We start from the raw sequence: 144,179 nt of genomic DNA on the forward strand, positions 1-144,179 counted from the left end.
TTGGGTGCACCCATTTTCATGAAGTTTTAAAATTTTAAAAGCAATTTATAATGAGTTTCTGATTTTCCGTTTTTGAGTTGTGGGACTTTATTTATACAAAAAGTAATCAAGGGAACCAAGGTTATAGCGGTAATCAAAAGAATGTAATCCAGGGACAAAGACCAGACATGGAAAACAGACATACACAACAAAGAACAAAAAGTCACTAAAATTATACATACAAAGTAACAAAAGCAAATGAGCAACTCGGACTCCACTAAAAACTGGGAGCATGGACCAGGTGCATCGGTAGGGTAAGCGTCCTCTATTTTTCTAGAAACACCCGCCGAGTTGCTCATAAAAATCAAGTCCGGGGTAGACAAACGAGGGAAGGAAAACTATGACTCGTTGAATAAATCAGTTTTCATGGTGCTGATGGATACATCATAACGATCCACGAGTTCATGATAACGACCATAAAACCTCTGTAATGATGACTTCAATCTTGTAGCAACATACCCCTGTTCCAGAAGCCTATTTGTTAGAGTTCCAGCGCGATACAAAAAGTCTGCGTAGTTTCGGCAAGCTCTTGCATAACGTATGAGTTGTGATATACAAAGTCATACAACAAGGGGGGATCCTTAAATTGCATAAAAAAATATAAATAAAACACTCCATATATATATATATATATATATATATATATATATATAAGTATAACCAAATCTTAACTACACCCCAACTCTAGAATCGATATGAGATTGCAAATTTGGTCGCTCCCTCAGCGGGATTCGAACCTCTTCTCTTCTCTGACATCTATGGCAATACCGCCTGCACTAAATCCAACTCTCTAGACCACTCGGCCAACTTGGCTATATAAATTATAGCTTTCGTTTACCGAGTGGTACTTCCTCGTGAGTAAATCTAAAGCGCGAATATTAGCACATAATGTAACTGAACAGGACAAACTCTGATGGTATCGAGTAAGACAATAGAGGATCTGTAACAGTATACAAATACAGCCCCACCAAGTATATAATACATATAAGAAGTCTAATGGGGTGAGGCAACTCTACCATCTTACTTGCTAGTACATTACTATGTATATACATAGTATGCACGGCGAGGATCAACATAGTATGTTAATATAAGGATGCATACATATATATAATCAAATCTAAATTACACCCCAACTCTAGAATCGATGCGAGGTTGCAAATTTGCAAATTTGGTCGCTCCCTCAGCGGGATTCGAACCCCTATATATAATGTCAAATATTTGATCCCCATCAATCGAGTTTCGTGTCCATATTTGTCCATCTACGGTCATATCTAGCTGCACCACGCTAATTTTTTTGTATATATATTTTCTTTCCCAACCACTAAGTCAGCGTTTATGTTGGACTCTCCACAAAAATGAACTATAAGATTAACGCCAGTAAAAACGGTGAAAAATGCATTTGGCTAAAAATCAAAGGCCAATTTATTGTCTCATCAAGTGCGATCATTATGTACCAACTGTAATTAACCGGGGAAATGCTGATAGAAACAAAACAAAGTACTTTACAAAAACTTATGTGTAAACATGTACTTAATGGTTATATATGGATATTCCAGTGTCCATGATTTATTATATGTGTTACACAGATACGACGAATAATGCTGTCAGATAATTATGTGTCAGAAAAAAGATAAAAATGAGAGCAAATATTTACAAGTCGTAGTTACTGCTTACAGCAAGGAATAGGGTGTAAGTAATGACTGTTACAAACACTAACCCATTATCGTTTACGTAAAGACTTTCTTGTAACGATTTTTTTTCAGAAAAGAAATAAACGTTTATACATTTGCAATTTTATTAGCATAATTACAGAAAATCAGATAGTAGTTAAGTAGCATAGCTATTTTCACACATTCATAGTTGAAGTAATTTGAAGTGCACAAAGTGACGTAATCACTAGATTTTTTTTACATCTTATCAACAAAATTTCAAGTGATTCCTCTTAAGTAGACTCGTTCATCTGCCTAAACACCACGCGAACAAATGAGATATAATTAAGATACACATCGTATATCGCTTTTTGATAAAAACATCAATTGGCTACGTATCGAGCTCTGAACTATAAATGATTGAAAATTAATCAAGATCGTCCCGGAATCTTACATTATGAACAGTTCGATTTGAAAAAAAGAAAATAATATCAGACTTCTGTTTTGTATCGTTGATTCAAGCAGATTTTACGAGACACTAGTTTTCTTATACCGAACCATTTCTACAAAATTTAATAAATTAGGAAAATATTTATGTTTTAATAAATTAGGAAAATATTTATGTTTTTTAAGTTTTGTTTTGTATTGTTGTGTTTTTTATTTTTTTATTTTAAATTTGCCTTTTTTTTTTTTTTTTTTTTTTTTTTTTTTTTGTTTTCTGATATCATTTTACAAACGTTTATAATTATATTATCACGTTTATATACGAGTGTAACAAACGTTTTCTCACCAGGTTAACGATACATAAAGTTAGAATGATTTATTTGACTGTGTTTTCACGACGACCTAATCAAAATACATGAAATCATGAAAACCGGAAGTAACGCTTAATTATCAGATATGAAAATGCTTCGTCATTGGTTCTCAATCTAAGAGTTTTTGAACATTAAAAATGCATACACGTGCCCGACAAAAATAATACATTTCCGAAGATAGCTTGTATATGTAATGCAGAGTGGTCAACTGATCTGTGTATGGGTGCAGTAATCGTGTTTAGAAAGTAAGGAGACTTCTCGTTTTCTGTCAGCTTTTCATTTTTGTTAGCATACACCCCCGTTGTGTATACACAACTACTATTCAAACTACGTTAGGACTTGAACAGCAGGGTACAACTAAAATAAAAACACTCTTCGTATTTTTTTTTTTTGACGCTGGTTCATATTAATAAACAAGCCCGGTAGACTTAATAATGACCAAGAGATAGTTTGGATGGCTTCTTTTATCTCTACAGTATTCGTTGATCTGTGACACCTGAGTCGACACAGGTGTATGGCTTCGATAATAATTAAAATAGTGTTAAATTTATTTTGTCTTACGGATTTTGAAATGCAACAATTTACGTGGAGAATTTAACACAATACAAAGTATATCGTAGGTGACCCTAGGCGAGTTTAAGGATGCTTTTCTGGTGTAGATAATATTTGTTTAGGTCAGTTAAAATATTTTATTTTAACAAAAAAGATTTACAACACGAGGAAACTTCAGCACGAAACCCTTATGGGTTATGAAATAAAATTATTAAAAAAAACAATAATAAATAAACAGGCTTGTATTATCAACTGTACTGGCATGGACTTTATATAACACTCCCTGGTACTGGTACACTTGTCAGGAATAACGTTCCGTAATCTTAGAATATTGTATGAATTTAATTTATTTAATGTAAAATGTTCAATCTTACATGACAGATCATAATGAAATATTTCTATATAATCTTCGAACAGAAGTAGTGTTGTCTGACAGTCTGGTCTTTACATATGTAATAGTTTGATATTTTGGACATTGTTCACCATTTCCTTCTCGCAGAATCGAAGGGGTTTAAATTGATTGATAAATTAAACTGTACGTATATATTCGCTAGCCAACCAAAAATATGTTCACTCTTAGTTGTAGAAATTATGCAACAAATGCGGAAGCCCCACGCATTTCAAACACCCGATCTATGAATTGAGAACCAATGAAGTTCCACAGTCAATTGACCACATGGCTAATTTAAATTCGTATGACTTCGTCGTGTCATAATCGACTTTGAATCAATTTACCTTCAATTAAACGACGCAAGTGACTACGAGGGGCGTTTTGATTATATATTTATATAGAAAGAGTCGTCACATCCTAGGACGTTTGTACAACATTGATTTGTTCTGACATGCATCATTAAGTTGATCCTCTGTCCTACATAATAACACCTAGATGAGCTGTCCCGTACTACAAAACATCATGTACGAAGTTACAGCCCTAGGTTAATCCTACGAGGAGGAATGACCCGGCCAGCAAAAGCTATATTTTTATATAGCCTAACTGGCCGAGTGGTCGAGGGCGCTGGAGTTTGTGCAGGCGGTGTTGCCATAGATGTCACAGCTGTACGAGTTCGAGTCCCGCGGAGAGACGTTATATATATATATATATAAGGTGTAATAAATAAAATAAATCACAATTTTAAAAAAATGTGTCACGCTTCCTTCAACATCTTAGATAAACTACCAAAACGATAATGTGGTAGGTCTGTGTTTAAATCTGATATGTTGTTAAAGTGAATCTTGTCAATAATTTTTACATCTGACTGATACAAATATTGAATATCAAATCATATTTGGCCTGTAGTTATTGAGGCTTGCAAAAAGTTGATTGATATAGAAGTAACTAAAGGCTAATGGCATTCGACATTAATAAGACCTGATAGGAGCCATTATAACATTGCTTGACAGACGCTTCCAATATGCTTATAAATTAATACAGAATTGTCTTACTGGTAATTGCTAGTACTAAAGCCATTCGTCAGTAGTATATTTTAGTAGAATTTATATGAACGTAGACAGCCTGCCTAAAGTATATCATACAGATCTACAAAAATGTAGCATATAAATATATACAACTTACTTCCTGTACTACCATACACCGTGCCCTAGATTAATCACACGAGGAGGAGTGACCCGGCCAACGAAAGCTATATTTTTTTATATAGCCTAGCTTGCCGAATGGTCTAGGGCGCTGGACTTTGTGCAGGCGGCGTTGCTATAGATGTCACAGCGGTACGAGTTAGAGTCCCGCGGAGAGAACGACCAAAAATTTGCTTCACAAATTTGACAGTTCTGACATCGTTGGGAATTTTTCAGATCCTTATATATATATATACGTATAGGTCATGAAAGTGTTTTTGTCTTTTTTCAAATTTTAGGTTAAATATAATCTACTTAAATTTAAAAGTGGCCATTGTTGTCTCTTTCTTTTGTTGATATTTCAAAACATTCTATTCTAAGCTTTTTTGATTGTTTGCTTGTTTGTTTGTTGTATGTTACTTCTTTTTCAGTCGGTCGTTTTAAATTGGAGTAGACAAAATAACAAAGTAAATACTTCTTATCAAATGCAAAAAAAAGTCGTCAATACCCTTTCGTGTCAATTTCAATCTGATGACTTATTAGAAATGTGTGTGTGTGTGTGTGTGTGTGTGTGTGTGTGCCTTTTAGTCTTGTCGCCTGGTTTCCTACACTGCTTGAAGCGGTGACTACATAAAAGGCTAAGGCAGAAACATAATTTATCATATAACTATAAACGCATGAATGTAACATAGGCAACATAGGCCTTTAAAAATACATGATACAACAGCAAAATCTTCTGGTACTGGGAAATTGGTCACTGTCGATAAGTTAACGTGTGCTTCGTCTTTGTGTATATTGGTTTGTTCAGCAGTTAGATTTATGGCTCAAATAAGCAAACAAATTGTAGTGCAATCATGGTTTTATATTACGTTTTTGAGAGATATTAACACATAAATTCAAAATGATTGATCGTTGTGCTTCTTCATTTTCTAAAACAAATATTATTCTGGACACGAAATGAATTAAAGTGCGTTGGCTAATGGAAACTAAAAGAAATAAATCCCTCATGGAAAGACATATCTTGACCATTTTACTATCTGTATATAATATTATTCAATTCATTTGGATATATCTGATGTATATATCACTGAAAAATAATTATTTGAATCATGCACACTATTAATGATACTAAATCGATTCTTCTTGTAATCACACTGTATTGTTCAGAAGCAACTTAGACCACTTGTCCTAAACAATTAAAGTATTGGTATAACATTTCAACAGGAGAATCACATTTCTGTCGAGGCAAGTTTTCATATGATGTAGTGTACTCTTAAAGCTGAATTTCTCGATACACTTTGCAACTTTTATGTAGTTGACAATTATAGTCATACATATATATCAAATTAATTCGATGGAGCATTGTAGCCAATTGAGTCGTCACATTCTGAGACGTTTGTATAATATTGATTTGTTGTGACATACATCCTTAATTTGATCCTCTATCCTACATAATAACACCTAGATGAACTGTCCCGTACTACCATATATTGTGTACTAAGTTAAAGCCCTAGATTAACCAAGGAGGAAAAACCCGGCCAGCGAAAGCTATATTTTATAGCCTAGCTGGCCCAGTGGTCTAGGGCGCTGGACTTTGTGCAGGTGGTGTTGACATAAAAGTGTCCGCCTTTTTTTTCAAAAGGGGCTCATTTGCTTAAGATGATACTCCATAGGAAGTTATAACTACTCTTCGAAAGATGCAAAACTCAGGAAAAAAAATTCCAGTTGCCGCCATTTATTTTCAGCACGGAAAGTACCCAGTTTTTACAATGGAAATTTTGAACTCATATATCTCGAAAACTGCAGATCAGAATTCAAAAAACTTGATATAGATATTCAGCTCAATTTTCAAACGAATTTCCGAGAGAAAAAAATCGCGCGGATCGTTACTTCTGTGGCTTTGGCTTCAGTCGTGTAGCAACATATTCTTGTTTCAGTAGCCTAATTGTAAGAAGTCTTGCGCGATACAAAAGTCTACGTTGTTACGGCAAGCTCTGACAGAACGTATGAGTTATGATATAAAAACTCCATACGCTGGTGATGAAGGGATGTTGCCACAGATGAAAGGAAAGTTAACAATTTTGAATGAAAAGTCATTACGTTTGTCGTAAAGTTTGGTCAATAGTTATCCTTTTTCATCAATCTCTAAGTGAAGTATGCTTTATCTCAAGTTCTTTGGGGTATATGCGATGTATCAAAAAAAATCCGCGAAACTAGGATTGCTTAAGTTTTGTTATAGAATCAATGATGTGTTTTTAACTGAGTATAAAATTCGATATTGAAGTTCTTTACGCCACCGCGGTAAAAATTCAAAGTTGTCCAATTTTGATGAATATTGATATCTAGATTATCGTTTGTCTACCCCGAACTTTTTATGAGCAACTCGGCGGGTGTTTCTAGAAAAGCAGAGGACACCTACCCTACCGGTGCATCTGGTCCATGCTCCCAGTTTTTAGTGGAGTCCGAGTTGCTCATTTACTTTTGTTACTTTTAGTCCTCTGCCTAATAACTTTACCTTAGCCTATAAACAGATAAAACCTGCCTTTAAATGATTTAGTTCTCTGCCTAATATCTAGACCTTAGCCTATACACAGAAAAAACCTCCCTTTAAATGATTTAGACCTCTGCCTAATAACCAGACCTTAGCCTTTAAATGATTTAGACCTCTGCCTAATAACTACGCCTTAGCCTATACACAGATCAAACCTCCCTTTAAATGATTTAGACCTCTGCCTAATAACTAGACCTTAGCCTATACACAGATAAAACCTCCCTTTAAATGATTTAGACCTCTGCCTAATAACTAGACCTTAGCCTATACATAGATAAAACCTCCCTTTAAATGATTTAATTCTCTGCCTAATATCTAGACCTTAGCTTATACACAGAAAAAACCTCCCTTTAAATGATTTAGACCTCTGTTAAATAACTAGATCTTAGCCTATACACAGAAAAAACCTCCCTTTAAATGATTTAGTCCTCTGCCTAATAACTAGACCTTAGCCTATACATAGATAAAACCTGCCTTTAAATGATTTAGTCCTCTGCCTAATAACTAGACCTTAGCCTATACACAGATAAAACCTCCCTTTAAATGATTTAGACCTCTGCCTAATAACTAAACCTTAGCCTATACACAGAAAAAAAAACTCACTTTAAATGATTTAGTCCTCTGCCTAATAACTAGACCTTAGCATATACACAGATAAAACCTCCCTTTAAATGATTTGGTCCTCTGCCTAATAACTAGACCTTAGCCTATACACAGATAAAACCTCCCTTTAAATGATTTAGACCTCTGTTAAATAATTAGACCTTAGCCTATACACGGATAAAGCCTCCCTTTAAATGATTTAGACCTCTGCCTAATAACTACAACTTAGCTTTTAAATGATTTAGACCTCTGCCTAATAACTAGACCTTAGCCTATACATAGATAAAACCTCCCTTTAAATGATTTAGACCTCTGCTTAATAACTAGACCTTAGCCTATACACAGATAAAACCTCCCTTTAAATGATTTAGACCTCTGTTAAAGAACTAGAACTTAGCCTATACACAGATAAAACCTCCCTTTAAATGATTTAGTCCTCTGCCTAATAACTAGACCTTAGCATACACACAGATAAAACCTCCCTTTAAATGATTTAGACCGTTCTTTTATTTGATTCATTAAGAGATACAATTCAATCGTTGCGAGCATGCGCAGTAATTTTTTGTTTTATTTTATTTTATTGTTTTTTGTGCGATACAAAATATTTATATTTAATGGAAATAAAGAGAGGTGCATTTATTTAGACAGCGTTGCAATTATTTGAAGGGAGTAATTATTTGAGTTCCTGAAGATTTGGCGTTACCTTTAAAAATTGATACTTAATGTAAAAAGTGATGGTTTTGACTTTATAATTGTAAACGTTCCCAGTTCTTAGGGTTAATATAACAACAATTCCAGTCTATGTGATTGTTATTTCACAGTTGATCTGTTACTGTGTAAGTAATTTGTACATTGACGTTCTTACTGGAGCCATGAAACTGTCAAATATTCGTTACTACAAACTAATCATTGTTCATTATCTACACTGGTATAATTAGATGTTTTCCAAGTCACTAACTTGAATGAGTATTTGATACACTTATTAGTGAAATATAAAGCAAAATATTCTTGTCAAGTATTTTATCAGCCCACATGTTTAAACGCATAGAAATGCAATATATTTAAATCAATATTCAAAACCTTATATTAATCAAGTTTTTTTATCATAAAATCGTGTCCATGAATATGTTTGTCAAGAACTTTTATAATAATTATCTCCTTCGAAAAAAAATATCAAGCCCAGTGGGAATTGTAAAGTCTAATTGTTTTATTACGTTGAACAAAAGTTATTGGAAACTTGACACTCACTCTCCTTTGTGATTGCGACTTGAAACTATTACTGATAAAAATACAATAGCACGGAATGGAAGATAAAATTCTAAATGGGTTTTCACATTAACATGGAATATCCATAAAGAAGTATAGGAATCGTTTACAACATAACCTAGGGACAGATCATTGGTAAAAGATTTCTTTGTTGTTTAATCGGCATTACTTATATGTAAGACATTTGAGCGTGTAAATCCGGTATACAAAATCAAATGACCGTACAGCATTTTATTGTTATTAAACGGAAATAAATGACTTATAATGCTGTATTTAATATTTAACGTATAGTCAATTATCTATTTTAATCGTCGGCATGTTGTCAGGTTGAAACATTATAAAATGCTGCAGGCTTTTTATATTTTCCACATATATAAGGAACAATATAGCTTGAAACTAAATCAAGAGTTTAGGGTGAATGAAAAAAACCTACTTTAGGGGGCTAAAAATAAGTCTCGCAGAACCCTGACTACTATGGCAATCAATTCCTCTAATCATCAAGTTAAAAAATGTTTACGGTTTAGGGGTGTTGATTATGATTGTTTTAACCACTTTGGTATCATTCAAACAGACATTCATTATTTGTGGCTGAAGTTGTCGAAAACTGGGTAGCAAAATAATTGTTCATGATCCATAGCATACTCCGCTCACGTCCAAACTGCTATACTTGACATCATTTTTTGATCTGTTCATGATATTTTTACTGTGCTATACTGGTAATTTTGTATGTTCGAAACTAGTTTTCAGTAACTGCGGCCATTTCTTAAGTGAATATTTCTTTCTGGCTGTATATGTTTGTGTAGATGTAATTCGTGGAGGAAATTAATGCATTATTGAGTGAATTTTATTGTTTGTTTGTTTGTTGTTTCAATCATTTTTAATGGTTATCAGGCCTCTTAAAACTAGTTAAAACCAATGACAGATTCCAAGCGCTCGTCCGAAATTAGACGTTGATCATTAATCTGTCTTTGTGTCGTTCTCGTTCTATTCTTTTTCAGTTTGATTACTAGGAATTGTCATCTATCTACTTCGATAGAATTTGTGTTGTTTCGCTTAATATTTGAAGAATGTTTATAAAGGATTTTAATGACAGATTCTATGCGCCTGTCCGAAGTCAGATGTTGATCATTACTCTGTCTTTGCGCCATTCTAATACTTTTTAATTTGATTATTAAGAATTGTCATCGATCAGTTTCGGCGGAATTTATATCCTTGCTGTCGAAGCCTTTCAGAGCTTGCTTAAAGGTGTACTTACACTTCTAATCCTTTTGATGACCTCTGAAGGTATTTAATGGTATGGATGCATTTATTACATTCTGACTATTTCAAAATAATCAAACCATGTTCCATCACTTTTAATGATATATTTTACTAAAACGCTGACGAACCATACAGTACTCTATCAAAATGAGGTATTAAAATTGCAAAACATGCAACATTCTTATAGCCGACTCTTACAAACAAAACCTTCCATACAAGAAGTCACGATGACTTAAGTTGCAAATCAACAAACTTAATATATGGATAAGAAAGCAACTTATGCGGTCTAAGATATGTCGGTGAAACACAAGAACGATTAAACAAAAGAATGTGCGGTTATCGTTCGGGAATAAATACCACCAAATTCCCTACAGTTTATCAACATTTTAGTCTACAAGATCATTCAATCATCTCTATGAAAGGTCGTATTTTAGAAAAAAAAATACCATTCTACGAACAATCCCGTTCTTAGTAAAAACTATCGTTGGGAAAGATAGGAGTAGTGGATACGCAGACTAGGTACTGCAATACCTTATGGATTGCATGACATCAAAAGTATAGGAAACCTTTCAACCCAATATAACAATAGCATAAATGCGATGAATTTATTTGACAAAACTCCAAGACGGGAAAGGAGTCATGGCCATTGCCCCAATACGTCACCTAAGTTACATGATGTCTCATTAGATCGTCTCCTTCCTTTCATACAAAAATCACTTGGACATCATCACGTTAGAACCAAACTCTATTCTATACCTCTCACTCTACTACACTCCCTTTACAAAACAACTACTACCGTTTGTCAACAAAGGCATAGATGCAATTAATTTAGCTAACATCGTCCATCACAAAAACGTTACCAACAAAATTCCCCCATATTTCAAAGACAAATCCATACCAATTATTTCATATTCCTATACTTCACCCACTGCATCCAAAATTTTCAATTATAAAAGGCTATTGCAGAACCTCGAGATTGAGAACTTCAAGGCTAAACCACCTGACTATTCTTGTAAAAACTCTCCATTTAAATATGGTCCTTCCGGTCACGTCGTTACGGGAGATTTGTTCATCATCGAAAACGAATCTCAGCGTAATACTCTTTCTAAAGGTCCCAAGTACCATGAACCGCGCTCCATAAATTGGAATTATAACTTTCTTATGGATGCCGTGGAGGACTACGCAAGAAAATGGATAAAACGAGAACAAGAAGACATTGATTCTCGGTCAGAGTGGTTAAAGCCCGTGAGGTTTTTAATTTTGAAACGAATGAAAGTTTTAAAAAGGTCAATAAGTGCCAATGCTACATCAGTTTTCAAGGGCCCTGGTGTAGCAAAAACAATGTCTACTTTACATGACAAATATGTTGTCGTACCAGCAGACAAAGCCCAAAACAACACATTTTTGTCTGCAAAACGTTTTACATCCAATGTTTATTATCAGAGGTTGACGTAGAAAATAATAGCAGTGATAAGACCTATACTGCTACCTCACTCCCCAAAGAAGAAATTGTGGAAAACCATAAATCTGTGCTATCCTCTTTTGGTCTCTCTACCAGGGACGATGATTGTGATTTACTGTCTATGTTCTGGATTCCTAAACTCCACAAGAATCCATACAAACAACGTTACATAGCTGGAAATGCAAAATGTACCACCAATCCTCTTTCTAAACTTTTGACTTCTATACTCACAGCTATCAAAGATACTTTGCAGTCCTACCACAACACTTGTTACTCCCGTAGTGGTATTAATTCAATGTAGATTCTTAAAAATTCGAAAGATCTTTTGGAGACAATCAGTTCAAGACTTTTATCAGAATATAATAGCATTAAAACCTATGATTTTCAAACACTGTATACTTCAACAAACGGTCGGCATTCCAATGGAAACTAATTGTGCTCCTCTACTTGCTGACCTATTCCTTCACTCTTATGAGGCTGACTTCATTGCTGATCTGAACCGAATGAAAGATTATCATTTAGGTAGATCCTTTAATCTCAGTTTCCGCTATATAGATGATGTATTATCTTTAAACAATCCCAATTTTTGGGATTTGATACATTGCATCTTGAGAACTTGAGATAAAGGATACTACAGACACTGTGAAGTCAGCCACACATCTTGACCTACACTCAGAAATCGATGGTAAAGGAAAACTATTGACCAAACTTTACGACAAACGAGATGACTTTTCATTGAAAATTGTTAACTTTCCTTTCATCTGTGGCAACATCCCTTCAGCACCTGTGTATGGAGTGTTCATATCACAATTCATAAGTTATGCCAGAGCTTGCCGAAACTACGCAGACGTTTTGTATCGCGCTAGAATTTTAACAAATAAGCTTCTGTAACAGGGTTATGTTGCTACAAGATTGAAGTCATCACTACTAAAGTTTTATGGCCGTCAACATGAACTCGCGGGTCGTTACGGTGTATCCATCTGCGCCATGAAAACTGATTTGTTCAACGTGTCATAGTCTTCCTTTCATCTTTCGTCTACCCCGAACCTGACTTTGTATGAGCAACTCGGCGGCCGTTTCCAGAAAAGCAGAGGACGCTTATCTTTCCAGTGCACTTGGTCTATGATCCCAGTTTTTAGTGGAGTCCGGATTGCTCATTTTCTTTTGTTACCTTGTATGTATGATTTTAGTTACTCTATGCTCTTTGTTGTTTATGTCTGTTTTCCATGTTTGGTCTTTGTCCCTAGATTACATTCTTTTGATTACCGCTATAACCTTGGTTCCCTTGATTACTCTTGCATTAAACCATATCCGTTCTTCTCCGAATATGACAGAGATAAAAGTCAGATGGGTTACATGTAACAACTTTTAACTGCGACTAATTAAATGCCTTACAGGATACATATCGTACTCATGGAGTATTTATTAACTATGCTTACTTATACAATTAAGCGAAGTTAATCAAAAAGAGATACATTTTGTATTTATTATAAGCAAAATGTTATATTCCGAATTTGTGAAACTGTCTGTCAGTGTTTTGTGGGTTGTCACATATGTAGTACCTTATGCTAGCAATCATATTGTATATAGTCTAGGTTTTTTCATCTACAGTCTTACCGTTAATAAAATGTCTGATGTTGACTTTGAATATCATATGCTTTACTAAACACAAGAAACCCATTAATTTAAAAGCAGAAATCAATACAAAGCAATATAAGCTGTCTTTTCAAGTATGCAAAATCACAGAAAACCCGTTCGGGGATGTCATTTCATGTCACTGCACATGCCATTCACTATCAGAGAAAATTTATTAGCATTTAAAGACGTAAACAATTTAAGACTTCCATTCATTGATACGTCTATCTGTCCTGTTTGACATAAAGAGGATACAGTCTCTTTTATTCTCCTCGATTTAATTGGAAATACATATTTTAAAGTAATCATGCATATCTATCGGGAGTTATCGTAATAACAAGCATACATTTGTTCTATTAGCCGTCATTTTCTTACAACACATCTTTAGACAGCTACTGATTAAATAATAATGGCACCTAATTATATGTTTAGATTTTTTGTATAATTTTCGTTTAAACAGTAATATGTATTAATTCTATTATTTTATTTTTTATTATTTTTGTTTGTTTGATTGATTATTTATATTTTGTCTTGTATTATTTATTTATTTATTTATTTACTTAATTCCATTTTTAATTGTCGTTGCTGACAGCATTTTGTTTGTTTTATTTGTTCATATAAAAGACCACCAAACTTGAATAAATGTGTATGTATTTACTGTAGCAATAATATTATTGAAGATGAGAAACACATGAATGAAATTTTTACTCAGATTTACGAGAAGATTTATTAACAAATGCCTGTGCTGTTTAATAAGGTCTTTTACCTTTCAGATATCGATAAAAAACTTGAATGTTTAATGTCAAACGTAGAAATGGTTCCAATTTTAGCCAGCTGTGTACACAAAATGTTTTATATACGAAAACATGCATTCATTTAGTATAATGATTTAAGCGTTATAATACATATTTTTTATCTCGCTTTCAGTGATTTGTTTTATTCGTAGTGTCTCAAAGCCGTCATCGGCTGGCATCTTTAACTATAACAATGTTATTTTATTGATGTGTAATATTTAATATAAACGATGATGACTGAATCATTAATACTCCAGGGTTTTTGACATGGAAAAATATGTCAATTAAGCGATTTTTTCGGGAGAGGTGGGGTAGGGGTACGTTTTTTTTTCATTTTACCACAAAATCCGAGGTGTTACAGCAAATTTCCTGGTACCATTGTAAAGCTGAGACACCGGGCTACATGATGATACATACATATGTCAGTTTACTTCGTTCTGTAGAAAGAAGAAGAAGTTCGTAGAATAAAAAAATAATTTTTGCCTCAACGAGGTATAAAAAGTAGCCAAAAAATACAAAAATGCTTCAGTTTATTTTTTGGCGACAAAAGGTATAAGGGTACATGAAAATCATATTTTAGTTGATGAGTGGGGGAGTGCACGAGGGGTTATCTCAGCCCACGTACTACTCTATTTGTTGTTGTTGTTGTTGTTTTTTTGTTTTTTTTTATTCGTACAAAGGAACAAAGGCCTGCCCCCCCCCCCTAAAAAAAAATAGCAAAACATGGGTTGTCAGGGGTAGATTTAGGCGATATTAGGTCGGAACTTTAATTTCTCGCTAATTTTATCACAAACAATATCTACATTGCACCCACTCTAGAAGAATATTTCAAAAATTTAACTTCAAAAATGTTTTGCCCTCGCTCCACTTGGCGAAATTGTAACTGTGCCCCCCCCCCCCAATCTAAAATCCTGGATCCGCCCCTGCTTCTGACAGTAAATGTTATACTAATTTATGCAATAACATTTGTCCTTCTGACAGTGGATGATGCACTACATTTGTTTTTTTTTTCTTTGTCCTCGTTTAAGTTTTTTTATTATACAAATAAATATATAAATGTAAGAATAAAACTATGTTGTGCATGCAATAGATATTACAGTTTGTTGAGTTCTAACGTCTTATACAATGTACTTTTTCCATGTAAAGAGTTAATGTGCGTTTGTCAAAATACCACGGACAAGCATCTTGCAATACCATTTATCTTTTGCTTGTTTTCTTCAAAAGAATAGGTAAAGGGTAATTGGTAAATTGAGAAGAAGTATAATGTAGGAAGTATCGTATACTTGTTATAATCCAGGAAAAGAACATATTATACAACTTACAATAAAACTAGTGATATCGTGTGCATCCGTTTGGAACAGAATTACTTACTCTAATAACAAATGAGTACATCAATGTAACTATACTTCGAACATGTTACTTCAAATCAAATTTCTATCATTTCACAAATTCTATCTGAGTTTCCAAAATTTTACCAAACCACGGGATCACAAAACATTCAAATTCACCCTCATTGATTCTTATAATTGTAAAATGAGTGCACGTAATCTTTCATGATCATCTATGGCCCTAGACAATGTAGATGCTTCCAATATGGTTTCGATTCAGATTTTGTATCTATGGACTTGCTCCTAGACACCACCATTCCGTTCTTATCAATAAACTGCCTCTTGGTAACACTAACGTTGATATACGACTGTTTTAACACGCTATCATACATTTTGTTCCTAATTACGCATTGCAATATTTCTTATATTTTGTGTTTATATTCATTTGAACATTCTTTGCTTCAAAGCATCTATCTGTTATACTTTCAAAGGAATCATGTAACCTCCCACTTAAGTACAAGAGATGAATCTCTTTTGACTACTTCTTGTCTTTGATGTTATCAAATTAGTGTGTAGTACTTCAGAATCGAATTGTAAGAATGTTATTAACCAGCTTTGCATAAGACTAAAGTGTGCTAATAAACAGCAATCCACGGATAAAAACAGAATATCAAGCATATCGGACAAAGTGGTAGTCTAACAATGCGGAGTAATATCCATTCATTCATTGATACGTTAATAATTCATTTAAACTCAAAGGATTATTTTAAATGGATATTCATTTTAACACCCCTCTCCCGAAAATAGGTTACTTTAGGCAGTAGTGTAAACAAAGGTGATCCTTGGAGAAGACAACACTTGATGGGAGAGCAGTCCCAGCTTCTTCCAAGACACTAGTCTTCTTTTCGTAGAAGGTCGAGTTTGGTGAAAAGAACAACATCAATTGATTGATTGATTAATTGGTTTATTAATTGTCTTTCAGTGTAAGTTTTTGTAAGAAACGGGCAAAATTGAAAAAAAAATCAGAAACCTGCATGTCAAAACCCCACTGATAAATGACAATATAATTTCACTCAAGGATGATTTCTGTATTTGAAAAGACAATTATTTGATCTCTGTTCTGCATCACTGGATTTCCTCTGAAAATTAAAAATATTTAATAGAATGTTACAAAAATGAGGTTATTGATATTTCAATGACATTATAATTTACCAAAATGATATCGAAAATCTTGCCTTTTTTCCTTGATTCTGCATGGTACAAATAGTCAAATTAAACTTACAAAATTGTGAATTTGCCTGACTTACGGAGACTGATATTTAATTCAACTAATAATATATAGAACGTACCATAGATTAATGCAGTCTACTTTAAGTTAACTTATACTTGTAGTTTGGTAAAGTATTTAAAAACCATGTACGTGTAAGTAGTCGCCAAATTTATTTTTTATTTTTGTTTGAAGGTAGAAATAGAGTAGGTCAACAACTGCATAGATATAAAGAGCTAGATTATCTACAAAATTTGCTTTATTTCGATTGGTACACTGGTTATCTTTGTTGCAAATGAACCGAGATGGCTAAAAGAAGTTGTTTTGATATTTTGGTCTTGTCCAAGGTTAACCTTACAAGTCCAGATTCAATTAAACAAGAGAAGTATCAGTTTAGTTAAGGGGATTCTTCGAAGTCTCAGACTGACACAGTCCCGATTTGCAAGACAAGCTTGGGCTGTGGAACATCAGACCGTGCTCCATATCAAAAACACGGGATTTCGTTTGAAAGTAGAAATTCTGTAAATTCAAAGAAAACAGTTATTTGTTGTTGCATGTACAACTGGCAACACTATTGACACGTTTCTCACTCTATTTAAAATTTGTACACTGCTTAGTTTTCAATATTTTGAACTTCATGAATTTCATAGTTCTAAATCTCAATGTTTTGTTATTTTTGTTTTTAATTTCCAATCTGAAAACACCAATTACTGCAGAAAAACAAGTACATAATATTGTGTATAGTATAAATATTCATTACATATAACTTATGGAGTAAAGCAAGGAATTTTACTCCCGAACCGCGCACCAAAATTGGTGCGGAAAATTCCCTATTTTATATAGGACAAGCTCTGACGTCCCACAGCCCCAGCTGGCCTGGCAAATCAGCCGTTGGACGTCAGAGCAATCTCAGACTATGACTGACATACTATTTTCGACCAGAGTCTTTTATTTTTGAATGTAGGTTTTCAAGTTGTATGTTAGAGATGTTTCAGTATAGTCGCCATTCAGTATTTCACCAGTCACTCTGTTTGTTACAGGTTCGCTGAGGAGGAAGGACAGCTATGTCAATAATGACGAGGGACTATACATTATAAATTATAAAATACTGCAGCCCTTGTAAGTTACGAATTATTTAATTTGTATCTTCTAGAAATGATTGTAAAAGTGCACTAACGTGTATTTCACGGAAAATATACCACAAACCTTTAAATATCTAGAGACGAAATATCATTCTAAAAACTGTCTGAGGAATAATATCCGAAAAGTCACCACCTTTAAATCATGGACAACGTATCCAATCTTTGCATTGGCCAGAGAGTTAAGTATCCTCTCATATATTGTATGGAGTCAAAATATCATAATTCATAGACATTTGGTTTATCGACCGGTATAACCGATTAAATTACCGAGTCAAATAATGTTATATGTTTAAAGAGTAATCAAGGGAACCAAGGTTATAGCGGTAATCAAAAGAATGTAATCCAGGGACAAAGACCAGACATGGAAAACAGACATACACTACAAAGAACATAAAGTAACTAAAATCATACACACAAAGTAACAAAAGCAAATGAGCAACTCGGACTCCACTAAAAAGTGGGAGCATGGACCAGGTGCACCGGTAGGGTAAGCGTCCTCTGCTTTTCTAGAAACACCCGCCGAGTTGCTCATAAAAAGTCAAGTCCGGGGTAGACAAACAAAGAAAGGAAAACTATAACCCGTTGAATAAATCAGTTTTCATGGTGCTGATGGATACACCATAACGATCCTCGAGTTCATGATGACGACCATAAAACTTCTGTAGTGATGACTTCAATCTTGTAGCAACATAACCCTGTTACAGAATCCTATTTGTTAGAGTTCCAGCGCGATACAAAAAGTCTGCGTAGTTTCGGCAAGCTCTGGCATAACGTATGAGTTGTGATATGAACACTCCATACGCAGGAGCCGAAGGGATGTTGCCACAGATGAAAGGAAAGTTGACAATTCTGAATGAAAAGTCATCACGTTTGTCGTAAAGTTTGGTCAATAGTTTTCCTTTACCATTGATTTATAAGTGTAGGTCAAGATATGAGGCTGACTTCACAGTGTCTGTAGTATCCTTTATCTCAAGGCCTTTTGGGTAGATGCGATGCATCAAATCCCCGAAATTAGGTTTGTTTAAAGATAATACGTCATCTATATAGCGGAAACTGAGATTGAAGGATCCAGCCAAACGATACTCTTTCTTTCTGATCAGATCAGCTATAAAGTCTGCCTCATAAGAGTGAAGGAACAGGTCAGCAAGTAAAGGAGCACAATTTGTTCCCATTGGAATGCCGACCGTTTGTTGAAAAACACGAATAACCGTTTAAATAGGTGAACAAGGTATGGATATTGTTTCATCTTTTTAGACGAGCAGGTGGCAACATCCCAAAAGGAATGATTGCAACACCCGTATATGAATACTAAAGGGCTTAAATTTTTTAGAAATCAGTTGAGTATATTCCCAGCAAAAGAAAGATGTCTGAGACAAGAAAACTGTGATTAAATATACGCAGTATAGTCTAGCATGTTTTCCACCATTCGAGTATTAAGACCACAAGCGTACCGTCGAGGTGGAAGAGCTGGATCTTACGAGCATCTAGAACTTATGCGGATTTTTGCGGACAAATTCTGCAAATTAAATCATATCTTTTGAAATTTTTGGACAGTTCACAGATGTCAAAACCAAACTGCAAATGCATGACCAGAAAACAGAAACAATCTTCATATGTACTGTACACACACAAAGTAGATAACAGCAATAACTCCACCTTTAATAAGATCTGGATTTTGTGCTCCTTATAAAGAGGGTTCCTTTAATTTCCTTTTCTATGAAACTTCCTAAAGCTTATCTTTCTCAACAAGGACACCTTCGATAATACGGCATTAGAATCAGAGCTATATTCGATCTAGCCAGCATAAAAACGTACATAAAGTGGGTTTATTTGTCTAAAGCAGTATCCTGTTCCTTTATTACTGCAAATATTTTAGCATACTAACTTAATAATGTCGTATATTTTATTGCAAAGTTGACTTAATCTGGACAACAAAAAAGTTTTATGAGTTGTTATGATACAACTTGTCAAAAATGCGTCGAAAAATGCTTACAAAACTTTCATTAATTTCAAACAAAATTGTGAGCTTTTCATGTAGTTTTCCGATCTAGACAAGTGAGCCACATGATTCAATATCGTCACCTTGATACACAAGGCTTTTATTTGGTTAGAAAACCAATTTGTTTTAGAAGCAATGTGGCCAAATTTCACGCAAAGTAAAATGTAATGTAATTTAGGTGTTGCAGAATTTACATATTTTGGCTCAATCTAGCACCGTTGGCATAGATTATCATATGAGTATCTATTTATTTATTTAATAATCATAAGGCCACAGTTTTTTTTTTAATTTGTTGGTTTACGGACCCGCTGACCCGATTTTTTTCAGCTAGGAGAAAAAAAACATAAAATTGGAATTTCAGTTTTCCAATTATTATTTTTACTGCCACTGACTACAAAACATGGCAAGTGCTAAATTGTTACATCTACGTTTTTTAATTTGTTGGTTTCCGGATCCGCTGACCCGATTTTTCCAGCTAGGAAAAAAAAATAAAATTGGAATTTCAGTCTTCCAATTATTATTTTTACTGTCACCGACTACAAAAATGGCAAGTGCTAAATTGTTACATCTACTTTTTAAAATAAAGTCATGGCAACGCTAGTTTTGTTCATTCAACAACTTGACAAAGTAAAGTTAGTGTGAAGAGAAGATGGAATTTCACCACTTCAATAAAATCGTGTTATAGGGTTTTGTAGTTTGGGAAAAAAGTTAACACTGGCTAGAGATGATAAAATCAAAACACCTTAATTGAAAAGAATGTAAACAGTTCCTCTAAATGATTTAAGAGTTTAAAATCCTCGTTGGTTTGTTTTTATTCTCAACAGGAAGTAGATAAATACAGGGGAGATTATTAGCGGGAAAATCTAAGCTATGATGTTTTGTGTAGAAATATGCAAGCGAGCTTATAAAATAATTGAGAAAATTCAGCTACAACATATGTTGTTGACTTCTTTTTTTTTCTGAAGACCATTTCACCCTCCATTATTACTGAAATTTTAGAAACCAATTTTTAAATCTCAGGTTAATTTTAAAGGCAAATCATAGTGAAAAAAGTTTCCTGTCCTCTAATTATTGACAAATTACCAGTTTTTAATGTATTTTTTAGATTTAAAAACCATAATTCAATATATTTTTTTCTAATTTTGTTTAAAAAGGTTATGTAGTCTCAAATGTAATTGTTAAATGAAAAAATGAAGACGTATGTAAAAAAATGACTTTTTTTCTTTTTCATGAAATCCGTCTGTATACTCAATTTGCTGTTCCTGAATTCTTCCAGTACTTCGTAGGTTTTTTTCATATTGACTTTTCACTACGCCCTTAATTTTGTTACACAACTTGTTTACACATGAACAATGCTCAATGATAAACAGTACATGTTTTGACCAACCCTGTTTTAAAACTCGAAATTTCCACGGATTTTAAATAATTTTTTAGTAACTTTTTACCACCTTAAAATTTAACTATTAACTATGTCATACTGAGAGGAAGGCTACATATATACAAAAAAATAGAGGCAATTAACTTTATTTAAGTATTGCACATTGAATTTATTGGACATTTAAAAATTGGAATGAGAATTTTTGTTTATAAATGATGTGAATGTATATACAGTAAATTATAATCCCACTTCTAAACTATGTCCGGTAAGATTTTTTGTTTAAAACAAATTAAGGCGTTAGATGAGCAAATGATATCCTGGTGCCCCTTTTTTGTATAAATTTCATGATTGGCCCCAGTTTAATCAAGTTTTGGATCCTCCCTCTGTATCACAATGCTTTTCTTTGAACTCATATTCCACGACAAAAAGAAAGGCGTTGTCTTAGCTATTCATTTTGTAAAAATTTGGATGCAAGCGACTATATAGGTGCATGAAACGCTGAAATGGTCCAAAACTACAGGCTGATTAGTAAATATTTATCGCAATCGATTTTTGGTCGTCATCATGAACTCGTGTGATCAATGCCTCGGTTGCATTTAAACTGCAGGGGGGATTATCATGAACAAAAAAATGTCCATTATCAGAATTTGAGGATGGGCAGTGTCTTTCATGGGACTCTCTCATTTGAAATTGCTTAACAAGTGGGAGTATACCTAGCTCAACAACAAGTGCCGCGTCATGAAAATTGATTTGTTCAACGTGTCGTAGTTTTCCTTTCCTCTTTCGTCTACCCCGGACTTGACTTTTATTAGCAACTCGGTGGGTTTTGATTGCCTTAGTTCCCATGATTACTCTTTTAATAGTGTAGTATAGTCCATTCAGAAAATATTTGCATTACAGCCATTACAACTATTATCGTGATGCCGTTTTAATAATGAAAATGAATAGTTTCGCTGAGCGCAGCATGCTAAGACCGCATTGGACAAACCCTTAACAATTGGGGCTAGTGTGGACACAATTTTAATGGGGGGGGGGATAAACCAAGCCCTTTGTTGCCATTTCTTAAACACCCAATTCTGAACTGCAGTCAGAACTTTTTTGGTTGACGACACATTGACACAATATAAGTACAAATTTACTTTTAACTGATTTCTGACAATATGCACATCCCAAAATGGTAACTTAACACCCATTAAGTTTTATAACAATCCTGAAAGTCGTTGAGGATGAGTTGCAAACAACACATGAGACCAAGTTTTGCTGAAAATACCAAAGTTAAAACATCCCTCACTTCTACAATTTTTGCCCAAATATAAATTACTGATATCATATGGTAATCAAACACTCAATTAAGTAACAATCCTGTAAGTCAATGAGAAAGAGTTGTGGACAACTCATGAGATCTAGTTCAGCTGAAAAACACCTAAGTTCAGCAGCCGTCATTTCTACAATTTTTGTCAATTCAAGTTTGCACAACTCCATGTGGTTATTTTACATCCCACAAAGTTTCATCGCATTGCTGCAAGCTGTTGAGTAAATAGTTCAGATAGACAGACAGAGTGAAACCTATATACAAGTACCCCTCCAAAATTCATATTATAAAAATTCAAATTAAATGTTTATAAAATTTTCCTTAATATCTGATCTCAAGACAAACATTCTACTAAAATATACATTTAAACTATAATCACAGAGATTTGTCTTACTTGTCCCACATGGTCACAGCTATTCAATATTCAATAGTGACTGTGTGACATATTTATAAAACAGACAAAGAAGTGTTATGTAGCATTGTTAATGCAACTGCATTATGACTAAATATGATTGATCTAGCACAAGTGGTATATTAAACTGGCCTAATCAGAATCTAATTTTGACACTAACACATGAAAAGCAACACCTGTCTTCCTTTTCGTGATTTTTGTCCCTTATGATACAAAAACCATTTCAGTGTTTTTTTCATTTATTATATGATGTGCTGACAGATAGACAGACAGTATACCACAACAAATCTGTCAAAAGACTGCCATATAAATCAGTTATACTGAGTTCTCCTCTGGTTCTTTTTTAACATTAACAACTTGTCTCTCTTCAACATTGTCCCATATGCTATGCATACTTTCTTTGATCAGATCATCAATGTTGTCAGGAAGTACTATTTTTGGTCCATTATTTTTTTCTATACTCCTACTCCTATTTCTATGCCTATCCCGATATCGATCCCTTCTCCTCTCTCTGCTATGATCTTTTATTCTACCTTGACTGCGGTCTCGCGACCTGTCTTTACTGTGATCACATGACCTATCTCTACTGTGATTCCTCCTTCTTTCTCTACTTCGCTCCCTTTTTCTCTCTCCACTTCTACCAGACCTCCTATAACCCCTCCTGTCTTTATCCCTGCTGATAGAGTCATGCCTATCATCTTTATATCTATTCCTGTCTTTGACTCTGGAACTTTTATCTGTTTCATAGTCTCTTCTAGAGTATCTGTAATACTTATCAGAGTCTTCCTGCCAATTTTCATCAAAATCAACACTACCATGTTTGTTTTTCATTGTAATTGGTTTTCTAAATGGCCTGTCTCTTCCACCAAACCTTAACTGACCAGATTCTTTCTTTCCACCAAGTCCACCTCCCAACCGCCTCGGTATCCAACCTTTAAGTGTTCTTTCACATTCAAAGTCAACTAAAACTTCTTGTCCATCAATTTCAAGTTTATGACATTTCTGACTGACAAACTCTGCAACTGACAACTCTGCATACTCTAGAAATGCATAACATTTAGAAAATCCAGTAACAATATCACGAACTAATCTCAGTTTTTTAATTTCCCCATATCTTGAAAAGCGTTTTTCTATAGCATGTTCATCAGTTTTTGAGTTCAGACGTGCAATAAAAAGTGTCTTCTTTGGATCACCAACAACCTTTCTGTTAGGTCGATATTTAGCCTCCATGGCTCGGACAACACCATGATCATGTGGTTCTGTATCTGTAGCATCAATACTGCCTGCCTTCAGCGGATCATATGAGTCCAAAAAAACTGGGTGCCAGTTAGTCAAAGCCATGATACATTCTTATATAGCTGGGATTCAAAATATATATTTCTTTAAAGCTAAAATAAGAAAAAAAAAGATAACTATAAAAATGTATTACTAAACATTGAAGGAATATATTCATGTGTCAAAAAAAGCAGAGTAATAAGACAATTTATATTCAGAATGAGCTACATAAGTTTGTCTCTGAATTATCCATGAATTCCAAGTATTTCCCACAATTTTAATGAAAGGATGAAGATTTTGACTGATAAGTGTGTTAAATAGAACATGCTTAACACATTAAATGCTTCTTGACATATTTTGCAAAACTAAATTTCTTTATAGCAAATATATTACAAAACATAGCCAAAATCTTCATTCGGTTTTAAGACTAGTACTTAATTGTCTTTGCAGGATTGATAGAATATTATTTAGCTGAATAAGTTCCGAAGTCATATTTACTGATTTTGAAAAAAGATATTAAGTAGCTGTCTTTGTAAGAATCATACAAACTCTGAAAAATGTGATACTTATTTTCATTTTTGAAATTAAGTTATTTTGTGGGTCGATATTATGAAATGTGTTTTTATTCATTCCAATCTGTCTGCTCTTAGGACATAATCAACGTTGAAAATCCAATAGATTCTATTGGATATGGGCATCATTTACAGAGTTATCTCCCTTAATTTTGAACTCTACAGTGCATTCCATAAAAATTTTATCTTCTAAGAACACAGGTCATATGAGATACTGAATGTTAAACTCTGTTTACTATGGCAATTCAAACAAAATATCAAAAAATAACAAGAGGCTCCAGGAGCCTGAATCGCCCCCCTTGTTTAATTTTGTCTTTTAATGGTAATAAATTTAACAAATAAGTTAACTAACAATTTTGACTCAAGAAGACTTTCACAGGACCATTTCAGCAATTGAAAGAATTTGGCTAAACCAAACAGTTTTGGAGATATAATGAGCAAAAAGCTACTGTCTGACCCCTATGTTCTATTTTTAGTAACAGCAGTCATGTTTTTCGACGGATCAAAAATCTAAACATAAATTTTGTGCAAGATACCCCAAGGAATATTCAAACCAAGTTTGTTTCTAATTGGACAAGTATTGTCAGAGGAGAAGATTTTTAAAAGAAATAACATTAAAAATAGCAAAAAAAAACATTGAAAATGGGCAATAACTCCAACATGGTTCAACAGATTAAAATGGAAATTGGACCACAGATAGATCTCATGATGCTGAACACTTTTATCCCTGTCAAAATTTGGCTGAACCTAAAGGTTTTGGAGATATATGCGAAAAAACTATTGTCTGATCCCTATGTTCTATTTTTAGTAACAGCAGCCATTTTTTTCAAGGGATCAAAAATCTAAATATACATATAGTGCAAGATATCCTAAGAATCATTCATACCAAATTAGGTTCCAATTGGTCAAGTAGTGTCAGAGGAGAAGATTTTTGAAAGAAATAACATTAAAAATAGCAAAAAAACATTGAAAATGGGCAATAACTCCAACATGGCTTAACAGATTATAATGAAAATTTACCAACAGATAAATCTCATCATGCTAAACACTTTTGCACCATTAGAATTAGGCTAAACCTCATGGTTTTGAAGATATATGGGAAAAACTTCTGTCTGACTCCCCATGTTCTACTTTTAGTAACGGCAGCCATGTTTTTCTTAAAAATCTAAACACAACTTTTGTGCAAGATGCCCTAAGAAACATCTGTGCAAAATTTCAGATAATTCCAATCAGTATTTTCAGAGGAGAAGATTTTTGAAAAACTGTTCACGGACGACAACAGACTCCAAGTGATGGCAATAGCTCACATGGCCTTAGGCCAGGTGAGCTAAAAAATATGTAGGCTTTTTACCCACGAATCACGTTTTGCATGATTCTTAGCTGGAGTGCTACTTAATTGATATACATGTAAAAGAAATTATGTATTGTCTATATTATGTGAATTGTTCAGAAACAGTAGGGAAGTTCCTGACATAAACCAGTGACATGAGGTATTTTGACCCTGAAGAATCAATCAAAGTGCTTTTAGCATTGGAGGTTTTTGATTCTAATGAAAATTAGAGCATGAATGAACTTTGAAAGATTACATATATATTCTTTATTGGCACAAACACAATTACAATAATTGGCAAAGGCCCATATAATTGATATATAAAAGTGTAACATATATAGTAGCGGTATACATGTAAATAGAATATTAATCAAATGTTATGAGGAGATATATTTGTTATGAAATAATTTTTTTTCTGATAGAAAAAATAATATCTAAAAAATTAGTGATAATCTTTAGTATAGTATACGAATCACTGAATATACATTGTTTCAGTGTGTAGTAATTAATTGAACCAATATATTTTTTGAGGATATTTGATAATTTGGACATAAATTGACTTCTAACTTTGGAGTATTTTTCACATTTTAGCAAAAAATGTAATTCATCTTCAACCTCCCCAGAGTTGCAAACTTTACATAATCTCTTGTTTGCAAGAATTGATAGGTGACGGCCTTTTTCTATTTCCAAATTATGGCTACTGATTCTAATATTGCATAGAGAGGATCTTTCTGATCTTTTTTGTAAAATATCAACAAAGCTTGCTCGTTTGTATCCAATGTGTATATTTCAATAAAATGTTAGTTTATTTGAATTTTGGATTTGGGAATGTTGCTCTTGCATAAATTGATCAGTTATTCGTTGTTTTATATTTGATAAAATAGGTTTAAAGCTACATTTTTGATAGATTATGTGTGAAAAACCAAGTTTATTGATAATAGAATACATTCTCTTTGTCCAAGTGTTATTGTTTTCTGTAGCTTGAAATATTTTGAAAGCCAAAGTGTTTTCTGAGGAAAGAAGATGATTTAAAAAATTGAACACAGGAAAACATAATTTTTGAGTGAAGTGGGAGTCGTCCAAGTTCAGAACGACATGCAGCATTTGTAGCTTTGCAATGTACACCAAGAATTTCCTTGATGAATTTTAAATGAAATTTTTCTACAACTGAGTTATTAAAAGTACATGTATCAATATCTATACCCCAGACTTCACTACAGTACAAAAGAATATGATGAAAAATAAAACTGTAAACATACATTTGAGCTTCCCATATTTTTAAAACTGTTTTTTTCCCAATATGTAGAAACTGAATGTTAATCTTCACTATGGTACAGTTTCTGAAGTATAAACTGCAATCAATAGTTAAACAGTATCCAACTTAATTTTTTGTACTATTGCACCTTTCCCCAAATTTTTAAACCTGTCCAAAAGTTGATTTGAATTAACTTTCATTAAGTATTATTACTGCAATAATCCTACACTGTTATCATATTCAAAGAAAACCAATTTCAGCTTAAATAAATAATTTTCTTGATAAACATCAGATTTTCCAAAACTAGACACTTTTTATCAATTTAAATTATCCCATCATTTTACTAAGTTAAAATCAATCCTCTTCACATACTGTTTATTATTAAAAAAATATTAATTATAAGATGAAGATTTTGATAAATGAGTGTGTTAAATGGAACACATTTAAATTACTTTGCACATCACTGCAAGAAATTTTAAAATTCCCTAAATGCAATTTAATTACTAAAAATCTTTCAAGGCCAAAAAAAGGGAGTCCCTAAAATCTTCAGTTGATCTTAATTTTATTTTGCGGAAATAACAGAATATTACTAAGCTGAACAATTAACCAAAACATACATGTATTTAATAGTTATAAAAGAGATATTGAATGATATGAAAGGAATTACATTTGAATGATACATTTTGTATTTTCGTGTAAAGTTCAGAAATACATGTAGTAGGGAAGTTCCAGACATGAACCAGTGACATAAAGTATTTTAATCATGAAGGATAGAAAACACAAAAATAATTTTTATATTTTCATAAGCCTATATGCAAGTCCTTTTGGGAGTCAGCACTGCAGATTTTTTCCCCCAGCACTGAATTCTAAATGGGATTAGGTCAGCCTCCTTTTTTTCTAGATTTAACACCTTCTTATAAACCATTTTCATATTTCTGACTGACTTTGTTATTTTTTATTTTTGAGCAAAGGGAAGTAACCTCCCAACCCGACAGACTGGTTAACTGTCCAATTTGACCAATGGACAGCTGCTGACTTCAAATAAAATAATAGATTTATTGGGGTATTAGTACTTGGTTACTTCTGAACAATTAATTTCAAACCATTAACATGCAACTACTTACTGAAGTGTAAATAGCTAAGAAAAATGTTTACTGTTCTCCCTTTCCCAACTGAGACTGCAAACAAGATTGTCGGGTTGGTGGGTTACATGTATGTCCCTTTGATAAACTTCTAGCAAAGGACGCTTACCCTATCGCTGCACCTGGTCCATGCTCCCAGTTTTTAGTGGAGTCCGAGTTGCTCATTTACTTTTGTTACTTAGTATGTATGATTTTAGTTACTTTATGTTCTTTGTTGTGTGTGTGTTTTCCATGTCTGGTCTTTGTCCCTGGATTACATTCTTTTGATTACCACTATAACCTTGGTTCCCTTGATTACTCTTTCTAAAATGGCTTGCATACTGTAAGTTTTATATGAAAAATGACTATTGCTCATAAAATGTCATCTGGTGAAGATGGTTGAGGCTTAGAAAAACTTTGTCAGGGTATTGGTAAACAACAAAACTTTCATAATCCTAATCTCTTTTGGGATTCCACACTGGAGATATTTTTTGTGGTGGTAAAAAATAAATATCCAGCACTGAATACCAGAAGGGATAATCATAATCCTTGTGCAGATGAACAGATGAAAATACACCATATTAATCCATTTATATTTCAAATTACATCTGATTTATGCTAAAAAGAGCTCAGAGTAAACTAATGGCACAATTCTGTTTTATCATTGACAGTTACTATTTAAAAATATTTTTGTCCCCAGAATATGGAAACTTAAGTTTTTTTTGGGTAAATCCCTCCCTCATCCCCTCCTTCACGTAAGAGGTCGAAAAAGATAGCATCAAGTCAGAAAGTAGCTCGACAGACAACCTCTAGCAATGCTAGAGTACGCCCCCACCCCTCTTTTCCAGAGATCTGTCAATCATCCAATGTGACAGGGCTTTACTATCGCCATAAGAAATCGAAATGGTCGCTACCTTATAGTCAAACATGATGATCCATTGTGAACTTGTTATGTTTGACAACATGAATACCTGTAACAATGTACATGTGTACTTTTGAAATGAAAAATAGTAAATGTTTACACAGGGGATATCATAGGGAAAAGGAAGAAAACAGAGAAATATGCCGCAAGAAAATGGCGATTATTTCCTCTCGGAAAAGCTTTGGTTTCTTTAAAAATGCCCGATAAATATATAAAGTAACGCTGTGTTCACGCTAACGAGATGTTCATTTTATTGGCTGTAAACTTAGCCGAAACATAACGAATATTGTAATTAGCCACGTGCATAACAGCTTAGTTTTGTTTTGTACATATATGCAGGGGGTAATTTTTTCTGTAAGTGGAAAAGGGGGGGGGGTTCATTTTTTTTTATAACTTCAAAGAGGGGGGGGGGGCACTTTTTTGCACATGGATTTCAAGGGGGATCCAAATTTTTAGTTAAGCAGAGCATTATACCAGTCAAATTAAAACATATATTTTACCACCATTAAACATTTTATTTTATTGTCACATTCATGATCACTGGTAAAATCAAGTTCACACATCAACATAACCACCAGGACATAAAACATTTACAGTTATTAAATCAAATTGGTCCGACTTATCTGCTGACGATTCAATTTCCTTACCAATATCTTGAATCTCAAGAGCTGTGTCTGATTCTGCTTGATTTTGATCAGACTTTCCAAAGTATCAAGTTTTGGAATTGAAGACTTGAATTTTTTATTGTAAGAATTCTTTAACATCTCAACTGCTTTTGCTTCAAAGAGTAATCAAGGGAACTATGGTTATCAGGCGCGTAGCTGAGGCCAAATTGAAATATAGGCAAAATTACGGCAGGGGGGCGCGCTTAAGGCCCCCAGCAGGTCCAGGGGGAAGCCCCCCCCCCAAAGCTCCGCGGAGATAGCGTTTTAGAGCATCATTTATGCCTCTCCTGGTTGTATTTTAAAAAAATGGCAAAATTAAGTGCAGGCAAAAGCTTTTTTGCCTAACGGCAGCTACGCGCCTGGTTATAACGGTAATAAGAAGAATGTTATCCAGGGACAAAGACCAGACATGGAAAACAGACGTACAAAGAACATTAAATTTTGTTAAAATCAAACATACAAATTAAAAAAAGCATATGAGCAACTATGACTCCACTAAAAACTTGGAGCATGGACCAGGTGCGCCAGTAGGGTAAGCGTCCTCAGTTTTCTAGAAACACCCGCCGAGTTGCTCACAAAAAATCAAGTCCGGGAAAGAGGAAAGGAAAACTATGACACGTTGAACAAATCAGTTTTCATGGCGCAGATGGATTCACCGTAGCGATCTACGATTTCATGATGATGACGATAACATAAAACTTCTATGGGGATGACTTCAATCTTGTAGCAATACAACCCTGTTCCAGAAGTTTATTTGTTAGAATTCTAGCGCGATAAAAAAAACTCTGCGTAGTTTCGGCAAGCTCTGGCATAATGTAGGAGTTGTTATATGAAAACTCCATATGCATGTTTAAAAGAGGGGTTATCACATTTTTAAAAAAAATGTTTTTAAGGGGGATAAGAAAATATCATGGGGGGGTCAAGAAAATTTTATATGATTTCAAAATGACCAGTCCCCCCTCCCAGGTAAATAATGATAAATTTCTATATCCATTTGAATTGTAAGGGGGAAATAGGGGGCTATATAGTAAAATTTTGTGTCCTGGATCTTTTTATGTAATATTCAAACCAGTACCTTCTTTTTTCGCCTATTGCATCTTTGTATTTATATAAAATCATACATCATTGTCCTGCCTTTCTATTTCAAATGTGATCCTAGCCCCGACCCCCACTCATAAAAATCAATATGGTTACTCGGAGGCATATTCAGGTGGGGAAGTGGCGGGCGTGCGCCCCCTAAAATTTGCAAAGCATGTGTTGTCAGGGGTAGATTTAGGCGGTTTTAAGTTGAAACTTTAAATTTCTCCCTAATTTTACCACAAAAGATATCTACATTGCACCCACTCTATAATATTTCAAAAATTTAACCTCAAAATTTGTATCACCTCGCTCCGCTCGGCAGAATTTTTAGTGTGCGCCCCTATCTAAAATCCTGGATCCGTCCCTGTTACTCCTACAACGTAAGAGGTTGGAATTCCGTTCCTCTATACTCCAGGATGGCACCAAGTCAGAAAATAACTTGCCAGACAACCTCTAGCATTGCTGGAGTACAACATTGTTTTGCTACATAAGCGTTGTATTGCTTTTTTATATATATATATTTCTTTATTGCTTTTATGGAGAATATTAAAATAGTTTCAAAACAGGCAACTTGTTACATGCTAAACGGTTAAAGCAAAATATGATGAAAGCTATTTACAGGTTAGTGAACAGGGACGGCTCCAGACACTTTGAAAAGGAGCGGTGCAAGCCAATGTGATGGTGATGCTAAGACATTATTTACCATGTTTTGTCGATTTTACACATGAAAATGACGAATTTTCTGGTAAAAAGGAGAGGTGCCAACCCCCTCTGATCAATGAACAGGTATTACCAGCACAGTTGACTGATAAGTATCATTCGATAAGATGTCCTATTAAACAGGTGCATCATGAGCTTATGGTACGATTATCCTCACCTCAACATCTCTCTTAACTTGTGAACAAAAAAAATTGCAATTTACCAGTCTTGTAGAGTTTATACAAGGAAACCATGAATTCAGATCAATTCAATGTAAATTATAGGTACAAGTACATGGCATGATTATGATTAGCTCAAAATTCAACAATAAATCCTTCTCTTTCAACATTTTAAATGTCTGTGAATGTTTATATTTTATTCTATTTACCCATAGAACTTGTTTTTTTTCATTGATTGGTTGTTTTTTCAATGCATATTGCAATTATTTCTTGCATTTGAGGACAAGAATGTTTTACTGTATGAAATGATCCTCATTTATACTACTCTACTACTATGACATTTTGTGGCGGTTTCATAATGCTACCTCACAGAATCAACAGTTGCTTAGCCAAATAGTTGTTACAAAAAATTACTTGTTTGAGAAGCAGTGAAAGATTTAGCACTCACTAGTCATAAGTAGAAAACTTAAATACATGTACCATTTATGTTTGTCAAAAAACCAAGCAAGTAACGATTAAGCTTCTACAAGTGAAATCATCACATGGTTATCAATAATGGGCAAACCACATACCATAAATCAATCTATAAAAAGGCCCAAAAACAAATAAAGTAAAACTATTTTCAAAAGACCACAATCAACCTAATCTACAGAAAACAATGAAGTAATTTTTTAAGTCAGTTGATAGAATGACAGCTTGCAGTGCAAGGAATTCTAGGTTATATTCCTGGATGGTACTGTCAAGAAGTATACATGACTGTTATTGTATACATGTATGAAAGTAACTTTTACTTTTGAAGCATTTAAACCTTGTACATTTGCATAAGAAATATGATTTTGAAAATATTTATTTACAAACTTCAGCTTCACATTAGCTTTCATTACAGTGCAAGCAGAGATTTGAACAGCATTGAAGATCATCTAAATTCTACATGTATGAATTCTTTTCAGTCATATATATGCCATGACCTGGAAGTATAAAAATTAATAACAAATATACATAATACTCATATTCAAAGTTATTGTGATTCATGATTCCTGTATTGAAGTAGACCTCTATTTAAGTAAACCCTATATTATATGGCTCATTGGATGTTTTTTTTCTTCAAACAAAACATCCCATTATGTTAAAATATTATGCCTCGTTACAACCTTCATTTAAGCCTCATGGGAACTGTAGTGCTACATTTTAAGCAATAAACACATATGGGATCTATCTACATTACACATGTAGAAATAATACAAATACATTTCTAAAACAAATTGACTAATGAGGGTTTATAGTGAACAATCAAGACTTTGAAAAGGGGGGGGGGTCCAAGCTATTAATTTCCTCATTTTTGCAAAAATTTTCCACATTACGTCCCACATTTCCCAACAAAAGAGGTGGTTCCTACCTTTGGAACACCCCTAAATCAATATTAATTTTTTTTTCAAAGAAAAAAAAAACAAGACATAAAAAATTGTATACAGAACCTCAAATACCTACACAATCTATTATCATACTTCATTTGAACAGAGCTTCCTGTTATGTATGACTTGTCTGTTAACTTGTATCATTGGTAGGTGAACATGATGGCTGCATCCAAAATTTCTGGAAAATATCAAAACATATTTCCTTTTAATATGGAAAGAGATACTGAAAATTAACATGGATAGACTTTTATCATACTGTTATGACTATGGTATAATTGTACATGTTCATGACAACATACTGTGCAGAAGAAATCTGATGACTGACAAAACTAGTTCCTTATCCTTAGTTACAGATATACAATGTAAGTCAACAGCTTATATTTATGGATCTATTAAAAAAAAGTAAAAAATATATGGCACGATAAACTTTTTAAAAATTGAAAATTGTGTCTTATATAAGGTCATACAAATATATATGTAAATGTTTAGATTAATTTCCAAACATATAATTCATGTAGTTTACCTCAAGTTATGTATGAAATGTTCTCATATGATTTACATGTACAATACCATGGAACATTATTGTTTTTGATTGCTCTTGGTCAACTATTCTGCAATACTTGTTTCATTGGAGTTTCCTTGACCTTGCACATGAATTTATTTTTGTTCTCAAAAATGAAATATGGGGTACTGTATACACAAATAACAGATTCTTGTAAGGTTTTGTTTGTGTTACCCTATAATCAAGTAACTGTACAACTCCTCATGTTCAACAAGTTTGTATCATAGACTGATTCATTTAAATGAAAATCAACAGTCATTGACTCAACAACAACTCTTCATGTCTTAATAAAAATGTTTGTATGTACTGACTACTGTGGAACATGTATACAGTACACGTATAAGGCTTGAGAAAGTTTTTTTGCACCATATCGCCTGTATGAACTGCACTCATTTACTTAGACTACAGCACATGAATTAGACAAATTATAATTAACAAATACATGGTATATGAAAAACACTTAAGTTATTTATCATAATTCTTCATTATTGTAACTGTGTTCGAGCTAAATAAAATATTTGTATTTTCATCATGGCGGCACTGTAAACAACAATGAATGCATGTCATTAATGTTCGTTTGTTTTGACAATCCAAATGTTGACTTTAAAAATATAAAAACAAAAAATTATCGCCAAAAATTGTAATAAAAATATATTGTAACGCTTAAAATGATAAAAAAATCAAATATAACAAATTACTAGCGACAAATATGCCGAATTTCATAAGCAAGCTGCTGGTAAAAACACACAATGGAGAAAACTTTAATTTGTTTTGTGTTTTTTGTAGAAGGTTTGGAATTATCTCAAACTACGGTTTTCAGGTTCATTTGTATTCACCTGAATGTGTCACTTACTTACTTACCCCCCCCCCCCTTTTTTTCCCCAAATGTGACAGCATGGTTTTTCACAAAATACCGTCCGGAAGTCTGATTTTAGTTCAAAAGTCATGTATAGGTTTGAGAATCCCGAACTCCTGTTTTCATGGGCTTGTTTACACCAGTCTGCCGGAAAACAGGTTGACGCAAGGTTCATCTCGACCCACGAGCAAATCGGTACAAGACGACTTGGTCGGTCGTCGAGACAACTCGGACCATCAAAACAGGTAGCACGGTTCAAGTCGGCATACCGTATATACAGATTAAAAAATATAAACATGGGCTCTTTTGAGCTCTTAAATCGACTGAAATTAAATAAGATGTAACAGATTATATGTACAAGAAAAGCACATCATGCACTTAAAGCTGCATATATAAACACTTAAAAACATAGGTGGCATGATAATTTCAACACAAAAAATACTAAAAATAAATTAATAAATAACATGTATGCTGTTTGCTTATTTCAATATCAATATTTCAATATTTTTATTTGTTCTAACACATTTACACTAAAAGGTTATAACACAAATAATAGAAACAAAGTATGTAATTTCTGACAACAACAACAAAGAAAAAAGAAAGATATAAAGTTTGATTACCGTAGGAACTTGCGGGTGGTGACTCAATTGTGCCAAAAAAGCGTAGTAAGAATATGCAAGAGGTGACAAAATAAAGTGCAAATAGACATCATAGAAAGAGTACTGGTTGAAAATAATTATAGTATAATTTGGGGTTTAATATTAATTATGTTGAAAACCGAGTGTCTTAACATCTCATTATCTCAACAATTTAAAGTAAGTGGTCTTGACATTTACTGATATATTCAATGAAAGCCTTGAGGACTATTATTGAGCTGCTATTCAAAACAAATTGTATTTTGCTTTCAGTTAATGAGTTAACGTTTTCAATATTACTTTTAAGCTTAGTAATTAGTTCTTTTCTACATGAATTGTAGGCTGGGGAAGGAATAAAGAAGTGCAATTCATCTTCTATTTGCCCTGTGGTACATTTTGTGCAAATTCTGTTATTTTGAGGGATATTTTTATAGCGACCTTTCTCTATTGCTAAAAAGTGGGCACTTATTCTATATTTACAAATTGTTGACCTATCAGATTTGTATCTATAGACATCAACATAGGAAGATCTTTGGTTTTGTCTATAGATAGTTTTATAGAAAGATAATTTATTGCTTTCGCCTATACTACTATTTTGGTTTTGTAAGGTTTGATCATGGAGTCTTTGTTTGATATTAGGTAAGACTTTGCTATTCTTATCAATTAGGTAGCTAAATTGTTGTTATCCATTTATTTGAATCCGGGATATTTGTTTATATTTTGTTTACCAATGTATTCGCTGAATTGGAGATATGTTCCCAAAATTTTATTGTTAGTATTTTTACTTTCTCTTGTAAAGGGTGTCTTCTAAGCTCAGTTAAGCATGCAATATTTGTTGCTTTACTATGTATTCCTAAAATTTCTTTAATACATTTGATATGTAAGTGTTCAAATGGGTCAGTATCATTAAGATTGTAATATGCACCCCACACTTCACATCCATATAATGTAATTGGACTTACAAGGGAGTCAAATAGTTTTTCCAAGACAACTAGCATTGTTAAGTCTCATGGTTTTCTTAATTTTGAACCAGGCTTTGCGGCCCTTTTCCATTGATAGTTTTGTGGACACATTTATACTACAGTTGTATTTAAAAGGTTTTCCAAGATAGCAGTATGTTTTTACAGTTTCAATATAGGTATTATTGAGTTTAAAACTGTTTAAATGTGTTTTCCCATTTGAATTGAAGACTTTCGTTCGTTCACATCGTTTACATCTAGTTTCCATGATGAACAACATTTTCCTAATACGTCTAGAGACTTTTGTAGACCACTTTCGGTGTTGGACAGTAAAAAAATATCGTCTGCATACAAAAGAGAATTAATTGTAAGATCACCCAGTACAACTGGATCAGTTAGAGATTCATTTAGATTTGTAACAAGATTATTGATGTATAGATTAAAAAGGCCTAAGAACATCCCCTTGTTTTACTCCACATCTTGATACAAATGTTCTAACTAAGCCTTGTGTGAGCTTGATTCTGCAACTAGGGTCTCTTTACATTAAGTATAATATATCAAAAATTTGGGTAGGGAGTTTATTTTTACAAAGTTAAATAAACCTTCTCGCCATACTCTGTCGAAAGCCTTTCTTAGATCTATAAATGCTGCAAAAACTTTCTTTTTCTTTGTTTTATATGCATCGACTATTGCCTTGATTGTAAAGATGTGGTCAGTAGTTCTGCACTTTTCTTTAAATCCAATTTGATTTTCGCAAATGGGATTATTACTATTTATGAATTTCATGATTCTAGTTAATATAATTTTATTCAAAAGTTTTCCTAGGTTGGAAGTTAAGGAGATTCCTGTGTAGTTTGATGGATTGATTTCATCTCCTTTTTTTGTGTATCAAAGAAATGTAGCTTTCGTTCCATTGTTTTGGAAAACACCCCTCTTTGAATATTATATTGAAAAGTTTTAGAAGTGGTTCTTTAAGTTGGTGTATACCATATTTAAGCATTTCATTAGAGATTAAGTCACTTGAAGTAGATTTCCCATTTTTAAGGGTTTTGACTGCTTTCATTATCTCATCTTTTGTTATAGGGTCATCATATGGACTTTTCTTTTGAATATTTGGATTATTTATATCATCAATATAATTTCCTAATTGCTCTTTGATAGAATTGTGAAAATTATTATTTGGGGTATGTTCAGAATGTTTGTTGATATTTTCAAAAAAATAGTAAAATCTTCCTTATTGATAATATCGTCATTGTACATAACAGAAACTACATCGAATTTTATATAAATACAGTCACGAAATATTAATTCAATTTACTGTCCGTGAGAGACCCGACTTAATAGTGTTAATTCAATAAAATACTGTACGAGAAGTCATAACTCGAGAATTGACCATCGTGGCAGATGGCTCCCCATCGTTGCCCGATTGGCTTGAAATGGACCTTTCGGTGCTTTCACACGAATCACAACTCGAGAATTGACCATCGTGGCAGATGGCTCTCCTTCGTTGCCCGATTGGTTTGAAATGGACCAGTCGGTGCTTTCACACGAATGTATGCTGTCCTAGCTGTATATAAACGTCTCAGAATGTGACGACTCTATTCGCTACACTGCTACATCGGATCAAATTGATACAGGGAAGATAACGTAAAGGTAAAGAAAGTCTGAAAAATTCACAACGACGTTAGAACTGTCAAATTTGCGATGAAAATTTTTGGTCGTTCCCTCTGCGGGACTCGAACGCGTACCGCTGTTACATCTATGGCAACTCTATGGACTTTGTGCAGGTCCGAGTTGTATTTTATTGCCTAAATGTACGGCCCGAGTCGTCTTGGTCCGAATTGCCTGGGGATCTTTTGACCTGCCCCTTCGTCGTAAACATTATTTAAGGCTTGTTTTACGCTAATAGATATACATTTTGCAATAAATATATTTCTGTATCAATTGTTACTCTAACTGACATTGTATATTTTTACTTAACTCTTTGAGATTTTTGTGATTGGATTGACCTTTGTTGGTTGTCGCAAAAGACATTGAAAAGTGAAAGTAAGATCCTTCTCTGTTCTAGATTTTTCGGTCATAATTACTCCCGTCAGGATTAACGATTATTGCCAAATTTTATCAGTAAAAAGTAAGTAACTGTCTCTTTTATAGGAATACTAGTCTACGAATTTATCCACTTTTGTGTACAGTGTATTTGGTCAATACATCATAATACATGTATAATTTCATCATGCATGTATATATTCTGTACATTGCACATGGAAGCAAGGTATTTAGACCTTATCATCTCCGACATCAGTAAGACTAAAATGCCTCAATCTTCAATCAATGACATATCGTAAAGAATAAGTCTCGTTTGTGCACCTTTGACTTTGAGTCTGAAATTAGTCTAATTTCCTCTAATCTTGCAACCCTCTTTTTTATTTGGATATTGATATGTCGGGTTGGGGTCAGAACAATGTGCCATACAAAAATTTGGAGATTCAGCAGTACCATGGAGTACCGCCCTTCAACAGCTTGTAACGACTTTCAAGATGAAATTTTGCATGTCACACCTACCTAGTTCAATTCCGGAATCACTTCCTGTATGCTAATACCATATTTGCCACAAAAAGTACATTTCTATTGAAGTTTTGATTGTTTTGTTGACATTTTGAATCGTAATACATGTAAGACGAGAGTATACGGAGGTTATTACTTTTGGTACGTAAGGTAGCGGACGTAATTTTTCAGCGCAGTTATGAAATATTCTGTGAGATTCCGGTTTTAAAAGTAACAAAACAAAACAAAAGTAATTGATTTTATCTTTTGTATGTAGTTTTAATATGAGAAGTTACAGATTAAGTTTGACTCTGGTTATTGTTGAATGATTTTTACATAAGTTATGGCCCTTGGACTTACAAAATTTCTGTGAATTTAAAGTTTGAGATGTATCTTTTTACGCAGTGGATATTGGAATGCTGTTCTTTCTTTTTTGTTTCATCCTTTTTTGTCGGTCCATCACATACATGTATGGTTGTCTCTTAAATTATATAGGCTTTACTAGTATTATTTGATCTTTTTTTGTCAGTATTTGGATGAATAAGTTAGGTTAGAACCAATATTGACTTATTGTAAACCATTAATATACCATTAAAGGTGCATACACGTCTGTCCGGAAATTCTTTTTTTAGTTTCATGTTTCTTTTTTTTTTCAAGTCTACTAATTAGGATAACAAAATGCTTTTTCATTTAAGTAGCAGGACTTTACTTTGATATACCTGAAGGATAAAACTCTGAATTGAAAATTTTTCAGGTAAGAAGACAGGCAATTATCAATAAAAATAGATTGCACTGATCATTTATGTGACCATATATTCTTCACACCCATTAAATGTAGTTGTCATAATTATAAAGCAAATAAAAATTAAACATGAAGACCCCTACCCTATCCCTCAAATGTGTTCCATATGGCAAAAATCTTGTCATTATTTCTTCAATTATGAAAGTATACATGTATACTAAACAGGAGAGGTTCTGATGGACAAAGTTTTGAGTTGAGTGAGTGGTTACTTAACGTCTAGTGGCAAATCTATAAGCTTGTTCATTTCGAGAACATTTAATGAGTGATCAGTGAACCCTGCTTTGTGCTAGACAAACATATTAAGTTGTACATTTAATGTGCAGTCCACATGAACACAAACTGTCTTGCTCATTATTCTGACTCCAGTTAGTCTTTCCTTTTTATCCCTTATTATGGTTTGTTTGGTGTAGAACCCCTTATTACGGCTTGTTTGGTGGAGAACCTCTTATTATGGCTTGTTTGGTGGAGAAACAGCCAGAATTTCAGGGTGTTGTTCAGTTTTGACACTTATTTCATGCTTTGCTTGAACTGTGAAATATCTGACAAGATTTTATACTCCCGAGTAGATTCTTATGTTTTTTTTTATTTATTTAATATGTATGTTTGATTTTTTAATCTTTAAAATATCCCAAAATTTAGACCAAATTCTGCACAATAAAATTCATGACATGAAAAATTGGCAGCATATTATATGTTTTATTTTCATTGTAAAATTCAAAGAGTTACACATTTTTCATTTCCAATCAAATGTACGTACATTTGTGAAGAGTCCTTCAAAATTCTTCATAATCTAGTGAAACTATACTGTACGTTCACTGCAAAATCATAATACAAAGAAGTGCATTTATATGGAAATCATGGTCTGTTGACATTTCTCAGAGTTGGGCCCCTGTGATATCTTAGGAGGGTATCAATCCTTCTGTGGCAGATGTTTTTAGTTATGTAACATGTGTATTACATGTATTACATGTACATGTATGACCTACAGCATTTTAAACTGAGAAATGTTTGATTTGAACATAATGTAAAACAAATGTTGGGCCAGTGGTGCCATGTTTGGAATATAATAAAGTATCCAAAAGCAAATTGAAATCAAAATATTGAGCAGTACTCAGAACAATATCTAGTTTACATCAACACATTAATAAATAGAACTCTGAATAGCCAAAATGAGAAGTAACCTAAAATCATATCAAGCATATCGCATCAATGGAAATTGACCCTTGAAAAGGATTTATTATGATGTGATGACATAAAATAAAAAAAACATAGTTCATGACCCCCAGAAAGGAGTAAACAACAGAAGGGATGACAAAAAAAGAAAACATTGAGAAAAAAAAAGAAGACAAAAACATGCATAGATAAATACAATTGGAAACCCCCCTTTTTTCAACACCCTCGACTATAATATCTTAATTACTTAGGTTATGTTTAACTATTCCACCACTAAAGAGAAGAGCATTATCAACCACTCTCAATTTGAAAACATAAATGAAAGAATATCAAACTATCAGACTATTGAACCATTGGACTATTGAACCATCGGACTATTGAGCCATCAGGCGTTAGCTATAGCATGTTTAATTTCCTTTTATTGAAAAGGGGTTACCCACGGTAACTAAACAATACATGCACAACATCACAGAGACAGAATATGTTCTCCCTAAGGACTGTAGAGTATTTGAATAATTTGTCTGAATTTACTGTTGCTGCAAGGTCCATCAGTGACATCAAATCTGCCTTAAATGATGAGGTACATTGTATTAAACTCGTTTAAATTAACCTCTTCATGTTTATTTTTCGTGGCATTTTGAGTCTCTACATTACAACCCATATTTAAGTCTATAGGTTTAAGTGCATGATTAATCGGCAAAAGGTCAAGCCACAGACAAATACTACAGTATCATTCCCAGAGTCTGATCAGATTATTTAACATGTATGATAATTAATGATAAGACTATTTGTCTTTAACCATTAGCCATGTTAACAATAAAAAAAATAAAATTATTTGTGTGTGTGTGTGTGTATATGTCTGTTGTACACATTATGTTTATCAACTGTAGTATAAAACCTTTGATGTACATGTATTTATTTATTTCAGTGTCAGAAGATCAAAACATAAATGCTATACCAGAAGCAGAGAGAATTCAGCAGCTAGAAAAACTAAATGCTATTGTTGATGAAGCAGTTGTAGCCAGTGACAGTGAGGAGAATCTAGCCTCACATAAGGACAGTAAGGAGAATCTAGCCTCACATAAGGACAGTGTTGAAAATAATCAGATCAATGGGCTAGACAACACAGACAAACAGACAGAGACTAAAAATGGTAGCAGATCAAGCAATAAGAACACAGACAGTTCTAGTCAAAATGAAAGTGACAAAACACTTAAAAATGAAGTTCCTAGTGAAATTGTTGAAGGAATTGTTGATGACATTTCTGAAGGTGTTGTGAAAGACTTTTCAAAAAACATTGCAACTTACATCACAGAAGTGTGTAAATTTGATGAACAATATGAAAAATGTCAGAAAAATTCCACATCTGACAATAATGAATCTGTAAGTTCTGTGAGTGAAACTCTCAAAACTGAAAACACCCCTGAGCCAGAAACATTAAACATACAACACACAGAGGTAACCAATGGACCTGAAGAAACAGCCGATCAGCCTAGAAATACTGGAGGTACAGAACAACCATTTAATCCAGAGGAAGTGAAAGAGAATGATGTAAAAGATGAATGTTTTGGAAAGGAAGAAATGAAATATTCAAAGGAAGATAACTCTGAAAAGAAAGAAGAAGAGGATGATGATGGTTATATGGATTTACTTGGAAATGCACTTTTGAAGAGAAAGGTAGAATTAAATGTTCAGTAAAAACGTTTTCAAATGTTAATCATTTGTATATTTGTAATTAGAATAGAATGAAGGTTGTTGTTTACTTTTTACGATTGATTGGGTTTCCCTATAATAATTTCTAAGATTTTCGATATGTACATATTGAATAGGACAGTGACTTTGTTACCCAGTAGCACTTCAGTGCTTTGAGTATATGATGTTATCATCTCCAATTAGTTTGGTTAGAGTACTCTACATGTAAATGCCTTGTGCTATAGTTTTTGGCTTAAGCCTCATGACCATGTAAGCGATATGCCAGATGATAAGCACTGCACTGTATCAATTTTATGGTAACACCACAAGGTTGATATTTATTGCATCTTAGTTAAAAAGATCTTAAATATTATGTTTTGTAGGTGCTGGATGGAATAGATATGGAGGATGTGACTCCTTTTCATGGAGATATTGTCACAGTAAATACTTCAGGGACTTTAGAAGATGGGACCAAAGTAGATCAATTTAGTGACCTGACATTCCCTGTGGGAGAAGGTGATGTCATACAAGGTAAGGTCAGTTTAGTGGCCTGACATTCCCTAAAGGAGAAGGTGGTGTCATACAAGGTAAAGTCAGTTTAGTGACCTGACATTCCCTTGGGGAGAAGGTGATGTCATACAAGGTAAGGTCAATTTAGTGGCCTGACATTCCCTGTGGGAGAGGGTGATGTCATACTCGGTATGGTCAGTTTAGTGGCCTGACATTCCCTGTGTGGGGGTGTTGTCATACTATGTAAGATCAGTTTAGTGGCCTGACATTCCCAGAGGGAGAAGTTGATGTCATACAAGGCAAGATCAGTTTAGTGGCCTGACATTCCTTTAGAGAGAAAATAATGTCATACAAGGTAAGATCAGTTCAGTGACCTGACATTTCTCGTGGGAGAATGTCATACAAGGTAAGATAAGTTTAGTGGTTTGACATTCCTTGTGCGAGAATGTCATAAAAGGTAAGGTCAGTTTAGTGACCTGACATTCCCTGTTTGAGAAGGTGATGTCATTCAAGTTAATGTCAGTTTAGTGACCTGACATTTTATGAAGGAGAGGGTAATGTCATACAAGGTAAGATCAGTTTAGTGACCTGACATTTACTGAGGGGAAAGGTGATGTTATTTAAGGTGAGGTCAAGTGGATATCATGGTGTTAGAAAATATTATGAGAGCCATTGTTCTTGAATCATTTTGCAAGGGGCAATGAATCACCAGGTTAATCAGCAATGGGTGAAAGAGAATATATCAGAGAAGGAGAAGGAGAACTGTCTTGTTCACTACTAATGGATTATTACTAATTTTTGGGTTATGTTGACTCATTGGATACAATTTCATGGATCATCTTTGATGGGTGAATTGACACTGGCCTTAATTAAAAATGGGTATGTTAAATAATGCAAATTCTGGTACACATGTAGATTTATTAAAAATTGAGTGTATAAGCACCAACTAGTAGCTTTTGCTGTAAATAGCTGTTTTCTCAGTAAACAAGAGGCTCCCAGGAGCCCGAATCACTCACTTGCTTAAATTTGGTAAAACTGGGCAATAATTCTAACAAAGAGTTGTCCAACAATTTTGACTCAAATGAAGACTTTAGTAGGTTTCTTTCTATCTGTTATAATTTTCAAGTTATTGGCTGAAAACTGTAAAAAAAAAGAAGATCATTTTTTACCTTTCAAGGGCAATAACTCTAATAAGGAGTTGTTCAACAACTTTGATCCAATACAGACTTTTTGGAAGTATATGTAAAAACCTTCTGTCTGACCCTTATGTTCTGTTTTTAGTAACGGCAGCCATATTTTTTTTAAAATCCCCACATCAGTTCTATGCAGAATACCCTCAGAAACATTCATACCAAGTTTGTTTAAAATTGATGTAGTAGTTTTAGTGGAGAAGATTATTTTAAAGTAATAACATTAAAAATATCAAAAAACATCAAAAAGGGCATTACATTGTATCTCCAACATAGCTTAATCAATTTTACAGACACCTAGTGTTGGTAATAGCTCACATGTCCTTTGGCCAGGTGAGCTAAAAAATGTATCCTCTGTGTGCATACATACTCTGTTTTATGGCTATAAAGATGCACTTGGCTTAAATGAGTTGTCCTGTACTAGATCAAGCTGAGCAAGTTTATCCAAGGAACTTCAATATCTTAAAAAGAGTTCAAATGCTAAAGAAATATTAATTCTTAACATGTCAATTACTTCCCACCTTAAAAAGAACTTAGAGAGTGGTGTTTAAATCCCAACATTTAGCATAACATTTTTTTTAAGCATGGGACCTTGGTGTTATGACAACAAAAGTTGGACAGACCATAGAACTCATTACAGATGCCAAATATGCCTATGGAGATATAGGAAGGTTTGTGTACATCTACCTATTTTAATCAAAGATCCAGATATGTATTCTATGTAAGTTTAGGTCTTAAGAAAAAAACTCAACTTTATTACATGATATTTTTACTTTGAATTCTAAATATTCAATATGCATTAAATTTTTAAATGTGAAATATACATGTAGTTCTTCAGAATGAATACATATTTGTGTTTTGACATTATATATTGTTCTTCATTTCAGAGAGCCAGACATTCCACCTAAAGCAAACATAACATACACAATCAAGTTGATAAAGAAGGAAACACCTCCAGATCTTAATAAACTAGATGTAAACCAAAGACAAGAAATGGCGTAAGCTTTAATTGAATTAAGTATATTTTGCCATGGCTGAAGTACTTACAGTGTAGTACATTCATTATGATAGTAGGATCTACAGCTGTTATGACAATCTCTACCTAAGTTTCGATGGGAAAACATATTAATTACTGCTGCCACATTCTTCAAACATATCACACACAAATATTTGTTATGTTATTGTGTAAATATTTTACTTACATGTACACGTATAATACTCTCTTTAAGTCCCAACTGAAAATGTTGGGATGTTTTGATGAAAATCTATAAGGTGTTAAATCTTGGGACATGAAGAGTTTGAAGTGGCTAATAGTAATGTAAAAAAGAAAGTATGCAAATCAAAGCCAACTAGAATTCCTACATGTATATAAAAATATTGCGGTGTTTGAGTAGCTGCATCCCTAATGATAATAACTCATGGGATCTATATAAAACATTGCATGCTCTTTTCCCTATGAAAATTATTTGGTATTTGTATACAAAACTGGCTGCATACCTAGTTAACTCATGGGTTTGTAAATAAACATTGCCAGCTTCAACTCTGACTTATGAAAATAATTGATGGGACAGGTCTGTATATTAACATATTTGCTATTACAATTTCATAATTACATGTTACAGAATGTAGGGTTAGTGAATTACAGATAATACTTATCATTTGATTTTTATGTTACATCAATGTTATTTCCAGGGAAAAGAAGAGAGAAAGAGGGAATGAGCTATTTGCAAGAAATGATTATGCTGGTGCAATAAACTCCTATAACAGGTACTGGCCATTTCAATTTTAAATATTAAAGTAGTTTTGTTCATCTTTGTACTGACCTAATTCAATATTGATACTGGTGGAAATGGTCAGGTCATAAAGATATAAAAACAACAATGTTACAATGTATTTTCAAATTATCACTAAGTTCAAGTTGTGACCTGACTATTTTCACATTGACTGTTGGCTGAAAAGTAGGAAAAAATTAGCAGATACTGTGCATTTATTATGATATTATGACGCATTGGTACAATATGGTAACGAAAGCATCTGCTAATGATACAGTATGAAGTAAGTCAAGTCACATACATGTATTATACACAATACTCAAATAGAGAATTGGTTGGTAACAATGCATTTTTCCAGAAAAAAACTGAAAAATATCTAAATTCTTTCATAATCTATAAAAACAACCCGAGCAATTCTTTCATTTACTTGCTACATTGTTTATATAGACTTTTGATATATAAGCCTGGTTATGGTATATTCTACATTGTTTATATAGACTTTTGATATATAAGCCTGGTTATGGTATATTCTACATTGTTTGACTTTTGATATATAAGCCTGGTTATGGTATATTCTACATTGTTTATATAGACTTTAGATATATAAGCCTGGTTATGGTATATTCTACATTGTTTATATAGACTTTAGATATATAAGCCTGGTTATGGTATATTCTACATTGTTTATATAGACTTTTGATATATAAGCCTGGTTATGGTATATTCTACATTGTTTGACTTTTGATATATAAGCCTGGTTATGGTATATTCTACATTGTTTGACTTTTGATATATAAGCCTGGTTATGGTATATTCTACATTGTTTGACTTTTGATATATAAGCCTGGTTATGGTATATTCTACATTGTTTATATAGACTTTTGATATATAAGCCTGGTTATGGTATATTCTACATTGTTTGACTTTTGATATATAAGCCTGGTTATGGTATATTCTACATTGTTTATATAGACTTTTGATATATAAGCCTGGTTATGGTATATTCTACATTGTTTATATAGACTTTTGATATATAAGCCTGGTTATGGTATATTCTACATTGTTTATATAGACTTTTGATATATAAGCCTGGTTATGGTATATTCTACATTGTTTGACTTTTGATATATAAGCCTGGTTATGGTATATTCTACATTGTTTGACTTTTGATATATAAGCCTGGTTATGGTATATTCTACATTGTTTGACTTTTGATATATAAGCCTGGTTATGGTATATTCTACATTGTTTATATAGACTTTTGATATATAAGCCTGGTTATGGTATATTCTACATTGTTTGACTTTTGATATATAAGCCTGGTTATGGTATATTCTACATTGTTTGACTTTTGATATATAAGCCTGGTTATGGTATATTCTACATTGTTTGACTTTTGATATATAAGCCTGGTTATGGTATATTCTACATTGTTTGACTTTTGATATATAAGCCTGGTTATGGTATATTCTACATTGTTTGACTTTTGATATATAAGCCTGGTTATGGTATATTCTACATTGTTTGACTTTTGATATATAAGCCTGGTTATGGTATATTCTACATTGTTTGACTTTTGATATATAAGCCTGGTTATGGTATATTCTACATTGTTTGACTTTTGATATATAAGCCTGGTTATGGTATATTCTACATTGTTTGACTTTTGATATATAAGCCTGGTTATGGTATATTCTACATTGTTTGACTTTTGATATATAAGCCTGGTTATGGTATATTCTACATTGTTTGACTTTTGATATATAAGCCTGGTTATGGTATATTCTACATTGTTTATATAGACTTTTGATATATAAGCCTGGTTATGGTATATTCTACTTGCAGAGCAATAAAGATTATAGAGTCTGGAACACTAGATGGATCCCCAGAGAAACTACAGAGTCTTTCAGATTGTAGACTGAAATGTTGTAACAATATGGCAGCTTGTCAGCTAAAGGTACAGGTGAAAGGAATGCATGCAAGAAAAAATCCTCATCATGTGTATATTTGTCCCATTGACTTTAAGAAATACACTGATCCCCATTGTATGTATGTCTATGTCTCTCCAAGGATAAACTAGGGAACCTTCCTTGTGGTTGACCTGACATTTTGTATACAGCTTCCACATGTTGGAGAACACTGTACTATCTCAATCATCTCTGTTTACCAATCAAGTTCATTAATATTTTAGTAGTGTTGTCTGTCTCCTGCTTCTTATATTACTTCTTGTTTATGATATACAATATGAAAAATCAAACTTATTTATTTAATAATATATACTATGAATACATAATAATGTAAACTAAGAGAAAATTAAAATTATTTATATGATAATGTACACTAAGAGAAAATTAAACTTATTTATATGATAATGTACATTATGAAAAATCAAATGTATTTATATACAAACTGTAATAATGTACACTATTAAAAATCAAATTTATTTATATACAATGTAATAATATACTCTATGAAAAGTCAATCTTATTCATATATTAATGTACACTATGAAAAATCAAAATTATTTATTTAATAATGTAAGAATTAAAAAAAGTTGATAGGTTCGATGTAATGGAAGCATTCAAAATAGATACTCTTATTCGTGATGTTTTATGACTTGCCTTGAAACCTTAAAACATGTAAAATGTTTAAAAATCCTACATGTACATACAGTTGCTTTATTTCTTAGGTTGAAGCCTATGATGCTGCTATAAAGTCTTGTGAATCAGTTTTAACATTACAACCTGAAAATGTGAAAGCTTTGTTTAGAATGGGAAAGGTAAGTCAAGTTATTTCATTTGTATTTAATAGGTCTTACTTCTGGATGGGAAAGGTAAGTCAAGTGATTTGTATTAGGTCTTACTTCTGAATGGGAAAGGTAAGTCAAGTTATTTGTATTAGGTCTTATTTCTGAATGACAAGTTACTTTGTTACATTTAAAATCCAGGATCAAATTCAAGAAAGATTTTATTTTGAAGATTAAGATTCCTTTTCTTTGATAGGCTGAAATTACAATAAACCTATCATCAGGTTAGTATGTCAACATCTGTTGATTAGGTCAGAAAAAAATTTATATTTGCATTCATAATTTACAAAAAGAAAATTTGGTCTCTACCTTGTTTTTTACTTCTTTTTCCTAATAACTAGAAGAATCAATCAAAGATACCCTAATCTTAAATTTCAAACTGAAATGTATCATAACTCCATAATGTAAAATGTTAATACATGATATTACACATTTTACATTATGGAACTTACAGGAGAAGACTATGTTTTTGTGCAAATCATAAATATTAAAACTTATCTGTTGTATATTCCTGAAAATCAAACTTAAAAATATCAATTTCCTTTTTTTTTCACTTATTAACCACAAGTTACAATTTGGGATATGAATTTCCCGGAACCTAAGGGCCCACCATTATTGATTGAGCTGTGATGTCACTAAGTCGATCAGTAAAGTGAAAGTAAATAGGTAATTGGTTACGACGTCCAAAGAAAGTGCAAATTTGGGACATGTTTCATATAATTTTTACTCAAAATACAAAGATGGAGAGATGGAGACACAACATACAAAGGTAATGTGAGAAAAACCAAGAAGGAGAGGTGGATACACAACATACAAATGTAATGTCAGAAAACCAAGGAGAGATGGAGGCACAACATACAAAGGTAATGTCAGAAAAACAAAGGAGGAGAGATGGAGGCACAACATACAAAGGTAATGTCAGAAAAACAAAGGAGGAGAGATGGAGGCACAACATACAAAGGTAATGTCAGAAAAACAAAGGGGGAGAGATGGAGGCACAACATACAAAGGTAATGTCAGAAAAACAAAGGGGGAGAGATGGAGGCACAACATAGAAAAGTAATGTCAGAAAAACAAAGGGGGAGAGATGGAGGCACAACATAGAAAAGTAATGTCAGAAAAACAAAGGAGGAGAGGTGGAGGCACAACATACAAAGGTAGCGTCAAAAAAACAAAGGAGGAGAGATGGAGGCACAATATACAAAGGTAATGTTAGAAAAACCAAGAAGGAGAGGTGGAGGCACAACATACAAAGGTAATGTCAGAAAACATTGACAGACAATGCATTTGCAGCTGGAAGACTTGCGTTTCTGAGCAAAATTTGTAATGGCTATAGTCAGGTGCTAATCAGAAGCTATTGGTAAAAATCAGTAAAGTCTGATACTGATCCCCACCTTCAGGTAGAAGAGTTCTGCAAAATAGCTATCCACATTTATTTGAAAGATTTTGATTGATGCATACTAGCTTGTGCATTTTTATGAAAGGGCATTTTGCATTAAAGGTGAATTGTTTATTTTTGTTTACATGGGTATAATTTTTCATAGGAGGCCACCTTTAATACAAAGGTTGTCTTTCTCTGTAAGTGTATACTAGCTTAATTGACTAGGTGTTGAATTGTGGAAGGTCAATTTTAAAATATACATTTACTTCAAATTCAGGAATTATTGTTGTGTTTACATTATTGAGAAAAATGTTAAAAACAATAAGGTCTTTCCCTTGTGGACCTAAATTAAGGTTACCAAAGAAAATAATGTGTACATGTGTGAACATGTTCTGAAATTACTTGTTAGGTATTGAATTTCTTTGCAGGCACACACAGCAAGAGGACACACAAAAGTGGGAATACAGTATTTACAAAAAGCCTCAAAACTAGAACCAGATTCTAAGGTAGGTACATGTATACCTATGGAACAGTATCATGCTTCAATCATTGTTTCTCAAAGTTATTGGTTTGCACTGTATAATTTAACAAATTTACATATTTGACTAAAGCCTATGAGATATTATTCCTCATACTCTTCATAACTATTTTATAAGAGAGAATAGAGCCTTTTATACCTCAGTTCTTCATTACTTAATCAAATGAGAGACCAGAGCCTATGAGAATATAAGCAGTGTTTAGAATTTCTAATACAGGTAATAAAACAAGAATTAAAGAAGTTGTCACAAAAGCTTAGCAAAGAAACAGAATTAGAGAAAGACATGTACAGAAAGATGTTAGGAACAAAAGCTTCACAACCAATAGCATCCCAATCTCAACAGGTGAGAAAGACTGTTTTATTTTCTAGGGAGAGGACTTGGGGATTTTCTTTCTATATTGATATATTTATGAGTCAGCAAGAGAGGGTGGCTGAGGATTTGCTGTCTATTTAAATATGTGCATGAGTTGTCTAGGGAGAAGAGAATTCACTGACTATATAGATATATGTATGAGTAGTCTGAGGAGAAGGCTTGACAATTCACTGACTATATAGATATATGTTTGAGTCGTCTAGGAAGAAGGTTTGACAATTCACTGACTATATAGATATATGTTTGAGTCGTCTAGGGAGAAGGTTTGACAATTCACTGACTATATAGATATATGTTTGAGTCATCTAGGGAGAAGGTTTGACAATTCACTCACTGACTGTATAGATATATGTACGAGTCGTCTAGGGAGAAGGCTTGACAATTCACTGACTACATAGATATATCTATGAGTCGTCTAGGGAGAAGACAATTCCCTGACTGTATAGATATATGTATGAGTCATCTAGGGAGAAGGCAATTCACCGACTATATAGATATATGTATGAGTAGTCTGAGGAGAAGGCTTGACAATTCACTGACTATATAGATATATGTATGAGTCGTCTAGGGAGGTTTGACAATTCACTGACCATATAGATATATGTATGAGTCGTTTAGGGAGAAGGTTATTCACTGATTGTATAGATATATGTATGAGTTGTCTAGGGAGAAGACAATTCACTGATTGTATAGATATATGTATGAGTCGTCTAGGGAGAAGGCAATTCACTGACTATATAGATATATGTTTGAGTCCTCTAGGGAGAAGGTTTGACAATTCACTGACTATATAGATATATGTATAAGTCGTCTAGGGGGAAGACAATTCACTGACTATATAGATGTATTTATGAGTCGTCTAGGGAGAAGACAATTCACTGACTATATAGATGTATTTATGAGTCGTCTAGGGAGAAGGCAATTCACTGACTATATAGATATATGTATGAGTCTTCTACCGAGAAGACAATTCACTGACTATATAGATATATGTATGAGTAGTCTGAGGATTTGCTGTCTATATAGATTTATGAATGAGTTGTCTAGGCAGAGGGCTTGACGATTTGCTGTCTATTTAAATATATCGGGGATGATTTTATTACGCTATTTAGTGGATGTCTGTTTTTTTTTTGGTTTTTCTTGGGTTTTTTTTTTTTATCAAAATTTTACCATAAGTAGTCTTTTTTTACAATTTATTTATTGTGATTTTGCCAATTTCCCACTTGGAACATGTTGTTCCTAGTAAAATCATCTCTGATATATGTATGAGTCTTCTAGGGAGAGGACTTGACAATTTGCTGTCCATATAAATATATTTAGTCATCTAGAGAGGGGGCCTAAGGTTTTTCTGTCTAAATAAATGTATGCATCTAGTGAGAGTGTTGAGGATTTGCTGTGTATATTATATATTTATGAGTCCTCTAGGGAGAGGGCCTGACAATTTGCAGTCTATATAAATATATTTATGAGTCGTCTAGGGAAAGGGTCTGACAATTTGCTGTCTATATAAATATATGCATGAGTTGTCTAGGGAGAGTGCTGAGGATTTGCTGTCTATATAAATATATGCATGAGTTGTCTAGGGAGAGTGCTAAGGATTTGCTGTCTGTTAATATGTTCGTGAGTTGTCTTTTGGGGGGAGGATTGATGATTTACTCATTATATATATCCTAGGGATGGGGCCTGAGGATTTGCTGTCAAATAAATATGTGTATTAGTGGTCTAGGAAAGGGTCTTGATGATTCACTGTCTATATAAATATATGTATAAGTCCTCTAGGGAAAGGGCTGGAGGATTTTCAGTCTACGTAAATATATGTACGTGTCCTCTAGGGAGAGGGCTGGAGGATTTTCAGTCTACGTAAATATATGTACGTGTCCTCTAGGGAGAGGGCTTGAGGATTTTCTGTCTATATATGTATGAGTCATCTAGGGAGAGGGCTTGTGGATTTTCTGTCTATATAAATATTTGAAAATATGTCCATATATGTATGTGTTTGATATTTTTGGGTTTTTTTATGGTGGGGCTTGAGGAATAAACCTTTATATTTATCTGTTGTCTATAGGGGGGTCGATGGTTTTCAGTCTATCTGTATTTGTGGTCTTGAAAGGAGTTTGAAGATTTTCTCTCTGAATATGTATTTGTGTGTCTTCTTGTGGAGGGGGGCTTTAAGTTCAATATCTAACTATATTTGTGGTCTAGAAAAGAGCTTTAAGATTTTCTGTCGAAACATGTATTTGTCATCATGGGAAGGGCTTTAAGTTTTCAGTCTGTCTGGTTTTTTTTAATATAGGAAGGGGACTGAAGTTTGAAAAAAAAACAATATCTGAGAATTCTTTTTAAAATCACCATGAAGCAAGCCATTGATTGAGAAACAATGACTAAATTTATAGAACCAGAAAAAATACTTCCTTAAGATTACTTAATTTTTGTCTCAGAATATATCTTCGTTTTGATACAAAGGAAAATGGGGTGCAATATAATGGGGAAAGAATGTTTGAAAGTTAATTTAAAGAAAACTAACGGTAACAGTTAGTTTGTTAGTTAAACAGTTTCGGTTTACCGAAAGTTGTAGGTCTGATAAGGGCTTAGTTGTGTGGTGTTACTTAAAACTCTTTAATATACAGTTCAGTATATTTAATTGGTTTACATACATGGTAATAATTTGAAAATATATGCTCATATAAATCCCTCCAACTTGGCTAAAATTGGATAAAATCTGTGGAATTAGGATTTGCATCTTACTATATTACTACTCCCTACTACTTAGTACTACATGTACTTCCTAAAAATAAGCTTTAATCAAATATGTAATAATACACAAATTAAGAGACCAAAATGATTCCTTACTGCCTTTCCAACAGACTGGAAATTTTCCAGAATAATTTTTGTTTAGTTTTTTGCTTTTAATTTGCTTCAATTAATTTTTGTATTGACTTTCAGAAATCATGGAAATGGACCCTGTTAGGTGGTGTAGTTGCAGCACTAGTGGCAGTAGGAGTGACAGCATATAGATACGGACATCATTAACACTGACATTCCAAGTTTCATTATTTTCATTAACCCATGCATGGTCATTGTGATGAAAGAAATATATGAATTTTGCAAGAATGAAATGCTTACTATTATATATAATTTTCATAATTTGCAGTTATATAATGGTAAGGGACTGTCTTTGTTTTATATAGATATTTGGTTCCAGACAATATTTACTTGAGAACCATGGATCACTTTGAAATTGTACAAGGTTCCATATACTACAAAGGTGGACCTGAATTCATTTTAGGAATTGTGTCTTAACCCATTTAGATTTAAGGGGCCAAAAAGGAGCCAGAAGCAAGCATTTTAAAAGGGCCAAAGGAGTGTTTGCTTGTTTTATGGTCATCCTACATATTATGTATTTTCTTGAACAAATTAGCTAGTTTATATCCCTTACTTTTTTGTAAGCTTGGGAACACCATCTGTCTGAAGTCTGGAGAACATAATTCAGTGAACTAGCACAGATTTGAATAAAACATATACAAATGTACAGGTGAAAGTTCTAGGATTAAGTAAGAACTTGGTATATTAAAATATATATTGATAAATATAAATATTGATTTTGTGGTCTGTAGGTCTAACATCTAAATCTATATACATGTACATGTATCTGATTTGAATGTTAATTTGTTCATTTTCCATTAAATGGCATATGGTTACATTACTGATAACACATTAGCCAAAAAAATATATACATAATCCAGTGGAGACGTATATGTATGATTGTATTGAAAGAAAGGTAAAGCTCAAGCTTTCTTAAACTGGCAGTGACTAAAGCACAAAAAGATATTGTGCATGTTCTGAATAATTTATAAGGACATTTAAATTCTTATTAGTTATGCTGTATGAATTTGTTTTTTTTTTTGGTGAGTTCATATAGTGATACATTGTAGTACATGTATTGTGAAACAATTATTTTTTCTATATGTTGATTAAAAATGATTTTTAAATCACCGTAATTAACATTTCTTATCTTTCTGTCCAGATACGAAATCAATCAGGAGAAAATATTGAATTGTTCATGGATTAAATTAATATTAATTTTGATGTTTTCAAAAGTATTTAATTTATCATGAATGTTGTACATCACTTTGAAAACATGTAAGTAATTTCATTCACAGCATTATGTTCTAATGATGTAAACAGTAGTGTTTGTGTTTGGATATTTCATATGACTGAAAACATTACGTATTTGTACAGTTTGTACAACAGTTTTCTGTCCACTCTTGAAAACGAGTACACCACGAAACATGCAAAAATCAATACATTTATAGTATACAATTAAAATTGTTTAGGTTCATTGCATTCACTCAGTGTCAGAAAACTATGCAAAAAGTTCCAATAAAAATTCAGTAGAATATTAATCTTGAATAATATCCTTAATAGTAAAGTGTTTGACATCAGTTGTTTTATCAAGTGTTAGCTGCACTTCTTGGAGCATTTTTACCCCAAAAAGTTTATTTTTATTTTTCAAGAAAAGAAATATATTAAAAACTATTTTCTAAAATTTTGTACAGCAGTTCAAGAAATGAGATGCAAAGGAAAGGGATTCATTTCTGATTGATATAACAAATGAATTTTAAACTTTTTCTTTAAAGATGTACAAATATGTTGGAGTATATGTATAAAAGGACTTGATGGAGAACCCCTGAGCTGATCCTGAAATTTTTTAAACATTGAGCAATCTGGCTCATTTTCTACCATATAAAATTTGTGAATGAAGAGAAATTTTGGAAATAAGTTAAAAAATAATGCAAAACACCAGAAAGTAGAGTTTTTTATAATAATTGTTATGGCATCATACCTTTCTTTGGTTTTTGACACCACCTTTTGCTCAAATATTTCACATGATTTAAAGTGGTAGATATTCTGGTAGGAAAGTATTAAATACACTAATCATAAATCAATTAAATGGACTCCATTATACTCTGAGAAAAGATAGATATTGATGAAATACCTGTGAAAGCCTTTGAAGAACTTGATGATATATTTATGTTTATTTTTTTCTTATCTTTAGTTAGGAACTTGAGCCAGTGTCTGTTAATTGGAAAGTCTTCATCTAATTTTATACCATTGATGCAAAATTTTGAGTAACCCAGGTCTTCATTGGGGATTAATTTCCAGATTTTTGTCTGAGCATTACTTCTATATTAGATATTTGTCAGTGAAAATATTGTTGTCTGTTTTGATTTTAAATATTGTTTGTTTAGATGTTGCTGAGTGATATGTATGGAAATTGAGATTAGATTATTTACAGTACTGGAAATAAATCCTTTACATTTTAGTTTTTTCTTTATACCTTTTTTTCTAACTGTCAGTGTACCATCTTGGATTTAAGTCTTGGGCAATTCACATTCAAAACATTCTAAAACTTTGATTGAACAAATGACCTACTGTTCCTCTTCTGAATGGCTTTTTCTCCACTCTACATTACTGTTGGAAAAACAGAATTCCTTGGTACCTTGTTTTTTATTCTACCGCAAAAATGTTTTTAGTCATATAATGGTATCACCCTGTCGTGATTGTTGGCGTCCAGTAACTTTAGTTTCTTTAAAAAAGCTTAAGCAAAATTTATCCAATCTTTTTCAAATGTTAATATATTGTTCCTAGAAACATGGCAGAGGGCCCTATAGTTTTTTGAGGGTTTTTTTTCACACACCCTATACTTAGAGTGCTTGTGGAAAATAGGTGTTATCATTAGAATTGATAGAAAAAGCATATTGTTTATCTGATTTTTAATATTCAGAGACCAAATTCTTTAAAATTCTTCTCCTATGACACTACTTGACCGATTGGAACCAAACTTAGTATGAATGTTCCTTGGGGTATCCTGCATAGAAATGATGTGGGGATTTTTGATCTGTCGAAAACACATGGCTGCTGTTAGTAAAAATAGACATAGGGGTCAGACAGTAGTTTTTCGCATATATCTCCAAAACCATTGGGTTTATCCAAAATCTGACATGGGATGAAAGTGTTCAGCATGATGAGATCTATCTGTGGTCAAATATTCATTTTAATCTGTGAAGCCATGTTGGAGTTATTGCCCTTTTTCAACTTTTTTTTTACTATTTTTAATGTTATTTCTTTCAAAACCTTCCCCTCTGACACTACTTGACCAATTAGAACCAAACTTGGTATGAATGTTTTTTGGGGGTATCCTGCATAGAACTGATTTGGGAGTTTTTTATCCGTTGAAAAACATGGCCGCCATTACTAAAAATAGAACATAGGGGTCAGACAGTAGTTTTTAGCATATATCTCCAAAACAGTTAGGTTTAGTCAAATTCTGATGGGTATTAAAGTGTTCAGCGTGATGAGATCTATCAGCGGTTAAATTTTCATTTCAATCTGTTAAGCCATGTTGTAGTTATTGCCCTTATTCGGCATTTGTTTGTTGTTTTTCATGTTATCTCTTTCAAAAATCTTCTCTGTCACTACTTGACCAATTGGAACCAAACTTTGTATGAATGTTCCTTGGGGTATCCTGCATAGAACTGATTTGGGGGGTTTTTGATCCGACGAAAAACATGGCCGCCGTTACTGAAAATAGAACATAGGGGTCAGACAGAAGTTTTTCGCTTACATCTCCAAAACCATTAGGTTTAGCAAAATTATTTTATAGTTGAAATGACCCTTATTATAAGGCTTTCAAAAGTCTTCAGGGATCAAAGTTGTCAGGTGACTCCTTGAAAGATGAAAAATGACAGGGTTTTTTCACAGTTTTCAGCCAATATCTTGAAAACTATAATAGATAGAAAGAAACTTTCTATCGCTGAAATGATCCTTATGATAGTCCTACCTAAGTCTTCTTGATTCAAAATTGTTGGACAACTCCTTGTTAAATTTATTGCCCTCAAAAGACAAACTTGAACCAGGTGAGCGATTCAGGCTCCTGGGAGCCTCTTGTTAAATAAGGGAACATAAGGGACATCTCTAATCCATTACCCCTCCTATACCACTGAATTGAATTGAATAAAACTTGAATAAAAAGATTTTTATTACATAATTTCATTGTTATATCATATTTCAGATTTCGATCCAAAACAATATGGAGGTTAAAAGGTGCATGTTATTAAATGGGGAATGGGGTATCAAGTTAACGAGCATTGCTCACAGTTTTTCTAGTTTATTTTTTGTCCGATTCCTTCTGAAAATCCCGGCCTATGTTTTTCAATCAGATTCCAGATATCTCTTACGATTTTCGTGTTATAACTGGTCGAATGTTGCTCCCCCCCCAAAAAAAAAAAAAAAAAAAAATCAACTATTCTTTTTCCAATTGCGATTTTTTTTTTATTACATTCCTCATGAAATCCCTGCCTGTAGTTTTGAATCAGGTTCCAGATATCTCTTGCGCTTTTTGTGTTATAACTGGTCGAATGTGGCATACAAGAAATGTTAAACACATCGATAATTAAAACAATAGTACCCAACATGACTATTGTATACCGTTTATGTACCAAAAATTAACATTTTAGTTCATGTTGAGGCTTTTTTTTTCATGGGTAGGGGTGGCAATTTTCCACCTAACTTGACTTGGAAAAGTTTAAATATTTATTACGTAGGCTCATTTTGAAGCTAAGACAACACTATATTAATGTACCGTGTCACACAAAAGCTTGTTTAAAATAGGGAAATTGAAAAAATACAATATCAGGTGATATAGAAGAAAATTCTGAAATTCTGAAAATTACCCTTTTTCCGATTTCATAGTAATTGTTACACCAAAAGGAAAATCTAAGCGCCTGAATTAATCAGATATATTGGGAACATCATTATCTTAATTTTGAATGCCTCAAATATGAGTTTTACGGTGTCGGTATGCTGTGAATGAGAATTCCTTTTGATACTGAGACCAGTTTTCTAGGGGTAGGGGTAATATTTTTAACATTTTGGGAAAGTCCTTTTCTGAAAATTAGTTTTTCATGGGTTATGCATATAGAAAATTTATAATTTAATTATCTATCGAATGATACCAAATTTGAGACGTTTTAGTTCAGTAATAACTTGTAGAGTCGAATTTATTTGACTTTTGACCGAAAAATAAAAAAGCCCATTTTTCGCTGTTTTTGATAAATTCGAAATTTACCAAAATTCATCAAAGGAACCCCAGAAGTATAAATTGTGATAATACTAAACAGAAAATACCAAATAAGCCATTTTTTACTGAAGCATTAATACTCTAAGGGTTTTGACATTGAAAAATATGTCAATTTAAGCGATTTTTCGGCGGGGTAGGGGTACATTTTTTTTATTTTACCTCAAAACCCGAAGTGTTACCGCAACTGTCTTGGTGTCATTGTAAAGCTGAGATATTTGGCTATATGATGCTAAATACATCAGTCAGTTTACTTCGTTCTGTAGCAAGAAGTTCGTAGAATAAAAAAAATTAAAAAATTGATTTTTGCCTCAACGAGGTATAAAAAAAGTAGCAAAAATTACAAAAATGCTTCAATTCGTCAATGGGAGGTATAAGGGTAACTGAAAATCGTATATTTTTGTTGATGAAACAGGCGCGTAGCTGCCGTTAGGCAAAAAAGCTTTTGACTGCACTTTTTTTTTTTTTTTTTTTTTGAGATAAAATACATCCAGGAGAGGCATAAATGATGCTCTAAAACGCTATCTCCGCAGAGCTTCGCCCCCTGGACCCCCTGCCGTAATTTTGCATACACTCCAATTCGGCCTCAGCTACGCGCCTGTGAGTGGGGGGTGCTGTAAACAACTGAAGACACGTTGTTCGACTATTATTAAAGTATAAGTCCGGGATAGTCAACCAAGTAATAAATAGGAGCTGGGCATTCCACTATTTCAAGTACTTAATCCATTGTTCTAAATATATCGCTTATTATGATGCTATAAAAAAGTACAATATTTTACAAATAACATAAGTAATGCTCGATGTTACAAGAGCGGAGCATGATGGTACGCTAACTAAAGATACAAAACGTGCAGAGAATATAACATTCCAAAAACTCCTCCCACATATTATAAATAAAACATTAAAAATTATAACTCTGACCATTGGGTAACTTTATTAAGTTCAATCGAACCAAAATATTTACTTGTCAAAAGTAATTAATTAAATCAGTGTAATGTTCAACGGGGGATAATGTCATAAAATGTTATCAAAATAAAACTATAGATCTTTATCCTGTGATGCTGGGATCAATCAGCAGATGGTCGTGAGAAAGTCTGTGCATACAACTGTTAACATCAATCTTAATCCTGATCTAGCTAATTACCATTTACTATTTACTGACCCACAATATTAATTCAATACATAACAGTGCTACGTACTAGTATATAATGGGATCGAACATTCTACAAATGCTTATCGTAGACAATGCATTAGAAGAGGAACGTTAACGGCAGCGAGATAACAAATCTATAAATTAGTGGCGATAGTAGATATTAGAATGAACATCACGAAAAGACCTACATACCCTTCGAAACTCATCTTCCAATTTCTAGAATACTAAGAAAAAGTTAGAAGAATTAGGAAAGAAATAAGCTGCTCGTTTGTATAATAACTGATCACATGACCGTCCCGACTTTAGGCTGGTTATCAAAACGTCACAAAAGCCGTTCAGCTATAGTGAATAAGTGCACACAATTTCAACACGAAGTAATCTATTTCATGCTTTGGACGATTCACGAATTAGTATGAGTCTATTATAGTAAGAAAACGTAGCTTAAAAGAGATCAGTTTGGTCCTATAAGCCTTGTATACAATGGTATACAAAACAAATTGTTTTGGGGAAAATATAATATAAATGGATCTCTTTTCGAAAAATGCCTACATTTGCTCTTAAAATAAAATAAAATCAAAATGCTGGCATATCATAAGAGAACAAACTGTCAAGTACATTTACACTGCTAATCTCCGATTTAATTAACTTGAAAAAAAAATGATGGCAGAAAATGTCCACCACATAACGAAACAAATAAATGATACGTACGGTGTCTTACTACGGGGTGGGGGGGGGTAACTTAGGTACAATGGGTAGGTACAGATGTGCGGCCCATATCGGTCTACTCTTTATGATTGGTAAAAATGAAAAGAGTAGGGATTTTTGCTGCAGTAGATGTGATTGGGGTTAAAATTTACAAATTATAGCCTATATTTACACATGGTAATTGATTTGACATCAATTGAATCATCCTTATAATCATCAAAGTAAATAAAGATTAACACTTAACTGACAAGCAGGGAGGGATCCAATTAGCTGGGATATGATAATGTCTTAAGATACAATGTCAAATGTTCCGTGATCAGCATCCTGCTGTGATAGGTAAATACTGATAAACACCAAACCTATATATGAATGGGCTACATAAATGCAACACATACATGTATATATGAATGGGTGTCGGTTTTTCATTGTCAGAACACAGAACATATGAATGGGGTGGGTAAAAATTTTTGGGGCCGCACACCTGTACCCTTCTACCAGTAAAGTAACCCCCGTGTGTCTTACACCTTTAAAATATTAATCCTTCCTTAAAACAGGACGAACTCTATCAACTACTATGGTCTAGCAAGGATTTTATACTAATGTAGTAGTCTACTACAAAAATCCTTGGGTCTAATTTTTTTTAATAGACACCCATCTGCAGTGAAATACTGTCATGTTAACGCCCTCAACATAAGTTAAACTATCTTACGCACGATACAATGATTATACATGCATGTAACTGCATGTTATGTATTCGAAGGAGTAATCAAGAGAACCAAGGTTATAGCGATAATCAAAAGAATGTAATCCATGGACAAAGACTAGACATGGAAAACAGACAAAGAACATAATGTAATTAAAATCATACATACAAAATAGCGGTCAATATAGTCTTAAAATCCTTATTTGAAAAACATCAGAGATACTAAGTTTTATCAAAGAGTACGCATGTTCTTTCAAGGCAGCAGTGACTTTATATTAGAGGGACTGGTCACTCATAACAGTGGCGGATCCAGAGGAGGTGGAGGGGGTGACCCCCCCCATTTTATTGGAAAATTTTCGTGTGTAAAATTCAAAAAAGGCAAAATATGGCCTAGAACACCCCATTTTTCTGGGGAATCTCGGCTGGTATGCCCTTTTTCAACGTGTCTGATTCCGGCCCAGCCTAAAAAAGTCTATATAATGTTTATAAATAACTGTGCCTCCCCGGGTCTTTATACTGGTTAAAATCAAAGCCTTTAAGATTTATACTCCCTTTTGAAGCCACCATTTTTTTATTTGTTTGTTTGTTTGTTTGGATTTTTTATCATGCTAAAGAGTAGTCAAGAGAACAAAGGTTATAGCGGTAATCAAAAGAATGTAATCCAGGGACAAAGACCAGACATGGAAAACAGATATACACAACAAAAAACATAAAGTAACTAAAATCATACATACAAAGTAACAAAAGTAAATGAGCAACTCAGACTCCACTAAAAACTAAAAAATAGCTTCTAAGTGGAGAAATCCTTCCGGAAATTAGTTGCTTCTATACCGTACTCGATCCTCTTTTTACAGAGGATTTGTCCTTCACCCTCGAAATAAGTCATGATGTTATTTAACGCTTGATTTACAGGGATACGGAGGTAAACATTAATTAGTGTCTATCTTACGAACAAAATTTCATTACTTTACCACTCTTTTATAACGAACCTTTCTTGATACCTGAATATGCGTGTCTTTCTTTCAATGATTAGTGATGAAATACCTTTCAGTTTTTTTCAATTTTTGTCAGTTGAAGCGCTAGCCTGGTCAACGCAGCACCGTCTTGCTTACGCGGTCATGTAATCCTACATACTTATGGTGATTGTTTGGGTTTTCAATCACCTAACAGAAGTTATTGTATTATTTCATAAATTTGCATATCACTAATATGTTTTTTTTCTGTTTGAAGCCAGTTGCTGAAGGTTCATCATTACCTTTCGACGTATGTCCCAAATTTCACCACTAATATCCCTTTCAGGCCTTTGGCTTTGACTACAGACAAGCCTGTGTGGCTAGAAAATTGTGATATGAAAAAGTTACATCTAGTTGATGTAAAATTATATCAAAAACTGACTTGACATAGTCAAATCGGCACCTTATTTTTTTTTGTCATTAATCAGCATGTTTATTGTTAGAAACTTTATATAATTTAGGGAAAAATCTTTTTTTAGGAAAATCAACCATTTGAACTTAAATCATCATTATTTTTTTATATATTTATTTCATCATTATTGCATTGAATATACTTATTGTCCACAGGCATCTTGGAAGTTATGCCAGATGCACCCATGTTATGGTATTTTGTCTTGCATTTTCAAAAGATTTCTCAAGATGCTTTTGTATCAGCTTCATTGTCCTTTTTGAAAACATCTTTGAAGAACTTCCTTCAAAGGGACATCAGAAATACATGTACCACTGAGTGAAATTACCTTAAAAACCCGAACAAAATGCTGCAAAATGAACTTTCCAACATATTTTTCATGTCAAAGCTGTTAACGTGTGTCCACAAACAAATATGTCCGTGTGCAAGGTTTGTGGCAGACAATTTTAGAACACAATTGAACATTTCACTATGGACTGCTCGTGTACTGACGTCATAAGAGACACATATTGGAACACGGTGTTAGGAGTTTTTGGGGTCGAAACATGTTTACCTTGACAGACATTTCTCAACTAACAGATAATGCTTACTCCAAGTGATTCTTGTTAATGTCGCTGTGTTAATGGAACATTGTCTTAAGTCTAGAGTCTGGTGTCATTCCCAAATTTATTAACATTTTATGCAAAGTTTCTAAAAGAGTGGGTAATTTGAAGAACTTTAATTTATTCGTAGTTGTCTTTTTTTTTTTCTTTTTTTTTCCAAACTGATCTGATAAATACTTCACCTTTCTTTTTTAATCTTTGTACATGCTAATCTAACTTATCGAATCATCACTTATTAACTTCAGTTGAAAACTTCAGTGGAATATCATTTAATTCAGTTATATGTAACTAATTAGAATATTTGGTTAATTGTTATAAATAAAAACAGTACATTTAATAGGTAATTCAAATCAGATTAGTCATCACACTTTTTCTGGATCAAATATAATTTGAAATAATAACTTGCAATAAAAATAGAAATTAAATTAAGAATTTATGTCATACATGCAATAAACAACAATATTTAATTCAAATTCAAATAATTTATAAGATAAATCACATTCAGGTACTATGATAATGTAAAGTTGCTGATTTGACTAGGTCCAGATTTGATTTTTTAGGTGCCAAAATAACCATTATGACAGGTGCCGATTTGACTTGTTACCATTTTTTTCAGTTCTGCAGAGAGTGCAAAAATAAACAAACACCTCAGATTCTTCTGATATAGTCCACTCATTTACACAGTTTAAATCACTTATTTTGTCTAGGTGGCTATTGTCCTTCTGTTGACCAGTATATCAATGTGAAATCAAAAGAGTTTACCTTTAATACATAGGGAACATCTGAAAACATTATCCGGACTTAGTTCATTTTTGCCCTCTCTGCAGAATTGATAAAATTAAAACAGTAATATTCAGGCCAGTTTTTGATATAATTTTAAATAAAATGAATGCAACTTTCTCATATTTAAAGGATACTATGCCTTACTTTTAAAGATACAGAGGTTTGTCTGTAGTCACGGGGAAATTAAAAGTGAAATTGAGGCCATAATTGTTGAAAGGTCATAATTAACCTTAAACAATCTTTTATAGTTTTTCTGCATACATGTATGTTGTTAAAAATAAATGAATGTATGTCAAATATTGCTGACATGAATTCATTTACCCTAGAGAAGTTTCGATAAGTACTCACTGAGGCTTTAAACAGACATTACTGTATAAGACAAATTGTTCAAATGTTTGATTTTACTTTTTAATGTTGCATCTATTCAGATGAAAATGCAATCAATATGCAGTCAATATACTTCATATGTGTCTAGTCAATATTAAGATACGTTGTATTTTAATTCATTTTTACCAAATACAGATTTTCTTCTGAATTTTATGTATTTCTGAATAAAGATTTTTTGGGGATAGAGATGACAAAAAGGAAATATAAATACAGTTATATAACTTCACTAAAAAACTCAATGAAGGTTGAAAAACAACTTAGATGTAGTAACAAGAATGTTCCTATGCACGTGTATGTTTTTAAGACTCCATTATACTCAAGTAAGTTTGCAGATGAACAGAGGGGGAAAGTTCAGAGCATTACGACATCCATTTTTGGGGGGGTCACAAAGTTACAAATAAAAATGGATTAAGTAAATTTTGTTAAAATACTTCGAGAGAATGAAATTAAGTGTTTTACGTATTTACATGTAATTCTAAAATTATGTTGCATTACAGTGTTTTCAAATGTGCAAATTAGAGAAAGTAATTCAGCACACCCTGTACTTGTACATGCATATTTTTTTTGTGATTGATTTCACATGCTGACTGATAACACAAACAAAGACCATAAGCTTCATGTTAGTACATTTATGATTAACAGTCATTAGTAATAGCATGTATTACCAGTATAGCCGTTCCTGTACTGCAGTAAATTTTTAAGGTACAATAAAAATCATGTCCTATACTGTACAGTTTCACAAGTCAAACCGTTCATGCATGTAAATCAACAATATTCTGTTTTTTTTTTGTCATCTGAATTTCTGGTCTTCCATAAGATCCATCTTCTGGAATTGTATGTTCATTGTAAAAATGTGTCAACATTCCAGATTAACCTTTTGATCACATCACAAGTGAAATATTAGTCTGATTATGTCAGAAATTTTATTGCCTGTTATATATCTCTGTATCCAATTGTGTATTTGTTATCAACTTCCAAGCATAGACCTCAGTGAAAAAAAAAGCTGGGGAATGCCAAATCTTGCATGTGCATGTGTACATGTAGTTTTTGGCTCATTAAACATTGACCACATATTAGTTCACTCTCAAGCTTCACATGTGTTGTATATAATTGTCAATTACAACTCATATGCAAATATCTTGAGTATCACATGTGCAGCCACTTCTTTTCCACACAAAAACAAAAATCATCTTGAAAATTGCAGAAATGTAAACATTTTTACGTTTTTGTAAATATTGCACAACTACATGTACAATGTACATGTAAATGTACTGTAACATTTGTGCATGTATTTCTGGAATTACATTAAAATTGTTATCAAAAATAGCTCCTATTAAGTATTTGCAACCATTTTGCTATACTACTTAGTACTACATGTACTTCCTAAAAATAAGCTTTAATTAAATTCTGAAAAATGCACAAAATAAGACACCAGAAAAGGGTCCTGACTGGACCAACCCCTTTAGTGAGCAGACTGGCAAGACCTGCTTCAGTCATGAAAATTGCTACTTGTAGATCTACATGTACATGTACTCTTTGACCAGTAGAGCAGCTGATTATTTTGTTATATTGGTTACTAGGATAACTCATGGAAGTAACTTTGATTTATTGTTTTAAGAGTTACTAAGAAGAGTTGAATGCAGAGGATTACTCCTGTAATGACTCCTATGAAGTTTAAAAAATATATAAGAACAGTAATTTTTATAATGAGAGTAACTTTTTCTTACTGTTAATCACTAAGATGAACATCCACATTACAAACTAGGCAATTCCATTCTGCCTTATGTCAGACAGCTTCCTTTAAAGCCCTCTAACTATCAATTTCAAAATATTTTTTGTTCTATTTAACTTGCACAAATGTATTAATCTCAATCAGAACTACTTGGCCATTTTTGCATGCTAATCCTCTGTGTAACCAGAAAGGCAGAGTTGTTCTGATTGCTATTAAACTATGCTAAAAAAATTTTGTTTGGGGTAAAAGGCTTTCTGTCTTGATTTATTTTTGTCCATCCAGCACCACTGCATAATCCAATTCTTTGAACAACATAGCTTTATCTGCTATTAACCAATCACGAAGGCTGTTATATACGCTTTGTCGGACAACAATGTTAATCACTTACCTAAGTTATCTACCTTTGTCAACGGAAGTGGTTAAAAAATCAAAACTATAAATGACGATGTTTTTTTATTATTATTCTAGCATGAGGGAACAGTTGCCCAAACATTTTTTTGGGCCAGCAACTTCATGTCTTTTGGGAACTTTTAGTCACCCGAATACAAAACAGGTCACATTTGGTGAGCAGGCAACTGGCCATTTTTGGCTTTGTTCCTGAGAAATCCTAGTCACAACCTTTAGTTATTACCATGTTTTATATTGTAGTATATTTAGTAGAAGAAAATGGAGCTGCAAAACCAGTTACCAGTGTATCTAATGGATAGGGGCAGTATGATCAGTATGGATCATTGTTATTCCAAACCGTGGAGTGCCCACCCTGATGCCAGTAATGCTAGACCTGCTAAAAAGATATACATGGTTAAACCACCTCATCTTACACAAGCAATGGTTCAGAATAGGTATTTTTTTTTTAATTCAAATTTGTTTTCTCAGCAGCTCTACAGACAATGGCTTTTAAGTAAACTTCTAACACAAGTGATTTAATCAGAAATAAATAAATACACATTTTTTTAAAATGAAAGAAAATAATCATCTTGACAGAAGAAGTCCTTTGTCAAAGTACATCAGATGTACAAATTGCAAAAACTTACTTCTTGAAAGTCTTCTTGAAAGTTTTACTGACATTTGGCCAGGCAACATACATGTATGTCACCCTATCAGATTGACAAAAATGCTGGACTAAAACTTATAGAGAATATCTTGTTTAAATAATGCTTACTTTGCATCTTGTGTAGTTTTCCTATTATTTTAGTATTGAAGATCCACCTTTTCATTTTCACGAATTCCTATATTTAGCTTTATAGTTATTGGACTTGTAGGGAGGATAGCAGTTGGTACTGTTGACTGTGTATAACACCCTCACCAAGTTTGGGGGTACATGTCCATCTGTCTGTCCTAGATACATGTAACTTTGATCACAACTCCTTCTAGTATAGCACTCACTGGAGTCTTAAGAAGTTTTACACAATGTTAGATTACAGCTTACATGTACATGACATTTGATTGTGCATAATGTCAGTTATTTCTTTTTCAACAAGCTTTGTGACAAATATTACTTTGAACTTAGATATTTTTCAGCATACTGACATCTGATGTAATGTTTTCCGCTACTCCTGAGCTCTTCAAATAATCATTGGCTGGATTCTCATGATTCTTTATTCACTGCTAGATCAGTATTTAAAGATGTCAATATTGCAAGGAATTTTCTTTTTTAAACATGTTTTGTAATAGATATGACTGGAAATTTTTCAACTTGCTGTTTGAAGTAATGTTGTCCTATATTATTAATACATCTTATAAAACTTCATGTTGTGATATATCTCTACATGTACATGGAGATATGCATGTTCTGCAATAGTTCTGTATGTAACAAAGTTATGAAATTCATTTATTTTTACAGGGAAGTAGAAGTTGATTTATGTTCAATCACAGAGCCTAGCAAACCACCATATGACATGGCAAAAGCAAAGACCCTTATGCAGGAGTGTGGACGTCATGTACCTTTGATGAGGACGGAGGAATCAGCAGAAGATTGGGAAGAGAGAATATCAAGGTTTAAACAAATGTCTGTTGGCTTCATGGGGAGCATGGTAACACCTCCATTACTCATTGACTCATTCATCATAATGTGATTAACTGACTCGTCCATATTTCATTGACTCATTCATCATAATGTGATTAACTGGCTCATCCATATCTAAAAGGTGAAATCTACCTGCATTTATATTTAAATATGGTAAAAATATATACTAAAATGACTTACCTGTTTTTGAACAACGACTTATAATATGGCGATTGGAAATCACAATCATCATAGAGATAATGATCATCTACAAGGGTTATGTATCTTCAGCTGATAATGGTCTTTCACAGGTGTATAATAAATTCAGAACTGATGTGTTCTATCTCATGATTATTTTTTCTAATCTCTTTGGCATATTTTTTATGTATGAACCAGTTACTGCTTGAGATTGAATCATTGTCATATAGTATAAATATTAATACATAAACATGATAAATAATGATAATGTATATATAATGTGAACTGCTCTACTTAAAATATAAATGTAATATTATTGTCAGTATTTCTGTTGTGTAAATGTTGCACTCCAAGTAAGAACTTCTGATTTCTTCATTATGTTTGTTTGAAGTTAATAACATAAAATTCTCTGTGAACAGTTGTATTGTATGATAATAGCTTCAACTTAAGTACATGTACATACATGTACATTTTTGTTTTAGTGGCTATTGATAGTTAGTACTGGTCCTGCTTCATGAGAAAAGATTAGATTTCTGTGGACCACCATAACAGGGCACCTGTCAATCTTTAAATACCAACCAAAACTTTATTACATTTTAATATCTAAACAAAGGCATCATTTTTATATAATTCCATACCCATTATTTCCATCATGGGGGAAAACATAGAACAACATGCCGTTGTTTTATGTTTGTAAGTTTTTCATCACTTGCTTACATATATGTTAGAATTCCTTTTCTTTCTACATGTAGCACAAGTATACTATTTTCACCTTTTTTAGCTCACCTGGCCAAAGCCCAAGTGAGCTATTGCCAATACTTGCTGTCTGTCGTCGTTAACTGATTTTCAAAACGGTTCTCCTCTGACACTACTACTTGACAAATTGGAAATAAACTTGTTATTAATGTTCCTTGGGGTATCCTGCATTGAACTGTTGTGGGGATTTTTGATCCATCAAAAGACATGGCCGACGTAAGTAAAAATAGAACATAGTGGTCAGATAATAGTTTTTCGCATATATCTCCAAAACTGTTTAGCTAAATTTTGACGGGATAAAAGTATTCAGCATGATGAGATCTGTCTGCCATAAAATTTTCCTTTTGGTCCGTTCAGCCATGTAATTATTGCCCTTTTTCAACGTTTTTTGCTATTATTGTTATTTCTTTCAAAAATCTTCTTCTCTGCCTATACTGGACTAATTGATACCAAACTCGGTAGGAATGTTCCCACATTATACAACTGTTGTGGAGATTTTTTATCTGTCAAAAAACATGGCTGCCGTTACTAAAAATGGAGCATAGGGGTAAGATAATAGTTTTCACATATATCTCCAAAACCATTAAGTTTAGCCAAATTCTTTTAATAGCTGAAATGATCCTTATTATTAGGACTACAAAAGTTTTCAGGGATGAAAGTTGTCAGATGACTCCTTGTAAGAGTTATTGCCCTTGAAAGAGCAAAAATGATGGGTTTTTTTTTTTACAGTTTCCAGCCAATATCTTGAAAACTATGATAGATAGAAAGAAACTTTCAATTTCTGAAATAATCCTTATGATAAGTCCTACCAAAGTCTTCTTGAGTCAAAATTGTTGGACAATTCCTTGTTAAATTTATTGCCCTTGAAAGGCTAAATTCAACCAGGTGAGCGATTCAGGCTCCTAGGAGCCTCTTGTTTTATTTTTTAGACCACACCATACTAGTAAACTATCAGTTAGCTGCATGAAGGTGTTTTTTCCACTGATTTTTTTTTCTTACTTACTTACAAAGTGACTACTGTTGGAAGCAAACTTGTTTTTAGCTTATTTACCAAAAACGATAGTTCAGTAAGGGTTAGCTCTTGTACAAGTATTGCAAGTCAATTCAGTTTAGAATGTCCATTCTGATGAATACTATGAAAGTACTGTTATTCGTGGGTACCAATTTTTATGGGTTAGGGAAGAAACGTCAGTTCGTAGATTCTTGAATTTGTGGATTTGACACTCCCAATACAAATGAATGGAACTTTTCCTTTTTGTTTGGAACTAAATTTTGGTAATTATCAAAGCAACAAAAAGTACAAAAATTGGTATCCCATGAACGATGATACTTTCACAGTATATAGATAATACATGTATAGAATGCTCAAGAAATTCAAAGAATAAAATAAATAACCATCCTTCAAAAAATATTGATTAAAGCATTAAATAAATACAAGCATTAACTGACTGTTTAAATAGATAAAAGTATATTTTAGTATAAGTCAAGTTTTCTAATAATTGTTTATTTTTTAGAACATCACAATATCTAGAGTAGAATTCCAATGGTAGAATTATTTTTACTCTAACTGGAAATGTTATGATGGAAAAACTTAAAAGAATAGATTATATATGGTGAAGAACTTTCACTTCTGCAAGAACCTTATCCACAGTAAATATTGTAATGAAAATAATACCTTGTATTTAGAAACTGCCAAGAAATATTAATTTTGTTTGTATAATGTTTTGAATTGTGAATGTAGGAATGGATGGAGTTTACAACAGAACCGTTTGTTTAACAAAGTAATGAAAGCTTTACAGTCAGATAGATTGGCCAGACTCACTTATGTAGAGGTAATATAGTGTCAGAAAAAGTATTTTGGGTCAGATAAACTTAAGTGGTGATTTTTAACCAACCTTCACAAAAAATATAGGAGCATGTGGGAGGATTTTATTTTTTATTCCGGACCAGATATTTGCTAGCCTAATTTTTGCTATGAATATAGATATGTTAAAAAGCTAAAGCCACATCAGTTTCAGGGAAGAAATATTTTAGTCACCAAAAAAATGAAAGATTTGTATGTTATAGTATCTCAACATTGAAACTGACGTGAAACACATCCTGATTTTGAAATTCCTGCCCAAATTTTGTTGGTCAATTTTTTAGAAGCGGAGGGGATGAAAATCCATTTTCCGGTATTAATTTAATTTGGCCTTGTGTAAAAATATTTTCATGTTTAAACTTGCATTTTTTTTTCTATTTTTAGCACAATATTAAAGCAAAAGTATTTAAGAAATGACATGTGGATGTATTATCATTGTCAACTTTGAACTTAAGAAATACATGTGTACAGTTTGTTTCTTGCAAAATATAATTTGACAGTGTGATTAGGTTTCATTTCTTTTTTTATCTTAAAATTATTAGCATAAGTACTACAATGAAAGAGTTTTTCCAGTACTTGACTTTTATCATGTTTTGTTTTAGACCAGAAATGAGCCTGTTATGAGAAGGATTCATATTGATAAGACATCCAGAAGGATTAGACAGGCCTTAGCTGGGGTATCTTGGGTAAGGACACAAATATCTTCATCTTTTTTGTACATTTTTAATATTAAGGCAAGGTTTAATAAAACATTCACAAGATACACTAGAAACAATGGGCATTTGTTTTCCTATTGTTATCTTATAATTTTTCAAATGTAAGTAAAAAAGTAAACATTACAGTATTTTAGAAATATTTAGGAACTTAGAACAATGTCTTGGATAATATTAGCAGATTGTTAAAAATAACTTAGAAATAATGCCAAAATAAGTGATATACATGTAGATCAAAATGTCTTAAGCATCTCAAAAAAGTTGTATGTACTTAAACCATAACTAGCAAAGCATTCTTGTCTACAGTTGAGGGATATTTAATTTTCAGGATCCTAAACTGACACAATGGCTTCACAGTTTGTTGATAGAGAACTTAAGTATACAGATGTTAGGATCATATTTAGATGTTCTTCAGACATTGAGAGCTAAGGTAAGTACAATTCAACATGAGAATCATGCAGAATAGGTGATACATGCATATTTTTGGCTCACTTCTTAATAGTTGAAATGCCTCTAGTAAGCTCCATTGACATCAGTTTGAACAATTTTGTTTCAGCAAAACTTGAAAAATGATAGGAACGTATTCCATGCACAAGTGATTTTATTTTGGTTCACAATAATCAATTGATTATCCTATTTATTAGGCTAAAAAAATATGATAGGTTCTCAGGCCCTGCTGCATCCCTTAAAACACTCCCACATCTGTGATTTTTATTAAATCTGGAAATTTTATATCCAGACCGGAATCAGCTTTATGTTAGTTAACGGAAACGTCTGGGTGCTTGACAAATAGGTAAAAGTATTATGATTATGAGGCTGTTATTTAACCTTGATCATTAAAAATGAAAGTTAGTCTCCCACACCTTTTTTTTATAAAGTGGCCTGTGAACCTAGGCATTTTTTTTGTATGGCCTTATGTATCTTTTCATTAAAAAATATTGTCGTTTGATTGGTAGATTGATATTCAAATCATATGTGATGTCAAATAAAGTTTATAGCCTTGCAAGAGAAAAGTAATGTGACATTTTGGGGTGAGAAAGTCCAAGGGTGAAATACAGAATTTATTTCACATGATAGTTATCATATCTTATTACTCAAGGAACATTCCATAGTTCACTGCCTCCTATGCCATAAGTTTCTACTAATAATCTAAAGTGAAGTAAACACATTATACAAGGGAGATAATCTAAAGTGACGTAAACACATTATACAAGGGAGATAATGTAAAACAAAGTAAACACATTATACAACAGATATGATCTGAAGAAACAAGTATGATCATTTGTTAGGTTTTGTAATTTGATGACTTGATATTTCCAGCTTCCTACTATGATAGATAAGATGATAGCCATGGGTTTAGCCAATGGTAAACCAGCCACATCCATTGAAGCATTACATCTTTTGTTAAAGAGACCATGGGATCCAGTCCTTAGCACCTACAACCAACAAAAACCAGTAAAGTATCAGTTCTATCAGTTGATTTGAGGAACAGCACTTGTATCTTTTTTGTATATTGGACCACATCAAGAAGTTAATACTCTATACATGGAATGATCCTCTTATAAATGTGCATCAAACATTATGAACATGTACAGTGTATTATTAGAAAATATATTTTGTTAATTTCAACAACAGTAGGAAAAAAACAAGTGTTGCAGCATAGCCAAGGACGGTAGTTTCTCCCATTTGAAGCTGGTGATTAAAAATGAATGTGACTTCATAACAACCGGATGGTGATTAAATTTCTGTGAGAGTTTTTCCTGTCATTTCCCTTTTCTGAGCTTTCTTCAGACTTCATAGGATAAACCAATGTTCATTAATCCTATTCTTGATTTAAATTATTTCTTCACTCTCTATGGTAAAATTAAAATTTTAACATGCTTGCTAACACTTACTTGTTGAATATTTAGTTTTACCATCTCGAGTGGAAAAATACATGTAAATTAAACCACTGATTACAGAAGGTGAATCTCTAGCTAAATTTGGTAAGGTTTGATATTCTTTACCTGAATAACTGCTGACTAAAATGATGCATGTGATGAAGTTTCTACCCAATTTCACCATGAGTGTTGTTGAATCAAAACTCGGTTTTTCATTGTGTTTATGTAGAGTTTGTGCCATATTTGAAAATAACAACGTTTTTTTTTGTTTTTTTTTAAGCAAAAGCTACCCGGAAATCCATTGATTATAGTAGCACCTTCTGTACCATCTGCTGGTGGCCATAATTACTCTAAAAGAACAAGATTCTGGAATTCTCAGTTATCTAACCTTGGCAAGGTCATACCAGTCACCATGCACACTGTGAATGGCAGTAAAGGGGTTGGTGTTTCACAGTGTCTGGAACATATGGTTGGAGCTGTTCATACTAAAGTTTTAGAGGTAAGGTCCAACCCTGTAACACCAGGTCAGTCTGTAATTAACTTAGAGTTTTTAGAGTATGGTCCAATCCTTTAATACTAGTTTAGTCTGTAACCAACTTTAAGTTTTAGAGGTTAAGTCTAAGGAGTGGGCGGAATATTGAAATCATCTTATCTGTCTGCCATTCTGTCAGTCCGAATTTGGTCACAATGACCTCAGCTACCAGTGGTTGAATTTATTTCTAATTTGATGTGTTGGTCTATGTAGATGGGATTTACATTGTTTGACTGCTGTATGATATCAATGTTATGCTTTCTGGGTCTTTGCTTTTATTTCATTATTTGGAATGATGTGGAAAATTTTTGTCACAGAAATCTTTATTCCTAGCAGAAAGATTGATTTCAAATTTAGTGTGTGCCTTCAACAGGGATGGTTTTTTTTTCCCACTTTTCAGAGGAATTCTGCTAATTAAAATCCTTAGTTTACCGTTACAATTCTTTTTTTTTTACTGTTGATTTATTTCCAATTTTAATAATATCTACTTTGTTTGACGACTTCGTAAAATAATCCCTGCTTTATATAGGTAGGGTATACGTTGTGAGTTATTTTGGTTGCTGTCCAATATCAACTTCCGTGGGACTTTGCCATTTTCATCATATGGTGTGGAAAAGAAAGTTTTCTTCACATGGATGGATTGATTTCAAATTTAGTGTGTGGCTTTATATAGATGATATGTTGTTATCTATTTTAGGTGCTGTTCAATATCAATTTCCTGTAGAAGTCGGGGCATGACCTTTATGTTGATTTTTATTTAAGTTTTGTGCAGTGAAAAAAAGGCAACTTTAGTGTTATCATGTATTGGCCCAAGAAATTTTTCTTTATGTAGAATTTTTTAGTTTTTTTTATGTAAGGCATTTGTACAGAAACATAGACTGTATATCCTCAAACAAACAAAGATATTTGCATGTTCCAATTCCTCTGAATGTTTACATGAGTAAGGACAGATATTGAGTTCAGTAGGACAGACGAAAACATTACTATACATTACAAAGTTAGTATTAAGAATCTGTACAAAATTTGCACTAAATCAGTGTGGGAAACCATTTTTTTCCCCAACTTGCCTTTCTGGCTAGTGGAATATTGATCTTGCTAGCCAAATAGAAATTCAACTAGCCAAATTTTTTGGGGTTTTTTTATTGTCTGTAATACCATCTGTTTTCTCTTTGATTAGACTATCTTCTGCCTTTCTTTTTCTTTAACTTTCGAATATTCCCTCCCACTGAAGTTTTTCATGTGCAATAAGTACTCTATTTCTGAACTCATATTTTAACAATAAAATTATATTTCAACAGATTCATCATTATGAAACAAGAAAATGTTTATCATTGCTTCTTGTTCATTTTTATTTTGACAATAAACAAATAATTTAAGGTAACATATTATAAATTACCAAGATAATTTTGTTTGAATACTAATTTGATTTCGCGACCATCCCATAGGTTTTGGCACATCCCTTTTATCGGAAATTACAATGGCAGATTGTAAACAATGCTTTACATCAATAAAATTCACTTGACATATTAGATCTAAAGCTAAACTTCTTATAATGTAGGGAACATGTTATTAATGTATGTTGTTACTTAAGGGATGTTTAACTAAATAACCTGTTGGCTGGTTAACTTTCCTTGGAACTTGCTAATCAAATGACTGTTGCCAAATTGACAAGTGTAAGCTAATGAGAACTTGCCAAATTACACACATACTCGTATTTGGCGAGCTGGCGAGTGGTGGTTTCCCACACTGTAAATTCAATATCATTTTATGGTAGCTCTAGCTATTGAAAACAATTTAAAGGTATTTTCTGAATTAATAAAAGTTGGATTTCTGATACATTAACAGCTTCATGCATCTCTCCACATTTTTTATGATTGGAATCCTCTAGTCACTACCTATGATCTGAGGACAGTATTCACTTTAAATAAGTAACAGAAAGTTTAAAAAATTGGCAGATTTGTATTCTGTGTTATGTGTTTGTTGTATTATATAGTATATTGTATATAATAGCCAATTTATTGCCTCAATCAGTCAGTGGTAGGTGTACCAAATCATGACAGAAACTACATTTTCATCTGTTAGAAAACTTACATTTTGAATTTTATTTAAAACAAAAATATTTCAGTCTGTTGAAAATTTTCAGAAAATTTATAGTTTCTCCCATGAACTATAAAACATAAATGACAAATTGTCATTACTGTGACAGTAGCCCACTCTTTGGTCAGTAGTTTCCCGAGTGGGCAATCTGGATTTCAGAATATCAGTAACTATTATAATATTAAATCTTATCAGCTTGTGCAATTTTTTTGGTATATCAATTTGTTTCTTTTCTTTCCAGTTGAAAGGACATTTCCAACATAAGCCAATAGTGTTATTAGGATGGGACACTGGTGCACTTATAGCTTGCCATGTAGGTATACTTATACAGAGTCACTTAATAGTCTATGTAATTCATGTTTTGATGTACATCATGTTGAGACGCAATTAAGTGGTTTGTTTGATAAGTCAGAGTGGATTAAATGAGTACTTTAACTATGATAATGGTATATTAACTTAAAGTATCCATTCTTGTGGGTTTCGAAAGTTTTGTAAGTTCACATGTTTTCTTATTACACTCCTTGAGACATTTAGGTTTCCAGCACGCACGATACCCAAACACATGCTAAACGCTCACCAAACGCACGATAAACAAACACTTCTATCTTGCGTTTAAACAAACGCACCTATCATGCGTTTAAACGCATGATAAACAAACGCTCCCAGCGTGCGTTTAAATGCACAATAGACGAAAGACGAAAAATAATAATATTGACATATAATGAAGACAGAAAAAAATGGAAAATGAAATCAATGAAATTGTATTAATTAATAATAGCAAAAGATATAAAAATAACAGTTAAATCAAGGAAATAAGAATAAACGAACGCTTCTATGGTGCGTTTAAACGAACGCTCGTATCATGCATTTAAATGAATGCTCCTATTTTGCGTTTAAACGAACACTTCTATCGTGCGTTTATCATGCATTTAAACAAATGCAAAATGGTGTGTAAACACACGATAAACGATACACAAACGCTAAAATGGGAAACTTGAACGTCTCAAAGAGAGTAAATATGTTAGTCATCATAGTTTTTAATGAAAATTTGACCTTTTGCTAGTTATTGACCTCTGTTTGATCTATTTTGTACATATGTTTGATATTCATAAATAAAATATGTTTAAATTAAACTAAACTCCCCACAAAGTTTGAGGTAGGGCTAAATAAGAAAACCCTGTCTGTTTATATCTGCCAGTTGATCCGTTCATGAGTACAAATATCTTGTAAGCAAAACTGTTCCTAAATTTATAAGGAATTTTATACAAAAGTTTGTCATCTTTTGTAAATGTACATGGAGGAAATAATTATTGTCAAATGCTTTCAATGGAAGATATATACATGGAGGAAATAATTATTGTCAAATGTTTTCAGTGGAAGATATATACATGGAGAAAATAATTATTGTCAAATGCTTTCAATGGAAGATATGCAACTGAAGGGTTTCTAATCTAAATAATAGAAAAAAAACACAACAAGCACAATTTCTTCTAAACCACTTCAGGGAAATGATGAAATTTTGTAGGAAGTTGGATGTCATTATTGTTCAACGCCTCCAAAGGGAGATAATCCAATTTGAATAAAGAAAAATATCCCATATGCACAATTCCTCCTAAACTTCTCAATTTTTTTGAAGAAATTTTAAAGTAAGTTATGGTGTCATTAAGGAGTACAGTTATTGTTCAATGCATGCTAAGGGAGATAATTCAATTTATATTATACATGATAGACTTCTTCCAAAACCTGCTTTGTGTATCTGTAACTTAGAAAGTATGAAAAGAATATTATTCAGACTTTGCACATTATTAAAATACACTGTGAAAATGTGCCACTTCTATTTCAGACAAAAGTTCCTTAGTTTTGCTATATATTTAGCACACTGAAACAGCCATTTTTCAGCAGTGTAGGCTATCATTAGTACATTACCTCAGAAAATTTGAAACCTGCGCTGTACATTTTGCACTTGTTTAGTGTTGGTTTTATTGATATATACTCTGTGCACCCTTACAGTTCCTGTTTATACATGCTTTATTATTACAAAATTAATTAGGGTATTTAAAATTTTTGGCCTTACGTTTAAATTTTTTTCTAGACACAAGGTCTAGAAATTTACAAGAAGCATTAATTTTTCTGAGAATAGTCCTGTATATGTTTTGTACTTATAGACTTAAGGATTTAATTTGATGTTTCAGGTAGCTTTACAGGAACAAGTTGCAGCAGTGGTGTGTTTAGGTCTCCCTCTAAGTGGTATTAGTGGTAATAGAGGGGTAGGTATCATTTGTTATACCACCACTCAGAGTGGTAGCTATATCACTATGTTCATCTGTACTTTACACCTTTTTTGTAACAGATTTTACTTAGATATTTGGTGTATTGCTTTTGCATGACTTGTACCATGTCTCCCATTTCCAGGTTTCTTACTCATTTACTGGTACTTCATGTTTATTGTACTACGACTAAGTAATTTTAAAGGTGATGTATAATGGATTTTTTTGGAAGGCATGCTTTTTGGTATATTGCTTTTGGAAGATGAAGACTTGTGCCATGTGTTTCTTATGAGGCATGAAAGAAATAGTTGCATGGGGATATTCTTTAATAGCGTGATGAAGTGTGTAACATCTTGTCTGCATGTCATATTATGTTGACTTGTCCAAAAGACAAGTTACTTAAGAGGTTTCAGCTGCCCTTGTCATTTGAATGGTGTGCTGGAGGAGGCAGGTGGCAAATATTGAATTCATCTTATACCAGCAGTGTTCTAGGATTTCCAATTACCTGTTACCCGTGGTAAATGAGTTTTTAGGTCAGGAAAGTCATTTGGGAGCCTTTGGTTACCCTTGGGGAAGTAAAGTTTGGGTATGTTGAAAATGAGTCCTTACTTTCCCAACCTGTGGCAATTATTTCTGAATTTATTTCAGCAGAATTTTAAGTTTTATTTTAGAAAACGTGATTGTTTTGTTTTGCATTTTTTATTCATCACAATCCTATCAGCACTTGTAATTAGGGTAGATCTCTTTTCTTCCATTGAAGTCAAACACGATCGTGATGGGGAAAACGATAATTTTCGATCCGAAAACAGTAAAATAAGAAAATCTGGCTTTCAAAATTTGTAATTTTGGACAGATAAAGAGTTCCTTTCATCATTATATATTTGTTTGCAAATTAATATGAAATATATTGAGGGGAGAGGGGGCACCTGAGTCTGAGAAAGGTGACTATAGGGTAAAAAGCCATGAAAATGTAAAACTTCTCTGCTTCTCAGAAATGATTGCACTTGTTACCAAATCATATGACACATATTTTGTCTTTGAATTGTTACTTTCAATATGGGTAAGTTCATTTAAAGTCTGGGTAAGTCATTTTTTGGAGGCCACTTATCTGTGGTAAGTCGACCAAAAAATCCTAGAACACTGTACCAGTATTTAATGTGATTTGGACCATTTGAAATAATGTACCCAGTCACTCAAAGCTTTTTAATTTTGACTTCCATAGTTTTTTTTGTTTTTTTTTTAATCAAGCTTGCTTTTCAGCTGCAGAAGGCTCTCCTGGTTTTGACACTCTGTATGTTTTCTTGTTGAAAGGCAGATCATATGAAACTCGAACAGGCCATATCAGTTTTCCGTAGTCGAACTGCGTGTATTGGACCAACATTTCCAACATGCATCATATTTGTTCTAGATAAAGTAATTCATTTCATGGATTTTGCATGTTCTTGTGTTTTGGACTAAGTTATTCAACCTTATTGTGCGTTGTCCAGATAAATGGAATAAATGGTACAGGTGACTTAGGTGGATTAAAGTTTCCATCTAAGTAAGGCTAATTGTCTGTTTTCATTATCCTGAGAGAGCAATTACTGTGTACCTTAGTTATTGATGAATTTTTCCTACATGTAATCTATTTATTTTATATTTATTGGTCTTTGTTAACTTTCCCAAGACAAAACATTTGATTAACACCTTAATGCCACTTGAAAATTTTGAAGGGCTCATGCTTTTAAGGTGTAGAAATAATTTCTAGAGAAGTATTCTACTTCAATTAAATTATTTATATATGAATTATGTAATTGACTCCAGCATTAAAGGTAAACATAATTATTTGATGTTTAACTTGTATAGCTGTCTGTTACAAAATACTCAACATTTCAAGTCATCAACATTAAACTAAATTCTGTTATGTAATATTGTGATGATTTGCTGCTCAACCAAAGCTTTATGCATGAGAAAACTGACAATATGGGCAAAAGTTTTAAAAAAAAAACATGATGAAATCTTTTTTTACGGAGTTTGTTTGGAATTTGGTTAACAAGGATGATTTTTAAGATAAAAATAAAATGCCTTTGGCTTTTCCATTTAAATTAATTAACCTGTGACCAATTGTTTTCCACTGCTACATATCATAAAAAAAAATTGAGAAATATCTGTAATCAGGCATCAGTCTTACACAGTCATCCATTTCCTTAACAATTTCCAACTTTCAGTTTATATAGCTGCTCAATTTGAAAAGGCAGAAGTAACGACAAATCACCTAAACATTGGTGCCAGACAGCAACACACCATTATTAACCCTCATGCACACAGCAGATAATCAGATTGAAAATTGCAGATTTTAGATTCTTTGAAGTTGTTTTTTGAAATACATCTAGAAACAGTGACAATTTTAGAAAATTTGCCTTCAAAAAGGTATCTTACCCTTGACTATTTCAATGGTTGTGGTAACAGGAATTGGGTATTCTGCAGTCTTTAGTAATTCTTATATACATACATTTTGTTAATTTTTGTTAATTTTCTTTCTTGTACTAGGAACTTTTTTAATTTTGCAATCTCTGTTACCAAATTGTTCATATTTTAGAATTGAGGTCCTTTATTAGACATTAACATACCAACCATGTTTATTTTGGGAAGTTGAAGATCCCTTAGTAGACATAATCAATTAACCACACCCACTATGTTCATTTTAGGATGTTGAGGATCCCTTATTAGACATGACCATACCCACTATGTTTGTGGTTGGTCAAAATTCAACAACAACAAACATTGATGACATGGAAGATCTGAGAGAAAAGATGAGGGCAGAGAATGCTCTTGTCATTGTGGGTGGAGCTGACAACAGTTTAAGAATGACTAGAGCTAAGAGAAAACAAGAGGGAATCACACAGATTGTCTGTGACAAGAAGATAATGGTCAGTATTGACACTTCATTTCTGGGCATGAATTGAATATTAGTTGATAGAAAATGTACATCGTGAGCAACTTTTTCTACTAAATTTCAAACCATAAAGGATTGTTGGTCATGATTTAAGTGCTTTAGAATTAGGACCAAAAAGGGGCCAAACACATTCATTTTATATAATTTACCTCTTTAACTTAATAAACAAAAGGTTCCATATTAAGTATGACTGGGGTTGATTCTATATAGTAGTTATCATGTCCATTAAGGAGGGGCTAAAAACAAAAACATTTTGTTGGTCTAGCAGTTAGAAAAATTAGATTTTGTTTACTTGTTGTCCCCCATGACGCATTACGAGGGGACATGGAAATGCAGGGCCTCCGTCCACATTTTTTTTTATGCTTTTACCAAATAAGTTTGTTTTTGGTATATAGCCTTATTATGAAGAGTTACAGATTAAGTTCAACTTTGGTTACAGTTAAATGATTTTTATGGAAGTTACGGCACTTGGACTTATAAAATTTCAGTGAATTTACAGTTTTCCATACTTTTTTTTGTAATGCTTTCACCAATTGATTTTAAATTTGTATGTAGTCCTACTATGAGAAGTTACATATTAAGTTCAACTTTGGTTACAGTTGAATGATTTTTACGGAAATAACGGCCCTTGGACTTAGAAAATTTCAGTGAATTTACAGTTTTCCATACTTTTTTTTGTAATGCTTTCACCAATTGATTTTAAATTTGTATGTAGTCCTACTATGAGAAGTTACATATTAAGTTCAACTTTGGTTACAGTTGAATGATTTTTACGGAAATAACGGCCCTTGGACTTAGAAAATTTCAGTGAATTTACAGTTTTCCGCACTTTCTTTGTAATGCTTTCACCAATTTATTTTAGATCTTGTATGTAGTTTTACTATGAGAAGTTACAGATTAAGTTCAACCTTGGTTAGGGTTGATTGATTTTTATGGAAGTTATGGCCCTTGAAATTTCAGTGAATTTAATGTTTTCCTCACTTTTTTTTCGGTGGGGGACATTGGAACGCTGGTATTGAATTAAAATTTTGTAATATCTTCACAAAAAAAAGAAGAAAAACAAATGAAAAATTTACACAAAGAAGCATTGGATGATTAACAATCATTTTACTCTTTTGTTGTTGACATATTCATGCATTATCCATACATACCATTTGAGGTTTTGATATTTCCATTGTAATTATAATGTAATCAGAATTACAGGGTATTTTGAAAAGTAATTGATTAAATTAAATTACATGTAATCAGATTTTGGCTGAGTAATGATTACAGTGATTATTTGAAGAAATGTAATCAATTACAGCTGATTAGCGATTACAATTACAATTACCCCATCTCTAACAGTCACTTGGGTAAAAGTGCATGGATCTCTATGAAATTGTATTATTAGGTTCCATACAATAATGAAAGGTGTTGATATATTTAATGGTTTATGACAAATGGTCAGAAATAATCATGTTGTTTACTGTTACCTGGTATTTAATTGCTTATTTCTTATGTCTAATTTCAAATTTTAAATTTCTTTGAATTCTTTCACTCTAGTCAGAATCTTGTTAAACTTGTACTACAATCTAAATAAAGAGTTTTATCATGTTTGAATGTTGTATTCATACTTGTCCAATTTGTTCAAAGGTGGATCTCTGTGGTTGTGTCAAGCTGCATGCTGCAAAGCAATTTATTCATGGTTTGAAAAAAAAACCAAATGTATACAATAACAATTTTTTACTCAGGTCTTATAATGACTGGACCATTAAAATCTGAAACAAAAAGGAATTACAAGTTTATTGCTATCTACAGATTTTAAAAGTATTTATAACCACTTGCTCAATGATATCACTGAAATTTGAATAGGTCAAATCTGAAACTAGGTGTTATAAGTTGAATGGTGACGACAAAAGATCATTGTGGACTACCATTTTCTTGCTAATTTTTATCTTTCCTTTGATTTTAACAATAATTGGTTAATATAGTAAATTTGGCCTCCAGATATAAATGGTGATGATGAAAATGTTGGATAGTCATGGTTTAACTTCATTTTATGTTCTTTTCCAGAAAGTGTATACTGGGCTAATGCACGCTTTGACCTGGGGGATAACAGGGCATAGGAGTACCTCTGCCCATATTTTTTCCAGAGTTTCTAAAAGCACTTTGAATGCATTTCCAACATTTTACATTGCCTTAGGCACTCTTTTGAACTTTTTGAAGCATTTATCATTATATGCTCTTTTTCTGCAATTTTTTATCAAACATGGTAACAAAGCTTGATACCTTTAATTATTTATTGCAATGGGAGCGTTTCATGTTTTTCGAGAGCCTCTTGTTTATTAAGCATATGAACCATAAGTGCTTATATTTGTTTTTTTTTTTTTTTTGTAAATAGTGAAATGCATAACAAATAAAAAAAAAGACAACTCTTGCCTCAAGAATAGAACACTTGGGGAATATAATAGGCTTGAACTTATGTTGATGATAATAACACTAAATTTGCATTTTGATTCATATAATGATTTATTTCATGATTCAATTGAAGGATGAGATATCAGAGTTTTTAGGAGGTATACTCTCACAATCCCAGACACAGTACATAGAAACTCCAGAGGCTTCTGATGCTGAGATGAGGAAGAAACCAAAGAAAAGGGTATTTACTTAAGACATTACTCCAGATATTATTACACCTCATTGTTCTGATGTTGCAATTAGTATCAAGTAATTTTAGGTTGCTACCTTTGAACTTGAAGGGAATTAGATTTTATAGAAGTCAGGAATACAAATGTAATGTATACTTGTGCCCTTTAATTTTACATGTGTAAGTATGAAGGATGCTCTGTCTTACAAATTTTGGGGCAAGAATATCAGTAACCCTTCATGAGAATGATTTATAGTTTGGTTTGCAGCATCAATATGTTGGATTGTATCATGTGATGACTTCTTGCCTCTGCTGGGTATCAGATTGTCCCATGTGATGACTTCTTGCCTGTCCTGCTGGGTATCAGATTGTCCCATGCGATGACTTCTTGCCTCTCATGCTGGATATCAGATTGTATCATGTGATGACTTTTTGCCTCTGCTGGATATCAGATAGTATCATGTGATGACTTATTGCCTCTGCTGGATATCAGATTGTCCCATGTGATGACTTCTTGCCTCTCCTGTAGGATATCAGATTGTCCCATGTGATGACTTCTTGCCTCTCCTGCTGGATATCAGATTGTCCCTTGTGATGACTTCTTGCCTCTGCTGGATATCAGTTTTCTGTTTTGTACTTTGACATGACAAAAACTCACCAAATCTTCATGGAAATATAAAATTTGTTATGACCCTTGACATGGATGGGTTCTAATACCATATGCTATATTTGGTTAGATCCCATATGACATACCTGTATTACATTTCTGTTTTCTCAGCAACTCTGCAGTGAATGAGGTATATTTCAAAACTTCAATTACATTAGCAAGTTTTGTTACATTATTATGACACAAAGTCTTAGAATGAAATGAAAGTTTATTATTCATTTAAAATATTGAAATTCTTTGCATTGGGCTTAATTCAATAAATAATCTCCATCTTAGAATCAATCTTTGAATTTTCAGACTGAGAAGATGACAAGCCTTCCTAGTCACATTAAATCTGAACCTGATACAGGTAAGGAAAAGAACACATATTTTACGTTGACCTTGTAGCATGGGTGGCATTCAGTTTAGCTGCTGAATGTCCATTAATATATATCATTATGTGCAACTACACATTGTCTAACCTTTGTACAATTTTTTAGAATCCTTCCTGCGGTGTAGGAGATATTGAACTTATAATATTAAAAATCCATGCAGGAGAAAGTAATCCAACATGTATTAACATCCTCTAAAACTGTTCAAAGATTTTGATGAAATTCTATGTGAAAAGTAGGTATCATTTGTAGATATAGAAGGAAGAATTCCATTGAAAGAGATATTTTCCAACTTCAAAATATTGCATGATCTTATCTTATTGTGCAACTTCACTATCCAATGGATTGATATAAATTTTATATGAAGATTAAGTATTATATGATGATGTATATGGAGAACTATAATAATTGTTAGAACCTTACAAGATAATCAAAGATAAGGTTTGACATTATATAATTGTGGAATTATTTTTGTGAGCTTTCACACAGTATTGTTAGTTATACTCAGATGTCAGTTATCCTGACATAAAAGTTTTAAGTTCAATAGGTGAAAGTTTTTTTTTTTTGCTCTCAAACCATCTGTTAAAGTTCATCATTGTTTTGACACCATTCACTGACTTATAATTGATGGCTAAATGACCAAAAAACATAAATATATTGTATGATGTGATTGTTGTATATCTAACTATTCAATGTACAATTAGATTAGAATGTTAAAAAGTTGAGTATTGTATTTCTTAAGATGGTTAAATTCAAATATTTCTTGCAATTTAGCTAAATGTTTGAAATTTTAGATTGAACTATTAAGACAGTACAGTAAAATAATAATCTGCTTGTTATATACTGCCAATGTAATCCTGCATCAATACAGATTTTACTCAATGCATGTAAAATGTAGCCTAAACTTTTTCTAAAAATATATTCCCTAAATTTATACAATATAAATTTTTCAGGGCCTGTTATTGTACATAAACGTAAGTCAACCAGTGCTACAGCTCCTCCAAGGAAAAGAATCAAATCAATGTCTGATGGAACATCTACACAGGCGATACAGAATGCACCAGAACTCTCTGGCTTACTACGTGGACAGAGACAAATTCAGGACATCAAACATGAAATAAACATACAGAATCGGATGTTAAAGGAGGGTTCTGCTCTATATTCTGATCTCAAGGCTCAGCTTGCTGCTAAAGCTACCGCACATCAAGCTCTTGCTCAACAGGCAGGAACTCTCACATCAGCAGAAATTAAAGCACAACTTGCTGCTAAAGCAGTTGCCCAGCAGTCTCTGGCAGCATCACTAGCTGCAAGTGTGAATAGCGTAAGACAAGTATCAGCCAATACTATGACAACTGTAGCAGACACAAATGTTGATCAAACTATGTTACCACCTCATGTACATACATCCACAGAGCACACACTACCTAGCCTGGCATCAACATTATCATCATTACAGAATGCTCTGAGAACTGGAGGATATAAACCATCAGTCCATGTCACTTCCGCTACATCTATGACCAGTCATATTCATCAGCTACTAACTACTGTTAATAGGGCCCCAGAATCTCCACAGCCAAAACCACCAAAATCTCTACCAACATTGTTATCATCATTGAAGTCACCAGTAAAGTCATCGCCTGGTAGTATTATTGAAGTCAATAATACAAATCTTACCATGATTCCTGATCCCATTCCATCACCAAATAATTCAACTACCACCCAGACAGACACAGAAAAGATCCAAGCCATTCAAAAATTACAATTTCATGACTTTCCACTGACTACCGCTAGTCTTATAAAGTTCCCAAACCCAACTGTAATGTCACAACCGAGTTTACTTACTCCACAAAATCTGAATAAGAGCCCTATCCATTCTGAGGAAAGTAAATCTCCAACAATACAGATCATTAGGGAGAATAGTGAATCATCAGGTACCATGACCCTGGAGATGAAAGAATCACCACCTAGACCTACACGTCCGTCTATTATTAGTACAGTCACAGAGGGTAATATTGTCACTGTCAGTCTTACTAGTGACAAAAGCATCATTCATTCAGCTCCATCTGCAACAAAAGTTCATACATCTGGATCTGCAGCAATAAAGCCTGTAGTCTCTGCACCAATGGAAACACTTGGTAAAGTAAACTCTCTTCTGGAATCCAGCCCTGTCCTACAGAGAACCGTAACAACTATAGTGACACCATCTAATACTGTTAGTTATTCTGTCTCTAAGGCTGTGGAAACAAGTCCTAAGAAGACAACTATAACTGTGACATCCTCTTCACACACCACAGTATCCAAGTCTAATAAAGCTACATCTGCAGCCACAACATCTTATACTGCCACTCCTAAGTCAGTCCTGTCAACTGTAGCTGCTACCAGAACAAGACGCATTAGAACTCCAAAGCAATATGATTTGTAAATTAATTGTTGTAGAATAAATTATGTATCAGTTTAACTTTTTTTTTTATTTGATATTAACATCTCTAAAAAGATTGGTGGTGACTGCGATTTTCTTAATGAGGTGTAATATACACAAATGTACCAGAAGATTTAGGGATCTAACTCAAACCCATCTAACAACATAGTGACATCTATAGACTAATTACCATCATTTCGCTTGTGCATATAAATAGTTTGAAAGAATATATAAAGTCTGCACATTTACAGAGTTAACTGCTCTTGAACTGCAGGAAAGCAGTACAGCAATATGATTGCTGTATCAAAACAAATTTGATAGACACAAACTTATTTGATAAATGTTACATATCTTCCAGCGGGGCTCTCAGATTTATTACTCAAAAAGAACCTGTATATAAAGTTTTCTATAACCAGAAGTGGGAGGGTAATCGTAGAAGGAAATTGTTGGTATAATGTCTAGAAAAAAACCTTGTGAACTTATTTCCATTTTAAGAAGACAACCAAATACTTATTATAAGTCACTACTTGAAAATTCTACCACGATAGTCATTCTTTCATACGTACTTATATTGATGCTTTCGCGTAATTTCTGTGTTGTATAATATAGGAATTAGTTGTGGCTTTACTAAACTTGTAAGTGAACCTTGATGTATCGACTGTTCGGTCAGATGTCGTTGTAAAGGTTTTTAAGTTAGATCTAAACTACACAACTCAAAATACATCTTTATGCCTGGAATATAAAGGTAAGGGTACATCACACTGACCCCATGAACCGCTCGGAGAAAGGCACTCCCACCCCTGGAACCATTTAGAGGTAGGCCCACCCCCTCAACCATTCACAGGATTTGATGGAACTTTTAAAATCTGGACATATTACGCATCATATGCAGATTGCAGTGGCGGATCCGGAGAATCGCCTAAAAGGGGAAGGGGCGCAAAAATTGTTCAATACTTTTTTACACGTGCATATACACACAAAAATACGTTATTTTCATAAATTTTCAAATTCATTGATCCGCTTTAGATTGACGTGATATTGTCGGATAATTCTTTGGGGATATTTATTGCAGTAAGAGTTGGACATTATGTGCAGGGTGCAAGTGATGTAGGGTGTGGAATATCCATTTTTTGCTTGCCTTAAATATTTCTGCAATACATTTGTATATATACATATATATATGTTGCTGAAGTGACATTAATTTCAGCTATCTTTCTACATTATAGGGGAGAGAATCTTTCTAGATTGACACCTTACGAAAAATTATAATTTCAAAAAAGTTAAGGCAAGACTAAGATCATTAATTTTCTCTGTTGTCAAGATCGCCGCTAAAGAAGAATTCATCACTGGCCAGTCTTTTTATGATATTAATTCTAATAATTCATTAGTTTTGGACAGTCTGTTGATGAATTGTTCCTACACCATCTACACACATTCGAAATGGAATCCGTGTTATGCTTCTATAGATAATAATTCCGTTGCTAACATCTTAACTATCTTCTTTCAAATATTGGAATTTCACTATGACACTGAATAGACTGGCGACAATCTCATCCACTAATAACAAAGAGATGAAACAACATATAGAACTAATACATCATAAGATTAAACTACTACACCGAACAAGTTAATTCAGCCCTCAGTGTTAACACTAATATCACATTAACCGACAATTCGAAAGGGATTAGTATCTTAAAACACCATGTATTGTATAACAGACTTGAACTAGCTAACTTTTGGTGGATTTGGATAGCTCCTAGCTTAGCCTTTAAGACTCATCCATGTCAAATTAGGGGCAAATCTTGTAACTCGGTAGAACGCGAAATACATGGGACTTTAGTTCATATCATTCACAATGCATTATATAACGGAGTTGAATGAATAAATTTAAACTGCTTATTTTTTTTAAATAACCCGCACTTAGCCTTCGAGTTTTCCGAGTTCATATTACAAAGAATATTTATCACACTGATGAATATATATATATTATGGATAGTCATCAGGACGTCTTTTAAATTTTAATTTTTATAAAGACTTGAAATTTAAAACAGTACATGAATCATCTTGTCGGTCTGTGATACAAAATCACGAAATGTCAGTATATAGTAATAAACATAAAAGTGGGTGTGTGTGAGTCATTAACGCCTTTTCTCCACTTCAAAAAAATTTCTTGTCGTAAAATTGTGCATCACACATGACTCTCACGAATACTGCACATAAATCTAACCGGTTTAAAATTCATAATTTATAGGATTGTTAACAGCCTATCTATAATGTTAACAATTCTCAAACTGCAAATCTCAGATTTCTAAAAGTGAGCAGTACTTAGTCAAATTTTGTTATTCAATTAAATTCTTATTTGCGCAATGTTGATATTCCGGTTTATATTTCCGGTATGTACATACTTTAAGCAATTTTTCGTTGATATTTGATAAAATTTTCAGTACTAACAAAAAAGTTGTGGCTTCTCAAGAAATGTCTGAAGTCAATATTTCCCGCGTTTGTTGAGAAAACTGCATGCTCCAACGTAATTCTTTAATGAATTGGCAATTTCTTCTATGAAATCATGAAACTTTGTCATTGTACATGCACTTATGAACATATATATTTCATTGTTCATGATTTTTACAATTTAAAACGGATAAAATTCGAACAATTTTCACTTTTTTAACTTTTCGAGCGTTTTCCGTCGATCGGAACATGGGGGAAATGTATATTTTCCCCTAAATAGGTAACCAGATCCGGACACTTAAACTCATCTCTGCAATTAATTACTAGTAGGGAACATGTAAACGGAAGTGGCAATGAAATAGAATGAAAGTAAAGAACGGAGTCATAAATATTTTTCATATTGGAAAGTGCAAATGAGCAAAAAAGGGAAAGACAAAAAACTAATTAAAGGACAATAAGAATAAAAAGACAGTATAAAAACGTAGGTCTCGTAGAATCATCAATGAGCGGCTTTCTAATAGGGTGTGTAAATGTAATAACGTATTTGAAACTTTTTATAGCTTTGTCATTACTTTGTAAAAGCTGTAAAACATTTTTTTTTCTTTTCCAGAACATATGATGAATGAAACTAACAATGTTCACCCCACACATACAGCCGCCCGGTCCTCATCGATGCAATCCCCTGTTTCTATTTTGGACAGGGCATGTTTAGTGCGAGTTAATTAATATTCATATTCAGGGTTAAATTCCACGCTGTGGTACACATGCATGTACAAATTTCATATAACACTAATTATCACTTTAATTATTCATTTTGGATTTTCTAAGAAATGTTTAAGATGTTTTGAATTACTTCATCACCTGAATATAACAGACATACTGCTGCTCGGACGTTAAACCCCAATAATCAATCATCAATTACTTAAAATATAACACTACCAATCATATATAATTATTGCTTATTCGCTATACTGAACACGTTTCAAGGAGCGAGCATACATCTATTGGTAATTCCCCTCTAACGGCGAAACGATGAGTGTTGCCAACATTGAGTGATAAACGTCGAATTCCGACGTTACCGTGTATATGTTGCAATAGTGTGCGTAACGTCATTCCATCAAATACACTAAACACATCTGACCTTTGTTGGTGTTGACACCCTTTTGAGCATTCGAAATTGATATCTCTTCTCGATCAACTCGAATCTTGTTACAGGAAATGATTTCAAGGGTATAACTAGTGAATCAATTTCCAAGTCTTTTATAGACCTTAGAATGGATTGACATGTCAAAGTATATACCTTGTATACCAAAGTAAATAGTTATAGAACAATTGGAACACCATGTCTGTCCTCCCGATAGTGGTCGCTCCAGATCTGTTAAGATGATATAGTAAACACACGGTTTGCTCGATATAGATTGCATACATTCGCGTTCGTTCGGGCACTTTAAAATCGACAATGAAAAGTGAGACCAGGACAAGAATCGAAGGTATGAATTAAATGACATACATTTATAAAAAAAAAAAACAAAGACAAAAAAATAACAACCAAACAAAACAAAAATAAAAGACTAAAATGTAGAGAAAAAAATAGACGAGGAGCCATGAAATATGAACCTGGTGTACCGATAATGTAATGATTGTAAGGAGACCTCGCCTGGTCCGAAGGACCAATTGAGCTATTTCTATCACTTGGTGTCGGTTTTCGTTAATAATCTTTCATAACTCGTCTCTGAAACTTTGGACCAATTAGAACCAAATTTACTATGACTGCTCTTAAGGACATTCTGCCTATAACTGATTTGGGGATTTTAAATCCTCGACAAACACGACCGCCGTTACTAAAATGGAAAATAAGGGTCAAACAGCAGTTTTTCGCATGTACATGCATCTCCAAAACCGTTAGGTTTAGTCAAATTCTGACTGCAGTAAACGTTTTCAGCATTATTAGACCTGTTGGTTGTCAAATTTCCGTGTAAACCTGTTAAGCAATTTGGAGTTATCCTTTTTCGACATTTTTTTTTTTTGTTTTTTGTTTTTTGTTTTTGCTTTTTATGCTATTTATTTCAAAATCTTCTCTTCTGACACTACTTGATCAATAAGAAGTAAACTTGGTATAACTGTTCCTTACGACTTTCTGCCTAGATATGAAGTGGAGATTTTTGATCTGGCGAAAAACGTGGCCGCCGTTACTAAAAACTGCAAAATTCGCAAATAACTCAAAAACAGTCGGGTTTAGCCAAACTCCGGTAGGGAGTAAAACTGTTCAGCATGATGGGACGGATTTCCAGAAAGATCCGTTGACCGGATTTCATGCACTTACATGTATGGGTCCTGAAATGGATTGTTTTCTCCCGAATTTGAAACTTCCAACTTTGAAAGTAATCTTTTCTGAAACTACTGGGTGAACTTGGCAAAACTGTACCTTAAGATATCCTCAATAATCTGGATGTGGGGATTTTTAACTTTTTAACGCATTTACTAAAATAGACCACAGAGGTTAAGTAAGATTTTTGCGTATAAATCCAAAATGTTTGGGTGTAGTTAAAACCATGCAGACTTATCAGTATATTGAGATGGACTTATGCTGAAATTTTCAAGAAGATCTGTCCGATACTGCTGAGTCATGTTTGGTTCTCTTATCCTATGTAACACTAATCACATTATGTTAATGGTTTAGCATGTTTCATATATTTTTTTTTCTGTTGTTAGCTCACCTGAACCAAAATAATCATGACCGCGAGATTTATAATCTGAAAATGGGTGGAAAACTAAATGTTCTATATTGGTTAAATGATTATTATGACAATAGTACAGTAGTGTCAAGAATCCATTTTGAGTTACTGCTTTAGGCCAGAAACACTATTTTTGACCAGAAGAGCGATACAGGCTCTCTAGAGCCTCTTGGTTCTTTACAGGGTTTAGCCAAATCTTACAAATGTTGAAAACACGTGCTTTATATGTACATGTACATGACTGTTCAAAAACAAAAAATCCCCGTGGCAATAGTAATTTCAAATTTCTACATTAACATTTATATGCGTTTGTTAAGAAAATGAAATGAAATTTTCAGTGATCAGTTTTCTGAATCCCCATATCAAAACATCTACAATGAAATAAGTAGTATTATATAGAAGTTTGCTGGAGGTTATAAATGTGAACACCAAAAACGTGACACTTAAATATCTAGACTTTCTCGGGTTTTCCAATATCGAAAATGTATATTACAATACATGAAAGAAGAATTTAAAAAGTAGTTTCATATGTGTTATGACACAATATCATGCTTGGTTTAGTATGTAAGTATATATACAGTGAATATACAACAATTAAATGGCAAGACTCCCATTCTTATGATAACTATATAGCTACAACACGTTCAATCATTTTCAGATTTTAACTTCGTTTCATAAAGCAAAATGGATTTAACAATGTCAATTATTCAGGACAAAATATAAATCTGATATTCACAAGCAGCATTCAGAAACCTGGCTTATCAATTAAGTAAATTAAATGTGCATGTACAATAATTTCCAAACGCTTTAGTTTCAAAAAATATTCATTAATTCCTATTGTATAAAATACAAGATATATACATATGAGGCCCGAATTAGTATTTCACAATTTTGGTGGAATAAATTTGTCCCTTCAGACCAGAACTTGGTGGGGGACCTGTCCCTATCCACAGCTGGTCGTAACTGTCGACCGCTAAACTATGGGGGTGCGAAATGTTCAATTCGAGTGTGGATAAGTTTTGAATGAAAATTCCATTTCTATCCAAAATGTGCAAAGAATGGTTTTCAATATCGCAGATAACCGTCTCACCATGTCTCGTGCATCGAATGTCAGTAGGTCGGAAAGCTTTGAATTTCGTATTGTCAGCGAAACCGGAATATCGAAATCTGACTTCTCCTTTGGTATCTATAGCAAGAATCCGTCCGGTTACTGGGTCGTATTTATCGATCACAATGAGCAAATTGTTCACTTCATTTAAGTGACAACGGTAAGGAACGGTAAAAAGACGAATTCCTTTCGGATCAAATTCGTAATCGGCGTTGATATCGCCTTTTATCGACAACTGAACAACCGTCCGCCTACTGTCGGCGTCCATGTTTTGGCTGTCCTTGTCGACAAGACCAACAAATATTTGATTTTGAGATGTAATGTGAACACAGGTCGGAAACATTGGCGAAAAATCTTTGATGGTATACAAATTGCCAGTTTTTGAAAGAGATTTCAGGCTCTTGTTTTGAAAATCCGTAATGTATAATAGATTTCCATCCGTAGAAGAAGTGAAATCATAAAATGTCATGGTGAATTCATTTAGCGGGTATGACAGTCGTGAAAGGCTTACCAGTTGAATTGTTCTGTGCTTTACCCCACCAATACACATTTCGTTGGGACCACATGGCATAATAACCGACACAATACGTAATTTGGTTGTCCCATACCTGCTCACCAATTCCAAATGAAAATTCACCGACTTTGCGGCTGCAGATAACGTGTAGTTTAGACAGCCGATATCCTTACCGACATCAGTCGACTGTCGTCCGCTAGTTTGTAATACAATCTTTTCCTCGAATGGCAAAGCCGACTTGTACTTTTCAAGTTGCTGTTTAGTTTCGTTGAAAACGGTTCGAAGCCCAACTTGGTCGTCTTTATTTATTGTTGACACAAGTTTTTCTTTAACCTTAACAAGTTTAGCACCTTCTTTTCCAACTCTTGATTTTGCTTCTTTGACGTGTTTTTCCTTTTCTTTGTAGAACTTATCAATGTCGCAATGAAGTTCTTTCATTCTAGCTTTGCAAGAAAGAATAACTTCTTCACATCGCTTCTGTACTTCTTTTTTCATTGCCGTCTTTTCATCCGTTAACTGTTTTTTACTCTCAAAAGATGCAGGCGATGCAACTACAGCATTGATTTTAGAAAGAAGGTGTTTGATTTCGGTATTAATGTCCTCTACATGGTCGGCTGGATTTTCCAGATTATGTCCAATATGTTCCATCAGCGTGTCCTTCCTTTTAATCTTGACTTGACAAGTTTTACAAAACACATGTACATCACCAAATCCCTTTTCTCTGATCAGAGACAGAAGTTTCAGTTTCTGATCATCTATTGAACCATTCGGTAAACTCCCTTCCGGTACAATAATATGGTCTTTAGTTACAGCGAACCTCTCGTGAAGAGCTTTACAACCATGGCACAAGTTTTCTGAACAGTCAAGACAATGCCACACTATAGGATCCCCCTTTTCACATATTTTACAAGGTAGTTTGACTTGCTCTACCCTCAGGGAAGACATGCTAACTGAACTGCAAGTTTAAAGTCAATTTATCACATAAATACCCTTTAGTCACTGGACCGTTTGACTGTAAACACTGTCTGGGATAGGTTAACAATTCGATAGCCATTTAAATTCATTCGGAACTTCCATTATTGTAGGTGTTCGATTACCAGTCATGGGTGAGAGGTTCAAAGAGGTATACTGAACGTCTAATCTGCTTATTTACTTATAAAAACTAAGTGATGTGGCTTAATTAATAAAAAGAAACGTTTAAACTCAAATCCTTTGTACTTATATTACTCGAATTAAAATGATTCATACTAACACTCATTGGATGAAAACCCAAAATTAGGTATTAAATTAAGAAATACTCAATTTCTTTAATCAAGTGTGGCCTAACATTTACACATGAGAATCTCAGAAGTGCTGTTACAAAATTGTAGCAATGAAAATTTAGTGAAATTGAAGACTCGGAGGTCCAGGTAAAAAGGTGTAGTTTATGAAAACCTAGGGAGACATAAACAAGAAACTCAAATGTCCAGTTGAGAGGAAGCAATGAAAACCTCGAGCAACATTAAAAACTCAGTATTTAAGATCAATATAAGGACTTCGGGCGACATTAAAAACCTCAGAAAACTCAAACGTGTTACAATGAAAACCTCTGGTTACATTTAAGACTCAGAAAATTCAAACGTGTTACAATGAAAACCTCGGGTTACTGACTCAGAAGATCAGGTACAAAGGTAAGCAATAGCGTAAAAAACGATTTCATTGGGAAATATATACGGCAACGCTACATTAAGATATAACCAAGAAATATGAAAATATGATATGTGGTATGATTGCCAATGAGACAGCCAACCAACAAAAGTCGAGCAACAAACCAATAAACTTCTACAGGTCGCCACATGTTCTTCCATGATGGACAAAACCCATACCACAAAGCAAGCTTTGAAAGGTCCCAACATAATGAAGTGAAAATAATCATAAAAGACGAAAACGGACCTAATCTGCACAAAAAATAACAACAAAATACGTAAAACGAATAACAATGAATATATGAAAAACAACGCAAATCGCTAGAGTTCAGGTTTTTGACTTGGTACAAGCACATTAAGTATGTGGCGGGGTTTAACATCTTTGTGAGTGTTCAAACCCCCCACCCCACCCCTAACCTGGGACAGTGCTAGAAAAATACAACAAGAAAACGCAGTATTAAAATCTGTTTAATTCGTTAATTCAATTTCTGTAATCTAGTTCAAAATCAAAAAGCAGCTGATAAGCACATCTTGTTTACTCAAACAGGAGTATTAATAAAACACGTCCAACAGGATTTAGAGAAAGCATATCATAGACAAAGTCTTCGTGCCAATACCAAGATAAAAAAGCAATGACATTCACATGGCACATTAACATAATTAGTGTTATGTTGGATTCGCTAATATTGAAATTTGTGAAAGAACTATGAAACGCCACCCACATACTAAAAACATGGAATATAGTACCTTTGTAAAGAACTTATAAATTCAATAGATCGTACAGTTATCTATGTATAACTACAGGATTTATTGAAAACATGTACTGAAATGTATGAATATTCTTACATATTTTGACGGAATTCACCTGGTCTGCCTAGTTCCACCTACCTACCTCCTCCCCCCCCACACACACCTCGTGGCACCCACCTACCCCTCCCCCCACACACACACCTCGTGCTACCTACCCCACCACACTCACACACCTCGTGGCACCTACCCCCTCCCCCACACACACCTAGTGACAATACAAATCAGTTAGATATCACTACATACGAAAAGTAATTACTTCAAGAATTTTGATGCGAACAAAGGTGGGGCTAAGAAGTTCCGTAAAGATTTTTCTGCCCAATGTTCTGAGCGAAAGAGAAAGGGTGAGTACTTTCAACTGAAACGAAAATATTCTTTTAATGTTCACAGAAAATACAAACATGCAATTTATGTGCTTGAGCTGACCATTAAAATTTTCCATTTTCAAGTTAAAATCTAGAAGGTTGTACAGTGGTAATACACGTATGTTATGAAGTTCACAATCTATATATGTAATGAAGCCTTAGAGGATATAATGAAACCCTAGAGGATGTAAATAAATGAAATCCTAGTGGATGTTATGAATAACTAGTGGATAAAATGAAGCATTAGAGGATGTAATGAAGTCCTAGAGGATGTTATGAATTCCTAGAGGTTGTCATGAAGCCCCAGAGGATTAATGAAGTCATAAAGGATGTTATGATATTTTAGAGGATACAACGAAGTACTAGAGAATTTTATGAAATTCTAGAGGATGTTATGATGTTCTAGTTGATAAAATGAGGTCAAAGAGGATGTAATGAAGTACTAGAGGGTGTGAAGAAGATAATGTTCATAAAAATGATCACCAAACGTTTACGATAGTTTAATTTAGTACTTAGTTATTTACACGACCTTGTTATTATGTAATTACTGTTTCAAATGTATAAGAATCGAAAGTACACGCTCGGTGAGGATAAATTGTTGGAAATTTAAACCACTGACTACATATATCAAAGTTCGACAGGGTTTAACTGTAAGTAATTTTAATCAAAAAATTCTTTGTGTGGTAATTTTGTAAAATATATCATTGAAATACAACAAAATACAACTGTAAAATGAAATGCAAAATTGAAAAAAAATATTGAAAAATATTGAGAAAAAAGAATGACGTATTTTAAAGTTAAACGTTTTAGAGTATCTTTAACTCCAAAAAGAGATATTGGGTGTACACAACTTTAAATGAAAGTAAGTATTATCAAATAAAATAATTCAGCGTGAGAAAGGATGTGCTCCATGTTAATAATATATAGAAATTTAAAATGATTATTCATCGTTATTACTCTGTGACAAAAATGTAACTTGGCAAAGGTTCTTCAAAGCTTGTAAAAAGCGATCGTAACAGTCAAGTGTTCAAATTGTTATCGACAACATATTTGTCCAGTGTCCTTCACTCCTTTGAGGCTGACTAAGCGGATGATTTTAAAACATATTAGACTTCTTAAAATAAGGCTTCTTATATTGCTACAAGGTAAAAGTCATGTAACAAAAGTTTTATGGTTGTCATAATGAATCGTTATGGTGTATTCATCTGCACCAAGAGAACAAATATGTATACTGTGTCATAGTTTCCTCCTTTCGCGTACACCGGACATTTTACGAGGAACTCGGTATAAGTTTCAAAAACAGAAAAAAAATAGAAGACGATCACCTTAACTGTGCACATGACATATGCTGCCAATTTAAGTAGAGTTTCTCACTTACCTTTATTTCTATGTTCATGCTATTTTGGTTATTTCATGTTCTTTGTAAATTGTGTGTTTATTTTCTTAGGTTAACCGTTATCTCTTGATAATGTTAATTACTCACCACCATTCGATTACAAGTTCCCTTGATTTCTTTTAAGCTTATGTCAAGTAAAAAAAGTAATTGTGGTGTGAACCAAAAAAAAAAAAACGAATTGGAACGATGCACTTCTCCTTTTCAGAGGAGTTAGGTTTGGTTGTACTCGGTAAACGACCGTACAGATCATTCTCTCTCTGAGGAGAGGTGGGGTGGGGGGAAAATTCCTTCTTAGAGAGGATTTATTTCCGGTGTATTTGATAAACTATGATTTGATTAAATAAGGTATAACTTTTTCTTTCTGAGAGAAGTTGCAGTGAGGTATACTAGGTAAACCGAAAATGAACTAATTTACGTTGTTTATTTATTCTGTTTTGAACCATAACTGTGCACATCGATTCGAAGTTGCTGTGCTATTCCATGTAAGAATGGAGGAACGTGTTCAGTAGCGTGTACAGTCAACGCTGCTGACATTGGCTATACAGGAACGTGTTCCGTAGCCTGTATAGTAAACGCCGCTGACACTGGCTATACGGGAACGTGTTCCGTAGCCAGTACAGTCAACGCTGCTGACACTGGCTCTACGGGAACGTGTTCAGTAGCCTGTACAGTCAACGGTGCCGACACTGACCATACGGGAACGTGTTCATTAGCCGGTACTGTCAACGGTGCCGACACTGGCTATACGAGAACGTGTTCCGTAGCCTTTACTGTCAACGCTGCTGACACCGGCTATACAGGAACGTGTTCTGTAGCCGGTACTGTCAACGGTACCGACACTGGCTATACAGGAACGTGTTCAGTAGCCTGTACACTCAACGCTGCCGACACTGGCTATACAGGAACGTGTTCAGCTGCCTGTACAGTCAACGCTGGCTATACGCGGTCTTATTTACCTGCGCAGAAATAAATTGTTTTTTTAGATAAGAAAACAAACATGAAATAGAAGAACAGATGTTTTGGCCATCTTAAACCTAGAGTACTTGTTATTTTTTCTTCCAATTTGGTGTTTTTTTTATTTGTATTCTGAATTAAATTCTAAATTTGTTTTTAGTCTTTTAAGTACTCTCTCGACCTTTGAGAGCTTAACATGTGATGGATTAGGAAGAAATGAAGCATCGATTTTAAGTTCATGTTATCATCCATAAAATATCAATACTTAGAGGTATATAGTTCATGATATATTATATGCAATGCAAAACACTTCCGGTTCTCAAATCAAATTTCTGTTAACTAACTGTTTTTTCTTTAAAATGATTACATTCTTTCTTTAGTCAGCCAAACTAGGTTATAGGTTTTTTTTCACAGTCTGTTTACACTCAAAGATGAAGAGCAAATAAAAACTATTAAGAATGCATGAGTAAAACAGAGAAGTACTATGGTTTTTAGTTAAATCTGCTGAGATGATGACCAAATAAAAAGTACAGCCCCAAAACGATAGGACAAAAGAAAAAAAACACATGTCATTAAACACAAAAAGTTTATTTTAAAACTTGAAAAATTCGATCAGGTTCTTATCTCGATTTTCAAGTTTTAATTACTTCAAGAAAAAAATATTGATACTGAGGAATGGTTAAATTTTTTTGTTTCTATTGTGTAGAACAAAACATCTTTCTTTAAATTTAATTGCGAAATATATTCCGCATAGACTTGCATATATAATGAAAAAAGAAAAATATATCAACCATTTGTAAGTGAAAGGTTCATATGCAGTAACAGATGTAAAATGTTGACGAGTGAAGTAATTATACTGAATGGATTCATTCTTTTGACGATGAAGACTCTGCATGGTCAGATAGTAAAATTTAAGTTGTCTTCATACAGATATATTGCTCACTGATGAACATTTTGTCTGCGATGACTTTTTATGAGCAACTCAAGCTGGCGTTTCTAGATAAGCAGATGACGCTTACCCGAAAGGAAAGGGTGTCCTATGTTAACGACATCACTGCAGATCAATATACAAATTTATTCCAATGAGAGGACTTGTAAAAGTATGTTCCATGTTAACGGTGACAGGACAGATCAGTAAATAAATTTCTCCCACTGAGGAATTGGAATAGGGTGTCAAATGTTTACGGTAACAAGGCAGATCAGTATACAAACTTCTCTAATTGAGAAGCGCCTAGAATAAGCGCTAACAAGGATAGCGTAGTACTCAACCTTCTCATTCTGCGAAAAATTGTAATGAATGTATTGTGACATCCTGAATCAGCATATAGAAAAAAAAAAACCAAGTAAAAGCATCTTAACCTGAACAAGGTATATAACAATCCACCAATCATAGATAAGCAAATTAAGAAGTATATAGGAATTGACAAAGAAAAGATAACATAATAAAACTATATCGGAACTGACATTGGTGAACGAATTGAAGTTTATAGAAATTTCCAAAACACTTTTATAGACTGCGATGTTTATAAAAAAAAATTATGAAATCGCGTGAAACATTTTAGGAAAATAAACAGGCATATTGGAATCATACACAGTTCCATCCCTGTTGAAATAAAACAAGAAAAAAAATATGTAAGTATTAGAATTTTCTTTAAATTCCGGATACACCTAATTAATGTGCCTGTATAAGATTCGATTTATACATTTATACATTTAATCAGAAATGTGTACTTCGACCAGTAGCTGCTGTCCCAGTCCATGTAAGAACGGAGACACATGTACAACAGCACAAATTAACTACGCCGCTGACACTGGTTATACCTGTTCTTGTTCTCTTGGGTACACAGGAGTTAACTGCAGTTCAGGTAATAAGACAAAGTAATACAAATTAAGATAGAAATAATCAGAAAGAAAAAAGGGAAAAAAACAACAACAACCCTAAAACAAAACGCGCACACATACACAAAATGACAAAATACATGCTAACAAACACTTAAAACATAAATAACTGTTGAACTTAATATCATCCTTTTGACAATACTTCTTGGTCTCGTTACTTTTACTCTGGTTTTGTCCAAAGACATACCCTAATTTGTACCTTAGGCACTGTTACTGCTTCATTTAGCAAAGTCTTGTATTGATTTCAAATTGCTTTTTCATTCATGTTTTAAAACCATTTACCAGAAATAACAGAAAGCTTTGTTTTGAAAATTAAGATAACCAGATATTATATGTGTCTTGCAGTTCCAAAAATGGTTTGTTAGTATTTTTTTTTATTTTCCAATTTCTGTTTCACTGTAGAGTATGTTCTTTTTTTACTTTAATCGTGGATGTTCATTTTATTGTAAACCAGTACCATCAGTGACGATATATAAAACATACCAGCAGCAAATGAATCTACAATAAATGTATTTATGGCACCAACGACATCGACGACCCCTAAGACATCAATGGTATCAAGAACATTAACCCGTTCAACGAAACCTAGGACATCAACATAAACAAAGACAAAGATACCTTCGGCATTAACGGCTTCTAAAACATCAATAATATTGACGAAATCCCTGACGTCATTATCAATGGCATCATTCACATCAAATGTATGTTGGACCTCAAAAGCATCAACAACATCTATGGCACGAAGCACACTGGCGGCAACATCAACAACCACATCATCATCGATGTCTACGGCATCATCAACATCAACAAAACAAACAGCATTAACAGCATCAAAAGGTTTAATTACATCAATGGCACTTACAACATTCATGGCTTCATCAATATCAGGTGAAAATTGCTGCATATATCCAATGCACTATCAATTGGAAGAGGAGTATTATACTGAACTAATCAAAACGTTAAAATTAGATAAGACAACATTATCAGCATTTCAACTGAAGAGAAAGAGCGCTTCTGATATAAGGCGGTCATCGTTTTATCTTTGATGCGTTAGTATTGTGTTTCTCGCTGGTCTTTTCATTGTCATTCTCGATCTTGCTCCAGCTTTTGGAAATACAAAAAAAAGAGAAAGGCCAAGTTTGATTAAAACGTTCCGAATTGCATGATTTTTTTAATAGTAAACGTTAAGCGTTCGAAGAAAGAGAGGTTATCTTTGCTTTCCTAATAAAGAAACACAAACAAATTCCCTTGTTCGCTTGGATTTGAAAGTATTTGTTTACTTCCTTGGTTCCCTTGATTACTCTTTCCTTTGATATAGAGCATTCCACTGTATTACATAGAATTGTGAATGATTATAATTTAAGCGATTATCTACATACTTTAAAAACGGGTAATTACAAAAAAAAATTAAAATTATTATAAATGGTTATGAATGGTATGCATTATGAAAGTGAATAATCTAATATTCTGGCTTTGCTGTTTGAAATACTTAATGACCATCATAAGGAACGTACCTAGGATTAAGAATCAATTGTTATCTTTCTTAAAATGCGTTCATTAAAGTTTTTTTTCAACCATTAAATACGCCAATGAATTATAACATATTCATCTTTATGAGCTCAGTTGCACCAAAAGTCATTTGACGCCCGTCGTCTATCGTCTTTTAACTATTAAAAAAAATCACCGCTGAAACGGCAAATTAAAAGATGCTTACTATTTTTTACCGTCGTTCTCAAAATATTTGGTTTCAAAATTGTATCCAACATGGAAGACCACTCCTTTTCCGACCTATCGACCTTGAAAGGCAAAAATGACGCACTTGCAGTTTGTGTCCAATATCAGTTTTTAGTGGAGTCCGAGTTGCTCATTTGCTTTTGTTGCTTTGTGTGTATGATTTTAGTTACTTTGTGTTCTTTGTTGTATATGTCTGTTTCCATGTCTGGACTTTGTTCCTGGACTGCATTATTTTGATTACCTTTACAACCTTGGTTCCCTTGATAACTCTTGAAAACCATTACTATAGAAAGGTAATTAATCGATGAAAAAATTCTTATAATAAGTGTGATAGTGTGTTTTATTTTGTTATTATGTATTATTAATTTGCTATATATATTTATGTAATAATTGTAATGTTTTCATTATGTATTCTAATTTTACCGGCTTATATCGTTAGTAACACATGGCAGGTAACCATAGACTTTTGGACACGGACAATATAGGAGACGGCGACGTACGACCCTGCTGGATTTCCATAGTTTTGATTTCGACTTTTTCCGAGTACTTCGGGTATCTTCGTCTCATGGTTGAGTTGGTCGCACTGTCTAGACTTTCTGATTGGCTGTTACTTTTTGGCGGTTTATTCTTCTCATGTAATATAATTTTGGGTACTTGTTCTTGTGTTGTCGAAGAGTTCGCATCGAAACCTTTAATTGCATTATTTTGGACTTCACCATTTTTTAGAAAGTATCGAGTCAGGTTCGTTACTTACTTGCATGTACATATCTTGCATAGTTTTGTTCATATTTGCCGCACTATACTATTTAATTGTTATGGAAGTCTGGTATGAATGCGTGCGTAAATGATGAACTGGTTTGTTTAATTAATCCAGTATTCCTCTCTTTCCCTACGATAGCTTTTACTTACGATGGGATTGGTTGTTGGATGGTAAATTTTTTCGAGAATCCGAACATTCATAGAGAGGACTGAATGATCTTTCGATTAAAATGTTGATAAACTGTCAAGAGTTTAGTGGTATTAATTCCCGAACGATGACCGCACATTCGTTTGTTTAATCTGTCTTGTGTTTCACTGACATATACTAAACTGCATAAGTTGCATACTAATTCATATATGAAGTAAATCGATTTGCAACTTAAGTCATCGTGACTTCTTGTGTGAAAAGTTTTGTTTGTTAGGGTACTAGTGAAGAAAAAGTCCGCTTTTAGAATGTTGCATGTTTTGCAACTTTTAAAATCACATTTTGATATATTTCAATGTGGTTCGTCATCGTTGTAGTCAAATATATCATTGAAAGTGATAGAACATGGTCTGATTACTTTGAAATAGTAGGATTTGGTACTTGGACGTGTGATAGGGTACTTTACGAAAATGAATGGAATAAAGCAGATATACCGTTTTGAGCATCTACACGGCTCTTTCTTTTGTCGAGTTGCCATTTTGATTACGATATGTACATGGAATTTACACTCTTGTAAAAACAGTCATCGCTGAGGCAATTAAAAGTGAACAACCAATCATAATGCACGAAAAATGCATATGCTAATTAGATTGGAAGTAATACACACCAGTCGATGTACATGCCTGAGACTTGCACTAACCCAATGAGATCAGAACAGCTCATGTAGGAGAGAGAATACGCTAAAAAAGGACTGTAATTTTACTGAACATACAATAAAACAGCTTTTTCTCCTTTCAATGTATAAGACTATCATTGGTTTGCGCAGCTCTTTATTTTGAATAGTAATTTAATTCAAATTTATATGTCAATAAGTTAAATGGACTCTACAACTTTCAATCTATGATGTTTCTTTTTCAGTCAAACAGTCAGGGCATTTTATTGTTCACATATACAGCAGTATTGAAGAGACTGATATCCAGTTAATTGTTGTTCATTTATTTTGTTCTGATATTGTTAATGTTCAAGAATATTGCATATTTAACATGTGTCACAGTAAAGGCGGGATGAGGCAAGAAGAAGGGATGGATCACTACATCGTACGTTTACAAATATGAATTAGGGTACGTTACTTCTGTGTTTTGCTACAAAGTATTTTGGTCTCATCCGAATGTACCAGATGGACTGGGTTCCTGAACTGTTCCCAATTCGGAGCTTAGGCGTTCTTCTTTCTTTTTCCATACGTGTATCGCATACCAAAGAGTTCTTGGCGGAAATACTTGAAACGTATATGGGTCGATGTTCTACTACGTCTCTCTGTTGTGTGGTACATTGATCTAAAGGATTTTGGTTTTTACTGACGCCCACTTAAACATGGGCAAGCCATTTTATGCACGGCGGTCCGTTACCATCACCTTACTACATCCTGCCTGTCTTAAAAAAATGAACTGTGACCTTGACATCCACTGTATAGAGATGGTCTTTATTATAGTAATTTATAATTACTCACGTCAAGAAAGTGAATTATAATGTAACATTTACAATTGTATTCATGTTGCACCTAGAAGTGCATGTACATGTATGCACTGATAAGCTTCAGACAATGTAATAATCAACTGCATTGATTCGGTCTTGCTGGTGCATATGTGGTGTCTCGGATTAACTAAACATTGTATAACTAAATAAATGTAAATCTATGCTGTTAATGTAATGTGACACTTTAATAACATTGAGCACCGGTAAACTTATATTTATAGTAATGTCAACATCCAACAAAATTATCTAAAATTGACTTTCTATTTAGATTTGCCTCACATATGACCTTCATAAATAAATTACGAAGTTCAGTCGTTATCGTAACCAATAAACATTGTTCAACAACTAGGAAATACTTTCAAAATACGAACACCCTTAATTTGCACCCAAAGCCTTCATAAAAACTTAATGCGCATTAATTGGGAAAGAATAAAGTATACCTTGAAAAAAAGGGACTTATTGTTATCTTTATTAAACAGTCGTAAAGTGCTGGAATATGTAAGAATCAGGCAAAACTAATGAATCATGTCAATAAAAACATACACACACAATGTGGGCACATACTGTATGATAATTGATTGATTGATTAATTGATTTAGCCTTTCGTGGTTTTTTCAACCATGAATCAACCACTGCCTGATTTTTAGAGAAATTAGCACAAAAAATGATTACATTATTTTTCTATTTGGGACATTCTATCTGAGTAATCAAACGGGCGAAGAATAATAAATCATTTTAAAGTTTATCACACCCAATATGGAATTATAGTGAAAGTCACAACAATTTACTCTATTAACTGCAGATTTTTCTGATAAGTGTGATACAAAAAAAAAAGACACCCACATTCAATGAAAACAGCAAAACAATATTTGGAAGATAGTCAAGTAAACGTTTCATTATAACCCAGGAAACAGTTATATTTAATGCTTTGTATAAGTATAGTTTTAAGGTAAAGTTGCAAACTCAACTTATTTCATATGAAGAGAACCTGTATATATCACAGACTGTTCTTAACCTAATGATATCTGTAGTTCCAATGACATCTGTAGTTCCAATGATATTGTATAACCACAAATTCACTGTATTAATCAAGTGAAATATTTTTATGGCCCTTTTGTCGAGTATTATCCATAGTTCTAGGTTGAGATCATACTAGACCGGTATTAATTTAGCGGTATACCTTTTTGATGATAGAAGACCAAATCTACAAAGCTTCTATCTGACACGTGTACTGTTCTAGTTGTAACAAAGAGAAGTGCTGAGATAAAGATATAAAAGCTGGGAATTAACAAATAAAACGCCTCCAAAATTATACAAAACATGTAGATAAGCAATTATTAAGACATTTTAAAAGTAAAAAAAGTTAGAAATCTTTTGATTACACAACACTAAATGATTACTGCAAGTTGACTTCCGTTCGTGTTACCATTGATTTCTAATTCTCAAGACATCAACATTATTGTTTACTAGATAACGGCATACAGCTTCTTCTTATCTTGAATTGGTTATCCATTATCCATTCCTTTGAAGCAACATTCTGGCGGCCCTAGTGTATTGAGGTTTTTCTTTCTCGGCTCAAATACTTTTTCACGTAGTTATTTCATTTGTAACCTAAGAAGAGAGCTCAGCGACTAACATTTAAACTGCTAAGGCAGGGGTGTGTTGCCCATAGAGTCATCATTTCAAAAGTTCTGAAGCCGTTATTACGAGCTGCCTTAAGATATGAGGTGTCCGTATCCAATTTGATCAGCCACATCTAACCATCATTAAAACTGATGTATGTTCAGATTTATTAAAATGAAAATTTTAAACGCATGTATGAACCTTGAAATAAATATGGCAAGTTCCATACCATTGTTATAGTAGTAGTCACATATTCGTTTCCTCCAGAGAAACTGAAACTGATACAGGGCCTACTAGGACAACAGTCATTTATGACCTTTGTCTTTGCCGAACCTTCCCTACAGCGCTAGTGTCCTGCAAGATAAAGGTAGGGAATACTCAGCAACTGAATGTGGTCAGTAGGGTTCGTTCTGTACATTTTAGAATATAGTAGTTGGTCCTCTATTGTCATATCTAGGAATATTTCAGAACATTTGTGTGTTTTGCATGCTGTGCTCCAAGAGAGTGTCGACACCAGCAACTATATTGATGCAGGGTCTTGCAATTGCAGATGGCATAACAGGACTTTGTCTGTATGGGTTTGCAACATATTATCCGCTTTGTGCATCTATTCTGTTACTTATCACACTTATATGTACAATACTTTCAAATGTGATAATCGTTGTTTTACTTTATAAAAGGAGAAAAATAAGGACAAGTCTGCGCTTGTCGTTGTATCAAAGAAGGTCACGCATTCTCATAATTAGCAGCATGAGCGTTTTTTATTAACCGAAATTCCACGTCTTTACTTAAACGGAAACGTTTTTGAAATATATCGTTCAAGTGGCTTGAATGATGACACCATATGGTCAAAGGTCACAGGCAAAACTGAAGCAAAACTGCATGAGGAAGCACATACTTACGCATTCTCCCTTAACTTGTCCCAACTTGTTACATCGAGTCGATCTGAAGGAAGAACAAAATGCTACAAACGTCCTTGGTCGTCTATTATGTCCAAAAAACTTGATTTGGGAAATCGAGCAGCTCTAATGGAACTAAAATCGTTATTTTTCTGGTGGAAAAAGTATTTCGCAAGTTGTACAAGTTCATGGTTAATATCAATAGGAATGTGAATGGAATGAGTCGTCAAATATTTAACAAACGAGATTGTTTGAATAGAAAATCTTTCAAACTTCTAAGAAATATTTTATCTAAAGTAAGGAAACAATGGATCTGGCAGATAAAGAAGAATTCACCGGAAGTGCCAGTACAGTTACTAGGTACCACGCCATTCAATGAAAACTTAAACTATACGATGGCAATCACAACGGATGCTGTCAACCTTAAACATTTTAAAATAGTACTTGAAGTTTTGAAAATATCAACTATTGTAGGATGTTTGTCAAATTTCATGATATATGTTATGTTAAGTAAGAAAGTTAGAAACAATATACTGCAAAAGATTCCCTGTTATGCCTCAACGGAAATTACAATCTCAAAGTAATCACAGGACACACAAAATTAAATCGGTTAGAACAATAATTTTTACAATTCCATTTTTTATTAAAACAACAATAATTTTGTCATATAAAATGAACTTAGTTGAATGACTGAAAAGAGGATAAAAGTAAACAAATGTTCTTTATATGATTGATTTTTTGTGTGTTTTTTTTTTACCTTTTTTATTTTTTTATGTTGTTGTTTTAATCTTGTTTAATGAGTTTTTTTTATTAAAGTATTAAAGATTATTCATTGGTTGTTAATTGTACTAAGATTACAAATTGTGTGTATTACAAGTTTTTACACAATTACACGATGGAAATAATGAAAGTTGAATGTAAAGTATAAATATTTGTAGTTTTTATATTTATTTTTTTGAAATCTTAAAAAATGTTCAATGCTACAAACTTCCAAAATGCGATTCACATTTTTTTATTTCCTTTATACAGAAAGATAGTTTGTTTTTTAAAGATCAGATTGTTTTTTCGTTCTTTATTCATAAAATATTTAAGTTAGTAAGTTACAGTAACCATTTTATGTAAAAATAACAAAATATAATTCACTGCTAAACACAAGCTCACTTGTGCAGATTTGATGTGCAATTTTTCCACAACAACATTACACAAGTGCACTAAAACTTGTGTAGGACTATTTTTGCGTATGTTCTAGGATATCAAAATAATAGGTATTTTACCTTTGTGACAATTACTTAGTGTAGAGTAGCAGAGCAAAATGTTCTTCAACCTCTGAAATACTTACTTAATTTAGAGTAGCAAGATAATAACTCTACGACATCTGCAACAGTTACTACATGTAGAGTGTAGCAATATATTGGTTCGTTTACCTCTACAGCAATTTATAAATGTAGGATAGCAAGATATTGGATTTTCTACCTCTGGAACAATAAGCATACAAGCATTTAAACCCTTTAGTATTTACACATTGTAAATATACGTGATCTATCGAATGTCCTTTGTGTAATGAAATTCAATATCCACACGTCAGATAATTTCTGTATTTTATCTTGAATGTTCTCACACTTAAACATCAGAACACTTTTCAGTTATTACGTTTACTTCATTTGACGTGCCTGGTGATTCGGATTACCATCGGAATACAAATGGGAACGAATTGTTCGTCACTCTTGGTATATTTGTGTTTTCATTCGTATGAGGCCAGGTTTTTACAAGGGCTACTGCAGAAGAAAGGAGAACTGTATAGCAAAGCACGTCAATCTCTGCAACAGATACTAATTGTAAAGTAGCAAAATGTTCTTCAACCTGTGCAACTGCGACTTCGTGGAGAGTAGAAAGATAATAACTCTCCTACCTCTGCAAATGTTACTGCGAGTAAAATAGCATGATATTGCTAAAATTTCTACGCCAGTACCGTAAATACAATAATTTCTCACTATAACATGAGAAATAATAGATATAATCTGTATGCTCATTATACATTATGCCCCGTGTAGGTCCGGGTGTTAAAAGAATAGGCCTGCAGCAGCGTTAAGCTTGTCGTAAAAGGCAACTAAATAGTGCTCAGAACCCTAGCCGGGGGCTAGGGCACTCTGCCCACAGAGCAACTTGGATGTGTGCCCCAGGTGGTTGAATGGGGTACCTCTGGCGTGTTACATGCTGGGGTTGTCAGGCTATAATACGGAAAACCTGACCGCAAACCGTACTGGTGCACCGTGTTGGGAAAGATGCCACGTTCCTCGCACGTTAAAGAACCCTACTAGGGTATTCTCCCGGAGTAGGAACCATAGGGCTCCACCACAGGAGGCTAAATTGCCCGACCCTACCTACCTCTCCCTATTTCCAGTCGAAATCAAAATTTGTTGACCCCATTGTCCTTGTGTCCCATCCCTTTTTCATTTCATCATCATTTCATGTCCATCTTATCATCAATTTCATGTTCATCGTCTGAATATAGCTTAAATATTACTGCTCGGACGTTAAACCCCTACAAACAAACAAACAAAAAACATTATACCTTATTACATAATGCCATGAATAAATTACTAGATATTGCCGACATTTCTGCAAGCATAACATTTCCACCACCAACTCTTATTGGATAAACTACACACAAATACAGCTTGATAGAGTGCCAACAGTACTTTGGTTATTCCAGAATGGATGTCTGTACGATTTTGGCCACTACGTTACACTTCCGTTGGCCAAGGTAGGTTTCGTACAGGCTAAATTAGCGTTCATTTCATAGTGGTTTTTTCCCAATCGCCATTGAAATTCAGAATGTTACTTAAAAAATCAAATTTTCAATTTCAGGACCGAAACTTTGGAGTAATGTTGAAGCTGTTGTATATGGAAAAAAATCGCGATCGAATATTCTTTGAACGAATTACCATCTCAACCAGATCATATAGCACTGTCCATTACAAAAATTATAGACGAAAAATGTTTACCCAATCTTGATACTTCCGCCGTATATTCGACTCAATGGGATCGAGAGTTGAAAGGAGTTAAATATTCTACTGACAATACTTTTGTTCGATCTTTATTAGAACCTTCAAAGAGTCTGAACGACACCCATTTTTCTTAAGAAAGATTCCGGGAGTAATGATACACTTATTGAGTTGTAATTCATGTACAATTGTTCTTCAGATTTGTTAGTAATTAGGTATCTCACTATGATGTTATCATATTCTGGTTTTCTTAGATTTGATGAGATTAGTAAATTAAGATGTAGAATATTACATTTTCGGACGATTATTTGAAAATTTTATTTTCAAAGACTTGTAGTAAAGCTGATCAATATAGACGAGGGAATGAAATATTTATTTCCAAAGGTGCTACTATTGCTTGTCCATGTAATATGTACTTACATATTTTGCATTGTTAGTCTAAACCGGATCAAACTGTATTCAAAGATCTATGAGTAATAAAGGATATACCTTAACGATCCACGAGTTCATGATGACGGTCATTAAATTTCTGTTGTGGGGACTTCAATCTTGTGGTAACATTATCCTGTTTCAGAAGCTTCAATATAAGAAGTCTAGCGCGGTGCAAAACGTCTGCGTAATTACGGGAATCTCTGGCATAACATATAGAATGAGATGCTAAAACTCCATCCGCAGGTGCTAAAAGGATATTGCCAAAGGGGAAAGGGAAAATTACAATACGGAATGAAAAGTCATCGCGTTTGTCGTATAGTTTGGTCAATAATTTTCCTTTACCATCGATATCTAAGTGTTGGTCAATATATGAGGCTGACTTCATCGTGTCTGTATAAACATCCCAAAACTGGGATTGTTTAAGGATACTTGTAATAAGTCATCTATCTAACGGAAACTGGGATCAAAGGATCTAGCTGAACGATGTGAAACTGAGATCAGACGATCCAGCTAAACGATGATTCTTCCTCTGGATTGGATCAGCTATAAAGTCAGCCTCATTAAAGTGAAGGAATAGGTGAAATAGTGAAAAATAGTAGGTTTTAATGCTTTTCTATTCTGATGATAATCTTAAATTGAGGGTTTCCAGAAGATCTTTAGGATCAACATTGAATTGATACCCCTATGGAAGTAACAAGTGTCGTGGTGGGACTGGAGACTCCCTCGACAGCTGTGAGTATGGACGTTTTGAAAGAGGCTTGGTGGTACATTTTGCAGATCTATCCATATAGTTTGTTTGTATGGATTATTGTACAGTTTAGGTGTCGAGAACAAAGACGGTAGATCACAATCGTCGTCTTTGTTAGAGACACCAAAAGAGGATAGCACAGATTTATGGTTTTCCATTATCTCTACTTTGGAGAGTGTGGTAGCAGTATAGGTCTTATTATTGTTGTTTTTTTTCTACGTGCATCTTTGATAACAAAGATTGGCTGTAATACGTTAAGCAGACAAAAGCAATGTTGTTTTAGGTTTTGTCTGCTGGGCACGACTACATATTTGTCATATATATAAGGGTAACAACAAAATTACCGAACACTAATCCGATTCATGATCAAGTGAAGTTCAAAACTAGTCTGGCAAAATAGATATTACACCACCGGAACAGCTGGTACCGCAATTATCCTGACTTGGTACAGACACTTCAGACGAAATTGTGGGTTAAATCTAGGTTTTAAAGCGCACTAAACCTCCTTCTTCCATTGCAGCGTGACTATACCTGTGGTGATCTACTTGGGATCATATAGTAGACAATGGTATTTTTGTCAATGTAGCATTGACACTCATTGACCTACTTAAAACTTTCAAACGTTTCACAATTAAAGACCTCACAGCCTTTCCTCACACTGACAGAGAATTTTAAAATGTCTTTTTGTTCACGTTTCATATATTTTCTTGGGTAGTCCTCCACATCATCCATAAGAATTTTAAAGATATAAATCCAATTTATGTAGAGTGCTTCACGGTACATGAGACCTTACGTATAGAATCGTTTTCGAATTATCGAAATATCGAATCGTCTCCCGTAATGACACGACCGGAAGGGCTACATTTGAATGGAGTTGTTTTGCAAGAGAAGCCAGATGGTTTAGCTTAGAAATTTCAATCTCAACTTCCTGCAATAGCCTTTTATAATTGAAAATGTTGGATGCAATAGGCGAAGTATAGGAATATGAAATAATCAGTATTAATTTGTCTTCGAAATAGCAGTGCATTTTTTCTGATGGAGGATGTTATTCGAATTAATTGAATCTAGAATTTTGTTGCAAAACGGGAATGGAAGAAATTACCTTTTTCTTTATCTTGACCTTTCACACAAACTGGCTTAAATAGTCTGTAGAAACCAATATCCAGAATGATGGCCACAAGTCTGAAAAATGATGAGGTAGGTTCAGAAGCAGGAGTGTCAAAACTTGTTTTGTAAAGGGAATGTAGTAGAGGAGGAGATATAGAATATAGTTTAATTCGAATGTGATAAAGTCCAGTGGTCCTTTTCACAAAAATTCGTCAGAGTAAAATTAGTCGTAAGTTATGACGTCACAATACATTTATTTACTATGACGTCATAACGTACGACTAATTTTACTCTTACGATTTTTTGTGAAAAGGACTACAGGAGGTTTTTGTATGAAAGGAAGAAGACCTTCTATGGAGACATCATTTAAGATCCAACTGTGTAGCTTAGCTTATACATAAAAACAAATATTAGCTATACATCAGCAAAGAAAATATTTTTAGAGATTAAAGCTGGTTGCTCATAATCATAATTTTGCTCTTATTTCAAAGATATATCAAGAGGTAGAAAGAAGACTGATTTTAACATACGACGGTGATATTTTAGAGGAAAGAATTTCATTTTACAGAAATTAGTCCTTTGATTTTATATAAACACCAGCCATTTTCTTTGTATTTTATATGCTTGCTGGGATATCGATAATATTATATAAAGTAATTTATTGATGCCATTATATAATTAGGTATAATGAGCGTATAGAGTATATCTATTATTTCTCATGTTTCGCTAGTATAGTGACATATTATTGTATTCACGAGACGCCAGTTTTAGCAGGAATTTTCCAAGTGGTCAATACCTAGCCCAACAATTCAAGCTCAATCTTTCAATTTCACTCAAATTTACCCGTAATCTGCCTGAGGGTTAATTGACTTTTATAGTATCTTGTAATTGTTCTTCATGACCTTAACATATATTTAAATGTACCAATACATGCTTTCTGTTCTATAATCTAAAATACTTATCATTTTGCTATCGGAGCATTTGTTGTCCTCCACCAAATGACTACAAACACCGCACCGAAAACATCTGCTTGGTCTCCATGTAAAGCTCTCATTTCTTTCCTTCAAAACCTTTCTATTGGACCTATTTATGCTATTCTTCAACTTTTCTGTCTTTGTTTACGTTTAGCCCTTGATTGTGCCAGGTCCTTTTTCTTCTCATCCTCTGAATCGTCGGCGATTGAATTTGCTACGTATTCGTTCACGATTTTCCAGGTGAGGTCGGATGAATTGGCAGTTTGGTAAGTTTCTGTCTTTCTCGGACTAAGCTTATAACTTTAGTGATATTTATCTTGGCGGTTTGTATCAATCCGTTTTGAATTTCTGGCCCTTCTTATCTTGCATTAGCTTCCTTCAGTTTTGACAATATTTTAGCTACATGTTTGACTTGATTTTTTTATTTCCCTTTGGATTGGAAGCGGAATTGTGTGTCATAGTCTGCTCGATATGTTTCATCTGCGACTAAGAAATACTTTGATGAAACTGTTGTATGATAGATTTTAATGATGAAAATTGCTTATCTTTCAGATTTTAGAAATGTCATTTGATAAATCTTTCTCTACAAGGGACACAGCAAGTTAGTTTCTCAGTAGCAATATCAACATATGCAGCTTATGGAGTATACATTTGACAGTTGAGTCGTACCTGTCAAGCCTGTAATCTGTACATGGACATTTTCGGTAGATCGCGAATATTGTCTAATAAACCTCTTAAACAGGGGTATGCTCAGCGTTTGTTAATATCATCACTACAGAGGTTTAACGGCCGATATCACAATTTATTTGAAAGATATGAAGTTTCTTTCTCAAAGATGAAACAAGATATTTTCAAATGAATTCCAAGTGTTACCAGACTGATTACCAACCGAACTTACCGCCTGCAGTGATGTCCTTTGATGTAACTGTATCTGAACGAGTCAAAGTAGTTGAGTCATATGTTTCACTACTGAATTTTATATTTACATCATGATACTTATTGAACTGAAAAATTTCACCCAAGTTTTTATACATGACCCCTTTGTGACTCGTGTCATGACCTGCATGAGTGTTGCTAAACTATAACCAGATTATTTGTCAACCATCTGTAAATCTATATATCTAGAATTGGCTCAAGTCAAGGCCTTCAAAATGCAGTAAACATTTTCTGAAAAAAAAATGGCCACAACAAATAGGATTACCATAGAAGCCATGCAAATTATGCTAAAATTTGCGAAAAAGTTGATAAAGTTCAGGTTTTAAAATATAAAATTTCCCGCAAAATATCTTAAATTTTTATTTCATGCAATGAAACTCAAAACTTTTTCCTTGGAAAAACCCGTCCTCATATGGGCATCGCCTGTTAGATTTTTAACTATTTTACTTTGTAATTCATTTATCAAATTCAGCATTGTAAAAATATTGACTTATTTTCACAATGAAGTCAAATTGTCATTGAAAAAAGCCCCTTCACATTGAAAATATATGAAACAATGCTAAATACTTTTAAAAGTCCACTTTTTCAGAAAATGTTTCATCACAATAGAATCTTCATTTTTATACTATAGCAACCACCAGTTCCCATTAATGTCATTTTTCATTCCTAGCCAAAATTGCGAAACTAAAATAAACTGTGGAGTGCTGGCTAACCCCAACCCTACGCGACAAGACATATATTTCAGTGCTTATATCTTACGACCTCTTACATTTCCAAGTAATGAACTACAAAATATCTTACAACGTTTCAACGAAATCTAAGAAAGTTACATGAAATATTGCTGTAACGTTTCTTATGAACTTGGAAATACCTTGCACAACGATTTTACTCTTCTTAAAATTACACAACAAACGTCGTAAAAAATCATTCCATGATAATAGTATGTGATTCCTCATAAAATGACTTTTCAGAAAATAATAATAATAATAATAATAATAATAATAATAATAATAACGATGCAAAACGTATCTGCTCGCGTCATAAAATTGATAAATCCTGCTGAAATAAAAAGGACGGATTTTTTGCGATTAGATAACAAGTAACAGGTTTCTATCACCGACATGAGCAACGAATAGTGTCAAATAAAAAAAAACCACTAAACTTATTTTGTTTAAACTTTCTTGCAGAAGTAACTTGTTACTGAAAAACTAACATCATCAATTATTCTACGAACAGTGATGCAATTTCTCTCTTAACTCTATGCTAAATTTTAATATGTATTTACGAAAAAAAAAGACATATCCAAAATCAGAAATAGTCACGAAAGGACCGTTAATAGTAAACATACTGATGACAGAACTTAATATAACTATTGTTGTCCCCTGGCCGACGGACACAGCCATAGATTTTACGTGTCATAGTGTAGTGCGCTTCTTTATGCACATAAACATTAAATTGTCTGATCTTTTTAAATATTACCTAAAATATCTATGAGATACGAACTAATTTCTTAACGGCACCACTCGCCTCGCCGCCGCAATTCAGCACTCTTACAATTACCCCACGGGTTATCCCCCCAAAAAGATTATTGTTTAAAGTAGTGAATCGTCTGTTCTCCAGCCGACACAGGGAAATGAGATACATAGTGCTAGATACTTGCTAAACAAAGTATTTTCTACTTTAATTAAATTAGCGATGCACATAGTCGAGCAATAAACAGATATAAACAGTAAACGTATTCAGCAAAAGCCCTTCAGAATCACTTGGAATATAGAAAGGGGAAATATATCATGAAATTCGAATACACAATCATAAATGCTATTAAATAATTCCCCTCTTGAATTACAAGCACGTATCTTTATATACATGTTAAAAGCGACATAGCCCATAGCAAAAGAAACCAAATACAAAAAAATGTACTCCTCTGCCATTGGAAGGGAATATGGTTCATTCAGTTGCAGAAAATCATGCTTTAAGGAATGTAATTTAATAAATATCTTTTTAACATTTTACAATCATCAAATCTGTTGAAATGCTGGGTGATTTTCAGAACCCCTGAGAGGGACTAATTAGCTACGTTACATATCATAGAATGTCACAATGACATTTATCCTTGGTATAAATATTTTGACATTTTAATAAGTTAGAGACTAACAATTTTTTCAACTCATTTTCAAAAATGTATTTTATTCTTTTTGATAGGATTCCTTTCTATCTAAATATAGTTGTTGGTCCTGTATTGTCATATTTAGGAATATTTCTGAACATTTGGGCGTTTTGCATTTTACGCTCCAAGAGAGTGTCATCATCTGCTACAGTACTGATGCAAGGTCTTGCAATAGCAGATGGAATATCAGCGTTTTGTCTGTATGGGTTTGAACCTTTTTTTTGGAAGTTTTATGAAAACGTCTACTCTACTATCGATAAAACACGAAACATGATTTCCGTTAATAATACTCGAAAAGAATTACATGATGGATATCAATTAGTTACATTGAACTTTCCGTTGTGTGTTTTGCACTACTTTGCCAACCATTTTGCTGACTGCTTCCATCTGGTGTCCGTCCTGCTGACTACCTGCCTAGGGCTACAAAAAATGGTTGCAATCTTGATGCCGGTATGGAGTCGTACAGAAATGACAAAAAAGAAATCTGTTATTGTGTGTGTTTCATGCTTGTTTATATCAATTGGTATCCATATTCCAAGATGTTTTGTTTTAACTTTCGAAGCTCGGCGTGATAACTTGTGTTTTTTACAAAGAAATGGAAAAAGTCTCGTAAGATATTTTGCAACATATTATCCGCTATTTGTATCTATTCTTTTACTTGGTGCAATGATTTGTATGATATTGTCAACTACCATTATTGTTCTTTCACTTTATAAAAGGAGAACAATTGTGACAAATCTGCGATTGTCGATGTACCAAAAAAAGTCGTGCATTCTAATTGTTAGCATCATGAGTGTATTCTTAGTGACAGAAACTCCACGTCTTTACTTGAACGGAAAAGTTTTCGAAATATATCGTACAGATGGATTAAACGATGACACTATATGGTCAAAAATCACAGAAAAAAATAAAATAAAATGGAATGAGGAAGCAATAGCCTTTGAAGTGTCTCTTAACTTATCTCAAATTGAAAAAGCTGGGTTGCTATCATCAAAAGGACGGAACAATTGCAGCAATCAAAAAAGGATGTCTAACATATATGGTGAGCTTCAGCAAGGAAATCGAGCAGCACAAAAGAAAGTAGGATTGTTACTTGAAATGAAATTCAAATTTCTGATGAAACCAATAATTCGAAAATTGTTCAAGTACATGGTTAAAATTTACAAAAAAATTTATGTAGTAAGTCATCAACTTTATACAAAAAGATGTTTGAATCGAGAATTCCTGAACGTTTTGAAAAACATCACTTCTAAAATAATAAAAACATGGAACCATCAGGTGAGGAGCAATTCAGCAGACGTACCGGTCCTGTTGTTAGGTACGACGCCATACAGTGAAAACCTGAATTATATGATGGCTATATCAACGGATGCAATCGAAATTAAACATTTTAAAATAGTACTTGAAGTTTTGAAAATATCAACTATTGTAGGATGTTTGTCAAATTTCATGATATATGTTATGTTAGGTAAGAAAGTTAGAAACATTATACTGCAAAAGCTTCCTTGTAATGTCAAAACGCCACAGGAAAATATAATGTCAAAACGATCACAGGAAACACATACTTGGAGCCAAAAATGATAATGCAATTGGTTAGAAAGAATAACTCTATTATGCAAAAACAAAACAGCAGTTATTGATTGTGGCAGAGTGTAGTACAACATTGAGCTTCAGTATTAGTATGTACTTGTTTGTTTGTGTTAGCGGAAGGTTTTTGTGTTTTTTGTTTTATTTATTATTTATCTTATTTTTGGTTCAACATTACTGATTAAAAATTCTATTAAAAATTTTCCCTCTTGAAGAATTATTTCCTTGTATCCCTCTAATTTAATTACATGTATATAACACATTTCAACTCTATTAACATTAGAATTCTGTGCATAACCACAGGCACTTGGGACCAGGATTTTTTTCCTCAAAAATATCAGGTCTTAAAAGCAAATCATGCTGAGCAAAGTATGCATAAAACAGATATAGTAAAATATGCAACAAATGCACCAAAGTATAACCTAAATCCTAAATAGTATATTCTTTCAGAGTTGACCATAAGGTCATCAATAAGTATAAGAGTAATCAAGGGAACCAAGGTTATAGCGGTAATTAAAAGAATGTAATTCAGGGACAAAGACCAGACATGGAAAACAGACATACACAACAAATAACATAAAGTAACTGAAATGATACTTACAAAGTAACAGAAGCAAATGAGCAATTCGGACTCCACTAAAAACTTGGAGCATGGACCAGGTAAGCGCCCTATAGCAACATAACCCTGTCCCAGAAGCTTATTTGTTAGAATTCTAGCGCGATATAAAAAGTCTGTGTAGTTTCGGCAAGCTCTGGCATAACGCATGAGCTGTGATATGAATACTCCATACGCAGGTGCTGAAGGGATGTTGCCACAGATGAAAGGAAAGTTGACAATTCTGAATGAAAAGTCATCACGTTTGTCGTAAAGTCTGGTCAATAGCTTTCCTTTACCATCGATTTCGATTTTTCTGTAGGTCAAGATATTATGCTGACCTCACAGTGTGTGTAGTACCCTTTAAGTTCTTTGGGGTAGATGCGATGTATCAAATCCCCGAAATTAGGATTGTTTAAAGATAATACGTTATATATATAGCGGAAAATGAGATTAAAGGATCTAACTAAACGATATTCTTTCTTCCGGATCAGATCAGCTATAAAGTCAGCCTCATAAGAGTGAAGGAATTTGTCAGCAAGTAGAGGAACACAATTTGTTCCCATTGGAATGCCGACCGTTTGTTGAAAAATGCGTCCACCACACTGGACAAATATGTAGTCGATTAAAAATTCCAGCATTCTGTAAACATCTTCTACTGTATATTTGAAAGATGATTTCGAATTATTTTTCACAAAATATGAGAAATCTCTACCAAGAACTATATATTTGTATCTAGGTGTACCATCTTTTTTGGAAAAAAACAACGATGTATAATGTTTTTTAGTCCGGATTTTAACTTCTTTAACATCTTTAAGTAAGCTCTGGAAAGCCCCAACAACAAATGTAATAAAATCCACCGAACAAAACGATGACAATTCTTCAAAATCATCTAACAAAGACACGTTAATTATCAACATGTCTGTGGACAATCGCATGTAATCTATGGTGGGTTTAAACTAGTTGTATCAGGCCTTAAACCGACTGTTTTAAACCAACCATGAAACGATATTGCTAACACTTGACGCTTTATAATAAAAATAAAATGGATACTGTTATTATCAAAATCAATTGTTACCATTGTTTTAAAACGAAAATTTGCTTACATGTATTTTAAACGGGAGAGTAAATGGTGACAAAAGTAGTATGCTTACATGTAGACAAATTTCATAGATTATTGTATATGTTCTTGTGCTTTTTTGCCTTTTGTTGATGGTCTGCATGTTTTAGAATTCTCATTATTGTATTCAGACGTCCACTATCTCATTTCTTAATCACTTAATGCCTAGAGTACGATCTCTGATTCAAAAGTGAATCGGAAAAGTTGTTGTGATGATAGGAGAATCAAGAAATGAGACAGCCAAAAAATGCAGAGGTATATGATGAATGCGTAGATATGACAAAAGTAAATAGTATTATTTAAGATTTAAATGACATTGTTCCAGTTAACATGACAAAATAAAATATCAAAGAATGTGTTAATATGAATGATATCGTAGGAAAGCCGACAAAACAAGTCTTTGGTTCGTATCACCTTCGCAAAAATGCAGAGAAACGTGAACGTGAAGAAAATAAACCATGGTTTCATGGAGCATGTTTGGAAAACTCAAAGAATGGTAGTCATGAACTAGAGAAAACAATGTAAAGAGAAACCGAATAATGCAATGCTTAAGCACCGCCGTTAATTAAAGATGCTTAGGAGTTGAAGTAATAAAAAAATTGGAATATATTAAATTCCAATCGTTCCAACAATTATCCTCTTCTCTCACTATACGATTTTTCGATGACCTGAAATGATTATGTTGTTCCATAAATCGATAACAATTTCAATGCAGTACTAAATAATGAGATAGTTGAAGTGCTTGCACAATTTTTTAAATAGAAAAGCGTGTTGCTGGTGATTTTATAATTGATGGCCATGTAAATTCATCGTATTTCGTACTGATGTAAATCTGTCAAACCATCTTATTTTGATTTTTAATTCAGGTATTGTACCAGAAATGTGGCATGTGTGTAACAACACACCTTTCTACAAAAATAATGGGAAATTAGCATATCAAAAAAGTTATAAACTCTTTACTATTCTATTTTGCATAGGGAAATTCTTCACATTAATTTTTAATTCTAGATGAAATCATTTCTCTGAAGAATACTTATCATTTTAAATGAAAACCGAAAATGGTACTCAATCATTGATAGTTCTGTCGCTTTGTACCTGATAAATAAACTGCATAATCGAGGACAAAACCTTCATTGTGCTCTTAAAGATTCTGCTAAATTTGACACAGTTTTGCGTCCAGGAAATTCCTTAACACATCTATAGATAAAAGTACGTCAAATATATAATTAATTCATATATACAGTAATATTCAGTCAAAATATTTCTACGATGTACAACATTCAGATTATTTTTCCAGTAAATTAGGCGTTAAACACAGGAAAACATGTCCCTGAACTATTTTCTCTTTATATAAATGACTTAAAAGAAATGTAAAAGCCTATAATTTATATTAGATTAATAAGAAAGAACACTCGATTCAACTTAATTCTCTCTGAGTACTGTACAATGTGGAAAATAAAGTTCAATATTGAAAAAAGAAAAATGTTTGTATTACCAAAGGGCATAATACGAAATTCTATTAAGATAGCAAAGAGATTGATATTGTGAATGATATCATATACTTAGAAATTCATTTTTTCGAAATCAGATGTCTTTATCAAAGTAAAAAAAAATACAACTCAGAAAAAGCAATCAGTGCTATGTATGATCTTGTACGATAATGTATATGTAGATTACATAATTTTCCACACAATTAGACCTGTTTGACTAAGTTATTCTACTTTATGGTTGTGAAGTATGGGCATAAACAATGATGGGGTTATTGCAAGAGTTAATCTAATATTTTGTAATCTTTTGATTAATACGAAATTAATTTCTGTTGTGCTGTTTTCATATTTGTGGTTTTCTATCAATAGTAGATTGAGACGTCATGATAACAGCAGTAGTCAGAATTGATATGTTATTTACATATTATATCCCAAGCTCACTCGTTTACATCGAAAATATCCATTACACAATGATTTCAAGATACAATATGTCAAACGCATGACATTACAAACCAATTGACATTTCACGATACCATATACCAAACGAATGACATTACACACTGAGTAACATTTCACGATACAATATGTAAAACGTATGGCATCACACAATGAAGACATTTCACGATACAATATGTCAAACGTATGACATTACACACTGAGTAACATTTCACGATACAATATGTCAAACGTATGACATCACACAATGAAGACATTTCACGATACAATATGTCAAACGTATGATATCACACAATGAAGACATTTCACGATACAATATGTCAAACGTATGACATTACACACTGAGTAACATTTCACGATACAATATGCCAAACGTATGACATCACACAATGAAGACATTTCACGATACAATATGTCAAATGTATGACATCACACAATGAAGACATTTCACGATACAACATGTCAAACGTATGACATTACACACTGAGTAACATTTCACGATACAATATGTCAAACGAATGATATCACACAATGAAGACATTTCACGATACAATATGTCAAACGTATGACATCACACAATGAAGACATTTCACGATACAATATGTCAAACGTATGACATCACACAATGAAGACATTTCACGATACAATATGTCAAACGTATGACATCACACACTGAGTAACATTTCACGATACAATATGTCAAACGTATGACATCACACAATGAAGACATTTCACGATACAATACGTCAAACGTATGACATCACACAATAAAGACATTTCACGATACAATATGTCAAACGTATGATATCACACAATGAAGACATTTCACGATACAATATGTCAAACGTATGACATCACACAATGAAGTCATTTCACGATACAATATGTCAAACGTATGACATCACACAATGAAGACATTTCACGATACAATATATGTCAAACGTATGACATCACACAATGAAGCATTTCACGATACAATATGTCAAACGTATGACATCACACAATGAAGACATTTCACGATACAATATGTCAAACGTATGACATCACACACTGAGTAACATTTCACGATACAATATGTCAAACGTATGACATCACACAATGAAGACATTTCACGATACAATATGTCAAACGTATGACATCACACAATGAAGACATTTCACGATACAATATATGTCAAACGTATGACATCACGCAATGAAGACATTTCACGATACAATATGTCAAACGTATGACATCACACAATGAAGACATTTCACGATACAATATGTCAAACGTATGACATTACACACTGAGTAACATTTCACGATACAATATGTCAAACGTATGACATCACACAATAAAGACATTTCATGATACAATATATGTCAAACGTATGACATCACACAATGAAGACATTTCACGATACAATGTGTCAAACGTATGACATCACACAATGAAGACATTTCACGATACAATATATGTCAAACGTATGACATCACACAATGAAGACATTTCACGATACAATGTGTCAAACGTATGACATCACACAATGAAGACATTTCACGATACAATATGTCAAACGTATGACATCACACAATGAAGACATTTCACGATACAATATATGTCAAGGTATTACACACTTAATGATATATCATTCAATTAGTTAAAAAAACACGATTTGATTTTTTTTTCAAATGTCACCATAAGCTTTCAGCTGAGAGGAGTACAGAGTACCTTGAAAACAAGGTTCTGTTCTAAGTTTAGTATGATGTTACTTTTTCTATATATTTTTCGAACAATGCCCGAGACTGTCTAACAATGATTTTATAAAGCGTACACAGCAACTGTCCAATTTTTGATCTAGGTTTTGTTGGTGTTCCCGGTAACGTTTTATTGGTGTTTCCGGAAACGTTTTGTTGATGTTCCTGGTAATGTTTGGTATTGTTCCCGGTTATGTTTTGTTGGTATTCCCGATTATGTTTTGTTGGAATGTTTTGTGTAAAATCTGGAGAACATCAAGGACGTGTAATGTCATCTCGCCTCTTCATAATAACAACTGAGTGGTTTATGAGATCAAACCTAAGTGAAAGAAACACCGGAATTAGATTGACCTTATTTACACATCTTGAAGATTTAGATTATGCAGATGATCTTGCCTTACTGTCACATCTGGAGAAAAACATGCAGGACATGCAAATCAAAAAAATTACGGAAGAATGCAGTTTCAATAGAATTACACATCAACATCAAGAAAACCGAAGTAATGGCCTTAAACTGCAGAGTGCCTCTTGATATTGAAGTAAAAGGAAGCCATCTGGAATGCTTTCCATTACTCACATGCCTAGGAAGCGCTGTAACATCAGATAGTGTGGCTGACAAAGATATTAAATCAAGAATAGGAAAGACAATAGGTGAATTGGTTAAACTCCGGAACATTTCAAAATTCACAGTTATCAGTAGGACAACCGAAATCAAGATATACAACAGCTTTGTCCTCTCTGTGCTCCTATATGGACCGGAATGTTAGAAAATGACAGAGTGAGACTTCAGAATGATCTCCACTTGTCATAACGAATGCCCTAGAAATTCAATCCGGCTTTTCTACGACTTACATTTTTATATAACTTTACAAAATCAGAATAATATGAGGCATATCCTCAATCAAATCTAAAGGCAAGAATAAGACAAAACGCAAAACAATTGATAATATTTCATCAAGATATTTTGGTCACCAACATAAAGCTACACTAATCAACAGGATCTGAGGACATTTCAACATTTGTAAGAAGAAAAAAAGATGGAAATAGATTGGCCACGTTTTCGGAAGAACTGCTGTTTGCTTGGCCAGAGTAACATAGAAATGGACACCAGAAGGAAAGAAAAAACAGGTACATTAAAAAAAAAACATGGAGACAAACGGTAGAAGCAGAGATGAAAGAGCTTGGTTACAGCTGGGGAGAGTTGGAACAGAGAAGAATTGAGACTACTATCCCTTCCCCTATGTGCCCTCGGTCATAACAAGAAGTAGGTAGATTTTTATTCCCTGTGATGTTTTATATGTGTTCCCGGTAATGTTTGATGTTGTTCATGGGTATGTTTTGTTGATATTTAAGGTTATGTCTTGTTAGTATTCCCTGTTATGTCCTGTTGTTCAGGGTTAGGTCTTGATGGTCTTCCCTGTCATGTTTTGTTGATGTTCAGGGTTATGTCTTCGTGGTCTTTCCGGTAATGTTTTGTTGGTGTTCAGGTTTATCTCTTGTTGGTCTTCCCTGTTATGTTTTGCTGATTTTTAGGATTATGTGTTGCTGGTCTTCCCAGTTATGTTTCGTTGATGTTCAGGGTTATGTCTTGTTGGTCTCCCCTGTTATGTCTTGTTGATGTTCAGAGTTACGTCTTATTTGTCTTCCCAGTTATGTTTTTTGATGTTTAGGGTTATGTCTTGTTGGTCTTTACCGTTATGTCTTGTTGATGTTCAGATTTACGTCTTGTTGGTCTTCCCGGTTATGTCTTGTTGATGTTCAGGGTTATGTCTTGTTGGTCTTCCCTGGTATGTCTTGTTGGTGTTCAGGGTTATGTCTTGTTGGTCTTTCCAGTTATGTATTTTTGGTGTTCTGTTGGTGTTCAGGGTTATGTCTTGTTGGTCTACCCTGTGATGTCTTGTTGATATTCAGAGTTATATCTTGTTGGTCTTCCCTGTTATGTTTTGGTCAATAATACCCTCCGTGTGTTTATTTAGTATAGTTACCCCTATATTTTACATGAAAGAAAATTAAGAGCGAAAATTCCAAAAGGTCATTAACTAGACAGACATAATATAACAATACTAATAAAACATGGCTTACAACATATGGCACCTCTATATAAAAATTCACACCAAAATCAATCTATCCATATGGAGCCAACGCGGACAGAAAAAAATGATCTCAATATACCACCCAGTCGTTGAGTAGGTTACAATGAAATCTTAATATTGTTTCAAAAAAAAGCCGTAAAACGTAACGACCAAATCATGACAAACTCATTATAAGAAAACGTATTTATATCATTTTCAGCAGTTGTAAACGAAATTCATAATGCCTCCGTTGCAATAAATGAAAAGTTGTTTGTTATAATTTTATCGGAGCAATGAATAAAATTGTAGTTGTATATAACATTTTCTCGAAAGAGGTTTAAAAAAATATCAGCAACAAACACACCAGAAAGAAAACACAAAACAGAAACATAAAGATAAATGGAAATTCTGACTTTATGTTGTAACTATTCTATCCGATGGGTCTTATTTCTGAAAAGGTATGAAAATGAATACCCGATTGTTCCATATTGAAAACAGATATAATTACGGAAATATTACAAAATTCTAAAAACCATCCAAGGAGTACAATCGTTTAAACCACTTTTCAGCCCTTTTATTTACTGAAAAATGTTTTTTTTCTGGTCATCATTTTGTTTTAATTATCTATAATAACTCATTTTATGACGTCGTACAATAAACTTTAGCATTGTTTTAATCAGTATGAATTTTGTTGTGAAATCTCTAATATCCGAAGAATAACATATGAAATTTCCCCAGAGCATCATATTTACTTATAAATTTAACTGTAAAACAAATACATAGACAGTTCACTTTTTGAAAAGCAATATAGTGTGAGTTTAGGCTTTGTCTCCGGGGGACGGAGATATTTGTACAATTAACTATGATAACGCATCGTTACATTGTTATATCTGTAAGTATATTCCGTGTGTTATTCGCTACATTTTGCCCAAATTTTGCACGAAATTAACACGGGATACTTTTCTGTGATTTTTAAAACTGCCTTTTGAATGAACATGTTTTAATTTCAAAGATGAACAAACTGCTAAACACTCAATAAGGACGATGTACAGATAATCCAAAGAATAAAAGCATGCCTTACATTTCCCCGAGAAGCTGCTGATACAGAAAAGTCTTTATAACACTGTTGATATTTGTCATGATAGACATGTTTAAAGTTACAATAAAATCGGGCATGACACTCGTCATTACATGATTTCTGGTATTGATCACCAACGCTTACAGTCCAAAACCTGTGGAATGACTGAAATTCGCTGTTTTGTTGACTCTTCATTCGTGTAATGAGCTCTGCAAATGACGAAGGAGATAGGTCTGGTAGACTGTACACCTTGGTGGCGTTGTATTCGATCAACCATTCGGAAGCATTGTTCCTGTTCACCTCGGGTAAATCCATGTAGTACTGTGTAAAGTCTAGAAGATTTCCACTGGTTTTGTTATATTTCAATAATCTTATACTTGGGTTATGAGCAGGCCCCGTTCCTAGACCTGGAACCTTGTACCTCCAGGGGGTCACCGAAGGGGCACAAAAGTGCACCGCCACTGCCGTTCCTGTAGAAATAAAAAAAGAGTAGTTTCCACCAATGTCAGCAAATGCACCATGATAAATTCATAACAAAACCTGATGAAACAACTCTGAAAATTGGCTCCGATCTTATCTAGCTTAGTAAAGAAATTAACTGCCATTATACGTATATAGCTTTATGTGTATATAAAATGTTTTAATTAAAGATAAACATTAAAAAAAAATAAGATACATGTATATTCTAAAGTGCCTGCCAATATTACTATCAGGCAGTCAATGAAACATGCTTAAATAAATAACTTAGAATGTATTGCAATATGTGTGCCATCATATGAAAAAAAATAGAGAGAAGATTTGCCAAGTATCCGATAAAATGTTAAAAGTTATAATGCACAACGTACATGTACATGTTTGGTGAATTTTAGGGGCGAAAACTTTTTCATTGTCAACTTATCATTTTTTCTAGCATTCTACTGGTCGATGTTAGTACGTGCTAAATTGTATCTGTATACGTCATATAAATAATTATACATCGCGATAATCTGAATTCGACATGCTCATGTCAACTTTTGGAAATTTTGCCCGATTCCTACAAAGACTGTATTACAATGAGTACTTCGTGTTGAACTGTTCCAGTAACAAAGAACAAACTATTGTGCAGTACAATGTATTACTGTAACAAATAACGATGAGCCTCACATGCCACCTTCGTTACTCTGACCGCTTGTAGAGAGTTTACGGTAAACAAGCTGTTTCTTTTACTTGCACTGATCAACATCTACTTCATTAAAACTATACACATGTCAATTACAAATACAAGAGACGTCACAGAAGAGCAAGTGGGCAAAACAAAACGTAAAAAAATTGCCTCTAGCTTTGTTGACATAGCAATAATAATTACCTGAGTCGTCAAAGTGTACTCTAAAATTGTCTGAATGTTCATGACCGAAATGCATCCCTATGATCACATCAGAAAAGTCTAATATCAGGTTATTAATCCTTTCATTGTACTCTTCATACATCCACGTTACTCCGTTGGAGGGCGTTACTCCTGGTGAAATATGCGCAGTCACTAACACCTGAGGGAAAATTAAAACCATGACTTCTACTTTAATACATTAAGACAAATGATGAATTGCTAGAAATGTCCTGAACATAAAGAATTGTATTCGGTAATAAGGCTAGCTTTAAAAAAAGGTTACCATACAACATGACATGAAGGACAATCCATGCCTGAATAGTACGGGATCTTCACACTGCTAACTGAGTCACTAAAGCTAAATTATTTTAAATAGTCAGATTTGTAAGAATCATGCAAATTCTGTAATATGTGATACAACCCCAGAAAGACTACATATTTTTTTATTTATTTGTTTTTGTTAAGAAGTTGCTTTATAGGTCTATATGATGAAATGTATAATTATTAATATCAACAGAAATTGGGAGATATTGAAAATCTAATCTAACAGTTTCTATTGTATCTTAGTATCATTTACAGAGTGATCTCCCTTAATTTTGAATTATACAGTATATTTTATATAACTTCTATCTCTTATTAACTAGTGTTATATGAAAAGCCACATATAACTGTCTGTTGACTTCAGCATTTTAAACAAAATATCAAATTTAAAATAAAAATATGTAGGATTCCCATGATGAATTACATTTTGCATGATTCTTAGATGGAGTGCCACTTAACAACTTTAAGTTATCATTTTCGCTTGTCTGCTCTATCTTTATTTTACTTTTATTTTTGACAAACGATTGATAAATATTGGTGATATTCCAGACAAACACGATGATAATTTGTCATGTACCATACAAGTATCATTATTATCTAATGTAGCTGTTCCTAGTTAGAGACCATATGTTAAAAAAATATATGAAAATGACCTTTTCTTTGTTTGTCCTTGCAGACTGTAACGTTTGTTCGAACCACGCAAACTGATCAGCTGGATCTGGAATAGTCGGAGGCTTTCCCATTTGTTTGTTAGATGTATAATACAAATTGGTGTTTAGGCCTACAATTCTTAATCCTGTCGTAGTTTGTAAAGTATAGTAACCGCCTGAAAATGATAAGATATCTTAAAATGATCAGCCATCTTCAACATTATTTAACTTCAACTTTAAGGTTGATAATATCGGCAAAAAATACGGAAGCGTCAACACTTGGGTAAATCAAATAAATGTACGCCAAAACCCAACTACATGAACACGACCTATAAACAATTGATAGATAACTTTCAAATTAAATAAGAAATAAAAATGTTCATTGATGACAAGATTGTAAATTGAATGCATTTGCAACAGTCTTAAGTACTAATATACTTTACTTTTTTAACTTCAAATGTATTTAACTTCTAACGTATTTTATTCAACAATGAATAGGATTGCATTGCGCAGCAGGATATACCTACATGTATTGAATCCATCGCCACAGATGTACAATACAACTATGCAAGTCCTTCGTAATTTCACGAAACTTGTATGTTTCACTTAAACTGTGAAAGGCGGACTCTCATTTAGCCTCGTTGCATTTTCTACCTTAAAATCCCCGGTAATAAAATAAAAAAACCCACAGTTTATTGAGGAAACATATACTTAATATAATATAGCCCTAGCGGAAGTAATAAACGGTAAGTGTTTACCACATAATAAAATGCTAGAAAATGAATCATCTGAATGATATAAGATCAATTCGCGTCTTGTCAAGTTTTTAGAATTTCTTTTTAACAATAGGTATTGAATATCTTTAGACATGTCGAATTAAGTACGAGTAATCACGTGAAACCACGACTGAAGCGGGATATAGAACTCAGTTACTAGATTCAGTGGGTAAATTGTTCGAATACTCTTAAAAAAAATGAGCTACTATCTTTTAAAACAGATAAAGTTTCTATAAAGCCGGAATTGCTTAACTGGTTTGATAAGCTACATTCATTTTTTTGTACAAGCGACAATATTTTTTTCATGAATAAATAATCTCAACAGTCATTTTTTGCAGGATATTCTAAGGAACAATCGTATCATTGAATTATGTCCAGTAGTTCCTGAGAAGATTTTTTTAATGTAATAAATAATGTAACAAGAAAACCTTTAAGAAATGTGTCACTACTTTCATCTCCTATCCAACTTCTCCATTTGTCAAACGTTCTATTATAGAGGAGGTTACCAGTAGCAGGGAATTGGTTATGTGGGAAGTAGTCATGGTTACCAAACGTTGCGTATACAGGTACATCAGGGAAAACATCCTTGAGTAGATTAGTTATATTACCCAGCATGGCATCATGTATCTCAAAATTTACATTATCATCACTAGTGTGCGGTGTGTTGTCTCTGTGAACAAAAAAAAACAATTATATTAATGCACACTTCTAGAAAACCACATGAAGTTCCGTACACAATGTCTGTTGGGAATCTTGAACTACATGAATGTACAATAGACCTATTAATATAGTTCTACTCTGTCAGAGTCGATCAATCCAACAAATTCAAGATTGAATCAATAATAAGATATTTGAGAAAAACTGCTATCTCAGTAGAGAAAAAAAGATTAATTGATGCACATGGGTCAATTACTGTAATTGCTTGTTTCAACAAATGTCTCACCCGGTCCATAATACAAAATCAACGTCCCTTTTCAGCTGCCCCATTGCTTCAACACTATCATTCACCAGTCGCCATGGTGCATCACACCAATAATCACCGAATATACCATATCTGTCCACTACATCATTACAAGAAAGGTCTTGACCCATATAGGTATGGTCCCAATGGAAGTCTGTTACATGCCAAAAATATCCTGAAACAGAAGTTCAAATATTCTGAGACGATGGTTCTAAAATGTAAATAGTTTTCAAAGGACAACACAATGCATTTATGTACGCCTGTTTGCTGCTCTTTATTTTTTTAAAGAAAAAGAACCCGGATGGGATTATCTAAAAATACTATTATAAATGTACATGTGTATGTTTTAACTGTTTGCGATGCATTAATTACTTGTACTTTACCAGAACCGCACATATAATCTTCACAAAAAACAGCTTAAAATATGTGTTTTTCACTTACCTATATCAGCTCGAACACTTGTCAATAAAAACAAAATCTCAAAGTAAGCACACATATTGTCTTTCAGGAAGTCCTGTCTGAAATGTTATATAAATGATCAAACCACTCCCCAGAAGTAAACAATGATATCATACTCCTCATAAATCTGCCAGTTGAAGCAGAGGTAATAATGTTGTTTTCTGATTACTACTCGGTTTCGGTTATTTTCGTCGTCGGTCGTCTGTCAACGACATGGAAACTTTTCAAAACTCTTCTCTTCTGAAATAACTCAGCCAATTTAAATCAAACTTGGCATAAATGTTCCTAGGGTTATTCGGCATAGAACTGATGTGGGATTTTTTTTATTCTTCGAACATGGCCACAGTTACTAAAAATAGAATATGGTGGTCAGACAGAAGTTTTTCGCATATATCGCCAAAACCGTTAAGTTTAACGAAATTCTTATTGTGTAAAATTGTTCAGCATGATGAGATCGATTAGTGGTCAAATTTATGTGTACATCTTATTAGCCATCTTGGAGTTATTTCCCTTTTTCGATTTTGTTCGCTATTTTTAATGTTTACTAGTACACATGTGCACCCGCGAAATCGCGGGTATTTAGAATTTGGTTGAAAGTATGCAAACTGTTGTAGGATGATTTTTTGTGAAATATTTTATGACTGGATAATTCAGGAAAGGTATCAATGACTGGATAATTCAGGAAAGGTATCAAATGTCTGATACAGTTAAGGATTTAACTCTGAGATACAGTTGTACATTCCGTTTTTGATGCATTTCCCAAGTATTTAACATTTTCCGTTGAAAGAACTGCGTTTTAACATTGCGTTTTTACCTATGTTAATCTCGTCCGCTATGTTTTTATCATTTGTTTTTTTTCCGGAATGTGTTAACGAAACAATCTTTTACGGAACTGTGTACAAAACGAATTTATTTTTGCCGAAAACGAAGTCTTTTAATAAGCATTACTAACAGTAGTACAATAATACTAAAGAGGTTTTTCAATCTTCCTTATTTTCAGTCATGTATCTAAGAGGTAAAATTGCTTCATTTTGTGTAGAAAAGCATCGTACATTATTGTGCCCGTGCAACTACAAAAAGATTATCGACCAACAAATTATCTCCAATTATTACCAGTGTTGTCATTATAATAAGATTTGGTAGAAATAGTGATTTTTTTTAATTCATATATCAGGTAAACCTGTAGTGTAATCCCCAACATGGCAAAAATCTGTATAACATAATATTTGGAAAAAAATAAAACTTCGTACATCTTAGTTCTGTCTTTCCATCTTTGACAGACTGCACTATACACAGTAAGGGCCGGAATATGCTGCATTTTCCGTATTTCGTTTAACGATCATTACTGCTAATTTAAAGTTAATGAACATTACTGTAAATATTTTGGGAAAAAACTGTATTTACCTCGCGGAAGTCCTTATTGTGCTTGCTTAAAAAATAAGATGTAAATTTTGTACTTATTCTGATCTTATTTTTATTGCTATTTTTGCACTTATTCTGACTTGGTTTTCATTTTAAAAAATTTTAGCATGCAAGGGAAAGTATTAATTTTTGTAAATGTACGACTTTCTGCAGTTTAAAAGATCGTATGTACCAGTTCTTGGGACCGCAGAAATTGTATGCTACCTATTACTGCATCAAATTTGACAAATCAGATGGTATGGTTGCAAAAGGTTATTTCTGTAACTTCATAGGTACTTTGGAAATTTCTTGTACAGACAATAGAGTAGACGGACACCATCATAAATTCATAAATGTCCAGTTCAAAGTCATTTTTCAAAGACAGATATGTAGACCTGTTAACGGAACAAAAGGTTTATACGTCACAAAATGTACCGGTTCCAGGAGTCCCAAGCAATCGTATTTTTATCGCTTCCAGGAACCGAAGGAAATTTAATGTTTGATACCGGTTCCTGTAGCTCATGTATCCAAAAATTGTATTTTAGGAATTTTGGGTTGTTTGTAAATAGTTAGATTGCAGAAGTAACACGCTTTCTGGTTGGATAAAAAAGTGTGTCGGTCATGTGACGTCATCAAACTTTTAGAATGATTTAATAGTTGGATTTCGATACTAAAATTATATTTCAAATTAAAAATCTTCTCCTCTGATACTACTAGACCTATAAGAACCAAACTCGGTATGAATGTTCAAAATTCTGTCATAGGATAAAAGTGTTTAGCATGATGATATCTATCAGGGGTCAAATGTAAATCTGTTAAGCCCTGTTGGAGTTACAACTGTTTTTTTTACATATTTTTGCTGTTTTTTTTAATGTTATTACTTTACAAATTATACTCAGAAACTACTGGACGGAATTTAATGAAAATTGATTTGACTGTTCCTAAGGTATGAACATTAGGAACAGAAAAACCATAGTCGCTTTTACAAAAATAGAATGTTGCTTATCGAACCAGCGATTCAGGCCCTTTAGAGTCTCTATTTTTTTAGAATTTTCAATTTCAATGAGGAAGCCTGGTACATGTTTCTGGTTGACCGTCGTGTGAAATAATCTTCATTTCACAGTTAGTATGTACATACAGTGGAATTACATGTAACTTGTAAGAGGTCCTATTTACAATTATATGTTTAAATTGCACATAAAAAGATTGATTCAAAACGAATTGATTTTACACTGAATGTAACACTTAATTTTAATCCCGAATCTTTAATCCTCCTCGGAAAGGGATTTTTAAATTTACCGCCTTAGCTGAGTGCACACAAGCTTTTTTTTCAAGAACTTCTTACTACGAATATACATACATGCACTGTATATATAGCCAGTTAAATTTCAAAACTCCGATATCTTTAGATACCAACATGGAATGGTTTATCGTTTAAGCATATGAGGGAAGGCGTAATCACTGGAGGAAACGAATTGACTTATTGACATATCCAAGTCTGTTGATGTTCGGTTGAGTATACAAATTTGGTTTCTCTCATTTTCAAGTGACTAAATTATATCTGAGTAAATAATAATAAGCACCACCAATATCTTGAGAATAGCATTTTATAGGGCCCAGTCATTATATATCCCGCCTCAGCGCCACAAAACTTGAAGAATTACTTATGAAGATATTCTATAGCATGGATCGAATGGCTCAATGCGGACTTTATATCAATTACAGTTTATAATCACGATACTACCATATGGAGGCGTTTAAATAACACTGAAGTACATTTCTTGAATTGAACGATATTACCAAAGTGTGAATTGCACCGTTGTTTAAGATAGAACCCCTCTGTTACTAGTGTCGGGTTCCTGCATTGTTTTTTGTGTCAGGGAGCAGCATTATTGTTTGTGTCGGGGAGCTGCAGTATTGTTTGTACCGGGGAGCTGCACTATTGTTTGTGTCGGGGAGCTGCATTAATGCTTGTGTCGGGGAGCTGCATTATTGTTAGTGTCGGGTAGACATAGTATTGTTTGTGTCGGGGAGCTGCACTATTGTTTGCACCGGGGAGCTGCATTTTTGTTTATGTTGGGGAGCTGCATAATTGTTTGTGTCGAGTTGCTGCATTATTGTTTGTGTCGGGAGCTGTATTACTGTTAGTGAAGGGGAGCTGCACTATTGTTTGTGTCGGGTAGTCGCATTATTGTTTGTACCGGGGAGCTGCACTATTGTTTGTGTCTTTTTGCTGCATTATTGTTTGTGTCTTTTTGCTGCATTATTGTTTGTGTCGGGAAGATGCATTATTGTTTGTGTCGGGGAGCTGCATTATTGTGTGTCGGGTTGCTGCATTATTGTGTGTCGTGTTGCTGCATTGTTTTTTGTGTCAGGGAGTTGTATTATTGTTTGTGTCGGGGAGCTGCATTATTGTGTGTCGGGTTGCTGCACTATTGTTTGTGTCGGGGAGCTGCATTATTGTTTGTTTCCAGTTGCTGCATTATTGTTTGTGTCAGGGAGCTACATTATTGTTTATGTCGGTGAGCTAAATTATTGTTTGTACCGGGGAGCTGCACGATTGTTTGTGTTGGGTTGCTGCATTATTGTTTGTGTCGGGTTGCTGCATTATCGTTTTTGTCGGGTTGTTGCATTATTGTTTGTGTCGGGTTGCTGCATTATTGTTTGTGTCAGGGAGCTGCATGATTGTTTGTGTCAGGGAGCTGCATTATTGTTTGTGTCGGGTTGCTGCATTGTTGTTTGTGTCAGGGAGTTGTATTATTGTTTGTGTCGGGTTGTTGCATTATTGTTTGTGTCGGGTAGCTGCATTATTGATTGTGTCGGGGATCTGCATTATTTTTTGTGTCGGGGAGCTGCATTATTGTTCGTGTCGGGTAGACATAATATTGTTTGTGTCAGGGTAGCTGCATTATTGATTGTGTCGGGGATCTGCATTATTGATAGTGTCGGGTAGACATAATATTGTTTGTGTCGGGGAGCTGCACTTTTGTTGGTTTTGGGCAGCTGCATTATTGTTAGTGTCGGGTAGACACAGTATTGTTTGTGTCAAGGAATTGTACTATTTTTGTTTTGTGTCGGGTAGTCGCATATTGTTTGTGTCAGGCAGCTGCATTATTGTTTGTGTCAGGGAGCTGCATTATTGTTTGTGTCGGGATGCTGCATTATTGTTTGTGTCAAGGAATTGTACTATTTTTCTTTTGTGTCGGGTAGTCGCATATTGTTTATGTCAGGGAGCTGCACTATTGTTTGTGTCGGGGAGCTGCATTATTGTTTGTGTCGGTGAGCTAAATTATTGTTTGTACCGGGGAGCTGCATTATTGTTTGTGTCGGGTTGCTGCATTATTGTTTGTGTCGGGTTGCTGCATTATTGTTTGTGTCAGGGAGCTGCACTATTGTTTGTGTCGGGAAGTCGCACTGTTGTTTGTGTCAGGGAGCTGCATTATTGTTAGTATCGCGTTGCTGCATTATTGTTTGTGTCAGGGAGCTGCACTATTGTTTGTGTCGGGAAGTCGCACTGTTGTTTGTGTCAGGGAGCTGCATTATTGTTTGTATCGCATTGCTGCATTATTGTTTGTGTCAGGGAGCTGCATTATTGTTTGTGTCCGGTTGCTGTATTATTGTTTGTGTCAGGGAGCTGCATTATTGTTAGTCTCGGGTAGACATAGTATTGTTTGTGTCGGGAGCTGTACTTTTGTTGGTTTCGGGGAGCTGCATTATTGTTTGTGACGGGGAGCAGCATTATTGTTTGTGTCGGGGACCTGTTATGTCGGGGAGCTGCATTATTGTTAGTGTCGGATAGACATAATATTGTTTGTGTCGGGGAGCTGCATTATTGTTTGTATCGAGTTGCTGCATTATTGTTTGTGTCAGGGAGCTGCATTATTGTTTGTGCCGGGTTGCTGTATTATTTGTTGTGTCAGGGAGCTGCATTATTGTTAGTCTCGGGTAGACATAATATTGTTTGTGTCGGGGAGCTGCACTATTGTTGGTTTCGGGGAGCTGCATTATTGTTTGTGACGGGGACCTGCATTATTGCTTGTACCGGGGAGCTGAATTATTGTTTGTGTCGGGTAGCTGCACTATTGTTTGTACCGGGGAGCTGCACTGTTGTTTGTGTCGGGTAGCTGCATTTTTGTTTGTGTCGGGTAACTGCATTATTGTTTGTTTCAGTGAGCTGTATTATTGTTTGTGTCGAGTTGCCACATTATTGTTTGTGTCGGTGAGCTAAATTATTGTTTGTACCGGGGAGCTGCATTATTGTTTGTGTCGGGTTGCTGCATTATTGCTTGTGTCGGGTTGCTGCATTATTGTTTGTGTCAGGGAGCTGCACTATTGTTTGTGTCGGGAAGTCGCACTGTTGTTTGTGTCAGGGAGCTGCATTATTGTTTGTATCGCGTTGTTGCATTATTTTTTGTGTCAGGGAGCTGCACTATTGTTTGTGTCGGGAAGTCGCACTGTTGTTTGTGTCAGGGAGCTGCATTATTGTTTGTATCGCGTTGCTGCATTATTGTTTGTGTGAGGGAGCTGCATTATTGTTTGTGTCCGGTTGCTGTATTATTGTTTGTGTCAGGGAGCTGCATTATTGTTAGTCTCGGGTAGACATAGTATTGTTTGTGTCGGGGAGCTGCACTTTTGTTGGTTTCGGGGAGCTGCACTTTTGTTTGTGACGGGGAGCAGCATTATTGTTTGTGTCGGGGACCTGTTATGTCGGGGAGCTGCATTATTGTTAGTGTCGGGTAGACACAGTATTGTTTGTGTCGGGGTGCTGCATTATTGTTTGTGTCGGGTAGCTGCACTATTGTTTGTACCGGGGAGCTGCACTATTGTTTATGTCGGGGAGCTGCATTATTGCTTGTACCGGGGAGCTGAATTATTGTTTCTGTCGGGTAGCTGCATCATTGATTGTGTCGGGGATCTGCATTATTGTTAGTGTCGGATAGACATAATATTGTTTGTGTCGGGGAGCTGCATCATTGTTTGTATCGAGTTGCTGCATTATTGTTTGTGTCAGGGAGCTGCATTATTGTTTGTGTTGGGTTGCTGTATTATTTTTTGTGTCAGGGAGCTGCATTATTGTTAGTCTCGGGTAGACATAATATTGTTTGTGTCGGGGAGCTGCACTATTGTTGGTTTCGGGGAGCTGCATTATTGTTTGTGACGGGGACCTGTTGTGTCGGCGAGCTGCATTATTTTTAGTGTCGGGTAGACACAGTATTGTTTGTGTCGGGGTGCTGCATTATTGTTTGTGTCGGGTAGCTGCACTATTGTTTGTACCGGGGAGCTGCACTATTGTTTATGTCGGGGAGCTGCATTATTGCTTGTACCGGGGAGCTGAATTATTGTTTCTGTCGGGTAGCTGCATTATTGATTGTGTCGGGGATCTGCATTATTGTTAGTGTCGGATAGACATAATATTGTTTGTGTCGGGGAGCTGCATTATTGTTTGTATCGAGTTGCTGCATTATTGTTTGTGTCAGGGAGCTGCATTATTGTTCGTGTCGGGTTGCTGTATTATTTTTTGTGTCAGGGAGCTACATTATTGTTAGTCTCGGGTAGACATAATATTGTTTGTGTCGGGGAGCTGCACTATTGTTGGTTTCGGGGAGCTGCATTATTGTTTGTGACGGGGACCTGTTGTGTCGGCGAACTGCATTATTGTTAGTGTCGGGTAGACATAATATTGTTAGTGTCGGGTTCCTGCATTGTTTTTTGTGTCAGGGAGCAGCATTATTGTTTGTGTCGGGGAGCTGCAGTATTGTTTGTACCGGGGAGCTGCACTATTGTTTGTGTCGGGGAGCTGCATTAATGCTTGTGTCGGGGAGCTGCATTATTGTTAGTGTCGGGTAGACATAGTATTGTTTGTGTCGGGGAGCTGCACTATTGTTTGCACCGGGGAGCTGCATTTTTGTTTATGTTGGGGAGCTGCATAATTGTTTGTGTCGAGTTGCTGCATTATTGTTTGTGTCGGGAGCTGTATTACTGTTAGTGAAGGGGAGCTGCACTATTGTTTGTGTCGGGTAGTCGCATTATTGTTTGTACCGGGGAGCTGCACTATTGTTTGTGTCTTTTTGCTGCATTATTGTTTGTGTCTTTTTGCTGCATTATTGTTTGTGTCGGGAAGATGCATTATTGTTTGTGTCGGGGAGCTGCATTATTGTGTGTCGGGTTGCTGCATTATTGTGTGTCGTGTTGCTGCATTGTTTTTTGTGTCAGGGAGTTGTATTATTGTTTGTGTCGGGGAGCTGCATTATTGTGTGTCGGGTTGCTGCACTATTGTTTGTGTCGGGGAGCTGCATTATTGTTTGTTTCCAGTTGCTGCATTATTGTTTGTGTCAGGGAGCTACATTATTGTTTATGTCGGTGAGCTAAATTATTGTTTGTACCGGGGAGCTGCACGATTGTTTGTGTTGGGTTGCTGCATTATTGTTTGTGTCGGGTTGCTGCATTATCGTTTTTGTCGGGTTGTTGCATTATTGTTTGTGTCGGGTTGCTGCATTATTGTTTGTGTCAGGGAGCTGCATGATTGTTTGTGTCAGGGAGCTGCATTATTGTTTGTGTCGGGTTGCTGCATTGTTGTTTGTGTCAGGGAGTTGTATTATTGTTTGTGTCGGGTTGTTGCATTATTGTTTGTGTCGGGTAGCTGCATTATTGATTGTGTCGGGGATCTGCATTATTTTTTGTGTCGGGGAGCTGCATTATTGTTCGTGTCGGGTAGACATAATATTGTTTGTGTCAGGGTAGCTGCATTATTGATTGTGTCGGGGATCTGCATTATTGATAGTGTCGGGTAGACATAATATTGTTTGTGTCGGGGAGCTGCACTTTTGTTGGTTTTGGGCAGCTGCATTATTGTTAGTGTCGGGTAGACACAGTATTGTTTGTGTCAAGGAATTGTACTATTTTTGTTTTGTGTCGGGTAGTCGCATATTGTTTGTGTCAGGCAGCTGCATTATTGTTTGTGTCAGGGAGCTGCATTATTGTTTGTGTCGGGATGCTGCATTATTGTTTGTGTCAAGGAATTGTACTATTTTTCTTTTGTGTCGGGTAGTCGCATATTGTTTATGTCAGGGAGCTGCACTATTGTTTGTGTCGGGGAGCTGCATTATTGTTTGTGTCGGTGAGCTAAATTATTGTTTGTACCGGGGAGCTGCATTATTGTTTGTGTCGGGTTGCTGCATTATTGTTTGTGTCGGGTTGCTGCATTATTGTTTGTGTCAGGGAGCTGCACTATTGTTTGTGTCGGGAAGTCGCACTGTTGTTTGTGTCAGGGAGCTGCATTATTGTTAGTATCGCGTTGCTGCATTATTGTTTGTGTCAGGGAGCTGCACTATTGTTTGTGTCGGGAAGTCGCACTGTTGTTTGTGTCAGGGAGCTGCATTATTGTTTGTATCGCATTGCTGCATTATTGTTTGTGTCAGGGAGCTGCATTATTGTTTGTGTCCGGTTGCTGTATTATTGTTTGTGTCAGGGAGCTGCATTATTGTTAGTCTCGGGTAGACATAGTATTGTTTGTGTCGGGAGCTGTACTTTTGTTGGTTTCGGGGAGCTGCATTATTGTTTGTGACGGGGAGCAGCATTATTGTTTGTGTCGGGGACCTGTTATGTCGGGGAGCTGCATTATTGTTAGTGTCGGATAGACATAATATTGTTTGTGTCGGGGAGCTGCATTATTGTTTGTATCGAGTTGCTGCATTATTGTTTGTGTCAGGGAGCTGCATTATTGTTTGTGCCGGGTTGCTGTATTATTTGTTGTGTCAGGGAGCTGCATTATTGTTAGTCTCGGGTAGACATAATATTGTTTGTGTCGGGGAGCTGCACTATTGTTGGTTTCGGGGAGCTGCATTATTGTTTGTGACGGGGACCTGCATTATTGCTTGTACCGGGGAGCTGAATTATTGTTTGTGTCGGGTAGCTGCACTATTGTTTGTACCGGGGAGCTGCACTGTTGTTTGTGTCGGGTAGCTGCATTTTTGTTTGTGTCGGGTAACTGCATTATTGTTTGTTTCAGTGAGCTGTATTATTGTTTGTGTCGAGTTGCCACATTATTGTTTGTGTCGGTGAGCTAAATTATTGTTTGTACCGGGGAGCTGCATTATTGTTTGTGTCGGGTTGCTGCATTATTGCTTGTGTCGGGTTGCTGCATTATTGTTTGTGTCAGGGAGCTGCACTATTGTTTGTGTCGGGAAGTCGCACTGTTGTTTGTGTCAGGGAGCTGCATTATTGTTTGTATCGCGTTGTTGCATTATTTTTTGTGTCAGGGAGCTGCACTATTGTTTGTGTCGGGAAGTCGCACTGTTGTTTGTGTCAGGGAGCTGCATTATTGTTTGTATCGCGTTGCTGCATTATTGTTTGTGTGAGGGAGCTGCATTATTGTTTGTGTCCGGTTGCTGTATTATTGTTTGTGTCAGGGAGCTGCATTATTGTTAGTCTCGGGTAGACATAGTATTGTTTGTGTCGGGGAGCTGCACTTTTGTTGGTTTCGGGGAGCTGCACTTTTGTTTGTGACGGGGAGCAGCATTATTGTTTGTGTCGGGGACCTGTTATGTCGGGGAGCTGCATTATTGTTAGTGTCGGGTAGACACAGTATTGTTTGTGTCGGGGTGCTGCATTATTGTTTGTGTCGGGTAGCTGCACTATTGTTTGTACCGGGGAGCTGCACTATTGTTTATGTCGGGGAGCTGCATTATTGCTTGTACCGGGGAGCTGAATTATTGTTTCTGTCGGGTAGCTGCATCATTGATTGTGTCGGGGATCTGCATTATTGTTAGTGTCGGATAGACATAATATTGTTTGTGTCGGGGAGCTGCATCATTGTTTGTATCGAGTTGCTGCATTATTGTTTGTGTCAGGGAGCTGCATTATTGTTTGTGTTGGGTTGCTGTATTATTTTTTGTGTCAGGGAGCTGCATTATTGTTAGTCTCGGGTAGACATAATATTGTTTGTGTCGGGGAGCTGCACTATTGTTGGTTTCGGGGAGCTGCATTATTGTTTGTGACGGGGACCTGTTGTGTCGGCGAGCTGCATTATTTTTAGTGTCGGGTAGACACAGTATTGTTTGTGTCGGGGTGCTGCATTATTGTTTGTGTCGGGTAGCTGCACTATTGTTTGTACCGGGGAGCTGCACTATTGTTTATGTCGGGGAGCTGCATTATTGCTTGTACCGGGGAGCTGAATTATTGTTTCTGTCGGGTAGCTGCATTATTGATTGTGTCGGGGATCTGCATTATTGTTAGTGTCGGATAGACATAATATTGTTTGTGTCGGGGAGCTGCATTATTGTTTGTATCGAGTTGCTGCATTATTGTTTGTGTCAGGGAGCTGCATTATTGTTCGTGTCGGGTTGCTGTATTATTTTTTGTGTCAGGGAGCTACATTATTGTTAGTCTCGGGTAGACATAATATTGTTTGTGTCGGGGAGCTGCACTATTGTTGGTTTCGGGGAGCTGCATTATTGTTTGTGACGGGGACCTGTTGTGTCGGCGAACTGCATTATTGTTAGTGTCGGGTAGACATAATATTGTTTGTGTCGGGAAGCTGCATTATTGTTTGTGTCAGGGAGCTGCATTATTGTTTGTGTCGGGTAGCTGCACTATTGTTTGTACTGGGGAGCTGCACTATTGTTTATGTCGGGGAGCTGCATTATTGCTTGTACCGGGGAGCTGAATTATTGTTTGTGTCGGGTAGCTGCACTATTGTTTGTACCGGGGAGCTGCACTGTTGTTTGTGTCGGGTAGCTGCATTTTTGTTTGTGTCGGGTAACTGCATTATTGTTTGTTTCAGTGAGCTGTATTATTGTTTGTGTCGGGGTGCTGTATCATTGTTTCTAGACTATTTAATGCTAGAT

The 144,179-nt window shown here is 33.9% G+C and overlaps 5 protein-coding genes across 9 annotated transcripts; 2 read left to right on the forward strand and 3 right to left on the reverse strand.

Moving 5' to 3' along the window:
• Positions 1-23,257: 23,257 nt before the first annotated feature.
• On the reverse strand, positions 23,258-35,144 carry LOC148620551 (uncharacterized). Of its 4 annotated transcripts, XR_015920908.1 has the most exons (3): positions 35,026-35,144; positions 33,623-33,727; positions 32,964-33,102 (listed from the first exon to the last, which is right to left on the reverse strand). XR_015920908.1 is itself a non-coding variant. In XM_088574212.1 (2 exons), the coding sequence occupies exon 2, from the start codon at positions 24,375-24,377 to the stop codon at positions 23,352-23,354; it is 1,026 nt and encodes a 341-aa protein (XP_088430338.1). In that variant the 5' UTR covers positions 24,378-24,424; positions 33,623-34,649; the 3' UTR covers positions 23,258-23,351. The 4 variants fall into 4 exon arrangements, 3 of the variants coding, with proteins under 3 accessions (XP_088430338.1, XP_088430337.1, XP_088430336.1); XM_088574212.1 differs by lacking the exons at positions 32,964-33,102; positions 35,026-35,144 and adding an exon at positions 23,258-24,424 and having other exon boundaries at positions 33,623-34,649; XM_088574211.1 differs by lacking the exons at positions 32,964-33,102; positions 33,623-33,727; positions 35,026-35,144 and adding exons at positions 23,258-24,424; positions 29,561-29,675.
• Positions 35,145-38,573: 3,429 nt separating this feature from the next.
• Positions 38,574-56,665, forward strand: LOC148620552 (peptidyl-prolyl cis-trans isomerase FKBP8-like). The gene is made up of 11 exons (XM_088574208.1): positions 38,574-38,607; positions 42,009-42,757; positions 43,156-43,303; positions 45,056-45,143; positions 45,360-45,470; positions 46,165-46,239; positions 48,090-48,201; positions 48,934-49,023; positions 50,860-50,937; positions 51,187-51,312; positions 54,286-56,665. Coding segments are annotated over exons 1-11 (1,665 nt in total). The 5' UTR covers positions 38,574-38,606; the 3' UTR covers positions 54,373-56,665.
• A 6,215-nt stretch (positions 56,666-62,880) lies between these two features.
• Positions 62,881-88,332, forward strand: LOC148620553 (KAT8 regulatory NSL complex subunit 3-like). Of its 2 annotated transcripts, none has more exons than XM_088574185.1 (14): positions 62,881-62,962; positions 67,615-67,808; positions 68,810-68,974; positions 71,667-71,757; positions 72,389-72,472; positions 72,828-72,929; positions 73,820-73,954; positions 74,660-74,878; positions 77,250-77,321; positions 79,201-79,275; positions 81,963-82,184; positions 84,741-84,848; positions 85,801-85,852; positions 86,828-88,332. In XM_088574185.1, exons 2-14 carry the CDS (start codon positions 67,633-67,635, stop codon positions 88,294-88,296), a joined length of 2,970 nt encoding a protein of 989 aa, XP_088430311.1. In that variant the 5' UTR covers positions 62,881-62,962; positions 67,615-67,632; the 3' UTR covers positions 88,297-88,332. The 2 variants fall into 2 exon arrangements, with proteins under 2 accessions (XP_088430311.1, XP_088430313.1); XM_088574187.1 differs by having other exon boundaries at positions 68,810-68,962.
• A 5,795-nt stretch (positions 88,333-94,127) lies between these two features.
• Positions 94,128-96,119, reverse strand: LOC148620554 (uncharacterized). The gene has a single exon (XM_088574188.1). The coding sequence runs from the start codon at positions 96,044-96,046 to the stop codon at positions 94,355-94,357; it is 1,692 nt and encodes a 563-aa protein (XP_088430314.1). The 5' UTR covers positions 96,047-96,119; the 3' UTR covers positions 94,128-94,354.
• Positions 96,120-128,200: 32,081 nt separating this feature from the next.
• On the reverse strand, positions 128,201-133,089 carry LOC148620555 (acid sphingomyelinase-like phosphodiesterase 3b). The gene is made up of 6 exons (XM_088574189.1): positions 132,916-133,089; positions 132,457-132,649; positions 131,942-132,183; positions 130,741-130,913; positions 129,749-129,926; positions 128,201-128,873 (listed from the first exon to the last, which is right to left on the reverse strand). The coding sequence occupies exons 1-6, from the start codon at positions 132,968-132,970 to the stop codon at positions 128,350-128,352; spliced, it is 1,365 nt and encodes a 454-aa protein (XP_088430315.1). The 5' UTR covers positions 132,971-133,089; the 3' UTR covers positions 128,201-128,349.
• Between the last annotated feature and the right edge of the window lie 11,090 nt (positions 133,090-144,179).

This window comes from Perna viridis, chromosome 3 (genome assembly GCF_037379345.1).
Source record: "Perna viridis isolate PV_CMFRI_1.1 ecotype Kerala chromosome 3, ASM3737934v1, whole genome shotgun sequence".
Lineage (NCBI taxonomy): Eukaryota > Metazoa > Mollusca > Bivalvia > Mytilida > Mytilidae > Perna > Perna viridis.

Bases quoted from the DNA above. Each gene is read 5' to 3' on its own strand.
- LOC148620551 (XM_088574212.1), bottom strand. From the start codon at position 24,377: ATGGCTTTGACTAACTGGCACCCAGTTTTTTTGGACTCATATGATCCG.
- LOC148620552 (XM_088574208.1), top strand. The intron at 45,144-45,359 runs GTTTGTGTACAT...TCTTCATTTCAG, and splicing joins GCCTATGGAGATATAGGAAG to AGAGCCAGACATTCCACCTA. The intron at 45,471-46,164 runs GTAAGCTTTAAT...TGTTATTTCCAG, and splicing joins AACCAAAGACAAGAAATGGC to GGAAAAGAAGAGAGAAAGAG.
- LOC148620553 (XM_088574185.1), top strand. From the start codon at position 67,633: ATGGAGCTGCAAAACCAGTTACCAGTGTATCTAATGGATAGGGGCAGT. The intron at 82,185-84,740 runs GTCAGTATTGAC...ATTCAATTGAAG, and splicing joins TCTGTGACAAGAAGATAATG to GATGAGATATCAGAGTTTTT. The intron at 84,849-85,800 runs GTATTTACTTAA...TTGAATTTTCAG, and splicing joins GGAAGAAACCAAAGAAAAGG to ACTGAGAAGATGACAAGCCT.
- LOC148620554 (XM_088574188.1), bottom strand. From the start codon at position 96,046: ATGTCTTCCCTGAGGGTAGAGCAAGTCAAACTACCTTGTAAAATATGT.
- LOC148620555 (XM_088574189.1), bottom strand. From the start codon at position 132,970: ATGTGTGCTTACTTTGAGATTTTGTTTTTATTGACAAGTGTTCGAGCT. The intron at 132,650-132,915 runs GTAAGTGAAAAA...CTTCTGTTTCAG, and splicing joins AAGTGTTCGAGCTGATATAG to GATATTTTTGGCATGTAACA. The intron at 129,927-130,740 runs GTCATTTTCATA...ATTTTCCCTCAG, and splicing joins CAAGGACAAACAAAGAAAAG to GTGTTAGTGACTGCGCATAT.